This window comes from Coenobita brevimanus, chromosome 25 (genome assembly GCF_032717465.1).
Source record: "Coenobita brevimanus isolate Jiangsu-jjx chromosome 25, ASM3271746v2, whole genome shotgun sequence".
Taxonomy (NCBI): domain Eukaryota; kingdom Metazoa; phylum Arthropoda; class Malacostraca; order Decapoda; family Coenobitidae; genus Coenobita; species Coenobita brevimanus.
Window position 1 is genome coordinate 24,522,797 of NC_136978.1, and position 144,179 is coordinate 24,666,975.

Below are 144,179 nucleotides of genomic sequence, written 5' to 3' on the forward strand. Positions count from 1 at the left end.
TGCTGAAGTGTGTGGTGAAATGCTGAAGTATGGGGGAGATGTGGAAAATGTGCAGATTGGCCCGGGAGGAAGGTAAAGTCCCGGAGGATTGGAAGTCAGATATAATTATTCCCTTGTACAAAGGAAAAGGGGAAAAAGAAGTGTGTGGTAATCATAGGGGCATCTGTCTCTTACTATAATAGGAAACGTGTATGGTACGATGCTTATTGACAGAGTTAGAGAAAAAAAAGAGGAATTAGTTGAAGAAGAACAGGGAGGCTTTAGGAAGGGAAGTGGGTGTGTAGATAAGATATTCATTCTTAGATCTTTAGTGGAAAAGTTTCTTGAGACGGGAAAGAAGTTGTATGCGGCTTTCATGGATTTGGAGAAAGCATATGACAGGGTGGATAGACAAGGATTGTGGAAAGTATTAAGAATATATGGAGTAGATGAGACGTTGTTGAATGCTGTGAAGAGTATGTATGATGGTGTTAAGGCTGCAGTGTGTGTGGATGGTGAACTGAGTGATATTTTCTCTTTGAAGGTTGGGTTGAAACAGGGATGTGTCATGTCACCATGGTTGTTCAATCTGTACATGGATGGGGTAATAAAAGAGGTACAAGGTAGGGTAGTGGATGTTGGAGTAGCCCTGGTGAGGGAGGGTAGTGTTTGGAAACTCCCTGTACTGTTGTCTGCAGATGATACTGTGTTGTTGAGTGAAGACGAAGGAGAGCTGCAAGGCTTGGTGGATGAGTTTGGGAGAGTGTGTAAGGCACGGAATCTAAAGGTGAATGTAGGGAAGAGTAAAGTGATGGTCTTTGAGAGAGGTGAAGTCAGTGCATGTACAGCGAGGTTGAATGGTGAGGAATTGGAAAATGTGAGTATGTTTAAGTACTTGGGTAGTGTGATGAGTAAGGATGGAGGTTTGGAGGGTGAAGTGCTTGAAAGGGTACAGCAGGGAAGAAAGGTTGCTGGTTCCTTGAAAGCAGTGATAAGAAGCATGGAAGTGAGCATGGAAGTGAAAAAGTTACTACATGACAGTATTGTGATACCAACTCTAACACATGGAAGTGAAGCTTGGACGTTGCTGTCACAAGTCAAGAGTGAGAGCAGTGGCAATGAGTTATTTAAGAGGAGCCTGTGGAGTCACATGGAGAGACAGGCTGACAAATGAGGATATAAAGGAGCGTTGTGGTGTGGATGTGGATGTGATAGGAAGCGTTAGGAGGAATACACTGAGGTGGTTTGGCCATGTGGAGAGGATAGAGGGTAAAAGACTGACGAAGAGAGTGTATGTGAGTGAGGTGGAGGGGGGAAGAGGGAGGGGGAGGCCGAGGATGAGATGGAGGGATGGGGTGGAGAGGTATATGAGAAAGGGAGGTGTGAGTTGGGAGCTGGGCAGTGGAATGGCGGGGGACAGGGCGACGTGGAGGCGATTTGTTTGTGGCCACCCCGAACGGGATTGAGACGTCTGGCAATAGATAGATAAATAGATAGACAATAAGTTATGAATCAAAGATGCATCTGTGCGTTATGACATGTTATATCAGATATAAAGCCAGAGCATATTTAGGTGTAATCCTCAAAAGTATATTGCTAGGCCTGATGCGCTGCTATGTCTCCTAGGATAGCTGGAATACGGGTATATTTTGGAATTCAATATTGCTTAGTACTACACTAGCAAGTCGCTATGGAGTATCTTTACAGCGCCAAGAGAAAATCTTTTGCTAGAAAAGACCTAACGGCTTAGGCAGGTTAAACAGCTAGCTTTACATTAATCCCAACTCTCTCTATACAAACTCAGAGTGAGGGCAAAATTTATGGCACGTAATTGAACCCTAGTCCCGTTTACTGGAACGAATGATATGAGTGTCAGAGAATACTTCCCTGTTCCACTTCAAGTCCCCTATGGTTATCCTACCTAGTGACTCTTGAGCACAAATCTGCTAAACACCAACAATTCTGGATTATCTTAATTATAATGCTTTTACCATGGAACTTAGTGATCCTTGTAATTTTTAAAAATACATTTGACGCATGCCTTTATGTTCATGTGACAAATACCATACGTTTTTGCAGTTCATGATAGTCATTAATAGGCAGTGAAAAGCACAAATGAAATAGCAATTATTTAACAGAGAGAGAAAGAGAGAGAGAGAGAGAGAGAGTGTGTGTGTGTGTGTGTGTGTGTGTGTGTGTGTGTGTGTGTGCGTGCGTTGCACTATATTCCTAAATGGATACTGAAAAAATAAAATATGTAATATATGTGACAATATTAAATACTGTACTGTATAATCAAAAATTGAAATGCATTATTACAGTCATTTTCTAATACTAATATCCAGTCCAGCCTTCCTCCTTGTCAATAACAGACTGTAACCGTCGTGGCATACTAGAAACATAGTTATACACAAGACGAGGATTGGCCACAAACAATCACCACTGCTCCTGCGTGTGCTGCACAAGTTGTCCTCTCTTTTGCTAGTTCCCACGAGTTCACCATGTTTGCCCACAAGCCCTCAATTGGGTTTAAATCACAACCCTTACTGGGCCATTCAAGCGGCTGTATGTTAGGATGATTGGCAAACCATTGCTGAACTACGCGGGCCGTATGGATGGGACTTCCGTCATGAACGAAAAGTTTCGGACCAGTAAAAGGGAAGTTATTTTCCTGGAGAGAAGGCAGAAAGCTCTGTTCCAAAATCTCTTTATACTTGGCAGCTGTAAAGAGTCCTTCAATAGGAGTTAGGTTTCCCGCACCGTGGAGACAGATCTAGCCCCAAACATTGCAGGTTACATGGCCGCTGCGTGCTGCCTCATATATATTTTTGTCCGGCATACCTGGGAGAAAATAATATTTTCATTTATTAATAATCAGGCCCACTGTTTCGATTAGAATAGTCGTAACCTATGTTAATAATTTGTTTCCTAATAGTTAATTTGTTGTTATACAAATCACAAAACTACACTTCATGCTACACGTAGAATGCTGCTTAGAGACACGGTGCTTTTGAACCTACAGAGTAGTTTGCTCACTACATATTTTTCCACTGTAATCGATAAAACAAAGATCAAGCAATACATAACTATTAGTATCGAGAAGTGGGTCAGTTCCCTATATTGATATTGGCAAGGTGGTGGTGACTATGAGGTTTAACGAGGGAATGACGTGTCAGCTTGCTGGATGCTACACAGTAACAGTATATATCTCTCAGTGAGCCGTGTAAACCAGAACAGTTGCTAAGGAGTGGTACAATGTTTTTATAGTAATTAATAATAAATTTATAGTTATTTCATGTATTTCATTTCAGTTTTCATAATTTTCCATAGCATCTAGCCGCACAATTGAAACAAAGCACCTGGTATCATTTCTCCTCCAACAATGACGCCTGCCATGTGATGTTGATCGGAAGGTCTTCTCATCAGTGAAGATGACATGTCCCCAAAAATCTAGGTCTCTATCGACATACTGCTGTGCGAACTGTAGTCCCATGGCACGATGGTCATCCGTCAAAACCTGCTTTATTGCTGGTGTTCAGTGATGAAGGCCTCCTTCATGAAGGCGTCGCCTGACGGTGCGGTCTGACACATGTAAATGCAGCTCCTCCCGTATCCTGACAGCATTAGTTAGGGGCTGATCTTCTGCAGCCTGTAAAATCAATCGGTCTTGTTCAAGTGTTGTAGTCCTAGGAGGTCGTCCTCTTCCACGGTCTGAAAGATTTCCACTCTCTTGCCATCTATGATCTTTGCACAGTTGATCTTGCTATTCCTAATTGATTACTTATCGCTCGAACGGACAATCCAGCTTCCCGTAAACCAACAATCCTGGCTCTCAGGGCGATGTGTTCTTAAGTGCGGTTCATGGTCCTTCTTGGTGGTGTCTAGGCCAATTTCCAGGATCGCAGCTCCGTTATCACGTCGGTTTTGTAACAGATGAACCCATTCGCTGCATGAGACAGGTGTAGGAATTGTCTCGTCCCGGCATCTTAGTGAACCCGATCAAAAACATGTTCTTAATGCCCTACTTCCCTACTTCCATAGTACTGCCATTATACGCTTGTATCATCCCGCTACACTCACATTGTATTATGTCATACAGTGTGACAAAGGGTCTTAATATTTTATATCAAACTGCAGTTAATTTCGCTTCTGTGTTCACGGTCCGTTCGTCAAACTTCCCTGTCATTAGGATAACCGACCACATACCCCGTTATCAGTACAGTATTTTATTTGCTGTTATTGATGTCTGACAAAATACGTCAGGTAGAAATATCTGTCATGTTAATGTAATTCCCAACAGTAGTACAGTCCAACGTCGGTATTGCCCCTCCCCTACATAAAGCAGTGCAGCCGGAAAAAGGTGACTCCAGCCTTCTGACGATTCACTATCACCTCCAACCACCTTCCTTGTAACAGCTGATAAGGGCGATAACATAATATTTGATAATTCAGATAAGTGAGAGTAATACCCACATATTAAAAATATCAGGACTAATTAACGAACTCAGTATCTGGCACGAGGATAACAGTCCACTCCATATGCCCATTCTTAACGCCCATTACAAACATTACCATAACCTTGGATATAATTGGAGAATCACAACATATATATTATTTCAGAATGCAGTTGTATAGTTTTTAGGAATTATTACATTCAGACGAGAGTAAGGCAGCCTGAATCAGACCCGTAAAGACCTAAGCAGATTTTATGCTAAAGATCTACACAAGAGTCACTAGGTAGGATAACTATAGGAGACTTGAAGTAGAATAGGGAAGTATACTCTGACACTCATATCATTCGTTCAAGTAAACGGGACTAGGTTTCAATTACGTGGATGTAATAGGAAGCGTTATGAGGAACACACTGAGGTGGTTTGGCCATGTGGAGAGGATGGAGGGTGAAAGACTGACGAAGAGAGTGTATGTGAATGAGGTGGAGGGGGAAAGAGGGAGGGGGAGGCCGAGGATGAGATGGAGAGATGGGGTGGAGAGGTATATGAGAGAGGGGGGTGTGAGTTGGGAGCAGGGGAGTGAAATGGCGGGGGACAGGGAGACTTGGAGGCGATTTGTTTGTGGCCACCTCAAACGGGATTGAGGCGTCTGCCAATAGATAGATAGATAGACATTTTGCCCTCACTGTGAGTTTGTATAGAGAGAGTTGGGATTAATGTAAAGCTGGCTAACCTGCCTAAGCTGTTAGGTCTTTTCTAACACAAGATTTTCCCTTGGCACTGTAAAGATACTACATAGCGACTTGCTAGTGTAGTACTAAGCAATATTGATTTCCAAAATATACCCGTATTCCAGCTATCCTAGGAGACATAGCAGCGCTTCAGGCCTAGCAATATACTTTTGAGGATTACACCTAAATATCCTCTGGTTTTATATCTGATATAACATGTCATAATGCACAGATGCATCTTTGATTCATAACTTATTGTGATACATATATATTAAAGCGAAATCCATTCTCGGTTGCAAACCTACAATAGAGAAGTCTACTTCGAACCGGCAGCAACCTGAACCCCTGCCTCTGTCATGCAATTATTGCCAGGTGAGATGAGCACCCCACCACGAATGTGTTGGAGTGGGTGGCCTCGAGTCATCTGTCCGCAATTGTACCTGAACATCTTGCCAATTGTGTTGCCACCATATGTTCGAGGGCACGTGTGGAAGCGCCCTAAGACAAGCAACACTCTTAGTAAATATGGGTGGGTCCGACAACTACATACAAGAAGTGCTTCACCCAGAGCAATACTGTTTGCATATACAGTAGGCTCGCACAGCGTGCGTCATCACAGTGCGCGATTCGCCTTGTGCGCGAGTGACCAAAAATCATAACCAAAAACCCTTCAATGCGTGAGTTTACCGCACAGAACGCAAGGCAAAGGCAAGGAGTGGCTCAAAAATACCATTTTCTACTAGTGCGCGACCACCCCTAACACAGCACGTCACGTGTCGTCATGTTGATGCACAGAAATTCCCAGGCATTCTACTGCGCAGCTTGGGGTACAAGGGAGCCGGCGCGACATAACAGTCCTGGTTCGTGCACTGTGCAGATCCGCTCTCTACAGCTAACCTCTCGTGTACAACGTGTGGTGTTTTTTGTGCTGCCTGTACTTCGCCGCACCATGGCTTCAACCCCAAGAGTTAAGAAACTTCTGACGCACGCCACCAAGTTAAAGATCATTAAGATGATGGAGGAGGGTCAAGGAAACATGGCTATCGGGAGAACCCTGGGACTGGCTGAATCTACAGTGAGAACTGTGTGGAAGAACCGTGAAGCCATAAAGGCTGTAGTGAAGACGTACTGTGCCTCTGACCTAGACGGCCGTTCACGGGTGAGAAATCGTGCTATGATACTAATGGAGCGCTATCTTGATACCTTCATAATGCGGAAAGAAAAGGAAAGTGTTCCACTCAATGGAAGATTTATTCAGAACCAAGCTCAGCTCTTTTACAAGGCTGCATCTCGAAGGTTAAAAGTGGAAAAACCTTTCAGGGCATCGGTTGGATGGCTGGACCATTTTCTCAAGCGCAAGGAACTCCGTTACGTGAAAGTGTATGGTGTATGTGCCTCTGCTGATGAGCTGGCCGCGAGAGACTATCCTGCGATATTTCGAGCGATTATTGAAAAGGGACAGTACACCAAGGACCAGATCTACAACATCGATGAAACATCGTTATATTACAAGGCCATGCCAAAATCAACTTACATCGTTAAAGGACAGAAACAAGCCCCTGGTCGCAAGCTCCACAAGTGTAAGATGACGGTAATGTTCACTGTAAACCTGTCTGGAAGCCACAAGATGAGGCCAGTTGTTGTACACACAGCTTCACACCCAAGGTGCTACAAAAACCTCACGAACATGGATGCAAGTGGCGTGTATTGGTACAAGTCCGCAAATGGTTGGATGACCGGGAACATTATGGCAGACTGGTTAACGAGGCGGTGTGTCCCTGATGCAAGGGCCAAGTGTCGGGAACTGGGCATTCCATTTAAGATGCTCCTTGTGCTTGATAATGCACCAAGTCACCCTCCATACCTTGAAGATCTTCATAAGGATTGTTGTGTTGTGTTTCTGCCGCCCCGCACGACGTCACTAGTGCAGCCACTGAATCAAGAACTAATCGCCACAGTGAAGCATTTCTACCATAAGCAAGTGTATGACTACCTACGCAGGAAGACCGACACACAAGAGGAGCTTCATGCCCTACAAGAAGATCACAACGAAGACCTTGATGAGCAATCTGCTCCCGTTCCATCTCCACTAGCACCTGTATCCCGACCTGCCACAGATGCCATGACTGTTGAGGCATTTTGGCGTAACTTTGTGGTGAAGGACGCAGTTGAATTTCTTCTTCAAGCCTGGCACCAGATTACACCTACAACGGTGAACCATGGATGGCGAATGCTCATGCCTCACTTATGCATCACCCAGGAGACAGCCATTCAACCACTGGCCGAGGCTGAGGCAGCAACATTGACAGCAGCACAAGCTGTACCAGGTTTCGAGGACGTTACATTGGCGGACATACAAGAAGTGCACACTGCTACTGAGGAACGTTGCAACAGATAGATGAGGCTGACGCAGAGCCCGACGCCAGAGAGTCAAGTTGAGCAGCCTAGCATGATGGAAGGCAGGACTGAGCTGTGTATGTTAAACATTAGCAAGATCCTTGCTGCCGTGGATAAGCTCAAGGAAGAGGTGAAGGAACAGGAAGTGAGCAACCTAAGAACGGAGGAACTTCTGGTTGGTATCGACAAACTCTTCCGTTTCTACACAGACAGGCACAGGGAAGAAATAAACAGGAGAAGACAGACGCTCATAACAAGCTACACACAGCAGGCTCAAGTTGGTGAAATTGCGGAACCAGCGACATCGTCTGCTCCTGTTCCTGTTGAGGATGAAGAGGATGCAATGTCAGAAGTGTCAGCATTGGACTTTGAAGGGTTTATGGCCGAAGTAAGTGACTTTGATGCTCCTGGGGAAGGTGATCAAGAGGAGTCTGTGGAAGGAAGTGTTGGTGCGGTGGGAGGTGCGGTGGGGAGTGCGGTGCTGTAAGTGTTGCCGCGCCTCGGAACCCCTGTTATTTAAGGTCACCAGACCTGTTGTCTACTGTTGTTAAGGTGACTACCCATATTTGTGTTATTGTAGCTATAGCTTTAGTACAATGTCTGAAACATATGACCTTTATTATGTCTCTAAGGGCCAAAAAATGTCCAGGTATGATGGGGTACCGCCCATATGTAATTATTCCCATAAGATTATGTATTCCTAGTACGCGAATTCCCAGTGTGCGAGGTCGTGGACCGCCCAATCTCTCGCGCACTGTGCGAGCCCACTGTACATTACTTACTTAGCACGACAGAGTTAACAAAACCAGGATCTTATGACCCGCTTTCAGCTGAATCGCATCCTTTCATTATGGCTAGAATAGAAGACAAAGGGTTAATGGTAACAGCATTAACACCGTTGGGCTGCGGTACTCGCTCTCAGCTTAATAAAATCATCAGATGTTAGCTAAAGTAAAATTATCACAGCAAAGAGAATCCTAATATCGAAGTTTTTGATTTTTTGAAAATATAGTTCATAATTCAATATCACAATGGAGAGTTTCATTGCATGTCGTAACTATTCAAAATGCATCATCTCTTAGCCCTTTAGTTCGGTAATGCTATAGTGTACTATAGTCTTGCTACCATCAGACGATTATGCTCAGCTTAGGAGAGACCCATAGTAGCGAAGCGGGTTAAACAAGTCTAACATCTAACTCATTCTAATCGATGTCTCACCTACGCTAAACCAAATCACGTAGATTAAGCATGGAATTAATTTTAAAACAACAGACTGTGGCTTACTGAGTAAATCAGGCTACCACCATACTAATTTATTCTACAGTTCTGTTCAAGCCTAGTAGTGAAACGTACGAAGGCGCGCTCATATTGAAGGGGTTAACTTCTTCGTTATGAGTACGTAAATTTTAATTTATTATTGCTATCTCCAGACGACGTTATTCTATACGGGGAGATTTTTCGATTTGGATGGGTTAGCCCCGTCGACACATGAAGTCTTCCCGAAGCTCTAAGTTGCATCAATTGTTCTGTACCGGTCAGAATATAAAAGATAAACTAATTCAAGAGGTTTAACTCTCAGGCTCCAAGACTCACGCTTATGTATGAAAAATCGTCGAGAGTTAGCAAGAACAGAATAATGGAAAGTACCGCACATGGGGAGGGAAAGGGAGTTGTTGGTGACAGTATTAACACTGACAGGCTAATATGACTTTCATCTGTATAATATCATCTGAAGTAAGATTGAAGAAAATGCTAGAATAGACACGACCATTAGAGTTTACGTTACTAACACAATCATACAATTAACCTGTAACGAAGAAACACCGTACTAAAAAAATAATAATAATAATAACAGAACTACTTTGTTCATCTATTCTATCGGTATACCATTTTATCCATGTTAAGAACGACATTTGGTAGTTAAGATGTTAGAAACCCTCTCCAGTAACCTTTTTAGTATAACGACTTCTACGTATATATTCTTTCTACAAGCAGACGATTTTATTAGGCTTACCCAAGCTAAGTGGTGGTCAACTTTAGGGGCCTGCCTAATTTTGTAGGGTTCGGCATATGTTGGCCTCGTGAATCAAGACCCCCCTCCCCCTCTGCATCACTGGTGGAGACCTGCCGGTGATGTTGCTTGTCCCCGCCCATCCCCCATCCCAGGTAGGGTTTTTACCTCCCCACGTGTTTGCCGTGAGTGGCGTCCCATTATGCTGGGAACTGGGAGCAATGCTGGATGATGCACTCTTCAGCTAGCAACACAATTCTTTGGTTCCCAGTTCTGACTAGTTGGGAAGCCTGGTTGGGTCCGACCAGGTCAACCAGCTGGTCACATGTTGGCTAAGATAATGTGGGCACCAGGGGGGACTGGTGGATCCTATTGTCCTGGAATCACCCTTGTCTGGGTCCCCTGGTAGTTACCTGCATATATCATTACCTCTAGGATAGCCAGTGGTGTTATCCTTGACATTGGACTTCGTGGTGAGCGGAGGGGTGGGGGAGCAAAGGAGTGAAGTTGATATTTAATGTACATGGCCTCTTCAATTTGAAATAATGTTGACAATGCTGCCTCTGCCCCTGGACAATCATCAAGCTCTTCTTCTCTTATTGCCATTTTGTAGTCTTTCCAGTCTCTGGGAATTGTGTCCCAGTGTTCAACTGGGACTAGGAGGCATTCCTGCTAGGTTGGTCTGGATTTTGATTCCCGTGCTAATCAGTCTGAGCCAGTTTCATAAGCGAAGTACTTCGTATTGAAATCCCCCATGAGTGGAGAAGTTTCGGATACCAACATCTTCAATCTCCACTGTGACATTGTCTCTGCTTCTGGACAAGAACCTATAATCTCCCAGAAGGATGGTAGCATCCTTATAGAAATGACCCCTTGAAGTGAGGTCCCGTTTACAGGCCCTGGCTTTTGTGGTGGTTGGCAAAGTAACTTGTGTCCCTCACGTTATCTTTTACCAGTGTAAGGGTGTTATTTTTTCCCACGACCGACCCTGATACCTGGAGGCACGGGTGTTGGAGGAACTGCGTTTTCTGAGGTGCTGACTGTTGAATGCTTGCAGAAGACAGATGGTATTCAGACCCTGACTCCGACCTTGTTCCGAACTTTTGATCTGTTAGCGTTGCTTGCATCTGTGAAACTCATTTGGCTGTAACTCCCTAATAACCTTACATACCAACCCCAAAGCAGTGTTTCCAGTGTCAAGGATATGAACATGTTGGTCTCTTTTGCTCTCATGCACAAACTAGCACTCCTGGCGTGTGTGTCTCCTGTAGCAGCTCGACCCATGCTGGTGACTGAGACCCGTTCAATGCTCACTGTGGGGGTTCCCCATGCTGCCTTCTCGACACTGTCCTCGCTACTGCTTGGAGAAAGGAGATTTTGTTCATTCGTACCTATGAGAAGGTTTCATCCCCTGAAGCAAAGAGGAGGGCCCAAGTTTGCTTTTTCTGGCCTGGGGCTACCTAGGTTTTTGTCATTTCTCGTGCTTCTGTATGCCGTCCTGTGCGTCTGTTCCATCATCCTCTTCTCCATCTTGTGATAATTGGCCGGACACAATTCCTGAGGCTCCTACTGCTTGCACAACTGGCGTTTTTCCACCCTCTTCTCTTGCTATTTGGCTGTGGCGGGTTTGCACCTTCCGTGGTGGTGGCAGATGTCCATGTTGATGTGACCCCTTGTCCTGACTTATCAAGCCTCCCTAAACTTCCTTACATGCCTGGCAAGCATCGCCGTGGTTCATCAAAATGCCCTAAGCCTGTGGACCTTCCAGCTCAAGTCTCCACTAAAAACCTTATGAAGATCCTTCTGCTGAATCTCCTGCCCTAATGTCTGTGAAGTCTAGCCAGGTGCAGACTGAGGCTGGTGTTTCGCTGGTGGTCCAGCCCCCTCTGAATGATGGTGTTGTCCGGATCGAAGGTGCTTCTGTTCAACCACAAATGCTGTTATCCTCTCAGTATCCTGGTTCTTTGGAGTCTGCTTCTACTTCTGGTGCTTCTGGTGGTGGTGCTGGCCACCCTAAATCACCTGGGGCAGCCCACAAGACACCTGCCAAGCATGCTGTTTTTTTTAGCTCTGAAGAACGTTGCAAAACTTTCTGCCTCCTCCTCCTCACAGTTGCCTTCAAATGGCTGGCACCAAATACAACCTCCTGATGCTAGTCAGGCTCTTTCTAATGGAAATTCTAAGCGTCGGTCCAAACCTGCCCACTTCTCCGGGACCGTGCAGTCCCACACCTTATCCTGATCCTCCCTCCTCTATGAGTTCTATCACTCAGTGGAACTGTAGTGGTTTATGTGCCAGCTGGGAGGGATTGCGCTGTCTTATTGCACAGTTGTCAGCAGTATTGATGAAAATGTTCCTTCTAGTCCTCCTGTTGTCATGTCTTGTTCTGATCCCGTTCTAGACCAAGCACGTCGTGAGGGTAGTGCTATCTTCCTTTGTCATGGTGTTACATTCACTCGTCTGAATCTTTCCACTCACCCACAATGGTACGTCGTCGGTATACGCGGACAATTTGTAGTCTTTATCTCCTTCTCAGTGCCGCTGTTGGGAGGGTGGATCTGGAGCATCTTCATAATCTTCATTCCCCTTTCTTTTACAGAGAGACTGAGTGGTCATCATGCGCTGTGGGGAGACAGTGAGCCCAGTCCGTAGGGTACTATGTTGGCTGTATTGGCGAAAGATCTGGAGTTGAGTGTCTTGACCTCGGGTGAGATAACGTATTTCCATGGACAGACTGGAACTTTTACTGCCATCGATTTGTCTCTGTGCTCAGCTGATGCTGTTTGAGTATTTTGATTTGGATGTTTTGCCAGACTTACGTGGCAGTCACCGTTTCCTCATCTTTAAGCTGCTACTGAGGGGGCTCATAATTTCGCCTTCCTCGCTGTCGCATGGATAGGGTGAATTAGCGACTTTTCACAAAATTATTGTCCACTGACTGCTCTGTGCATGATTTTGGCAGTACTGATGAGGCGGTGGGTAAGTAAACTGATGTGTTACACTCAGCAGCTGTTATGTCTATTCCAAAGACGAAAGGTCAGTTTCATTAACGTCCATTTCTTTGGTAGACATTTGACTTCAATTTTGCAGTGAAGGCCAAAAGTATTGCCTTGTCTCGGCTTCCTCGTCTTCGTGGGATCTCCAGTGCTTGCTGGCAATCCAGAGGGTGAAAACTCATGCATGGCAGGTGTTAAAGGAAGCCAGACGTTCATCATGGAGTGGTTATGTTTCCTCCATAAACTCGAGGACTTCTTTCTCCCAAGTATGGAAATAGGTGAGGAAAATATCAGTGAAGTTAACTATTCCCTTCCCTCCTATTTTGTCTGCTACAGGCGGGACTTGCTTTTGCTGATTTACTTGTTGATCACTTTGCTAGTGTGTCACAGAAGGTTACAGATTCACCTTCAGCATGCCACCATTAGCACCTGGAATCTCGTGGTCTCGGCTTTGCCTCTTCTGGGGGTGGGACTTACAATGTCCTCCTTTATTTCTGAACTTAACACGGCTTTGTCACAGTGCCATGATTCCTCTCCTGGCTATGATAATATTCCTTGTGGCTTTTTACGTCTCATACCTGAAGGGTCCCGCCCTTTTTGCTGTCGTTGTATTACTAAAATCTGGTGTACTAGTGAGATTTCAGCTTGTTTGGGTGTTGCAGTAGTAATACCCATTCTCAAGTCCAGAAAGGAAGGGATGGTAAATTGTCAGCTTATGTGGTTTTTGGAGAGAGAGAGAGGGGGGGGGGACTTCTCACTGGTTCAGTACGAAATGCGTCGAGGTCTACAGTACTTCTGATGCCCTGCTATCCCTGGAATCTTCGGTCTTTGAAGCTTTCTCCACCAATTATCAGCAGGTCATTATCTTCTTTGATCTGGAGAGGGCATATGGCATTGTCTGGCATCAATGCATTTTACTTTCATAAGTTTGGTGTTCGTGGGCGCTTGCCTATATCTATTCAGCAGTTTTTATCTAACAGTTTTTAATGAGTTTGAGCACGGGGGAGGTACAGTACGTCTATCGCCATTCCACGTAAAATGGGGTGCATCAGGGGAGTATCCTTAGTGTTACTTTCTATGCTGTGACCATCAACAGTGTAATTAATGTACTGTTGGATGGTGAACACGACTGACTATATGTCGATGACCTTTCAATTTTCGTTACCGCAACTCAAATGCCTATGGCTGAGAGGAAGTTGCAGCTGGCTTTTAATGATGTTTCCCAGTGTGATGAGCTCTTGGCTTCCATATTTATCCTGCAAAGGCTGTGGCTATACATTTTTATTATCTTAGTGGGGGCTTACCCTGACCTGGACCCGCATCTCTGTGGTTGCAGAATCTCCTGTTTGGAAGAGACCCGGTTTCTGGGTCTTATATTTGGAAGACGGCTAACCTGGGTTAGTCATTTTCGTTTCGTTAAAGCAGCTTGTTTTATAGCCTTGACCATTAGACCCTCCTCTCCTTGCATAAACCTCCCATTCTTTCTAAACCTGAATATGAGTGTGAGGTCTACTATTCTGCTATGGATGCCGTTCTCCAGATGTTGGACTCAGTGGATCATGCTGGTGTTGGTTTGGCAACTGGAGCAGCCAGGTCATCCCCAATTTCGAGTAGTTGGTGGATGCTGGTGAGTGAGTTAGTGAATGAAATCCAAATGCCCTATAGCAAAGATCACATGACACTATGTTATGATTCGAAGGTGGATTAAGGAGTAGGGAGGACATTGCAGAGGATTATTAGAAACTAAAGGGGGGATTTTAGATTTTTTTTTTTTTTATGTGTCCGACTCTGGGCATACGCTTCACAGCCTGCACTCAAGGCCCAGTAGTCCTCCTACATACCATACACCTCTACATGTCACCACTTCGGCGCTAACACCCACCGTCCATATTGAATACAAGCTAGGGCTGTCTCATACAGGACTGGTGTATTGGTATTAGCGGAGGTATTTTTACATGTCGGCGGGTCATCAGGTAAATCAGTAAAGTCTGATTTTATGAAATTCAAATCCTTAAACTGTTCCCTGCCCCAGTCGGGATTTAAACCTGGGTCCGGTAGGACTGAAGGCCACCACTTTACCGATTAATTGAATATTTCTGCGCCAGGCAACAAAAGCCGTACGACACTAAGGCAGAGAAAGGTAACGGCAGAATGGGAAAAGACAGTTGTGCTGATGCTGAAGTGATAATGATGTTTGAGCCATTTTGGTCATAAAGTGGTATACCTCTCAGTTGTCCCTCTCCCTCGTCTTAGAACATGCCCCTACTTCTGAGCTCCGTCCTTCTCTATATAAATGGACTGAAGAATGATACTGGAGTAGACTTTGGTGTCGTCTTCCCTTCATTCAGTCAGGGTGGTAGCCTTCCCAGCATTTCTTCCATTATTAAGGTGAAACAGACTGCGATGCTATTCGCTGTTTAAATCAATTTTTCTCTCCCCTAGTCTGTTTTTGTGAATTTTAAAGACTCCTACGGTGCTTTATCTGCACTGGAGTCTTTTAATTCACCTCATCCACTGGTATTACTGATTTCGGTGTGCCTTTTCCTCCTTCACCTTCATGGCTGTCATATGAGGTTTTGTTGCGTTACTGCCCACGGCGGGATGCCTGGGAATACGTGGGCTAATCTGCTGGCTGAGGTAGCATTGGCTAGTCCTCCTGCTACCGTTAGATCCCACCCTCCTCTGCATTAGTTGCCTGCATATAATTTTTACCTTTTTACTGCTTGACAGATTCAGACCGCTGGGATGTAATGGGGGCTAACAATATGCATGCTCATTGTGGTGAGGTGGGCTCCTTCAGTCACCGAGGTTTGTCTCGCCGGTGGGAGGCTGCTTCATGCCGGCTGCGAATTGGCCACACCCAATTCTCTCATGGATTTTTAATGGAGGGCGCTCAACCTCCTTTCTGCGAGAATTGCTTGGTCACCATGATTGTTCCGTTGCTGTTGGAGTGTCCCAGTCTAATTCGGGATTTACGCCTTCAATACCCCTCTGAGCGCAGAGCAGGTGGTGGGTCGTAACGTCTTTCAGTGGCGTTTGGTAAGGCTGCATTTTCTATGCTAAAGGGAACCCTCCCCTTTGTGGAGGTAACTGGACTACTTCATAAGATTTTGTACTCAGTGCTTTCCCTGCTTTTAGTGTTTTATATATATATATATGTGTGTGTGTAATTCACCGGGTCGGTCAGGATCACTTTGATGGTCGTGATCGTCAGCTTTTACCCTCCCGGAAGGGAGCTGAGAGCTCATATAGTCCGATCTAAGGGCAAGGCTGTGACCTTCACACACGCACACACCCGTCCCTTTGCTCAAGGGGGACAGTAACCACCCACTTCGTCAGTGAAACTTTTCGTAACCTGAGCGAGGCGCGAACTCCTGTCCACCAGTTGGCAAATGAGAGCGTTACCACTGCACCAGCGAGCGGTGTAAAAGGTAATGCCGTCGGGTGAGAGTCGAACTCACGACCTTGAGATTATTCTCATGCGCTGCCAACTGCGCTACGGAGGCGTGTGTGTGTGTGTGTGTGTGTGTGTGTTTTAGTGATTTTTAATGTTCTTTGTGCCTTTTTTGGTGTTTTTATTTTTTTACTTTCTATTCCTATTGCCTGCTTTTATTCGTTGCTGTCCTTTCTTGAACTGTTGTCCGGCAACATATGACCTTTGCAGTTACGCCACCATTTTTTTTCTTTGTCGTTTAATCAATCAGTCAATTACTGAGCTTAGGAGAGACGACTGGTAGTGACTGAGTAAGAATGAGTGTTTTCCAGTGAGCCATTCAGCAAAATGAAACCTTTATTCTTCTAGCACTAGAATGCTCTGTGTCAAACAGGGCGGTGCCTCTGATTTGGATGGGAATCTATTGTTATGAAGAACTTGAGATTCAGTTTCAGTAGCCCTTTGCTGGCCTTTTTCATTCCTTCAGTAACACGGTGAGTATGTCAGCATTCACTACTAGACATTTCCCTCAAACTGCCTACACCAGACAATATGCAAATTACGTGTCACATTTTCTATACATAAACTTTTACAAAACAGTAAATAATTATCCTTCCACATACTCACCAAGGGAAATGCCATAAATGCCCACACCAGCAGCCCCTCTCCCTATGGCGACAATTCGAGATGTTCTGAGCCCTTGACTGACACCCTAGGAATTCATTTCTAAAACTCCACAGCAATTCCTCCAATATCCTTTGGTTAACCTCATCTCTCATCCTTTAAACCTCACCTTCTTTTCCTCACCAAACCTCAGCTGTATAAGGTGACTGACAGCAAATTCTTCCCGATATCTTCCTACTTTCCCTATAAGGTACTTATTTCAACGCCAAAGGTCGCTGCTGTGTGTATGTACAGTTGGCCAAGTTTCCGTCTTGAACACTCAAAAGTTGCCAACGCTTTCATTGTCCGAGGTTTGAACTCTTGTAGTTTCGAAGCACTGATCGTCGAATTATTTACAACTGAGAGAAGTTGGGTGAAGTCACGGCCCACTAAAACAGGTCAGCCAGGTGGACAGCGAAAAAAAAGCCTCCACTGTTCATGTCATCACGGTCGCCACTGATACTGTATCAGGGGTCCGCCAAGGCGCCAACCCGTGCTACATTTCCACAACACTGTATATATATTTTCTTTGTCGTTTGTTTGTTTTTTCTTACATATTATTCTATGCTGGATAGGATTTCAGCATCTAGTGAAAGATTTTCTTCTCTAAGATGATGGTTTTCCTCTTCTAGTCACATTACTGTGTGTTTTCATTCATCCCGTATGTTGTGATACAGGTTCTCCTCGTTTCTGTTTGTTTTTATAAGAGCTCTCATGCACTTCGGTACCAAAGCTGTTTAACACCTCTATTATTAACCTTAAAGGCATACGTTGTTGGACCTGTCTTGTATGACACGTTGAGTGTAACCAACTCCTTTTTTGAAAAATCAAAACACATGGTTGCAATTAATTTTTATTGGGTTTCTGGCCATGAAAAGAAAGAACAACTCTTCTACTTTCCTGTGATATACTTACTTTAGTAATTATTGAAAAATAAAAATGTTTTATGGGTGACTAAAGGAACCTAACCAAAATTGCCTTTTTTTCTGACGTTACTGAATAAAAAATTAATTACTCGGCCCGTATGAGGATTTAAGATCTGAGATTATATATGCTGCTTCTCAGGTCCCGTGGCCGTATCCTGTAAGTGGCTCACACTTCTGGCTCATGAGGGTCACTGTGGGAAGACACCCTGAAAAGGGCTAAAAAAAAAAAAAAAAAAAAAAGGGAAATTTTCACTATTCAAATTTTTTATGACGTTATGGTTCCCTGTATATACACCCTAATGACTTTGTAAATTTCGTTTGACACTAAACTATGATTTTAAGACCCAAATGATGAGGACTGATACTTTATATGACGATAATATGACGATAATATAAGACACAATGTTTAGTTTTCTTTTACTGACCTACATCCCCTCACAATCGGTACACAGGGTTTAGCTGTGGCTGAGACACACTGAGAGGTCACACTTGATGCACTGGTGTTCACAAGAGTCTCTAGTTCTATGTCTGACAGCAGTGTCTTTCCTTTTCCTTTTCCTTTGTCCTTTGCCTTCGATATATTCTTTATATTCACTTTAGTCTTCACTTTAGTCTTTTGTTCCACTTTTATCTTAGTCTTTATATAATATTACTTATAATCAGCAAAAAAAAAAAAAAAAATAGGAAAAACCCAATAAAATAATATAGTACATAAAGTATAATATAAAGTGTAATATATGTAGTATATATATAGTATTTCTATAATATATAATGTTAATAATATATATAATATATAATAACATAAGATACATAACAAAAAAACAGTCATACACATATGTTTCCAAAAAAATAATGGCACACTCCTATAGTAGTTATACTTGTAGAGCATACGCTAAGTCCTAAAATCGTGTGTCCTGCACAGCATACGATAGGTCTGATGGACTAAAAACGCAAATAAATCCCACAATGGGAAAACAAGAGGGAGCACACTTACTTCACACAATAGGCCTAGGCAAACACTTCACATACCTGGACGGCCTGGCCAGCATCTTCAAAGGAAGACAAGGTACCACATGTTTTACAAAAACAATATCCCAAAGTGGTGAAGATATGCCTTTAAGGGTTGTTCTCTTCAGTCTTCGTTTCTCTGCTCTTTCATAGTTCCCATTTAACTCCTCTGGTACCCTGATCATTGAAACAATAACAAACGTAACATTACACCATTTATTAAGTATTTGCATGCCTTTCCATGCAGATAATAATGACCCATTCAGTAAACATGACAATATCAGCCCTACAGCTCAAATAATGCTATAACCTCACACACATTTCTCTACTTTCTCAAACTATTCTGTGCCCACACAAATAATGCAACCCCTGCACACATAATGCTGTACATTCACAAATAAGTATTTGCTCACATAAATAATGCCATACTCGCACATATAACGCGGTACCTTCACAAACAATGCTGCGGCCACACACACACACACACACACACACACACACACACACACACACACACACACACACACAGCTCTTCCTCTCTATATATGGCTCTATGCTCACATACATACACCTCTATTGCTGAACCTTCACAAATACCGCCATACCCGTTCACATAATGTTGTACCCTCACAAATGTTGCCATACCCGTACACAATGCTGTACCTTCAAATAATGCCATACCCATACATATAAATCTGTACCTTCAAAAATAATGCCATTAGTCAGGTGGAATTCTAGTAACACCATGCATAATGACATATACAATGTTTTATTGTTGAATCAAGTAGCCTGAACACCCTGGATAAAGAATCAATCGAAGGCCACGTTGGCTCTCATGGGGAAAACGTACCATACGATAAAATCCAAGATGGCCGTCAGCGAGCTCTTCGTGTTCTATTTTGACTCATATCTCGAGTTATATTCCACCTACAGACTTGATCCTGGTGTCTAACTATAGGTTTTCAAGGTCAAAGAACCTGTTTACACCATTTTAAAATAGGTTAGATTAATAATTAAGCTAATAATTTATGTTCTGTCCGTATCACATTGCTTTTAATTCAATGAAAATTTTTTTTGTTAAGAATGAATAGCATTTTCAAAGAATTATACACATTTTTCTATTATCAAAATACATTGTAAAACAAATGTTCAAGCCTAATTTTCAAAACAGTATTTTATTAGAATTCTAATTACATGCTATGCTGACAATGAGTTTCAATCATATGTAGTTATCGCTGTCACAGTATACTTGTTGCTACAGACGTCTCCTTGACACCCACAGAAAACTGAGCATGACAGTTGTGCTGTTGAACAACTGCACCTTGCAGTAGAACAGGAAGTACAGCCACACTTGATGATCTTCAGTACTTCTAAAGGAGCAGGTGATACATCAGGAGGCAATGAAACTGGACTCAGCATACCTGCATCTGTATCTTCTGTCCATCCAAAATGGACTGGGTTGAGATTAGGTGGATCTGGTTGGTCATAACTTCTCCAGATGGCTAGTGACAGATGTGCCCTGAGCACATGTTCTTTAAATGCCTCATTGGTTGGTGGGAGTGTTTTCAGTTCTGGTGCATTATTCAGCTTATGATTGCCCATTTTGTGTTGCCAAACTGCAAATCTCAATGATGTCATATCAGAATACTCAGGGAAACCATAACATGCAGCGATGAATTTGGTTGCTTGATTCATAATCTCATCAAACGGATGTTGTAAATTACCTAATTTACTCAAAGAAACACCAGTTTTCAAGACTTTCAGCATGATACCTTTACCAATGCTGTACAGAGCTGAGGCAGTATCACATCCAGTAAGTGCATGCCCTGCCATCAAATATGTCAAGATGTCAGCATGTTCCTTCGCAGTGGCTTTTATATCAACAGAACACCTGGCACTTGATGTACTGGACATGATCATCTGACAGGTAAGTGCTCTTGTGTGATAGATGTGCAGTAGCAATACAAAAACGTCTATGTCGTCTGCTACAACACTGATGTTCTCTAAGCCAGCCTCTGTCAGAAAAAACGCTTGCTGGGCAATAATGATGTCTGCCTCTTCATGATGTTCCCAATCAAAGCAGCAGACAGGCTGTTATCGAGTTTTGGTGACACTTTTGACAACAGAGATAGCAGTGTTGGGCTAGATTGTTGGAGGGAATCAACTAAGTTAATTCTCTTGTCAAACGTTGATGTGTCTCTTTTCAATTGATGACTCTCTTGTCTGATAGAGTCTGCTACTTGTGAGGTGATCAGTTCAATGTCATTTTCTTCAGAGTTGGTCATTACCGCTTTTAATTGTGCTGCAGCTTGACTTCTGAACAAAAGGATGTTAGCAATACCTTTTCCACTAAGGATCAACAAGTCTTGGCCAATATCTTCACCCAGTTTACGCATTAAAGATCGTCGGTCCAGCTGTTGGCCTCCGAAAGAAATGTACAAATCTTCCAGCTCAATTGAATTCCACATTTTAGAACTGTCTTCTTTCATGGTCTTAACAACCTGACTGAAAGCATTTTCTGTCGGCGCTGAATCATCAGTCATCTTCCTGATGTTGGTTTTAAAAGATGCCAAACAATCCTTGTGATATTGCGCATCTGCAGCATGCAGATCACTAACAGCCTGCAGCACACGACCTCGAACTTCTTCTGCCCAGTCATCTCGGCGATAGTCACATGTTTCCAGAATGGTCTCCTTGAATGACTTACAGTCACCACGATCAGCAGTACGACACTGAATAACTCTCCTCCATCTATCAGGATGACGTGGATCTTTTGGTAAACATATGGTACCACAAAATAAACAATGTTTCTTAAAGTCGAATGAGATGCTTTCTGAACGACGACTTCGTTTTTGTGTTGGTTCTGCAGCTGTGTCAACTTGCTTATCAACTGAACGTTTGATATGATGCTTTGATGCATAAGTTGCAATACAGTTTTTATGTCATTGGTATGTAGCATCAAGGTTAGATGCTAAAGCTTCATGAAGGCCATCATTTCTTTGTACACTAGCTTTTCTTAGACGTTCTCTACCAACATTAAAAAATGCATTGCTATCACCACCACCATCACAGTTTGTGTAATCTTTTAGATAGCAAGAGTTCTCCATGGTGATTCTCTTCTAGATCTGCAGAGGAAATAAAGCACATAGTCAATAACCATCACCAATTCTATACAAGGAGACAAAGAATTATAATTTGCAGATGCAATATCTGAACAAAATGGCAGTGGAACTGCATTTAACTGTGGAAGAAAAAAAAAATTGATTAGTGTGCTGGAATAAAATTTTGTCTGAAAAGTAAATATCTATAAAATGGCCAGTCTTACTGTATCAATTAGACTTTCAATGGATTCCTTGACCTCGAAAACCTATAGTTAGACACCAAGATCAAGCCTGTACGTGGAATATAACTCATTTTATGATTCAAAATATACGTTAACGATGTTTCTTGGCGGCCATCTTTGATTTTTTGCATATAACTTATTTTCCCCATTAGAGCCAGAGTGGCCTTTGATTGAATCTTAATCTGAGGTTACTCAATGCCTAAAATCTACTATAAAACATTGTATATGTGTCCATGCATGGTTACACCATATATGGAATGTTTTCCACTGGACTACATACTCGTAAACATAATATTGTAACTTAAAAAAAAAAATACCATACCCATACATAAAATGCTATACCTTCACAAATAATGCCATACACATACACATAATGCTATACCTTCACAAATAATGCCATACACATACACATAATGCTATACCTTCACAAATAATGCCATACACATACACATAATGCTATACCTTCACAAATAATGCCATACACATACACATAATGCTATACCTTCACAAATAATGCCATACACATACACATAATGCTATACCTTCACAAATAATGCCATACACATACACATAATGCTATACCTTCACAAATAATGCCATACACATACACATAATGCTATACCTTCACAAATAATGCCATACACATACACATAATGCTATACCTTCACAAATAATGCCATACACATACACATAATGCTATACCTTCACAAATAATGCCATACACATACACATAATGCTATACCTTCACAAATAATGCCATACACATACACATAATGCTATACCTTCACAAATAATGCCATACACATACACATAATGCTATACCTTCACAAATAATGCCATACACATACACATAATGCTATACCTTCACAAATAATGCCATACACATACACATAATGCTATACCTTCACAAATAATGCCATACACATACACATAATGCTATACCTTCACAAATAATGCCATACACATACACATAATGCTATACCTTCACAAATAATGCCATACACATACACATAATGCTATACCTTCACAAATAATGCCATACACATACACATAATGCTATACCTTCACAAATAATGCCATACACATACACATAATGCTATACCTTCACAAATAATGCCATACACATACACATAATGCTATACCTTCACGAATAATGCCATACACATACACATAATGCTATACCTTCACGAATAATGCCATACACATACACATAATGCTATACCTTCACGAATAATGCCATACACATACACATAATGCTATACCTTCACGAATAATGCCATACACATACACATAATGCTATACCTTCACGAATAATGCCATACACATACACATAATGCTATACCTTCACGAATAATGCCATACACATACACATAATGCTATACCTTCACGAATAATGCCATACACATACACATAATGCTATACCTTCACGAATAATGCCATACACATACACATAATGCTATACCTTCACGAATAATGCCATACACATACACATAATGCTATACCTTCACGAATAATGCCATACACATACACATAATGCTATACCTTCACGAATAATGCCATACACATACACATAATGCTATACCTTCACGAATAATGCCATACACATACACATAATGCTATACCTTCACGAATAATGCCATACACATACACATAATGCTATACCTTCACGAATAATGCCATACACATACACATAATGCTATACCTTCACGAATAATGCCATACACATACACATAATGCTATACCTTCACGAATAATGCCATACACATACACATAATGCTATACCTTCACGAATAATGCCATACACATACACATAATGCTATACCTTCACGAATAATGCCATACACATACACATAATGCTATACCTTCACGAATAATGCCATACAGATACGTTATACACATAATGCTATACCTTCACAAATAATGCCATACCAATGAATACACATACACATAATGCTATACCTTCACGAATAATGCCATTACCACATACACATAATGCTATACCTTCACGAATAATGCCATACACATACACATAATGCTATACCTTCACGAATAATGCCATACACATACCATACACATACACATAATGCTATACCTTCACGAATAATGCCATACACATACACATAATGCTATACCTTCACGAATAATGCCATACACATACACATAATGCTATACCTTCACGAATAATGCCATACACATACACATAATGCTATACCTTCACGAATAATGCCATACACATACACATAATGCTATACCTTCACGAATAATGCCATACACATACACATAATGCTATACCTTCACGAATAATGCCATACACATACACATAATGCTATACCTTCACGAATAATGCCATACACATACACATAATGCTATACCTTCACGAATAATGCCATACACATACACATAATGCTATACCTTCACGAATAATGCCATACACATACACATAATGCTATACCTTCACGAATAATGCCATACACATACACATAATGCTATACCTTCACGAATAATGCCATACACATACACATAATGCTATACCTTCACGAATAATGCCATACACATACACATAATGCTATACCTTCACGAATAATGCCATACACATACACATAAACAAAAACCTTCACGAATAATGCCATACACATACACATAATGCTATACCTTCACGAATAATGCCATACACATACACATAATGCTATACCTTCACGAATAATGCCATACACATACACATAATGCTATACCTTCACGAATAATGCCATACACATACACATAATGCTATACCTTCACGAATAATGCCATACACATACACATAATGCTATACCTTCACGAATAATGCCATACACATACACATAATGCTATACCTTCACGAATAATGCCATACACATACACATAATGCTATACCTTCACGAATAATGCCATACACATACACATAATGCTATACCTTCACGAATAATGCCATACACATACACATAATGCTATACCTTCACGAATAATGCCATACACATACACATAATGCTATACCTTCACGAATAATGCCATACACATACACATAATGCTATACCTTCACGAATAATGCCATACACATACACATAATGCTATACCTTCACGAATAATGCCATACACATACACATAATGCTATACCTTCACGAATAATGCCATACACATACACATAATGCTATACCTTCACGAATAATGCCATACACATACACATAATGCTATACCTTCACGAATAATGCCATACACATACACATAATGCTATACCTTCACGAATAATGCCATACACATACACATAATGCTATACCTTCACGAATAATGCCATACACATACACATAATGCTATACCTTCACGAATAATGCCATACACATACACATAATGCTATACCTTCACGAATAATGCCATACACATACACATAATGCTATACCTTCACGAATAATGCCATACACATACACATAATGCTATACCTTCACGAATAATGCCATACACATACACATAATGCTATACCTTCACGAATAATGCCATACACATACACATAATGCTATACCTTCACGAATAATGCCATACACATACACATAATGCTATACCTTCACGAATAATGCCATACACATACACATAATGCTATACCTTCACGAATAATGCCATACACATACACATAATGCTATACCTTCACGAATAATGCCATACACATACACATAATGCTATACCTTCACGAATAATGCCATACACATACACATAATGCTATACCTTCACGAATAATGCCATACACATACACATAATGCTATACCTTCACGAATAATGCCATACACATACACATAATGCTATACCTTCACGAATAATGCCATACACATACACATAATGCTATACCTTCACGAATAATGCCATACACATACACATAATGCTATACCTTCACGAATAATGCCATACACATACACATAATGCTATACCTTCACGAATAATGCCATACACATACACATAATGCTATACCTTCACGAATAATGCCATACACATACACATAATGCTATACCTTCACGAATAATGCCATACACATACACATAATGCTATACCTTCACGAATAATGCCATACACATACACATAATGCTATACCTTCACAAATAATGCCATACACATACACATAATGCTATACCTTCACGAATAATGCCATACACATACACATAATGCTATACCTTCACGAATAATGCCATACACATACACATAATGCTATACCTTCACGAATAATGCCATACACATACACATAATGCTATACCTTCACGAATAATGCCATACACATACACATAATGCTATACCTTCACGAATAATGCCATACACATACACATAATGCTATACCTTCACGAATAATGCCATACACATACACATAATGCTATACCTTCACGAATAATGCCATACACATACACATAATGCTATACCTTCACGAATAATGCCATACACATACACATAATGCTATACCTTCACGAATAATGCCATACACATACACATAATGCTATACCTTCACGAATAATGCCATACACATACACATAATGCTATACCTTCACGAATAATGCCATACACATACACATAATGCTATACCTTCACGAATAATGCCATACACATACACATAATGCTATACCTTCACGAATAATGCCATACACATACACATAATGCTATACCTTCACGAATAATGCCATACACATACACATAATGCTATACCTTCACGAATAATGCCATACACATACACATAATGCTATACCTTCACGAATAATGCCATACACATACACATAATGCTATACCTTCACGAATAATGCCATACACATACACATAATGCTATACCTTCACGAATAATGCCATACACATACACATAATGCTATACCTTCACGAATAATGCCATACACATACACATAATGCTATACCTTCACGAATAATGCCATACACATACACATAATGCTATACCTTCACGAATAATGCCATACACATACACATAATGCTATACCTTCACGAATAATGCCATACACATACACATAATGCTATACCTTCACGAATAATGCCATACACATACACATAATGCTATACCTTCACGAATAATGCCATACACATACACATAATGCTATACCTTCACGAATAATGCCATACACATACACATAATGCTATACCTTCACGAATAATGCCATACACATACACATAATGCTATACCTTCACGAATAATGCCATACACATACACATAATGCTATACCTTCACGAATAATGCCATACACATACACATAATGCTATACCTTCACGAATAATGCCATACACATACACATAATGCTATACCTTCACGAATAATGCCATACACATACACATAATGCTATACCTTCACGAATAATGCCATACACATACACATAATGCTATACCTTCACGAATAATGCCATACACATACACATAATGCTATACCTTCACGAATAATGCCATACACATACACATAATGCTATACCTTCACGAATAATGCCATACACATACACATAATGCTATACCTTCACGAATAATGCCATACACATACACATAATGCTATACCTTCACGAATAATGCCATACACATACACATAATGCTATACCTTCACGAATAATGCCATACACATACACATAATGCTATACCTTCACGAATAATGCCATACACATACACATAATGCTATACCTTCACGAATAATGCCATACACATACACATAATGCTATACCTTCACGAATAATGCCATACACATACACATAATGCTATACCTTCACGAATAATGCCATACACATACACATAATGCTATACCTTCACGAATAATGCCATACACATACACATAATGCTATACCTTCACGAATAATGCCATACACATACACATAATGCTATACCTTCACGAATAATGCCATACACATACACATAATGCTATACCTTCACGAATAATGCCATACACATACACATAATGCTATACCTTCACGAATAATGCCATACACATACACATAATGCTATACCTTCACGAATAATGCCATACACATACACATAATGCTATACCTTCACGAATAATGCCATACACATACACATAATGCTATACCTTCACGAATAATGCCATACACATACACATAATGCTATACCTTCACGAATAATGCCATACACATACACATAATGCTATACCTTCACGAATAATGCCATACACATACACATAATGCTATACCTTCACGAATAATGCCATACACATACACATAATGCTATACCTTCACGAATAATGCCATACACATACACATAATGCTATACCTTCACGAATAATGCCATACACATACACATAATGCTATACCTTCACGAATAATGCCATACACATACACATAATGCTATACCTTCACGAATAATGCCATACACATACACATAATGCTATACCTTCACGAATAATGCCATACACATACACATAATGCTATACCTTCACGAATAATGCCATACACATACACATAATGCTATACCTTCACGAATAATGCCATACACATACACATAATGCTATACCTTCACGAATAATGCCATACACATACACATAATGCTATACCTTCACGAATAATGCCATACACATACACATAATGCTATACCTTCACGAATAATGCCATACACATACACATAATGCTATACCTTCACGAATAATGCCATACACATACACATAATGCTATACCTTCACGAATAATGCCATACACATACACATAATGCTATACCTTCACGAATAATGCCATACACATACACATAATGCTATACCTTCACGAATAATGCCATACACATACACATAATGCTATACCTTCACGAATAATGCCATACACATACACATAATGCTATACCTTCACGAATAATGCCATACACATACACATAATGCTATACCTTCACGAATAATGCCATACACATACACATAATGCTATACCTTCACGAATAATGCCATACACATACACATAATGCTATACCTTCACGAATAATGCCATACACATACACATAATGCTATACCTTCACGAATAATGCCATACACATACAGATAATGCTATACCTTCACGAATAATGCCATACACATACAGATAATGCTATACCTTCACGAATAATGCCATACACATACAGATAATGCTATACCTTCACGAATAATGCCATACACATACAGATAATGCTATACCTTCACGAATAATGCCATACACATACAGATAATGCTATACCTTCACGAATAATGCCATACACATACAGATAATGCTATACCTTCACGAATAATGCCATACACATACAGATAATGCTATACCTTCACGAATAATGCCATACACATACAGATAATGCTATACCTTCACGAATAATGCCATACACATACAGATAATGCTATACCTTCACGAATAATGCCATACACATACAGATAATGCTATACCTTCACGAATAATGCCATACACATACAGATAATGCTATACCTTCACGAATAATGCCATACACATACAGATAATGCTATACCTTCACAAATAATGCCATACACATACACATAATGCTATACCTTCACAAATAATGCCATACACATACACATAATGCTATACCTTCACAAATAATGCCATACACATACACATAATGCTATACCTTCACAAATAATACCATACACATACACATAATGCTATACCTTCACGAATAATGCCATACACATACACATAATGCTATACCTTCACGAATAATGCCATACACATAAACATAATGCTATACCTTCACGAATAATGCCATACACATACACATAATGCTATACCTTCACAAATAATGCCATACACATACACATAATGCTATACCTTCACAAATAATGCCATACACATACACATAATGCTATACCTTCACAAATAATGCCATACACATACACATAATGCTATACCTTCACAAATAATGCCATACACATACACATAATGCTATACCTTCACAAATAATGCCATACACATACACATAATGCTATACCTTCACAAATAATGCCATACACATACACATAATGCTATACCTTCACAAATAATGCCATACACATACACATAATGCTATACCTTCACAAATAATGCCATACACATACACATAATGCTATACCTTCACAAATAATGCCATACCCATACACATAATGCTATACCTTCTAAAATAATGCCATACCCGTACACTTAATGCTGTGCCTTCACAAATAATGTCATACCCATACACATAATGCTGTACCTTCACAAATAATGCCATATCCATACACATAATGCTGTATCTTCACAAATTATGCTGCACCCTCTCACACATACAGCTCTGCTCCACTACATATTGCTCTATCCTCCCATACACACAGTTCTATCGCTATACCTTCACCAATAATGCCATGCCTGTACGCATTTTTTTAAATGCAAGGAAGAAAGAACCAAAAGCCAGGAGCTCATAAATTGTTGCCTCCAAGAAAAATCAAAAACATAATAGTCAAATGCAAGATCCGTTCATTTCGAGATGCCTGGACACACTGCGTTTGAAAGACTGGAGACCATAGACAGTAGGAAATACAAAGGAAGACAGATCCAGAGTCGATCTGTTGCATACATGAACGACTGAGAGTAATGGTTAACTCTTGCATTAGCGAGCCGGACAGAAAAGGGATGAGAGTTTGTTGCTAGATGGGTGCTACGCGCCCGTCGCGGAGGTGGAGGGATGCAAGCAGACAGTTCAGAGGAGCAGTGACCATTGACGTAACGATAGAAAACAGAAAAAGATGCAATAGTGCCGCGAAGAGACAGTGGTTGAAGGGACCCAGTATGAGGAGGAGAGTTACTGAGACGAAAAGCCCTTGACATCATCTTGTTGAGAAGAGCTGTATGTGAAGAGTTGTACTCTACGCTGGGAAGAAAAAAAACATAAAGTCAAAAATTATGCAAGGGTAGAGAAGGGATGGAGTCAGCTTAGCACACCTAATCTCTTGGAAGCAGATTTTACAAACGAGGTAATATGATATTTCCAAGACAAATCTCAAGAGAATGAAACAAATATGTTTAAAGATGATGCAGGATTGGGTTGGGTACTGTTTAAAATTAAAGGAGACTCCTGGGGAAGATTCTGTCGGGTTGGTAGATGTAATAACTGAGTTTCTAATGCATTAAAAACAACCAGATTACTTTTACCCCAATAAGATATATGAGCCAAGTCAAACATTAGGTGCGCCATAGCCTCATCCCTTGTTTGTTGAAGTAACAACTGAGATGGATGCTGCGGGAAGCAAATGGAAAGGTGAGGATTGGAGTCATCAGCGTGTGAGTGGATGGGGTTAGATGTACAGTTACCTCCACTTCTAACGAGTACAGCGAATGATGTGTTTGGTGAAATGTGGCACTACTGTGTTTGTTTACATCGTAGTAATAGTAAGTGAATAGGCGGGCCCGGCAGAGCTACCCCTCCGCTACAGTATCTACTACCCACAGAAACAATGTTCTGTCAAGTCATACTCTATCTGTAAATACAAGTGTTTGCCATGTATGTATAGTGGAAGGTGGTGAGAAAAACAAATAGTAATGCCACTGGCTCCCATTGTTTCTCTGACAGGAGCTGAATGTGAGGAGAGGTGGAACGGAGGGGAGGGGTGGACAGGTGGTGGGGGTGCATGTATCGAAACTTTGTCGAGTTTCGTTTAGAAAGATGAAGGATGTGACTATACAGAAGCTCTGGGGTGATATGTAACTCCGTATTCAATAACGTGTATTGGATAAATGTTGGAGTCTTAATGTTCGCCATACAATGTGGTGAACAACTGTAGCTGAACGTAAAGGTTAGAAAGTGTGATGTCCGGTGTCTCGAAACGTGGTTCACCTGTCTAGTGAGTGTGCGACTCAACTGCTGTAACATTCTTGTGGCTGAACCAGGGTTGCCATAAACGATTCGTGATTATGCACGTGACACAACGGTCATGCCATGTTGTGCACCATCCAGTCTGTTTTATTGTGACAAAGAACAACAATTATATTCTCAAACCATGGTATAAGTAGATATCCTGTTGCATAGGATTATAGCAGCTTTGAGTGTTGGACAGCTATTGGCTTGTGTGAAAATGTTGTGCGGTCATCTTACCGATGGATCACGTGGAGGTAATGAGATATATACTGTATTTGCATAATGAATGGCAATTAAAATAACGGTGTTACGGGTGTTCAGTCCACAAATGATGTCGCTTTCTTCGAGGTGTTATTTCATTAGTCTGGCTAGTTGTGAGAACATCCATCAGCACTGATCATCGTTTATTATATTATCTTTAAAACATTCATGCATTAGTTTTCATACAAGTATAACAAATCCAGGCCCTCCTTAGCTCCAAACGCATTATATTGTCACATACTGTTCATCCAGGGAGAGCGTTTCCTTTACCATGCATGTCTGTCCGTTGCCTGCCATTATAACACAAGGTTTTAGTATGAAATCACGGCTACACAAAATATATCGGTGGCGTGGTGCTGCCAGGAGAGTGTAAAACTGCGCATAGTCCACGTGTGTTTGTGTAGGGAGTCTGGTAATACACTTCACCGACTTAGTCACACTCATGTCAAGATAGCAGCCAAAGTCGCCGTTTTGATGACTACAGTATACTGACTGACCATTGAACACACTTTCATCTCCCAGCAGTCTGAATGAGGTCATGTTTTCCAACCAATAGGAACATTAGGCAACAATAATGCAAATTTATATGTCAAGTCAGGAGTGTTTTTGCAACGTGTCATCATACAGGCTTATACAGTTTAACGCAGCAAAGGATAAGCTGGACCTACTGTAGGATAAAGGTTGAGTGCTGCTGGAGCAACCAAGTAAACGTAAGCAACATTGGTGCACCGGCTCCTGGATGGTAAAACCCGTTGCTGTGTTATACTGTATAAGTCTGTATGATGACGCGGTGCATAAAACACTCCATCCTTTATAAAAAATTGCATTGCTTGCTGTGTTACTTAATGTTTCAATTGGTTGAAAACAGGACCTCATTCAGACTGCTGGGAGGTGAAAGGGAGTTCAATGGTCAGTCAGTATGGGCACAAAAGCTGTGACTTTGGTTACAACTTTGGAAGTCGGTGAACTGTATTGCCAGACTCCCTGCACAAACACACGTAGACTATACGCAGTTATACACTCTCCCAGCAGCACCACGCCACCGATATATTTTGTGTAGCCGTGGCCACATACTACAACCTTGTGTTATAATGGCGGACAACGGACAGACATGCATATTGTTGCCAGTGTTGCAGTTCATTAAATGTCCGTTTATCACACAATCGTTGCAGACGTCATATATTGTGTTAACATGGGAGATGGAGGGTGAAAGACTGACAAAGAGAGTGTATGTGAGTGAGGTGGAGGGGGAAAGAGGGAGGGGGAGGCCGAGGATGAGATGGAGGGATGGGGTGGAGAGGTATATGAGAGAGGGGGGTGTGAGTTGGGAGCAGGGGAGTGAAATGGCGGGGGACAGGGCGACTTGGAGGCGATTTGTTTGTGGCCACCCCAAACGGGACTGAGGCGTCTGGCAATAGATAGATAGAGATGGATCTAGTTTGGCCAGTTGCATTACTGGACCCCTACACAAACAAGCCTGGACCACGCAATTTTCCTAGCAACACCAACCACAGGAATGCCTCTGTAACAGTGAATACTGGTCCGATACTATCCTTGCAATTTCATGACAGACAATGGACACAATATATCAATCGCAGGACAAAAGAAAGTAGTATGTAACATATAATGATGTGTCCTGTGTATCAGGCATTGTGGTGGTGGTGATTGTAGATGGAAGAGAAACGTCATAATAGTATTGTTGTGTAGGGCCGCCAAACGAGATTCATAATGACCTCACGTTCCACAATAGTGTTTGATATTACGAATATCTGTGATGCCGTGTCCCATGACGCTGAACATTAAAAACGATATTCCCAAGGCAGTGAGAAACAGAATAATTGGAGGTAACGGGGGACTTGAGGAGAGGTTGGTCAGTGGGAGTGGGTATTAGGAGGGGAAGGAAATGTTGCAGCAATAGAGAGGGTGGGAGGACTTGACCACCAGTTTTGGTGGAAAGGTGTGTGTGGAAGTGGGCTGTTGGGGAGTAGGAGTGAGTGAGGAGGTGGGTTGGTGGGAGTAGGGTTATCACGATATATATGTGATGTTTGGTGTTGGTATGTGAATATTACTCCCTCTGGATGAACATATTGTGAGTGTAGACACACGATTAAACAGTATAATGCGTTTGGAGCTAAGGAGGGCCTGAATGTGTTATACTTGTATGAAAACTAATGATGAATGTTTTTAAGATAATATAATAAACGATGATCAGTGCTGGTGGATGTTCTCACAACTAGCCAGACTAATGAAATAACACCTCGAAGAAAGCAACATCATTTGTGGACTGAACACCCGTAACACCGTTATTTTAATTGCCATTCATTATGCAAATACAGTATATATCTCATTACCTCCACGTGATCCATCGGTAAGATGACCGCACAACATTTTCACACAAGCCAATAGCTGTCCAACACTCAAAGCTGCTATAATCCTATGCAACAGGATATCTACTTATACCATGGTTTGAGAATATAATTATTGTTCTTTGTCACAATAAAACAGACTGGATGGTGCACAACATGGCATGACCGTTGTGTCACGTGCATAATCACGAATCATTTATGGCAACCCTGGTTCAGTCACAAGAATGTTACAGCAGTTGAGTCGCACACTCACTAGACAGGTGAACCACGTTTCGAGACACCGGACATCACACTTTCTAACCATTACGTTCAGCTACAGTTGTTCACCACATTGTATGGCGAACATTAAGACTCCAACATTCATCCAATACACGTTATTGAATACGGAGTTACATATCACCCCAGAGCTTCTTGTATAGTCACATCCTTCATCTTTCTAAACGAAACACGACAACGTTTCGATACATGCACCCCCATCACGTGTCCCTCCCTCCCCTCCGTTCCACGGTCCACCTCGCCTGACAGTCAGCTCCTGTCAGAGAAACAATGGGAGCCAGTGGCATTACTATTTGTTTTTCTCTCCACCTTCCATTATACATACATGGCAAACACTTGTATTTGCAGATAGAGTATGACTTGACAGAACATTGTTTCTGTGCGTAGTAGATACTGTAGCGGAGGGGTAGCTCTGCCGGGCCCGCCTATTCACTTACTATTACTACGATGTAAACCAACACAGTGGTGCCATATTTCACCAAACACACCACTCACTGTACTCGTTAGAAGTGGAGGTAACTGTACAGTACAACTTAGGTTACTGATGAATAAAAGGAAGAGAGTTGGTGATAGAACAGAGCCATGAGGAACACCACTACTGATAATTGTAGGTGAACGGTGGCCGTCTACAACAGCAGCTATAGAACGATCAGAAAGGAAGCTAGAGATGAAAGCACAGATAGAAGGACAGGAACCCTAAGATGGCAATTTGAAATTTAATGGTTAACGCCAGAGTCGATCCAAGGCCTTTGAGATGTCAAGTGCAATGGCAAAGCTTTCGTCAGAGTCCCGAAAGGCAGATGACCAGGAGTCTGAAAGGCAGGTGAGAAGATCGCCCGTTGAGCGTCCCTCCTCCATCTCCCTAGGGACCTGCTTATCGACTGACCTATTTTATTGGGCCGTGGATGCTGTAATATGAGCAGAGTTGCCGGGTAGTGTGGTATAAGGGCTGAGAGGGATTTTGGTACAGAGGGAACAATGTGGAAAAGGGAAAAGGAATTACTTTTACTGATGTAAGGTACAGTATATTAACAAAGATTATAAATTATTTGGACTTTATTATGGAACAGTAGAGGATCACTGCAAGCTCGAGATACATGTGCCGACCATTCTGTGTTCATCTATGGTAACGAATCAGGATGAAATTTCGCGACAATATTCACGTTACAGTCCTTCCCTTTCCTCACACATCCAAACAAGTTACATACACACCATTCATATAAACTCACCTGAACTTGTCCACCCTGGTATTTTCACTTGCTTTGCTTTCACCCTAAGCATTAAGAGTAGCTGTGTGGGTAATACTTGTAGCTTCATAGGAATGCGATGGATATGGCCTTCTTTGCGATGAGGTGAGTGACACAGGTATGAGCTATGTATATTGTCAGAAAAAAATAAAATAAATTTGGCTTGGAGTTCTTCTACTATTAACACCAAAGTTAAACTAAGTAATAGGAATCGCTTTAAATGAGTGGTTATAACTTACACTAACTCACCTATTCGTTAGCCTCATATCATAGCTAGTTCCCCTCAATATGGCCAAATCTCTAAAGATACTTAGATAGATCGTGTCGGAATGACAGATGACGACGGGCTACCGGTCTTGGTTAGGTTTGCAAGAGTCTAAACAAGCGTCCTGGTGCAATTATTTACAACGTGCAGCTCGAACGAACTTAAGGGACTAACTGAGCAATGGCATATCTCCTCTCCCTCATACGATTCAGAGGTGCCAGTCATTATTTAATTACAATTACTTAAATACAATGAAATACAATGAATTACCTCACGAAATTTACAAGGAAGGTCTAACTCAACGATTCAATCTCATTTTCAAATAAGTATAAGATCAATTTTTCATTTTATGTACGTTAAGATACAATACATTCGCCCATTTTACACGTTACCACAACACTCAGGTACAGTCAGGTACAGTGGAAACTTCCTATGTATTCATACACATACTTTCAGTGCAGTTGTCCATAAAGGTTAAGTTCAGCTGCATTTAATTTGTTAAAAATAAGGATTATTAACCAGAAACTAAAGCAAATTCCTGGATAAATAAACTGCTTGAATTGGCAATAAACATTATCTAGAATTTTGTTCAGCTTTCAACAGAGACAACTATTTTAATCTTGCACATTTTACTGCTAACCACAAGATACCTTACTCTGGGGGAAAATAATTTCGGCAGTTTTGGGGCCGGATGAAGAATGCTAAGCTGTATCATGTAATGTGATTCATAGCCAAAAGATCTCATCACAAAGTATCGAAAACTTTGCTCTGCGGCCCTTCTAGGTTGCGCATCTTGACCCAAATGTTCTCCACCATTCACAGACTCAGGGATAGCCGTTACCTCAAGGGGGACCAGTTTATCAACAGTTTTTATATTCATATGTCCCCTACATTTAATTTTAACAAGTTTCAGCATTCCCTCCGAATCTGGATGTGTGGAAACGACTTTAGCTAATGGCCACTGAGATCTTGGTTGGTCTGTTTTTACTAAGACCACATCTCCTGATGTTTATGATCGACTTGTTACTGGCAGCTTGAGCCTCATAAAACCTTTCTCTTGGGTTCAAAAGATAATCTTCGCCCCAGTGTCTAATTCAGATGTTCAATACTTTTTCGGAGTTGATATCCCTCACATAGACGTTGCCCTAGTTCATTATTCTCTATGGTGGGATCATCTGCTTCCTCCTGGTTATCAATACAATGCAACGGATGGAGCTTTCTGCTATACAACATATGAGCTGGTGTCAAGGCCTCAACTGATACACTAGTATCATCAAGATAGGTTAATGGTCTATCATTAATTCTAGCCTCAATTTTAGTTATTACTGTTCTCAGCACTTATCTAGTGATCTTTGTTCTGTGTAAGGTTTTCCAAAGTCAGTTCTTCACAGTGCTAATCATTCGTTCTGTGAATCCATTTTTTGCCATTGGGCTCAAGGAGCTGTGAACTGCCACATACAATTTCGGATTTCAAGCGTCGACTTAACCTTTGGGTCATTCATTATTCTTAAAATCAGAGATGTTCCAACGAAATTGGTTCCGTTGTTGCTTAATAATTTACTAGGAGAAGACCATCTAGCGGCAAATCTTCCGAATACGTTCAGGAATGTCACTGAACTTGAATTTCTTGCCATTTCTAGATGGACTGCCATTGTGTAGTAAACAAACATAGACACCTTATGGGGAGTTCCCTCACCTGTAACAGTTATAGCCCCAGTGTAATCAACTCCACTTACTTTGAAAGGCCGCCTTACATTTACCCTAACCTTTGGTAAAGCAGGTGGTCCTGGACAATCATATGGTCGTTGTTCATACATCCTACATAAAATGCAACTCTTGAGATATTTCTTCACAACCTGTCTACCCCCAGGAATCCAATACCTTTCTCGGATTCGAGCCAAAGTCTTAGGCACACCTCCATGAAGAGTTAACTCATGGGCTTCCTTATTTGTACAAAATAATCATTCATGGGTAACAATATAAGACGTCTGGTTTGGAAAGGCAAATCAGCCTTTTTTATTCTGTCACGGCATCTAATTAGACCCTTTCCGTCAAGAATAATCCTAAATCTCCTATCAGCTTATTATTGCTGCTAGTGCCATGGCATAAAAGGTTAAGAATCTCTCCGTGATATTTTCTTTGAAGTTTTTTCATCCAATATTCCATGGAATCAAACTCCCCAAACCCCACTTTCATGTCTTAAAATTTTACAGCTAATTTTGTAGTGTTAAGGAGTTGTCTTGTTGATGAAAATCTACTAATGTCTGTCACATCTACCTCAGGTACTACAGGATCCAGGTTTATACCTCTAACCTCAGCAATATTATACTATTTCTTGCTCAGACCATTATTTAGTAAATTTCCATTTAGGACCCTTAAACCACAAGCCATCTCTGATCAATCCCTTTACTGTTGAGCCTCTCGAGAACAGATTGGCTGGGTTTTGTTTGGAGGATACATGCATAAATTTAAATTTTGAAGTCAGTTCTTTTATGGTCTCCACTCTATTGGAGGCGATAGAAATTTCACTTTCTTCCTCTCCTATCCAGTTAAGACAAATCTCACTGTCAGTCCATATATAATTATCGTCAAACTGGGTGTCAAGCATAGTGGTTAAATACCTGGCCAATTTAGCTTCTACTTCTATGGAAGCCACTTCCATTTGAGGTACGGTTTTTCCCCTGGTGCAGCTCTGGTTTTTAACATAATTTTACTACACTCTCTTGTTGCACAATAAGCTACAGCTCCATATCCCTTTTGAGAAGCATCAGAGAATATATGCAAATGTGTCTGCTCGTTACTGTTTATCTGCCTTGGAATTAATTTTCTTGATGATTATAATTTCTTTCTAAGCTGTCCCCATAGTTCAGCATATGTCTCACCTAATTCTGTGTCCCAGTCCAGATTTTTCACCAAGCCTCTTGCACTAAACATTTGCCCTTAACAACTATAGAACTGACCAATCCTAACGGGTCAAATAACATGGAGACTTGACTTAACAAGGACCTCTTGGTGAGTGTTACATCAATGAACGTAACTGGTTTTAGACTTATTTCATGAGCCCTTTTATTCCAGTTAAGACTAAACACATTTTGAGTTTTGGGAATGTCAATATTAGGATGATCCTATTCTATTCTATTCCTAAAAAGCGGTGAATTGTATTCCTGCTCTGTAACGGCAAATTTGCCTTTCCAGATTCAGAATTGGCTACTTCGTAAGCCTTCAGTGCACCCCCCCTCTGTATCAGCAACACCTTGTAAGTTATCTATATAGAAAACCTGCCCTATTTGGCATTTTCGAAATGATGCTTCAAAGTGTTGCACAGTACGAAAGGACTAGCACAGGAGCCAAAGAGCACGATCGAAAAACAGTAAATTTTCAAAGGACTATCCTCAAGTTGATGGTCTTGAGGACATATGAATTTTGTAAATTTCCTATCCTCTTCTCTCAATCCTTTTCTGAGACAAGCCTTAATAATGTCTGCTGTATAATCCTACGGTTTCTCTCTAAATCTTGGTAACATTCTCCAACTTCTATGCTAGTGTTTGTCCACAGTACAGGCAGCCGTTCAAGCTAGCTAATCTTTTGGACGCTTTACTACTACAATTAAAAACTATCCTTATGGGAGTTGTTATTAAACCCTTGCTTACAGCATGATGTAGTAAATAATGTCCATCTTTATTACTGACAGGGAATACTACCACTTCTACAAATTTATTCATCAATCTATCCTATATAATATTATCATATATTGTTAAATGTTCTGGGTTGTCTCTCAACTTTCTTCGAAGAAGAAAGCAGCCTTTGCTGCCTGGCAATTTGTTGGTAACTCCGAATGGTTTAGCTTCCGTGATAATCCAACCCAGTAATGTCCCTCTTTAAATTCCAGTCAGATCATACATATCCATAATTATTTTCTATTCAGGGATTGGTTCTTCAGGATGTATTCCCACAGTATCCAAATCCCACAAGTTGTGTACAGGTTCAACTGTCTCATCCAATAAGTCATTTATTGGAGTATGTTGTAATTCTGCACCTATTCTAGCTACCGTCAATGACTGTGTTGGGGTAAGAAAGACAGAGTCTACCAACTTGGCCTCTCCTCTGGCTTGTTTTGGAAAAGGCAGTTGGCCTAAGGATACCTCCTGGACTCTTGAACAACTGTACTTTATTCTGCTTGAAAGTCCTATGTACGAACCTTCCACAGTAATCTTAACCAATAATCATTTTTATGGAACCACAGTATCTGATTTAACATTCTGTTTAGCCAACCTCATCCCTGAGCTCTGTAGATGATCAGAGGTTTCCGTCAGTCCTTTGATAAATATATTTGTTTCTATTATATCCAGTACAGCTGCTGTTATACGGCATTTATACCTCCCAAACTGTCTTAGAGATCTAACTAAAAGGATAGTACTTCCTTAGTAGTTAAAAACTCTGTAATGGCTAGCTTTACTTTGTTTGTAAAGGGTAACTTTAATTTCTCTACAATATCAGCAGAAATGAAGGTCTTTTGTGCTCCAGTTTCAATATGAGTACCTGGTGATACACTACTACTTTCTATCATTACCTTCACATCTCCAACTGGAACTGCAGCTGGCATTGTTCCTGGAGGATTTCATTCGCAAAAGTCATATTGACACTTCTGGGTTTTGGAACCTCATACTTGACCATCCTTGGACACAAAGCACTACCATGATTATCTCTTTTGCACTTGAAACAAAGATTTAATATACCTTTACGGTCTGCAGATGCGTGTCCTGAATTCATACAACACCCCAGTTCATTCAGCCTCACTATTCTAGAGGCATAATCAGGATAACTCTGCCAAAATACTGTGGAATGTTGTTCACTACAAAACACACAATTTATCCTGTCGTTTACCATGGAAGTTTTTACCTCATTATCATCCACTTGTCCATTCTTTGTCATTGGCAATTTCTTCTCAGATTTTAAGGAGCTAATAAAAGTGCCAACCTCTTCTTTATTTACAGGCTTAACTGGCTGTGACTTAGGTTTCACAGCCAGTTGGTTAGTGGTTCTTTTCCTCAATTCATCCTTCTTTTTATTTTCAGCAGGCTTCGCTGTTCCTTGCAAATGTTTACAAAGTTGCATAATGCCCTCCTCAATCTCCTCGCAGGAGAAATGATCTTTCTGGTTCCTACCATACAATACATCCTTGGTTCTACGTAACAACTTTAATAAAGCACTCAGTCTGCTAATTCTACATCTTCGGATGTACCTAGAGCCTTTAAATTACAACTCTCTGTAATCCGAAAGTTTTTGAAAGGAATCAAAATCATGTTTAGGAATGGGTATTTCAATTAGAGTCTATAGTAACTGGGGAAATGACCTGTTCCATATCTTCATAAGTCTGTCTAAGGATAGTCAAAGACACCTCATAGTTATTTTCTTCATCAGGTAATTCACTTATCAGCTTGTAAGGTGTGCCCTCGACCTGTCCTACCAGATGGGATAATAGATGTCTTGCCGATTCTGGGTAAACATGGCCAGTGCATTCTGCCATGTACTTAAAAACTTACGGTATATGTATCTTTTAATTTAATTTATCATGTGCACTGAACAAGACGTGATAACTTTAATTCTTTGCGGCTGGAGGGAAGCAGCCGCCATGTTGGCGATGACGTCACATTCATACTGCAGACGACGCTCCAATCCATCACACAATACTTTACCAGTAACAGAGATAAAAATTGTACCTACATGGCCACTGTAGATGAAAACTACCCCCTTCAGGTATGTTGTGAATGAATACTATTCATGGTGTAATGGATGGTACCTGTTAGGTAAGTTAATTGTGGTGAAATCGACCAGAAGTAGCTTACAGCTACACCATTCCCAAGCGGTGCTCACACCTCATGAGGTGGAAAGTGTTAAATGCATTCCGTACAGTACTAGTTGTATGAGTTTATAATGGTATTATGCTCATGAATATTTAATATTTGACCTCTTCATTGTTGGTTTTCCGAAAAAAACAGTTTCAGTGACTCTGAACTTGATTGTAAAGTACTGTACACCCACCCAAAAAAAATATCGTTACCTCTGGGTGCGATGAACTTTGAAATTATTTGTAAAAGTGAAACTGTGTTCATCTGGTACTGGTAGTAGTTCAGAACCCTTGGTCCTTATGTCATATTGTGTTAGGACTCCATATTATAATTACAAATCATAATAGATAGATAGATAAATAGATAGAGAGAGACAGATAGAAGCAGGAAGTCAGATGATGAGAAGGTACTGTGTCTGCAAGAATCGAGCAATGCCAAACATGCTTACACACTCTTAACTCAAGGAATGCTTTATAGCCACACGACAGCGCCTAGTGACCATACACTCACATACACGCATACTCACACACAGGCTTCTAGAACTTTCCAACCACAGGGAACACACGTGATACGACTCCTGTTTCACCAGAATTTAGGAAAGAGAGCTCAGAAGGAAGCTAGCCATAGAACAGGCAGGTCGTAGGGAGAAGGGCTTAGCAACATGGGAGAGAGAGAGAGAGAGAGAGAGAGCGAGACAGGGAGATAGCTCCCAGGACTCTACTTTATACTTTGCTCTGTGTGAGAGATTTGTTAACATTATCAAGACAAATAAAAATAGTTCCATACTATTCTTTATCTCTCCTGTCACTACATGACAAATGGGAAAGAAGATTATCTACTTACAAAGCTACTCAAGTATAACACCCGCTCATCCACAAGTTCAATATATAAATAATCTACAAAACTTCTCTACAAGTAACTACAAAGTCTTTTTATGACATTTGGTAGCAGCGAAAAGAACGCACCTCGTCTTCGAATCAACAGTGAATTTCTACAAAAGCAGGCGACACTCTACAAGATTAACTTCAGTTCTACAGTGAACGAACTACAACCATCTACAATCAACTACAAGTAACAACTCTACGAGTCGTCTGTATAATCTTCTACACGCACCTACAAGTAGCGGCAGTCTTCATCCTACAACGAGTAAATCACAAGAATAAAGGACCACGAATACCTCGAGGAAGAAAAAAACAAACAAACAAACGAAGAGTGAGATACGAATCACAGCTCATAACCACCAGACCTCACCCTCCTCTCTCTGCTACCGTCCCCCATCCTCCACCGCTGATGCAGGAGTGAAGAGGTCAAGACAACGAAGCAAATACCAAGTCCATATTCACAACTCATCTTACTCACTCGTCTTCACTCAAGTTACTCATCGCTACTCATTCACTCATCACAGCTACCAGTGTGGGAAGTCGACGTCATCATGCGTGCTTGCTGAAAAGACACCACGTCAGTCAACTCACCACCTGCACCATCACTAGCACCATTCCCACCACGGTAAAAATTAGTGAGTTACATAGTTACTTCATTTATACAATACACAGTGATAGACAATAAGCTTCTGCACAAACATATAAAACCTGCTATATAGTTACAACTTAAATACATATACCTACTTCAATTATCTTCATAATTCAGTCATTAAATACTTGCACCAACAATAAATATTCTACACTGTATATATTCATTCATTTATTATAACATTTATTTACTACCAACGAGTGTTACCATTTATACCTACATAAAATACGTGTTTCACACATACAGCTATACATTATTATATCTACAAAGTGATAAAGAAAATATACCATCACAGTTACTCAGTGAGCGATTAAAAGAACTGTATTAAACATTTATTAATTAAAGCTACCTAGTGGAAACAGACAAATTAAGTTACAAGGAAAAAAAAAATGGCCAACACAAATGACGTTAGCAAGAATGAACATCTTCAACACAATCGTGAAGACAATGATTTCCACACAGTGCTGACACACATATTACCCACGATAGGTACATGTGAACAACAAGTCAGTGTATATAGTTAATACTGTATATAGTATATATATATTTTTTTTTATATAAAACAACAAAATATGGGACTATATAATATCATTTTCAGTAATACCTGTGCAATATAAACTAAACGTTAAAAAAGTATCCCAAGGAAATTAGCCAGTAATTATGCAACCATGAACAACATAGAAAAAGCGTACACAAGCGAAGAAAAACAAACTATAGAAAATCAATACATTCAAAAAAAAAAAAAAAGAAAGAAAGAAAGAAAGAAAAAGTAAGAAAGAAAAAAGAGGGAAATAGAGTAAGATCAAATAACAAACAAATGAAAATAAGTGTAAGTGTTACTACATGTGCCAAAATACCACATAAACTACACACAAAAAAGCAAATTGTTGTCTCCACAAGCAAGTGGCATGACACATCATCACTATCATCGACCGCAGCATGACTGGATTCATATGTCAGGACTGCAATTACTACAATTATGTAACTACAAACGATATGTAACAATTATGTAACTCCATATTATAATTATGTAACGATAAACGATTGCATTATGTTACACTTGCTACAATTATGTAACTACAAACGATATGTAACAATTATGTAACGACAAACGATTGCATTATGTTACACTTGCTACAGTTATGTAACTACAAACAATATGTACCATTTATGTAACAGTTGCATTAACAAGATGTAACTTTTATGTAACTTTAACGACAATTATGTAACTACAAACAATATGTAACAATTATGTAACAGTTGCATTAACAAGATGTAACTTTTATGTAACTTTAACTACAATTATAAGGCCAAGACACTTATGTAACAGTTGCATTAACAAAATGTAACTACAATTATAAGGCCAAAACAATTATGCATTACCACAATATTATGTAACAATTCATAAAATATTACAATTATGTATTACCACAATATTACTACAATATTATGTAGTCATACCATTATACCACAATTCTTTATTACCAGAATCATCTTACAAGTTAGGTGAAATATTAGACATTACTAAAGGGATAACTCAAAATGTAATGTGTAACCTAGCAGTATTACCATTGCACAATTATATGCATATGTCTGTTATACATACACATCTCACAAAATGTATACAACTTGTTTAAAATGTAATATTACTGGATAATTGCTATTTACTATGAATATTATATGTATACAATATTCATACAATTATGTTACTTTTACAATATTATGTATTTCACTTAATTAGCTTATAAGTTCATTATAATGTGTATATAATATGTATTAATATATTATAACTATTAACTGTCGATGGTACGCCATTTTCGCGTGACCGAGCATATGTTAGGACTCCATATTATAATTACAAATCATAATAGATAGATAAATAGATAGATAGATAGAGAGACAGATAGAAGCAGGAAGTCGGATGATGAGAAGGTACTGTGTCTGCAAGAATCGAGCAATGCTAAACATGCTTACACACTCTTAACTCAAGGAATGCTTTATAGGCACACGACAGCGCCTAGTGACCATACACACACATACACACATACTCACAGGCTTCTAGAACTTTCCAACCACAGGGAACACACGTGATACGACTCCTGTTTCACCAGAATTTAGGAAAGAAAGCTCAGAAGGAAGCTAGCCATAGAACAGGCAGGTCGTAGGGAGAAGGGCTTAGCAACATGGGAGAGAGAGAGAGAGAGAGCGAGACAGGGAGATAGCTCCCGGGACTCTACTTTATACTTCGTTCTGTGTGAGAGATTTGTTAACATTATCAAGACAAATAAAAATAGTTCCATACTATTCTTTATCTCTCCTGTCACTACATGACAAATGGGAAAGAAGATTATCTACTTACAAAGCTACTCAAGTATAACAACCGCTCATCCACAAGTTCAATATATAAATAATCTACAAAACTTCTCTACAAGTAACTACAAAGTCTTTTTATGACAATTGTATCACACCACAAGGGTAACGAATATACTTTTGTGGGTGTACCTTCAGGGGAGTGTGACGAAATACCGAATCGGCGGTCATTTACCGAATCAACACCGAATTGACACTTTTTAATTGGCAAGTGTTATAGATTTTATCACCACAGAGGTTCATACTCATCTAATTATCCAAAATCCGGTCAAATTTTTGTATTTAATTTTAATTAAAAAAAAAAAAAACGGATTCACAGCGAAAACGTGCTGAAATTAGCGGAAGTGTTTCTCCTTTAGCTCAACAGCTTGCCTTGGCAGACTTCTGCTTTGTATAAATATTAATTTAACATACAAATGCATTTATTTGCACTTTAAATCAGTATCTGTGCAAAATAGAAGTCTGCCAAGGCGTGTTGGCGATCTAAAGTAGAAATACCCTCTAACCTTTGCAAGTTTCCGCTCTGACTCCTAATATTCTATTGATACTTAAATTAAGCATAGTTTTTTGACCGAATTTCAGATAATTAGGTGTGTATGAACCTATATGGTGAAGAATATAATATTTTCACAAGAGTAAAGACTGCATTCCAGCACTGGGAACTTCCGACGAGCAGCTAGACACCGCTGCTTTCGTTTACTGTTATTGGCTGGTATACAGAGGAATAATTTCCCTACTGTGCTTTTGTCAGTGCACCTACACATTAGAACGAAACATTAGCAATTATTCCTCTTGTCACTGGACATTCTTAGAGGTCAGAAATAAGCACAATGTATCCTGGCTAAACGTAAACAAGACAGACTATGCTGCCTCAGTGTGAGTAGTGACGTCAAAACCAATCAGACGCTGTTTCAGAGTCACGTGATTTTTTTGGCTACTTTATTATTTTTTCATTTTTCTGTACATTTTTTTTTGGAAATAATGGTTGACATAGTTATTTTCTGCATATTTTTTACCCATACAAGTATCTAACTTCAAAAAAATTTTGACCGGAAACTCGTCTATTTACTTGCATTGGAGAGGTCTCTTTCATGGACTAAGTATTTAAAATTATCCCTAAAAGATTTCCAATTTTGCACCCCATCATACTCTGGAAGGGTAATTTCTGGTAGTGTGGCTTCACTGTGTAGGTCCATAACTCTAGTTTCTGCAGCAGTATTAGCAAATTATTTTTCAAGCAACTTTACGACTGTTATCTGTTCCTCTAAGTTACTCTCATATTTTGTTGTCTCTGATTCCAACTGATCTTTATTATCTTCCTTCACAATAGCGGCTTCTAGATTAATATAGGTTTCTTCATACTTAGACCATCTGTCCTTTAATATATTCAAAAGGCTACTTAATTTCACCTTTGACAGACATATTTCCTCTAATACTTCCTAACAATGGTTTATGCCTCTTGTTACCCATCTAGCCTTATCATTTGTTAACTGACTACTTTAACAAGGAAAGAGACAATTTGGTTGATTATCTTATTTACACATTAAATTACAATATTTGCATTTAAATTTTGATGATTGTGGGGAAGGTTTTATTTTAAACCACTCCCCCTGCGTTGTTAAACAGCTTAGGTTATACCTTTGACCACACAATCAGAACCCCTAAATAAACAATAAATTTATCTGAGCCCAACAGCCGTTAATCACATCAAACTTTGACGATTGTAGGGAAGGGCTTTACTTTTAAACTTATTCCCTGGATTGTTGAAACCGTTCGGGTTATAGATTGTCCCCACAATTATATTTCTGAAAAAACAACTAAATTGCCCTGAGCTCAGAAATGATAGTATGATTTCTGTCTCATGAATCTAACATGACATACAGACGCTCATCATTCAAAACGGAGCCAGTTTTTCTTCCCAGAGCTTGGCACACACACATTTTCGTGTCTGACGTTCCAATGGGCGGAGTCGAACCAACGAAGTCAGCCTTGAATTCGCTTAAATCCTCAGCACACACCTGTCTCCCTCACTCAGGGCACCAAAATGTCAGAAAAAAAATATATATAATAAAATAAATTTGGCTTGGAGTTATTCTACTGTTAACACCAAAGTTAAACTATGTAATAGGAGTCTCTTTAAATGAGTGGGTATAATTACCCTCATTCACCTATTCGTTAGCCTCATATCATAGCTAGTTCCCCTCAATATGGCCATATCTCTAAGGATACTTAGATAGATCGTGTCGGAATGACAGATGACGACGGGCTACCGGTCTTGGTTAGGTTTGCAAGAGTCTAAACAAGCGTCCTGGTGCAATTATTTACAAAGTGCAGCTCGAACGAACTTAAGGGACTAACTGAGCAATGGCATATCTCCTCTCCCTCATACGATTCAGAGGTGCCAGTCATTATTTAATTACAGTTACTTAAATACAATTAAATACAATGAATTACCTCACGAAATTTACAAGGAAGGTCTGACTTAACAGATCAATCTTATTTTCAAATAAGAATATAAATTTTTCATTTTATGTACGTTAAGATACAATACATTCTCCCATTTTACACGTTACCACAACACTCAGGTACAGTCAGGTACAGTGGAAACTTCCTATGTATTCATACACATACTTACAATGCAGTTGTCCATAAAAGTTAAGTGCAGTAGCATTTAATTTGTTAAAAATAAGGATTATTAACCAGAAACTAAAGCAAATTGCTGGGTAAATAAACTGCTTGAATTAGTAATAAACATTACCTAGAATTTTGTTCAGCTTTCAACAGAGACAACTATTTTAATCTTGCACATTTTACTGCTAACCACAGGATACCTTACTCTGGGGGAAAATAGTTTCCACATGCGTGTTCAGGTCTAGTTAGTGCAGTGACGTCGTATAAATCTTATGTGAAAATGCATCAGACAACTGAGCACCGTCTACCTTAACTCTTACACACGAAAATAAGGAATATGAAAAACGACATATTATATCCTCACATAATTCAGGTGACTTGGCTTTCATTACGCCGAGGTGTAATGATATATATATATATATATATATATATATATATATATATATATATATATATATATATATATTTGCCAGTATATTTGCCAGAAATTCTACCACAGGAAGTCAGCCAGAACGTCCCAGTACTAGAACTTGATTCTCCCGAAATTGTTCTACTTAAAATACTGACACGATACATAAAATCCATCCTAGACAAATTACCAACCAACAAAGCTCCAGGCTCAGGTGGAATTTCTCCAATTGTTTTGAAAATGTGATCCCCAGAACTTGCGTCTGTTCTAGCTAAATAATTCAGACTTTGCATACGTACTTCTTCATTCCCTAATTCATAGAAGGAAGCTAATATCCACCCAATTCCAAAAAAAAGGAAGTTCCTCTGACCCGTCTGGTTACAGACCAATAGCGATCACATCTTCTCTTGGTAAAGTATTTGAAACGTTAATTAATATGCACATAGTTAAACATCTTGAATCCAACAACTTAATTTGTGATAGACAATATGGTTTTTGCCATGAAAGATCCAAGATTGACATACTTAATCTCCTGACTCATACCATCCATCAATCAATTGACCAACAAGGAGAAACTCATGCAGTAGCCATTGATATTTCTAAAGCTTTCGACAGAGTATGGCACCATTCCCTGCTGTCCAAACTCCCCTGCTATGGACTAACGTCTTTTGTTCCTCTGCTTTCCTCATATCTCAACAACAGACATATAATGTAAAAATAGATAATGTATATTCCAATTTCCACTCAAAAAACGCTGGCTTGCCATAGGGATCAACTCTGGCGACAACCCTGTTCCTGGTTCATATTAATGATCTCTTAACTGTCACCCATAATCCTATCCATTCATAGGCAGATAACTCAACACATCACAGTTCTTTCACACTCAAACATCCATTTACTAAGTCTAACATCTCTAACTCTCAACTCAGTACAGCCATCTCCATAAATCAAGACTTATCTACGATCAATGAATGGGGACAAAACAACCTTGTCTCATTTAATGCTAGTAAAACCAAAGATGTATAATATACCAATAGACAGATATTGCCAGATTCATATAATGCCTTCAGTGCTACCATTTCCATCTCCAAAAGTATTGAAATTCTCGGTGTCTCACTTAACAATACCCTCAGCTGGACCTCTCACGTCAGATCACTTGTCAAAACCGCCTCAAAGAAACTTGGATTATTGTAAATTTCCTATCCTCTTCTCTCAATCCTTTTCTGAGACAAGCCTTAATAATGTCTGCTGTATAATCCTACGGTTTCTCTCTAAATCTTGGTAACATTCTCCAACTTCTATGCTAGTGTTTGTCCACAGTACAGGCAGCCGTTCAAGCTAGCTAATCTTTTGGACGCTTTACTACTACAATTAAAAACTATCCTTATGGGAGTTGTTATTAAACCCTTGCTTACAGCATGATGTAGTAAATAATGTCCATCTTTATTACTGACAGGGAATACTACCACTTCTACAAATTTATTCATCAATCTATCCTATATAATATTATCATATATTGTTAAATGTTCTGGGTTGTCTCTCAACTTTCTTCGAAGAAGAAAGCAGCCTTTGCTGCCTGGCAATTTGTTGGTAACTCCGAATGGTTTAGCTTCCGTGATAATCCAACCCAGTAATGTCCCTCTTTAAATTCCAGTCAGATCATACATATCCATAATTATTTTCTATTCAGGGATTGGTTCTTCAGGATGTATTCCCACAGTATCCAAATCCCACAAGTTGTGTACAGGTTCAACTGTCTCATCCAATAAGTCATTTATTGGAGTATGTTGTAATTCTGCACCTATTCTAGCTACCGTCAATGACTGTGTTGGGGTAAGAAAGACAGAGTCTACCAACTTGGCCTCTCCTCTGGCTTGTTTTGGAAAAGGCAGTTGGCCTAAGGATACCTCCTGGACTCTTGAACAACTGTACTTTATTCTGCTTGAAAGTCCTATGTACGAACCTTCCACAGTAATCTTAACCAATAATCATTTTTATGGAACCACAGTATCTGATTTAACATTCTGTTTAGCCAACCTCATCCCTGAGCTCTGTAGATGATCAGAGGTTTCCGTCAGTCCTTTGATAAATATATTTGTTTCTATTATATCCAGTACAGCTGCTGTTATACGGCATTTATACCTCCCAAACTGTCTTAGAGATCTAACTAAAAGGATAGTACTTCCTTAGTAGTTAAAAACTCTGTAATGGCTAGCTTTACTTTGTTTGTAAAGGGTAACTTTAATTTCTCTACAATATCAGCAGAAATGAAGGTCTTTTGTGCTCCAGTTTCAATATGAGTACCTGGTGATACACTACTACTTTCTATCATTACCTTCACATCTCCAACTGGAACTGCAGCTGGCATTGTTCCTGGAGGATTTCATTCGCAAAAGTCATATTGACACTTCTGGGTTTTGGAACCTCATACTTGACCATCCTTGGACACAAAGCACTACCATGATTATCTCTTTTGCACTTGAAACAAAGATTTAATATACCTTTACGGTCTGCAGATGCGTGTCCTGAATTCATACAACACCCCAGTTCATTCAGCCTCACTATTCTAGAGGCATAATCAGGATAACTCTGCCAAAATACTGTGGAATGTTGTTCACTACAAAACACACAATTTATCCTGTCGTTTACCATGGAAGTTTTTACCTCATTATCATCCACTTGTCCATTCTTTGTCATTGGCAATTTCTTCTCAGATTTTAAGGAGCTAATAAAAGTGCCAACCTCTTCTTTATTTACAGGCTTAACTGGCTGTGACTTAGGTTTCACAGCCAGTTGGTTAGTGGTTCTTTTCCTCAATTCATCCTTCTTTTATTTTCAGCAGGCTTCGCTGTTCCTTGCAAATGTTTACAAAGTTGCATAATGCCCTCCTCAATCTCCTCGCAGGAGAAATGATCTTTCTGGTTCCTACCATACAATACATCCTTGGTTCTACGTAACAACTTTAATAAAGCACTCAGTCTGCTAATTCTACATCTTCGGATGTACCTAGAGCCTTTAAATTACAACTCTCTGTAATCCGAAAGTTTTTGAAAGGAATCAAAATCATGTTTAGGAATGGGTATTTCAATTAGAGTCTATAGTAACTGGGGAAATGACCTGTTCCATATCTTCATAAGTCTGTCTAAGGATAGTCAAAGACACCTCATAGTTATTTTCTTCATCAGGTAATTCACTTATCAGCTTGTAAGGTGTGCCCTCGACCTGTCCTACCAGATGGGATAATAGATGTCTTGCCGATTCTGGGTAAACATGGCCAGTGCATTCTGCCATGTACTTAAAAACTTACGGTATATGTATCTTTTAATTTAATTTATCATGTGCACTGAACAAGACGTGATAACTTTAATTCTTTGCGGCTGGAGGGAAGCAGCCGCCATGTTGGCGATGACGTCACATTCATACTGCAGACGACGCTCCAATCCATCACACAATACTTTACCAGTAACAGAGATAAAAATTGTACCTACATGGCCACTGTAGATGAAAACTACCCCCTTCAGGTATGTTGTGAATGAATACTATTCATGGTGTAATGGATGGTACCTGTTAGGTAAGTTAATTGTGGTGAAATCGACCAGAAGTAGCTTACAGCTACACCATTCCCAAGCGGTGCTCACACCTCATGAGGTGGAAAGTGTTAAATGCATTCCGTACAGTACTAGTTGTATGAGTTTATAATGGTATTATGCTCATGAATATTTAATATTTGACCTCTTCATTGTTGGTTTTCCGAAAAAAACAGTTTCAGTGACTCTGAACTTGATTGTAAAGTACTGTACACCCACCCAAAAAAATATCGTTACCTCAGGGTGCAATGAACTTTGAAATTATTTGTAAAAGTGAAACTGTGTTCATCTGGTACTGGTAGTAGTTCAGAACCCTTGGTCCTTATGTCATATTGTGTTAGGACTCCATATTATAATTACAAATCATAATAGATAGATAGATAAATAGATAGAGAGAGACAGATAGAAGCAGGAAGTCGGATGATGAGAAGGTACTGTGTCTGCAAGAATCGAGCAATGCCAAACATGCTTACACACTCTTAACTCAAGGAATGCTTTATAGCCACACGACAGCGCCTAGTGACCATACACTCACATACACACATACTCACACACAGGCTTCTAGAACTTTCCAGACACAGGGAACACACGTGATACGACTCCTGTTTCACCAGAATTTAGGAAAGAGAGCTCAGAAGGAAGCTAGCCATAGAACAGGCAGGTCGTAGGGAGAAGGGCTTAGCAACTTGAGAGAGAGAGAGAGAGAGCGAGACAGGGAGATAGCTCCCAGAACTCTACTTTATACTTTGCTCTGTGTGAGAGATTTGTTAACATTATCAAGACAAATAAAAATAGTTCCATACTATTCTTTATCTCTCCTGTCACTACATGACAAATGGGAAAGAAGATTATCTACTTACAAAGCTACTCAAGTATAACACCCGCTCATCCACAAGTTCAATATATAAATAATCTACAAAACTTCTCTACAAGTAACTACAAAGTCTTTTTATGACATTTGGTAGCAGCGAAAAGAACGCACCTCGTCTTCGAATCAACAGTGAATTTCTACAAAAGCAGGCGACACTCTACAAGATTAACTTCAGTTCTATAGTGAACGAACTACAACCATCTACAATCAACTACAAGTAACAACTCTACGAGTCGTCTGTATAATCTTCTACACGCACCTACAAGTAGCGGCAGTCTTCATCCTACAACGAGTAAATCACAAGAATAAAGGACCACGAATACCTCGAGGAAGAAAAAAACAAACAAACAAACGAAGAGTGAGATACGAATCACAGCTCATAACCACCAGACCTCACCCTCCTCTCTCTGCTACCGTCCCCCATCCTCCACCGCTGATGCAGGAGTGAAGAGGTCAAGACAACGAAGCAAATACCAAGTCCATATTCACAACTCATCTTACTCACTCGTCTTCACTCAAGTTACTCATCGCTACTCATTCACTCATCACAGCTACCAGTGTGGGAAGTCGACGTCATCATGCGTGCTTGCTGAAAAGACACCACGTCAGTCAACTCACCACCTGCACCATCACTAGCACCATTCCCACCACGGTAAAAATTAGTGAGTTACATAGTTACTTCATTTATACAATACACAGTGATAGACAATAAGCTTCTGCACAAACATATAAAACCTGCTATATAGTTACAACTTAAATACATATACCTACTTCAATTATCTTCATAATTCAGTCATTAAATACTTGCACCAACAATAAATATTCTACACTGTATATATTCATTCATTTATTATAACATTTATTTACTACCAACGAGTGTTACCATTTATACCTACATAAAATACGTGTTTCACACATACAGCTATACATTATTATATCTACAAAGTGATAAAGAAAATATACCATCACAGTTACTCAGTGAGCGATTAAAAGAACTGTATTAAACATTTATTAATTAAAGCTACCTAGTGGAAACAGACAAATTAAGTTACAAGGAAAAAAATGGCCAACACAAATGACGTTAGCAAGAATGAACATCTTCAACACAATCGTGAAGACAATGATTTCCACACAGTGCTGACACACATATTACCCACGATAGGTACATGTGAACAACAAGTCAGTGTATATAGTTAATACTGTATATAGTATATATATATTTTTTTTTATATAAAACAACAAAATATGGGACTATATAATATCATTTTCAGTAATACCTGTGCAATATAAACTAAACGTTAAAAAAGTATCCCAAGGAAATTAGCCAGTAATTATGCAACCATGAACAACATAGAAAAAGCGTACACAAGCGAAGAAAAACAAACTATAGAAAATCAATACATTCAAAAAAAAAAAAAAGAAAGAAAGAAAGAAAGAAAAAGTAAGAAAGAAAAAAGAGGGAAATAGAGTAAGATCAAATAACAAACAAATGAAAATAAGTGTAAGTGTTACTACATGTGCCAAAATACCACATAAACTACACACAAAAAAGCAAATTGTTGTCTCCACAAGCAAGTGGCATGACACATCATCACTATCATCGACCGCAGCATGACTGGATTCATATGTCAGGACTGCAATTACTACAATTATGTAACTACAAACGATATGTAACAATTATGTAACTCCATATTATAATTATGTAACGATAAACGATTGCATTATGTTACACTTGCTACAATTATGTAACTACAAACGATATGTAACAATTATGTAACGACAAACGATTGCATTATGTTACACTTGCTACAGTTATGTAACTACAAACAATATGTACCATTTATGTAACAGTTGCATTAACAAGATGTAACTTTTATGTAACTTTAACGACAATTATGTAACTACAAACAATATGTAACAATTATGTAACAGTTGCATTAACAAGATGTAACTTTTATGTAACTTTAACTACAATTATAAGGCCAAGACACTTATGTAACAGTTGCATTAACAAAATGTAACTACAATTATAAGGCCAAAACAATTATGCATTACCACAATATTATGTAACAATTCATAAAATATTACAATTATGTATTACCACAATATTACTACAATATTATGTAGTCATACCATTATACCACAATTCTTTATTACCAGAATCATCTTACAAGTTAGGTGAAATATTAGACATTACTAAAGGGATAACTCAAAATGTAATGTGTAACCTAGCAGTATTACCATTGCACAATTATATGCATATGTCTGTTATACATACACATCTCACAAAATGTATACAACTTGTTTAAAATGTAATATTACTGGATAATTGCTATTTACTATGAATATTATATGTATACAATATTCATACAATTATGTTACTTTTACAATATTATGTATTTCACTTAATTAGCTTATAAGTTCATTATAATGTGTATATAATATGTATTAATATATTATAACTATTAACTGTCGATGGTACGCCATTTTCGCGTGACCGAGCATATGTTAGGACTCCATATTATAATTACAAATCATAATAGATAGATAAATAGATAGATAGATAGAGAGACAGATAGAAGCAGGAAGTCGGATGATGAGAAGGTACTGTGTCTGCAAGAATCGAGCAATGCTAAACATGCTTACACACTCTTAACTCAAGGAATGCTTTATAGGCACACGACAGCGCCTAGTGACCATACACACACATACACACATACTCACAGGCTTCTAGAACTTTCCAACCACAGGGAACACACGTGATACGACTCCTGTTTCACCAGAATTTAGGAAAGAAAGCTCAGAAGGAAGCTAGCCATAGAACAGGCAGGTCGTAGGGAGAAGGGCTTAGCAACATGGGAGAGAGAGAGAGAGAGAGCGAGACAGGGAGATAGCTCCCGGGACTCTACTTTATACTTCGTTCTGTGTGAGAGATTTGTTAACATTATCAAGACAAATAAAAATAGTTCCATACTATTCTTTATCTCTCCTGTCACTACATGACAAATGGGAAAGAAGATTATCTACTTACAAAGCTACTCAAGTATAACAACCGCTCATCCACAAGTTCAATATATAAATAATCTACAAAACTTCTCTACAAGTAACTACAAAGTCTTTTTATGACAATTGTATCACACCACAAGGGTAACGAATATACTTTTGTGGGTGTACCTTCAGGGGAGTGTGACGAAATACCGAATCGGCGGTCATTTACCGAATCAACACCGAATTGACACTTTTTAATTGGCAAGTGTTATAGATTTTATCACCACAGAGGTTCATACTCATCTAATTATCCAAAATCCGGTCAAATTTTTGTATTTAATTTTACTTAAAAAAAAAAAAAAAAAAAAACGGATTCACAGCGAAAACGTGCTGAAATTAGCGGAAGTGTTTCTCCTTTAGCTCAACAGCTTGCCTTGGCAGACTTCTGCTTTGTATAAATATTAATTTAACATACAAATGCATTTATTTGCACTTTAAATCAGTATCTGTGCAAAATAGAAGTCTGCCAAGGCGTGTTGGCGATCTAAAGTAGAAATACCCTCTAACCTTTGCAAGTTTCCGCTCTGACTCCTAATATTCTATTGATTCTTAAATTAAGCATAGTTTTTTGACCGAATTTCAGATAATTAGGTGTGTATGAACATATATGGTGAAGAATATAATATTTTCACAAGAGTAAAGACTGCATTCCAGCACTGGGAACTTCCGACGAGCAGCTAGACACCGCTGCTTTCGTTTACTGTTATTGGCTGGTATACAGAGGAATAATTTCCCTACTGTGCTTTTGTCAGTGCACCTACACATTAGAACGAAACATTAGCAATTATTCCTATTGTCACTGGACATTCTTAGAGGTCAGAAATAAGCACATGTATCCTGGCTAAACGTAAACAAGACAGACTATGCTGCCTCAGTGTGAGTAGTGACGTCACAACCAATCAGACGCTGTTTCAGAGTCACGTGATTTTTTGGCTACTTTATTTTTTCATTTTTCTGTACATCTTTTTTTGGAAATAATGGTTGACATAGTTATTTTCTGCATATTTTTTACCCATACAAGTATCTAACTTCAAAAAAATTTTGACCGGAAACTCGTCTATTTACTTGCATTGGAGAGGTCTCTTTCATGGACTAAGTATTTAAAATTATCCCTAAAAGATTTCCAATTTTGCACCCCATCATACTCTGGAAGAGTAATTTCTGGTAGTGTGGCTTCACTGTGTAGGTCCATAACTCTAGTTTCTGCAGCGGTATTAGCAAATTATTTTTCAAGCAACTTTACGACTGTTATCTATTCCTCTAAGTTACTCTCATATTTTGTTGTCTCTGATTCCAACTGATCTTTATTATCTTCCTTCACAATAGCGGCTTCTAGATTAATATAGGTTTCTTCATACTTAGTCCATCTGTCCTTTAATATATTCAAAAGGCTACTTAATTTCACCTTTGATAGACGTATTTCCTCTAATACTTCCTAACAATGGTTTATGCCTCTTGTTACCCATCTAGCCTTATCATTTGTTAACTGACTACTTTAACAAGGAAAGAGACAATTTGGTTGATTATCTTATTTACACATTAAATTACAATATTTGCATTTAAATTTTGATGATTGTGGGGAAGGTTTTATTTTAAACCACTCCCCCTGCGTTGTTAAACAGCTTAGGTTATACCTTTGACCACACAATCAGAACCCCTAAATAAACAATAAATTTATCTGAGCCCAACAGCCGTTAATCACATCAAACTTTGACGATTGTAGGGAAGGGCTTTACTTTTAAACTTATTCCCTGGATTGTTGAAACCGTTCGGGTTATAGATTGTCCCCACAATTATATTTCTGAAAAAACAACTAAATTGCCCTGAGCTCAGAAATGATAGTATGATTTCTGTCTCATGAATCTAACATGACATACAGACGCTCATCATTCAAAACGGAGCCAGTTTTTCTTCCCGGAGCTTGGCACACACGCATTTTCGTGTCTGACTTTCCAATGGGCGGAGTCGAACCAACGAAGTCAGCCTTGAATTCGCTTAAATCCTCAGCACACACCTGTCTTCCTCACTCAGGGCACCAAAATGTCAGAAAAAATATATATATAATAAAATAAATTTGGCTTGGAGTTATTCTACTATTAACACCAAAGTTAAACTATGTAATAGGAGTCTCTTTAAATGAGTGGGTATAACTTACCCTCATTCACCTATTCGTTAGCCTCATATCATAGCTAGTTCCCCTCAATATGGCCAAATCTCTAAGGATACTTAGATAGATCGTGTCGGAATGACAGATGACGACGGGCTACCGGTCTTGGTTAGGTTTGCAAGAGTCTAAACAAGCGTCCTGGTGCAATTATTTACAAAGTGCAGCTCGAACGAACTTAAGGGACTAACTGAGCAATGGCATATCTCCTCTCCCTCATACGATTCAGAGGTGCCAGTCATTATTTAATTACAGTTACTTAAATACAATTAAATACAATGAATTACCTCACGAAATTTACAAGGAAGGTCTGACTTAACAGATCAATCTTATTTTCAAATAAGAATATAAATTTTTCATTTTATGTACGTTAAGATACAATACATTCTCCCATTTTACACGTTACCACAACACTCAGGTACAGTGGAAACTTCCTATGTATTCATACACATACTTACAATGCAGTTGTCCATAAAGGTTAAGTGCAGTAGCATTTAATTTGTTAAAAATAAGGATTATTAACAAGAAACTAAAGCAAATTGCTGGGTAAATAAACTGCTTGAATTAGTAATAAACATTACCTAGAATTTTGTTCAGCTTTCAACAGAGACAACTATTTTAATCTTGCACATTTTACTGCTAACCACAAGATACCTTACTCTGGGGGAAAATAGTTTCCACATGCGTGTTCAGTTCTAGTTAGTGCAGTGACGTCGTATAAATCTTATGTGAAAATGCATCAGACAACTGAGCACCGTCTACCTTAACGCTTACACACGAAAATAAGGAATATGAAAAACGACATATTATATCTTCACATAATTCAGGTGACTTGGCTTTCATTACGCCGAGGTGTAATGATATATATATATATATATATATATATATATATATATATATATATATATATATATATATATATATCTTTGCCAGTATATTTGCCAGAAATTCTACCACAGGAAGTCAGCCAGAACGTTCCAGTACTAGAACTTGATTCTCCCGAAATTGTTCTACTTAAAATACTGACACGATACATAAAATCCATCCTAGACAAATTACCAACCAACAAAGCTCCAGGCCCAGGTGGAATTTCTCCAATTGTTTTGAAAATGTGATCCCCAGAACTTGCGTCTGTTCTAGCTAAATAATTCAGACTTTGCATACGTACTTCTTCATTCCCTAATTCATAGAAGGAAGCTAATATCCACCCAATTCCAAAAAAAAGGAAGTTCCTCTGACCCGTCTGGTTACAGACCAATAGCTATCACATCTTCTCTTGGTAAAGTATTTGAAACGTTAATTAATATGCACATAGTTAAACATCTTGAATCCAACAACTTAATTTGTGATAGACAATATGGTTTTTGCCATGAAAGATCCAAGATTGACATACTTAATCTCCTGACTCATACCATCCATCAATCAATTGACCAACAAGGAGAAACTCATGCAGTAGCCCTTGATATTTCTAAAGCTTTCGACAGAGTATGGCACCGTTCCCTGCTGTCCAAACTCCCCTGCTATGGACTAACGTCTTTTGTTCCTCTGCTTTCCTCATATCTCAACAACAGACATATAAGGTAAAAATAGATAATGTATATTCCAATTTCCACTCAAAAAACGCTGGCTTGCCATAGGGATCAACTCTGGCGACAACCCTGTTCCTGGTTCATATTAATGATCTCTTAGCTGTCACCCATAATCCTATCCATTCATAGGCAGATAACTCAACACATCACAGTTCTTTCACACTCAAACATCCATTTACTAAGTCTAACATCTCTAACTCTCAACTCAGTACAGCCATCTCCATAAATCAAGACTTATCTACGATCAATGAATGGGGACAAAACAACCTTGCCTCATTTAATGCTAGTAAAAGCAAAGATGTATAATATACCAATAGACAGATATTGCCAGATTCATATAATGCCTTCAGTGCTACCATTTCCATCTCCAAAAGTATTGAAATTCTCGGTGTCTCACTTAACAATACCCTCAGCTGGACCTCTCACGTCAGATCACTTGTCAAAACCGCCTCAAAGAAGCTTGGATTATTGTACAGAGCCTGTAACTTCTTCACTGACGATGTTGTTGTTGTTGTTGATTTTCTCCTCATTAGAGGAGACCGGGCCTTGCTGTAGCCCGGTTGGTGGTGGCTGGCTTGAGTGAGGTAAGGGGGAAGACATGGCCTGGGGAATGCCCAGCACACACGCCCTGTCTCCTTGCTGAGTTTGCGGTGTGTGTTCACTGACGAGCAGTTAGCTATAATTTATAAGAGTCAGTGCAATCTCAGCTTGAATATTGCGCACCCTTATGGAATGGTTGTGGAGAGGTTGCACTAAAACCACTGGACAAAATTCAAAACAAAGCTATTATAATTAAACTACCTCCCCTACAAGTAAGAGGGAATGTTGCTTCCCTTGCGTTATTTTACAGATATATTCATGGCAAATGCTCAGACGAAGTTGCGTCCATTGTGCCACCTCTTGATATACGGGCATCTGGTAACGCTCATGACTGGAATGTCACACAGCCATATTGCAGAATTTCTGCCTATCAGAATTCTTTTATTCCCCGAACTGCACCTCTCTGGAAGTCGCTTCTCCGGAGTTATTTCCTCCCAAACTTCAACCTATAGCTGTTCAGGTCCAACTGTTATAGATTTTTTTTTATGAATGGAGGACGCCAGTTATCTGGTGTATGGATATTTTTGTTAATCATTTATTTTTGCTTCCTCTTTTCTGTGTCATATATATATATATATATATATATATATATATATATATATATATATATATATATATATATATATATATATCAGCCATTTCAAGTCCACTGCTGAACAAAGGCCTCCCCCAGACCTTCTCCAAGAATTCCTTGACTGAGCCAGTCTCTGCCACGTTTTCCCTGCAAATTCATCTATCTCATATCCACACCTCCTGCCTGGCCTTTTTCTGCTACGCTTGCAGTCTCTTGGTGTCAAGTAAGTCAGCCTCTTCCTCCATTGGTTATCCGTTATTCTTGCTACATCGCTTTTTTTACACGAGGAAGAAGGAACCAAAGGCTGAGCCCGCATGAACGTTCCTTCCAAGAAGAAAAAACAAAAACAATACAAAGGAAAGCCAAATTCAAAATCCATTCATTTCGAGATGCCTGGACACACTGCGTTTGAAAGACTGGAGATCATAGGAAGTAGGAAATACAGACAGAGGGAGACAGTTCCAGAGTTGGCCTGTCGCATAAATGAAAGCCTGGGAGTAACGGTCAACTCTTGCATTAGAGAGTTGGACAGATAAGGGATGAGTGTTTGTTGCTAGACCACCTCCATTTCTATTCTGTAATAACTTCTGTAATGTCTTTGACTGTAGTCTGCTCTCTCACCCAAGTTTATCCTTTCTCGTCTCCTAAAGATATTCCCAACATCGTCCTTTCCATTGCTCTCTGCGAACGGATTAGTTTATTTGCCATCGATTTCGTTAGTTTCTAGGTCTCACAACCGTAAGTATGGAATTGTACATTCGTTATATACTTTTCGCTTCATACATATTGGCAAGCTACTTTTCACAATATTTCTGTGTTTACCAAGAACTTTCCGTCCAGTTGTATTGCGCCTCTTTATTTCGCTATCAAGGTCTTTCGTTAGTTTTAGTACTTGGACCAGGTAACTATACTCCTCTACTTCTTCAAGAATTTCTTCGATTATTCCGATGACGCTCTTTGGTGTATGTGGATTAAACATTACTTTAGTCTTACTTCAATTCATTTTTAGCCCTATTTTGAGACTTTCTCTGTTCAGGTAATTTAACATTTCTTGCAATGCCTCTGCTGTTTCTGCGATTAGGACAATGTCTTCTGCAAATCTTAAATGGTTTAGCTTTTCTCCATCTATGTTTACTCCTTTATTCTCCCAGTCTAGCTTTCTGAAAGTACTTTCTGGGCATGCTGTAAATAATTTTGGTGAAATTGTACCGTATCGTATCTCCCTGACGCACGCCATTCTCAATCGTAAATTTTTCCGAGTCTTTATGTACATTAAATGTAGCAGTTCCCTCTTTATATATGTTTTCGAGCAGTTTTACAATGTTCTCATTCACTCTTCGTTCTCGCAATGAATGTATAATTGCTATATTCTCCACTAAGTCAAAAGCTTTTTCGTAATCAACAAAACCTAAGCACAGTGGTTTATTATATTCTGTAGTTTTCTCAATTAGCTGATTCATTGCGTGTAGATGATCAGTAGTCAAATACCAGCTTCGGAATCCTGCCTGTTCACGAAGTTGGTTTTCTTCATAATTTGTTAGTCTGTTCGTAAGGACTTTAGTGATGAGTTTGTAAATGACTGATAAGTTAATAGGTCGATTGTTGGTAAGAACTTACTGAGTCGCCTTTTTTGTAAAGTGAAATAACTACCGCATTACACCATGCTTGGGGAATTTTCTTTTTTATGCATTAAGTGGGCGAACCTGTTTTCTACTTCTATTCCTGCATCCAGCAGTAAATCAGCTGCTATTCCATCATCTCCCGGAGCCATCCCTATTTCATATTTTTAAGAGAAATATTTACTTCGTCTGCTGTTACCTCAGGTATTTCATTTGTGGCAACTGAAAAGTTAGCTATTGGTACTACTGTATTTGATGAATACAGTTTTGTAAAATTCTTCAACTCACTTCATCATCTTATCTCTGCATTTAAGGACTTCACCGGTTTTGTCTTTCAGTGATATAATTTGTTGCTTTCCTAATGCCATTTTACTTCGGACCTGTTTCAGACTCTTTCCTTTTTTGATGGTTTCTTTGATCTGATCCATGTGTCTCTTTCTTTTTTCTTCTCTTTGTTTCTTGTTGATAAGCTTATTTAATTCCGCTCATTCTATTTCATCTTTCTTAGTTATTACTTTCATTTCTTTTCTTTTTTTCATGAGCTCGAGTGCCTTTTCTGAATACTTCTTGGCTTTGGTTGTATTAGGTTTCCCTATTACCTCCGCTGATTCTCGTAGCACTTTTGTTAGCCTATCTTTCAACTCATCAATGTCACATTCAGCGTTACTTAGAGCCTGAAATCTGTTCGTTATTTCCAACTGAAAGGCTGCTTTGCTTTCGTTTACTTTTACTGAGCATATCTTATTATCTTTGACCATCTTCTTTCTTTCACTTCTGAAATTGAATCTTGCTGTGCAACCCACCATTCTACGGTCACTTCTAATATTTACTTTGTTGATAACTGTGACATTTGTGATTGTGTTATAATCTGCTCTAATGAAGTCGATTTCATTCTTTGTTTCTCCATTTGGACTTCTCCAGGTCCATTTTCTCCCACTTATTTTGTGAAAGAATGTGTTCTTTATTCTCATGTTATACATTTCAGCAAACATTTCTCCTCTTTCTATTTTTTTCTCCAACTCCAAATTTTCCCAAACATGTTTCTCCATTTTTTGATTTGCCAACTTTTGCATTGAAGTCTCCCATAAGTATAGTATATGTGGTCTTTTCTTCCTCCATAATTGGGAAGATGTCGTCACAATGTTTCTATTTCTTCATCTGAGCTCTGAGAAGTTGGTGCGTATACTTGTACAGTGGAACCCCGGAATTTGTATGCCTCTCTACTCGTACAACTCGGTTTTCGTACAGCTTTTTCGCACAAAAATAGCTTCAGTTATCGTACGGTGACCGTTATTCGCACTAAGAGATGCGGCGTCGTAGGTGCCACATGGTCGCTAGCCTGGCTTTGTCTTCTGCCAGCTATGCATCAGTCATACAGGCTCGATTAAACTTTGTGATGAATTACGTATTTTCGTTAGAAGATTGTACATAATCATGGGCCCCAAGATATTAGTGAGACAGCTGGAGCTAAAAGTAAAGCAGTGAAAGCAACAATTGAGCTGAAAAAAGGAACTCGTTGCAAAGTCTGAAAGTGGAACCCGTGTCTCCGAGATTGCCATTGTTACATAGCCTATGATTTCATCATCCTTTGTATAATTCTAACGTACGGTATGCTGCATGTTTGATCACGATTCGCCTCGTGGCTTCCATAGTGACCAGGCTTGCGTGTTCTACCTCACTCCCCCCTTCTCCCCCTTATAGTAGAGTAAGTCGTTCTTTCTGTTGTTCAGAGCAGGAGTGTCAACTCTTCGTCCTTTGTGCCCTCATTTTCGCGTCCTTATTGTAAGTTGAATCAAGCTCTGCTGGCCCCCTATATAATGAGCTCCGTCTCTGCATTAGTTGCCACTTAGATCTACTCCTCATTTTGTTCACATCTCTGTCCTCCCCTGTATAGTGTATTATTATTGTGAGTGCTCAGGAAGTCTCCAGCCATCTAGCTGCTGTATAATTTGAGTATAAGTGTTATTACCATTTTTCTTGTACTGTATAGCCTGAGGCGTTGATTCGCAGGCCTGGTAAGATTTTTGTGATTCATGTAAAGTTTTTGATGTCAGCCAGTGTGAGTAGTGTTTTGTTGTTGTTGTTGTTGATTCTCTCCTCATTAGAGGAGACCGGGCCTTGCTGTAGCCCGGTTGGTGGTGGTTGTCTTGAGTGAGGTAAGGGGGAAGACAGGGCCTGGGGAATGCCCAGCACACACGCCCTGTCTCCTGGCTGAGTTTGCGGTGTGTGTGAAGTGTTTTGTTGTTGTTGATGATTCTCTCCTCAATTCGAGGAGACCGGGCCTTGCTGTAGCCCGGTTGCTGGTGGTTGTCTTGAGTAAAGGTAAGGGGGAAGACAGGGCCTGGGGAATGCCCAGCACACACGCCCTGTCTCCTGGCTGAGTTGCGGTGTGTGTCGAGCGTTTTGTATCTGTGATAATATTATACCTTACTTTAACTGAGCATTATCCGGTTTTCTCATTTATCAGGGCTGACTTAGATAAATTTGTTCTTGCTAAATTCGTGTTAATAGAGGCTATTGCAGTTAACCATATATGTAACCTATTTTGCCATTACATTATCGTTATGAGTCCTGAATGTTTAGTTGTTAGTTTGAGCATTAAACTTTTACTTGTAATTTTACCTAAGTCTTTTGTTTTGAACCTGGAACGTTGCGGGACAGTAGTGATTTTAGTATTCTCACTTGAAGTGTTCATTATCTCTCTCTGTTCCGTAGCACCATTCAATATAGTATGGCGAAATCTACCGTTTCATCAATACTAAAGAACGGATTAATGTAAATTACATTGTTTCTTATGGGAAAAAAAAAAATGATTCGGTTTTCGAACAATTCGCAACTCGTACAGCCTCCAGGAACGAATTGTGTAAGGATTCCGGGGTTCTACTGTATTACTTTTAAGTTTTTTTTTTTTTTTTTTGCACAGTCTAATTACAATCCATGCTGTTCTGTCAGATACACTGCTGAATTTGACAACGTTGTCTGCAAAATTTCTGTTAATTAGAAATCCTAAAGCAGTAACTCTTTCATTTTGCCTTCCTATATAGAAAAATAAGTGGTTGCTGTCTTCGATCTGAATTGCTTTTTCTTCTTTTCTGTGGACCTCACTCAAACCTCCAATATCCCAACTGACGTTTTCAATTCAGTCATTAAATTATCAAGTTTGTAATCTTCTGCAAGGCTTCTTACACTGTATGTAAAGATCTTCATGGATATCAGTTTGTTTAATATCCCAGTCTCTGATCTGCTTAATATCCCAGTCTCTAATCTGCCGACACAGTGGATACTCACTTTCGGTGGCACACTACCCGTATGCACAGGAGGCAAGGCGATTGGACCTTTATAAAATGATAATCCAACAGGAATGCCCGTCCAGTCATTTGCAATAGAACTCATGTTTGGTTAAGAGGATTATGGGAAATTATATATATATATATATATATATATATATATATATACTGGCCACCATTCTGTACTGATGGAAAAATAGCCACGAAAACCCACTTACAAATAATAATGAGTGACCAGTACATTGAAATTAAAGAAGTTTAAGGAATATATGGAATATCTAAGGAAGTGTTAGTAGTATACATTTTAAAACAGAATAATAAATGGACCTAAAATAAAGGGATGTCCAACTATGACTTGAAGAAGCGTATATGATATACTTGGTAGTGATGACCCTTCAGTTTCTCTGGGAAGGAAAATAAGGTAATGTAGGAGGTTGACGAAACACCCTTACTGTAGGCCTGGATCCATTATTTATCTACAGCTTCTCCATTCACGCCAGGTGACAACAGGGAGGTTGGACTTGTTCCAGGTCTGGGCAAAACTTGTAAACTGCTTAAAAATCAGACAGTGGCCATGCTGGACCCCGTGTCAGAAGTAAAATACTCTGTCAGAACTTGGTTAAAGTCCATTCTCAGACTTACATTCAGACTTGTACCAAAACTTGTCCCAAGACTTACTTGCTCCAAGACTGCTTCCCCTGAAAGTGTTAGAACTTTCAAGTAGTTTCAAGCAAAGTAGTAAGATAAAAGTATTATACTTTAATGTGAAAAAGTTAAATTTTCCATAGGAATATTTCAAAGAATTAGATAATGCAGTTGTCCTTTGACCACCCTAACTCTAGGTCCTAGGATGATACTGCATAGGATAAGAATTCGTCACCTTATTTCATGATTATAAAATAGATTTTAATATCACGGTGGTGTACGTGACTGGCTGGCCTTACCCCAGGGCGCCAAAAGCTGACATCAGCTGTTTCTGCCTCCTCACATACACAGCTGCTCTGTACTCTTCTCATATCTCACAATTTCCAGGGCAGATCTCACTTTCAAAACATTACTAATATAGGCACAATACAATCAAAATACCTTTTAGGGGAATAAAAATCGGTGCACTAACTCATAATGGGGCTAGAAGAAGGAAACCTTCACCCAGGAGGCTGTGATCTTGTCCCTACTAAATCAAAACAGAAAAGAGCATGCATCTCGTTTTCCCCTCTGGGCTTTCTCCCACGATGCCAAATCTCCCCTTGGTGACCCTTATGATATAAAGAACTTTTAAACTGCCCATGATATTTTCTTTTAAAAGTGTGGATAAATATCACAAAATATACAGGAACTCACATGTAACACATTAGCCGGAAGTGTCATCGTTCAACTGAAAGAAAGAAATACTGAATCGATGTAGAGAATTCACAACATTATGGTAAAATGTTTAAAAACATGGGACATGACAGTTCAAGGTGCAGAAATATTATTGGCATTAATTTTCAACCAGTACACTTGACCATCCTCCCCAAAATTTATTTTTTTGGTTGTGCAATGACACTTTGGAATGTAATAATTGAAAATGTGAAGAGAATCATATTTGAGGTATTCAGACAAATACTTCACAAATGATCTTGGGCCAGAAGATACTTAATCAAAGGAGAATGTTGTCACAAAAAACATGGGTGCTCTTACAAAAAAAAAAAAAAAAAAAGGAGGGATAAAGTGCAACCAATGCACAAACAAAATCTTCCCTAAACTGGCTTTTTGTATAGGCTACCACAGTACACAGTGTCCCTTGGAGACACATCACAGGGATGTCATAGTCTGATTATCCCAGGGTGCCTATATCCTTTCCCAAGTAAAGTGCCAGACGAGGCAATTAGTGCACGCTCAGAAGACTGAACTGAGCCTCAGCTAGGAAAGCTTATACAATTTCAGTCACCTCTCAAACGTCCCACTAACATACTACCATTTATACAAAAGTTGCCCAGTGGAACTAGACAATTCCTATAATGGGGATTACTCAAAGTCTGTCAACGTCCCAAAGGGCCAGCGGGAAAAAGGCTGGCAGCCTGTAAGAGTAACCTGTCCCTCTATAGATTATCAATTAAGAAAACAGACTTATGAAAATCACAAGTAAATAAGCCATCACCCAAATACAATGCAAACTTGAGAACAATTCTCACTAAAAATCAAAGGTACATCATTACCTGTAAAATTACATGGCACCAAAACAAAATGTACCTTCACAGTGGCCTTAAGGTCCAAAGTATTCATTACAGCCAATGGTTCCTGAGAAAAATTAAGTACTTAAGTTAAATGAGTACAGAAATGAGTAGGCCTACATATAAAAATTTGGTGTAACTGTTACTATCACAGGTCAGCATACCTCATGCACGAATACCATTTTACACCTTAGAACAATGACCTTCCTTTACAAATACTTTCAATACAATCATGCATCCAAACTTGGGGCGTCATTTGGGGGGGGGAGGTAGCGAGGGGCGCTCGACTCCCCCCCAAGCTTTCTGAGGGGGGCTCCAAATCAACTACAGTTAATGAAAAAATATATAAGGTTAACACTGTGAAATTAAAAATAGTTTGTGTTAAGCCTCAGTACGTTTTGAGTGAAATATATCTTGTGTGTGTGTGTGTGTGTGTGTGTGTGTGTGTGTGTGTGTGTGTGTGTGTGTGTGTGTGTGTGTGTCAGTGTAATCATGTTCCTAGCCAGATGTTCAGTTAACTTCAGTATCGAGCTGCCTTTTCTATTGTATTCTGGCTATCATTAATAGCTTTTATTCATCTTAGGAAGTACGAACATTTAGGTAGGAGTCTTAAGAGTTCATATAGATCAGTGATTCCCAACGTGGGCGTTGCTTTACTGGTTGAAGAACTTGAATCTCTACACGCATCATTATCCTATATAGTGGAAATATATATATATCTATATATATATATATATATATATATATATATATATATATGGAGCCACAGTGGTAGAGTGTGCGTTTCGTACACGGGTGAGCCAGGGTTCGCACCCCGCCAGGGTCATAAACTTTGGGAGTGTTCACCCGGCCACGTACTGCATTGGCGGACATAAGGGGTGCTGTGGTTGAACCAGTGTCACTTACTATAAAGTATGCTTGTACCCAGTCAGCTTGCGCGGGCCGATTACACTTGGTTCACAGACTACACACACATCCAACGCCACTCCAACTCTACAATTACACTTACAAGCACTTCTCACCCTACATACAATCTCTACCAGACAGCCTAAGCCACTTGGTAGAGATACTTCGGCTGTATCGTCCCGACGTTGGTCGGGATAGGCCGGTCCTGCAGTGGATACTCAAACGGCTGATGATGATGATATATATCCCATTGGATCCCAGGGGTGCTGGGCGAGGCGTGGCACTGGGAGGGTACTAAGCGTACAGCCCTCCGCCTATCGGCTCATAGTTGCGAAGCTCATAGGTCCCTACCCGAGGGTTTCCTACTTTATAAAGACTTAAAGAATCCCAGCTCTAGCACATACTGTTGCACTGAACGAGGATCAAAAACTCCAGCGACTCAAGTAATTGATATATCTAAGTCCCCCTATGATAAACCGAGTCAACCAAACCTGCCAAGCTACATAAGCAATCAGAATAATAGGAAACTGAGAAGTCCCTATTTTGATTTATTTTCTTGGTTAGAACACTCAGTCTCACAAGATGCGTGTTACTGCTCTCCATGTAGGCACTTTGCTGAAGCATCTGTTCTTAAGGAGGAAGGATTAGGTAGGACACCGTTTATTGATCTTGGAACAAGGAAATGGAAAGATACCAGTACCCTTCTCAAACAACATCAGGTAAGTGAAAGACACATTAAATTTTTAATAGTAGCATCGCTTGTTCTAATGTCAAGGATTTTCAGTCAGGGTCCACTTAATCTGTAGCATCTTCTCCATCTTCAGCTAGGCTACAAGAAATTGGGGACAACAGGGAACATGTAAAGTTACTTTTAAAAGTCATTGCATTACTGGGAAGACAAGGCCTGTCTTTTCGTGGACATAATGAGGGTGGTGATACATTAAATGCAGGAAATTTTGTAGAAATTCTTCACCTAATTGCTGAATCAAATCCCTCACTAAAACAAAGGTTAGATCAACCAGAATGAGTTGACATCAGTTGTTGGAAGACATATCAAGGACACAATTTGTGCTGAAGCACAAGAAGCCAAGTACTTTTCAGATATGGTTGACGAAAGGAAAGACTTGTCAAAAAAGGAACAGATGGCTATTCTTGTGCGGTACTTTAGTGAGGGTATTGTGAAGGAACGTGTCATTGGAACCTATCACATGGAAAAGGTTGATGCTACAAGTTTAGCTGATTTTATATATAAGGAGATAGAACAATCTGGTTTATTTTGGTATAAGTGTGTGGCTCCGTGTTACGATGGTGCTAGTGTAATGAGTGGATGTTCTAGCGGGATTCAAGCAAGACTACGGAATAAAATTTCCCAAGCAGTATACATGCATTGCCATGCACACAGTCTGAATTTAGTACTGGGCGACTGCATAAAGAATACCAGTGGCCTCTCTTAATTTTTTTCAGTTATTAACACACTTTACTCATTTATTAAACAGTTACACAGGGAACCAGCTTTTCACAGAGGCACAGAATGCAGAAGATCTTCAGGTTTTGACACTAGAAAGACTTACTATAACTAGATGGTGTTACTATTATAGTTCAATATCAAAGGTGAAGCTTCGCTATGGAAGTTTGCTATCAGTGTTTCATACAGTTTCAGAGGGTTCTGATTCAGAAGCTGCGGCAGAAGAAAATGGACTGTACAAAAAGTTAGTCTTTCAGGTTCGTAATGGATCTACATATTACTGAACAAGTCCTTAGAGTTACCAATCGTTTGTCAGATCAGCTTCAAGCAAAGGAAGCCTTACTATCTGAAGCTTGCTCTCTCATACAGTCAACTGTTAAGGAACTGCAGGTCTTGAGAACGGACGAGGATTTCTCTGATATTTTTGACAAAGCTAAAGATTTTGCTTCAACATATGAGGCAGATACCAACTTGGGAAATTCAAATCAGTTGAACAGACTTAAGCCTAAGAGAATTCAGAAGGTATCATCAGGACTAATGAGCTTCTTAAATGATTCAGCTCTAGGGAGAAATGAGGTGAATACTTGTATTGCTCCAACGACTGCAATCAAAAGAACCTATTTTGATAGATGGATTGCTCCCAGAACTTGATATTCGCTTCACACAAAACATGCCCCTAACAGAAGCAAAGAATGCACTTGAATGCAGTTCCAGAGACCTTCTAGAATAATATAAGAAGCTTTCTATTATAGTACAGTCTTACAAAGATATAGACATAGATGACGTTCTTCTAGTTTCCCAAATATCTGTTGCAAAAAGACATTTTCTAAGTAACAGTGACAAGCCAAAGAATCTGTTGTAATTATATGAACTCAAACCATTAGTTTGTGCGTACAGTATTCAGAAATAGCGAAAATTATCAAATTCTTATCATCCTTCCAGTTAACTACTGCAGGCAATGAACGACTTTTTTCAGTACTTAGCTTAGTCAAGGCATATCTAAGAACCTTAATGTGAAATGATAGCTTAAGTGACTTGGTACTTACGGCCTCAGAAAAGGAACTTGTTAAAAATCTTAGCTTTAACATCCTGGTTGATAACTTTCCAAAGTAGAGATCACGGAGATATCCACTGTTGCAGCAGTGTATTCATTTTTCAATGCAGTAAATAAACGTAGTTTAATTTTAAATTTCCTCTAATGAATTCTTAAATTAAATACTCTTCTTAATTGAACCTCTTCAAAATTTAAAAACTATCATTTTATTTCTCCCACCTGTTAGAGTACACCTTACTTTTTCACATTACTTCATATGGTTCATGGTATTTTGGGGGCTAGTAAGCTAAAAACTTTCCATTTTTAATTCAGTTACAAGTTTATATCTTCTCATTCTCAAAATTTTATTAATTATCTTTTCATTAGGCTGTAAGAATGAAGTCAGTTTAAGCTTTCACCAATACAAATATTTTAAGTGCTGTTTGGTCTATTATCTAAGGTCATTAGCATATAATGCAGTGATGTGTACTTCACCATGCACTTTAAATTACATATTCAAGGTCACACAGAAATACTGCCAGTGCTAGAATATCCATTAGTGTGTCTTTCAGGAAGTAATTGATTTAACAAATAATTATATACAGTGTATATAATTGTTTACTGCTTCAGTTCTCTAAATACAGCTTTGCATGTGGCTTCAAAATGCTCGCTTGCCATCCCACCCATGTGGGGAGGTGGGAGTAGGGGGGCCTCCTAAATAGCCAATGCCCCCCCAAGGAAAACTGAAATGACGCCCCTGATATTCCAAAGCTTGTCCTAACTCTAAATTTCCTCAATCAGTCTTGATGGTGGTTTCCTCACTCTATGCAGGGATTCAACGGCACGGTCCCAACCCACGTCACTACACGTTTGCACATGTTCCTGTAGTTTAGAGAGCCATTCCTCAGTTCCATAGTATTTCTTTACCTTGTCGGCTGCTCGATAGATCACCACATCGTCAAACATGTTCAACAGTTTATGTGCCGATCCATCTCCAATAATTTCCAACACCCAGAATGGTCCAAGCCACTTTATGTTCAACTTTCGCCTTGTACCTAATAGAGGATTTTCATTCTTCACCCACACTAAATCATCCATTTCCACGATTTCATTTTTCCGGTTCCGGTTTGCTCTGTCAAGAGTCCTTTTAGATTCCTATTTTGAAGTTTCTTGGATTATCTCATGGGCTACTCTTAGTGCCTCTCTCCCTCATCTGAGTCTTCAGTCACTGGAAGAGTTGCACTAATTTGTCTTGGGCCTCTCCGAGAGAGAAATACAAAATGTGGTTTCTCTTTTTCAAAGTTGTGTGAACAGCATGGTTTAGAATTCTCTGACACTCACTAAGATATTTCGGCCACCTAAGCGGATAACCTTTACACAGATTACTTAGCACACCTTTCATTGTGCGATGTAGGCGCTCACACACGCTGTTGCCCTGTGGGTGATAGGGTGTAGTGTAGCCAAGTTTGATATGGAACTGTTTGCAAAGACGTTTGAACTGTTGAGAAGTAAACTCAGTTCCATTATCAAGCACTAACACTGTAGGACTTCCAAAGTCACACAAATACTCCCTTTAACTTTGAACACACTTCTTCAGTGGTTTTGGTCCTTAATGCATAAAATTTAACATATCTACTGTAATGATCTACATTGGTGAGAGCATAACGGTACCCGTTTGTTCCTTGACACATGTCTGTCAGGTCTATGCTAACACGCTCAAGAGGCTTAGTGACCGGAGGTAGTTCTTGCCACTTTGTTGCAAACCTTGGGTACCCTTATGGACCTGACACTTAATACATTCTTTCCCATATAACATGGCATCAATTCTAAGAGTTAGCCAATAGAAGAAGTCTCCAATTTGTCAACAGTCTTCTTAACTCCCAAACGACCAGACTATTCATGTGCGAACTTTAAGGCTGCTTTTATCAAACAGTCTGGCACAGCTACAACAAAATGAAGACTGTTGTCCTTCTCTGGTAAAGAGAGATAAAGCAGATCCTCATGTAATGCAAATTGATTTAAAGTGGCTATAGGATAACGTTTCTTGGGAACTGCTCCACCCTCTAAGTAGGTGATAAGATCATTCCACATGGACTCCTTTCTCTGTACTTCCTTAAACTCTTCCTTGGTCAAGCCAAGCCATGTCTCGGGCTGACTGTGAACTATAGGCCGAACTGGTCTACTAAGCTACTTTGCAACAACATTTAAGCGCCTTTTTTTTTTTTTTTTTTTTTTAAATCAAAGGTATAGTCTTTCATGTCAACTAACCACCTGTTCACTCTAGGGGACTTAGTTTTTCTACGGAAGACGGAAACTAGAGGCTGGTGGTCTGTCATTACTGTAAAGTATGTTCCCCACAAATAATGAAATTTCCTACATGCTAGCACAATGGCAAATGCCTCTTTGTCTGTGGTATTGTATCTAGTTTCAGCTGGTTTGAGTTGCTTAGAGAAATAAGCAATGGCACAAAGGCTACCATCATCTTGCTGTTGCATTAAGGCTGCACCAACATCTGTAGTACTTGCATCAGTATGCAAAACAAAAGATTTACTCAAAGCAGCCTTCACCAGTACAGGTGACTGAACTAAAGCTTGTTTCAGGTCTTCAAAAGCTCTCTGACACTCTGGACTCCATGAAAATATCTTATCCTTCTGCAACAACTATGTCAAGGGGTGTGCGATCCTTGCAAAATTATGAATATTTTTCCTGTAAAATCCACACATACTCAAAAATCATCTCACCTCCTTTACATTCTTTGGGGGTTTCACATGATGATCTGCCTCACCATTCTCTGGATCAAGGATACACCCATCCTCAGACAGTATGTGGCCTAGAAACTTCATGTGTCTTTGACCATTGATTGAAAATATTTAAAATCTGGCGGCGCAACTGCCAGGGTCATATGCCGCCGGACAACAAGCCAAAAGACACGGGAAATAAATAGTGCATATTCAAGATAAAGTTAATAACTATTACTAGAAATAAAACACTAAAAATAATATATAATAATATATAATAGTTAAAAGAAAATATCAATTATAAAAGTGGAAGGAGGCCCGCCTCCTGAAGAAAACTAAAAACATCAGTAAAATCGCTATGGGCTCCACCAAGCATCGAGGAGAGACAGTAGACCTCATCTGCCCCTCTATGGCTATGGAGGAAACTCTGACGCAGGCCCCCCAAACTCGGGCACTCGACCAGCAAGTGACGGACAGTAAGAGGAACAAGGCAATCATCACAGTATGGCTGAGTCTCACCACTCATTAGGAACCCATGTGTAAGCCGAGAGTGCCCAGTATGAAGCCTAGCAAGAGCCACCTCAAATCGCCAAGGCATGGAAGAGAGAACCCTTGGCACATCCACTCTCTGAAAGACCTCTTTCAGCTTATTATGAGCAACACTATCACAGCATCTCTGCCAATACATACGAATTCCGTGCCGCAAGTAAAGTGTTATATCAGAAGCAGGAAGCACATATTCCGTTGGGGGCTGTTGAGAAGCCGCAGCCTTGGTCAATGCATCCACCTTCTCATTGCCAACCACACCAACATGTGCGGGAACCCAGCAAAAATCAACTCTCTTCCCCCGACGAAGAATGAGGAACAGCCACTCCAAGATAGCTAAAACTATTAGATGGGAAGAGTTAAAAGATTCCAGGGCCATAAGCGCCCCTTGAAAATCGCAAAAAATAGTAAAATAATTGTCAGGGTGAGTAAACACCAACTTCAGAGCTAAAACGATAGCTGACAACTCCGCAGTAAAAACTGAGGCAACCAAAGGAAGACTACCTCCACGGCTAAAACTGGGAAATACCACTCCAAAACCAACACCAGATGTGGATTTAGAGCCATCAGTATATACAGGTACAGAACCACCATGACTAGAAGAATGTTCTAAAAATAACTGTAAATAGCACTGATGAGCGACAGAACCCTATGAGCCTGCAAAAGACCTACAGAAAGTTGCCTTGGGCAATATCCATCATGCAACCCTCGGGATCCGAACAGGACTGACAGGTACTGCTGACAGACCAAACTCTACCATAATATCCCGAACCCTATAGCCAAATGGACGAGGCATGCGAGGGTGTCTACAATAACACAGAAAACAAGACTGATTCGTCACACTCACAGACAAGTGAGTCTGGAAGGTGACGAATCCGGAGCCAGCACCGTGCTGCAACAGACTGACACAGTAGATCTAAGGGAGGCACACCAGCTTCCTCCAACAAGCTGGAAATTGGAGATGACCAAAAAGCCCCAGTTGCAAGGCGAAGTCCAGCATGATAGACAGCATCTAGAGTTTGCAGTATGGACTCTGTGGCAGAGGAGTATACCTTGCAACCATATGACAGCTTGGAGACTACAAAATCCTGAAACAAATGCAAGAGTGTCCTCCGATCAGCACCCCAAGAGGTATGGAACAGAACCCTCAGTAGATTGAGAGCCTTCATACATGCTGTTTTAAGATTTGCCAAGTGTGAAACCCATGTCAGGCGACAGTCAAATGTCAGGCCCAAGAATTTCGTCTCTGTCACACAACGAAGTCTCCTGCCACAAAGCTTGAGATCAAGGTCTGATTGTACCCCTCTCATCCTACAGAAGTGCATAGCCACAGTTTTAGAGAGGGAAAACCGAAAACCCTTGGAAGTGGCCCAGGCAGAAATCTTGTCCAAGGAAAGTTGCATACGCCGCTCAATAGTAGACATGCAGGAACCAGAAAACCATATAGCTATGTCATCCACGTAAAGGGATGAGGATACCCCAGCAGGCAAAGTGTTCGCGATACCATTGATGGCCACCGCAAACAGGGAAACACTTAAGACACTCCCCTGTGGGACACCTTCCTCCTGGCACAGTGGCACAGAGAGGGTAGAGCCCACACGAACCCAAAACACACGATCAGTCAAGAAGTCTCCAAGCAAAACAGGCAGGCGACCACGTGAACCAAAGGCATGAAGTTGTTGGAGGATGCCATGATGCCAGGCAATGTCATAAGCCTTCTCAAGGTCAAAGAACACAGCCACAAGATGTTGCTTAGAGGCAAAAGCTTCACAGATCGACGCCTCAAGCCTGATAAGATTGTCTGAAGTGCACTGTAACTTACGGAAACCACTCTGCGACATAGAGAGAAAGCAACTTTTCTCCAGAAACCACATAAGCCTGACATTGACCATCTTTTTGAACAGCTTGCACACACATGATGTTAAAATGATAGGGCGATAGTTGGTGACCTGGGAATGATCTTTACCAGGCTTGGGAATGGGGAGGACAATACCCAACTTCCAGTTCCTGGGAATAGAACCCTCACTCCAAACCCTGTTAAAAAGGTCCAATAAAAACTGAAGTGAATCAGTTGGCAGATGACGAGGCAAAGCGTTTGGAATGTCGTCAGGCCCAGGAGCAGTGTCACTACACTCTGAGAGGGCATCACTCAGCTCACGGAGGCTAAAGTCTAAATTATACGTCTCTCCACCACGAGAACGAAAGTCAAGACCCAGTCTCTCCTGATTCCTATGAAAGGTAGCAAACAGCTGAGAAGAATCCATTTTTGAGACAGCACAAAACTGATTTGCAAAGGCAGAGGCTACTGTATCTGGTGCAGACACAATTCTCTGTGAAGTCGCAACACCGGTGGGGAGGGGGGCGAGAACCTACCAGAAATCTTGCGCACCTTTTTCCACACCATAGACATTGGAGTCGAGGATGTAACTGTAGAAACATACGACCTCCACGAGTTACGGCGAGCATTCTTCATGACCCATCTATAGTGAGCACGTGCTTTGCGAAGCTGTATCTTTAGAAAAACAACATTACGATTGGCAAAATACTGATGGGCAGCTGCTTTGTAAGCTCTCTTTGCTATGGAGCAGTCATCATTCCACCATGGCACAGGTCTCCAGGAAAAAACACCAGAAGTCCGTTGGATGGAATGAACCCCTGCTGAGAAAATGGTCTTAGTAAAATAACATTTGGCATCATCGATAGCTGAAAAATCAGTAATCCTGTTGGCAAATACACATAGTTCCTCAAAGAGAGACCAATCAGCTCTGTCCAGACACCAGCATGGCATGCGGGCGCAGGAACAGAGCGAATAGGCTGGACCATTACAGGATAATGGTCACTAACATGTAGATCATCTAAAACCTCCCAAGAAAAATCAAAGGCACAGTCAGAGGAGGAAATGGTAAGGTCAATGACAGAATACATGCCAGTTTGAACATGAAAATGAGTCGGCCTCCCATCATTTAGGACAACCAAATCAAAATCCACAACCAAAGAGGCAAAGAGATCACCCTGGGGATTTGAAAGCGAGTCACCCCACAAAGGATGGCAGCCATTAAGGTCACCAAAGAGTAGGAAAGGGGGTGAAAGCTGGTTGATAAGGGTTTCTAGATCAGCACACATAACAGAAATGGAAGGTGGGAGGTACAGACAACAGATGGTATAGCACCTCCCAACGTGCATCTGTACTGCTAGAACTTGAAAGGGGGACTGTATCTCAAATGAAAGAAAGGGGACATCACAACGGCACAGAATTGCACATCCACCGCTGTGACCACCAGGAGGAGATGCATGGAAGACCTCATACCCCCTAATAGAAGGGAACTGTCTGTCCCCCACCATAGTCTCCTGAAGACAGACACATAGCGGGTTCAAAGCAGAGAGTAATAACTGCAATTCCTCACAATTTGCCATGACACCTCTACAATTCCATTGTAGTATACAGGCTGAGAATGCCTTAGTACCCATAGTGAAGGAAGAATCAGGATGAGGGGCGAGACAGGCTTGCCCCCCCGGCGGGTTTGGATTGATGCTGAGAACCCTTTGGAGGAGCCTGCTCAGCACCAGAAACCCGCACCCTTTGTCTAACACCCGATGGCAAGCGTGAGGATGAGGAAGCAAGTTTTTCAACATTCTTTCTTGAAGTGGGCAGACCAGTTTGTTTGGAAGGCGGCTTGGGGGCTGCCTTTGGAGATGTAGGACGGCCAGTGCTCCCACCAGAAGCCCCGGAGGTGGAAGTAGAGTCCACTGGACTCGAATCTTTTGAGGAGGCCATCCCATGATCCTGATCTGAAGCATCAACGAGCTGTCCAACAACATCCCCAGGTGGACCGGAGATGAACCTGCTGTTTCGGATGTCGCCTGGCTAGGTCCCTCAGCCTGCTGGGCAGAGGGAAGAGGAGAGGTGTCGACAGAAGGGTCGACAACAGAGACCTTAGGTGGCCGGTCTTCATGCTCGGATGACTGACGACCAACGATGACGTTTGCCAGGTACAGGTAGAGCCTTGGGCAGACTGGGTAGGACAGGAGAAGGGGTCTGGTCAACACGGACATCTGTCATCACCACAGAAGTGTGCAAGTCATCAGCCACCGAAGTGGGGGCAGAAACAGTTGCAGTAGGGGGTGTGCGAGGTTCATTTTCACAAACGGTATGAACGATAGGGACAGCATCCCGCAATGCACTCCTCTCGGGTGGATACCTCAATGAGAATGCTTCCATCCCCCTGGGAAGAGATCTTGGGCTCTCTTCCACAAGCTGACACTATGGCACGGTGCAGCTCAAAAATATCAACATCTAGGACTGACCCTCCTACGGAGGATTTCAGCACCAGATACTTTGTGTACGAAGCCAGTGTGAGTTCTTCTGTGCTCAACTCCAAGGCCGTACCTACCCGATGTAATCGCCTCCAAGTCCCAGTTGAATGCTGAGGCAAAGGAGGAAATTCACCAGGGCCCTGATAAGGCAATAAGGGAGTCGCCGGGGACAGAGCCAGAGTCGTCAATGAAATTTTTGTTTTGAGTGGCCATGTGCTTAAAAAAAAAACTTCAATCCCCCACCCCTCCACCCACCATGGAGCCCAACAAGGGGAAGTCATGTGCCAGGGATAACACCACTGGTGACTCCAGAGGTAGCGGGAGAGTATACATGGGTAACCACCAGGGGACCTAGGCAAGGGTGACTCCAGGACGATAGGAGCCACCAGGCCCCCCAGTGCCCACTTGACCCTAGCCAACGCATGACCATCTGATTGACCTGGTCGGGCCCAATCAGGCCGCCCGTCTGGCCAGAATAAGGGACCAAAGAGGTGTATTGCTAGCTGCAGGGCACATCGGGCAGCATTGCTCAACCTCCAGGACTCCCGTCTCCCAGCATTACGGGACACCACGCACTGCAAACACCTGGGGAGGTAACAGTCCTGCCCTAGGTGGCAAATGGGCAGGGACTAACATCACCAGCAGACCTCCTCCACCAGTGATGTAGGGGGTGATTGGTCCACGAGGCCGACAAATGCCGAACCCTACAAAGGTAGGCATGCCTCCAAAGTAGGTGGCACAGCCAACCACGCTTCAAGCCCTGCCACAACGTCAAGGACCAGCGGGGGTATCTTTGACCAAGATGGCACTTTGTTACATTGAGCTTTACTCCTGCTTGGTGTAAATGGTGAAAGAGTATCTAGCACTGTACTAATTCCTCAAAAGAAGGGGCCCACAAAATGACATCGTCTAGATAGTTCTTCACCCAACCTTCCCTCAACAATGGGGTTAGCAACTTTCTCAATACTCTAGAAAATATAGCAGGACTGCAACTCAATGCAAAAGGTAAGTGCTTAAATCTGTACAGTGTAATGCCACCTGTAAAAGTGGGTAAGTCTCTACTGGCTTCATCTAAGACTACCTGGTAATAGGCATCCTTAAGGTCTAATGATGTATAATATTTCTGGACAGCTGCACTTCCTACCATCTCTCCCAGTTTGGGAAGTGGGTACAGGTCCTCTTCCAATTTTGTGTTAACTTGTCTGTAATCCAACACATTCTCTTCCATCCATTCGGTTTACTGCCTAGTACAATTGGGCTTAACTAAGCTGCCATGGATGGCTCTATTATGTCTCTATCCACCATCTCATCAAGTATATTGCTGATAATCTCCTTAGCTTTCTCTGGGTAGCGATACACTGGGCCTCTGACCGGGGAATTGTGCTTAACTGGTATCTTTGCTGGAGGTCCCTTGATTTTTCCTAATTCTGACTTGTCAGCCATAAACAATTTAATGGTTTTGTTTTAACAGTGTCTTAAGTAGCAATTGCTGTTCTAATGTCAGATGGTCCCATTTCTTTGTTTTAAGCAACTCCTCAAATTTCTCCTCTTTACTGGCTGCAGTAGCCACACTATCAGTATGAGGGATCAATTCATTTGAAACTTTAGCAACCAGACAAGACTGCCCAAATTTTTCATTGTCATTCTCACCAAGGATCCTATAAGTTGCTACAATGGTCCCAGGTTTAAGTACAATGTCTGCCTGGCTCTGGTTGATAAAAGGCAAATGAACTTCTCCCTTAGTGGAGACTGCAGTACACACCAATGAATCAGCTACTCTCAAAGATGTTAGAAGAGAGATTTCCTTCTTCACTAATTTGAACAGACAACACACATGCTTGCAAACGTCTAATGACAAGTTCTTCCCGTAGGCAAAGATACTCAAAAGGCTGCTTAACTGGGCAGGTCAATCTCACCCTACATGCGCTTCACTTGTAAGATGAACGGTAAATGTGCCTAACCGGGTAAACGAATTCATCCCACTTAAATGTTTGCTGCTGATGATCCCATTCTAAAGGCGCTTTGCCCAACACATCTGCTCCTAACACGAGATCGATCTTAGGAAAGTCATCAGGGTCTACCAAAGTTAGGCTTTGAACAGTCTTTGTGCTACCAATTAGAATATCCAGGTGCCCAGAGCCTAGTACAGGAAGTGGGATTTTTGATATCCTTGTCACAGGAAGAAGGTTCTTATTCTGGGACAATTCTAATCCAAGTTGACTTGCAAATTTCTTTGAAGCAAGGGTTACTTCGCTCCCCGTATCTACCGATGCAGAACTCAATCTTTGGTTCACAATCAATGAAATAGTGGGACATCGAATTGTTCGAGCTTTACCTAGTCATTTTGACTGTCTAGACTGTCTTCCTGGGCAATCAGCTTTTCCCTTCTTACAATCTACTCTTATGCAGTCAAAACAAACATTCCTTTCAGGTGTAAGAAGGCAGGTTGCTGGCATATGATCATCCTTTGCACAGTATCCACAATACATTTTCTTAGGAGGAGGTTTAGGGGTTTTCATCTGTTGAGTTGGGTTGTTAAGTGCTCTTTTGATGTTAAACCCATCCGTGCTTGGAGGCCTTGTCTCGGGTGGCTTTGATGGAGTAACCGGAGCCATATGTATCCTAGCACTCACCTGCTTGATGTCTCTGTTAGATATTAGCACAAGTCTCCTCTTATCCTCAACCCGTTTAAGAATCTCAGTTAGGGAGACTGGTCTAAGAAGTCACCAAGCTTACGCTGGGCAACTTCAGGAAGTCACTGAAATAATTTTCTCCTTGTTAATTTATCTGCATCAGGGATGGAATCTTTAGGAAATTTGGCCTCTAGAGCTGCCACTTTACAATTTAACCTGTTCACAAAGGTTCTGGGGCTTTCCTCTATTTCTTAAGTGATTTCCTCAATAATCTGCCAAGCTTCTGTAATATTAGGAGTACCACAAAACTTAGCACTCAACACTGCCTTGAAATCTTGCCATGTAGAGATTTTTCCCTGCTTAATGAGACTATAAATTATGGTATGTAGTGGCTTGTCAACTCGAGTCTGAGCAACTTGCAACCTTTCCCCATCAGATGTCACACATGACGCAACTAGTCCATACACCTCTGCCAGGATACTTTCGGTTTCAGTCCCAACTAAATCAGTTAAATTTACTATTGGAATGTCACTACCTCTTATAGTGGATCATTTGGGCAAGAAAGTACCTGAGTGCGGGGACTGATGTGGAACAGAGGGAGTTGATGTTAACTGATGGAAGGAATGGATTAGGATTAGTTTGGTTAGGGTCAGGGACTGAAAGTGTGGGGTTCTGTGATGCACTTTTTAACTCTAACATTTCATCCCTCAGTGTTTCAAATAAGGTTTGTTGCTGGTGTAAAAGCTGCCACACATTTGTCATGAGAGCATGCTGTGCATCAGCCTTGATGTCCCGATGGTCATCTTCGGGTCCCCTAAACTGACTGTCACTAACTCCGTCTGCCATTTTGTCTTAAATACGCTAATGATAATGGCACAGATGAAACATATGAGAAATAAAAGTTTAAAGGGTAGCTGGCACTTCAGCAGGCATGTGCAGTTGCTCAAGAAAGTATCCTCCCAACGGTGCCATGAGTTAATCTGACACAACGCACGAAGAAAAATGGAAAATATTAAGTGAGCGTGAGATCTGTTGGTAGCTGCGTACGAGATAAAGTGTCATATGGAAACATTATGCCCTTGTGAAATTAAATAAAGGAATTACCTCGGATATATGAGATGGGATTACTCATGTATTTCCGATGCATAGCTTGTATGAGTAGAACAGAACAATATTGAGCACAGCGATCAACGACCTACAGACACAGAGGGAGGTAGATAGGATGTCAAGTGTTTCCACTTATTGCAGGTAATAGAAATAAATGAAAGAGGAGATACCCTCTGTCATATATTCCAAATGAGCAATGTGTGTCTGACGTAAGGGTAAACAAAATACCAGTAGGATGTTGCCATTATTTAATACTTTATATATGCACCGCCCTCTGAGAGGATGGCATCAAGCTGTCGAGGCATAGATGATACAGCATTATACACCACCTGTTGGCCTCCCACATTCCTCAGGCCTTCTCATACCCGGATGGCAGCAGTGACCATGTCCTCCCTGGTGGGGTTGTCAAAATGTGGCATTTTATGAGTCATGGCTGCCCACACGTTTTCTATTGGATTGAGGTCCGGGGATCTGGCCGGATGTGGCAACACGTTGATTGTCGGGTGTTCCTGAAGCCACCGTATCACTGGCTGGGATGTGTGAATGGGACTATTTTCATGCAGGAGGTAAAATGAATCTGGCTCCGGAACAAGCATTGCCCTCACCATTGGAAGCACAACCTCCTCCAAAATTTCTACATATTTTGCACCAGTCAGTCTTCCAGGTTCAACATCTACCAGCTCACCAATCCCACCTTCATGTTTCCACCCAAATAATCAGGCGCAGACACACCCACTTCTCCTGCTGCCAACCACGTTCTGTGTGCTATACCTGTGCAGATCAATGGAAGATTAGTATTTCTTTTATAGAATATATATCGATATGGAATGTGAAATCAACAGAAGCGCCATGGTTGCAGGCAGACGCAAACGTATACAGTCTGACAGATTACTACACACCTTGTGTTTATAGGACGCTAGACAGAGGAAGAACCAATACCAGCACTGGTGAACGTTTTCTCATTGCAGAATGCTATCTTTTCCTAGAATGTGTCCCTCTTGTCACAGTACTCTAGCATGTAAACCATTCTGTCTTCCGTATGCCTCTCAGTTAGGTGTGGCTTTATAGCTGGTCACCTTCCTTGTAATTCCCTATCCCGGTGCCTGTTCCATATTGTTTCCTCTGTGCATTCCAGCTGAAGCTGATTTCTGATACTAACTGCTGTTGCAAAGGGATTCCGTTCTATGACCCCAGCTATCGCCTGGATTAGGGGTTGAGATAATGTTAGGAACACATATAATATAGCACAAAAGATTTGGTATTATGTCTTCATCTCCATTATCTATTTTATAATCAGTATTATTTCATACCTCATCTTCATCCCGTGTTGTGCACCTAGGGTGGCCGGCCCTGGGTTAGTTGTCAGAGTTGCCAGTTTCCAGATATCTCATCACCCATACTGCCACAGTATTCTTTGAAACACCTGTTCATCTCACGATTTCTCTATCTGAATGTCCTTCCACATGCAGAGCAACAATAGCACCACGTGTCTTCTGGGAGGTCTCTATACTTACTGACCATACACTTTAGGGTTATTGGAAGTCGACTTTGTATCGGATATTTGAAATCCTCGGCTCAAACTTCGGATCTAGATATGAGGTACCGAATCTATCGTGATATTTGAGAGAGTCATGTCACGGGGTTTTAAAGTATTTATATATTAAAGAATACTTTAAAATGTTGCTTGTAAATATGGACAATAAATTGACCTGTGAAAATCAAGCACTAAGTTTACTTTATGTCGGCTTACCTCGCTGATTCTCTAAGGACGAGAATTTATAAACTTTCTCAACAGTACACAGCAGATTCTAATTACTCACACGTGCTGTTTGTGTACTATTAGCCTCCGGAGAAAGTGGCCCCACCCCTGACAATCAATAACTAATGCTATTAATGATAAATAGGTTCTTGCCGGTGCATTAACTCCAGGCTGGCACAACGGATTTAAGCTTAGTACAAGAGGACTGGCCTAAGTACCAGTTATGAATAATACAAAGCATTTATGCGAACTAGGAGCGGCAAGTAAAATAAGCTTAATATGGAGAACTAAAACACGAGTTTACATTACATTAACCCTTTAACCGCGGGCATTGTTTTGCCCTGACTGTCCTCTCCCGCAGGGGTTTCGACCAAAATGTAAACAAACTTTAAACCTTTATAACTCTGCACAGAATAAATCTAGAGCGAAAAATAAGGTACCATTAGAAAGTACTAACCTTCGGCTTTGCAATGATGTAGGTTTCATGATTTTGTTGACTATCACTGGATGGGCAGTGCCATTAGAAGTGAGCGATCTAAAATCACTATTTTTCGCTCACACACCATTACCTCGCTCATACACCATTACCAAATGCCAACCTCATTCTGATAATAATACTATAAACATATATGAACACTGCACATACGATAAACACCCACTCTGTGTTCACTGAGGCAGGTAAAAGGCACTGTAATTACCCGCACTTCACTGCCACATCAGCGGTGCTGTAATCACTATTTTTCGCTCACACACCATTACCAAATGCCAACCTCATTCTGATAATAATACTATAAACATATATGAATACTGCACATACGATAAACACCCACTCTGTGTTCACTGAGGCAGGTAAAAGGCACTGTAATTGCCCGCACTTCACTGCCATATCAGCAGTGTTGTAATCACTATTTTTCGCTCACACACCATTACCAAATGCCAACCTCATTCTGATAATAATACTATAAACATATATGAACACTGCACATACGATAAACACCCACTCTGTGTTCACTGAGGCAGGTAAAAGGCACTGTAATTGCCTGCACTTCACTATCACATCAGCAGTGTTGTCACTCACACAGCTGGACAGATACTGATGCGTGTTTGGTCCGGGGTGGGGTGGGGGGCCCAGGGGGTGGGAGATGGGGCCCCAGGGGGGGAGGAGGAGGGAGGAGGGGGTTGGCTGGAGTGAAAGAACTTAATAGCTACTCCCCCTTGAAACAATTGGCACACGGAAAAAATGCGGGGTATTCAAAATATTCACAAACATTCGAGAATGACACCCACGGTTTGGTCCAGTTTTTGCAATGTCATTCTGGAATGACACCCGCGGTTAAAGGGTTAAGCTCAAGAAAAAGAACTGTAAATTTATTAATTACACTGAAATAAATTTTACGTTACATGAGTCTCAAACGAATTCAAAATAAGGAGAACACACTCACTCGCTCACTCAAAAGCTAAACTCTTAAGCCTAGGAAAAACGAAAGGAAATATTGGTCAGAGAGTGGGCTAAGCGGAACTGAACTGGGCGTCGGCACGTAGGACGGACACTGCAACTACTAAACCTCTATGCCGATTCACGCTGAGTGGGGATTTCCGGAATTTGCTGGACAATGGTGGTGCTGCTCCACATTGGGCCCAAACAAACCTGCTCTCACGACGTTCCAATCCTGACTGGCTTCAAATTGTGAGAGAGAGGCGAGGGCCGGCCGTGCTTGCTAACAGCCAACGGAAATAATGTGAGTGATACACACTCAGAATAAAACATTCAGCAAAGGTGCTAATGTCGCACGCAAGGATGATCACTTATGAAACAGTGAAAAATGTTCTAAAAACACTCCCGATCGGGTGAATACGAGGACAGTTAAACTGAGTGATTAACAGTGGGAATTCCACTAGAATTCGTGGTTTTCCCACTGATGAAGAATGTGACGAATTTATAAACACACTTGCGCCAATTCGTGACACACCAGGCTTGCCAATAATACTGACACTGCTTCAGTCACCCGACACATTGTGAAGTTCTGCATTCATGTGGTGGGAGGATACATTTTTGAGCGGCTGTACACTTTTGTTACGTTAACACATGGGTTCAGAGGGAATTTTTAAGCCTTAAAACAGAGGAAAAATTCACAAAACATGAAAATAAGCTTAAATCGTCCCATTAAGTTGCCACCATTATGTGCTGGCCACCATTCTGTACTGATGGAAAAATAGCCACCAAAACCCTCTTACAAATAAAATAATGAGTGACCAGTACACTGAATTTGAAGAAGCTTAAGGAATATTATGACATATCTGAGGAAGTGTTAGTAGTAGTACAATTTAAAACAGAATAATAAATGGACCTTACATAAATGGGTGTCCATACTATGACCTGAAGTAGGATATAAGATACACTTGGTAGCACTGACCCTTCAGTTTTTCTGGGAAGGAAAATAGGGTAATGCAGGAGGTTGAATAAACACCCTGATTGTAGGGGTGGATCCTTTATTTATGTACAAAGCATAAGAAAAACTATCGTTACCCCCAGGGATGTTCGATGCGAAAAGAGCGTTAGCAGGGCTATATGGGCGGGTCCTTGCTGTTCGCCCCACCCCTTTCTAGTGTTGCCATATCACAATCCCATTACAAGAGTTGGAATAATGTACAAGAAGGAGCCATATGGCGGGGAAATATATAGGACGTGTTTGAGTTACCCTGAGCGTCCCTGAAACTCGGCACGTTTATTATTTTCCTACTTTTCAACACTTATTATCTATAGAATACAACAAATAAATTATTTTTAAGGGTATTGAATCAATAGGCACCAACTGTTTTTTTCTTTTTTCCTTTTTTTTTAAATGATAGTCTAGCAGGGGTGCACGAGTTCATTTGCTTGATTTAGATGGGTGATTAAATGCTTCAGATGGATGCTTCAGACATCTAGAGGCTGTTTTGGAAGCAGGGGTTGGGTATACAAAATATTAAACCAATGAGACTGAGCACGTTTTATTATTTTCCTCCTCAATATTTGTTATATGTAGAAAGCAATACATATCATTATTACATTGAAATTTACTAACTTGGCTTGTATCGGCTGAAGTACTGTCATACGTCTGGCATGGGTGCACATACTCATTGCCCGTCTGCATGTGTGTTGCCGACTCTACACCATTCTGTTATAGTTTTATTTAATGAATTCGATGCCGGATAATAAAACGTATTGTCTCTATGCACAGAGGCCAAACGATCTAATTAGCTCTTATTACCTCTAGCACAAATTTTAATATATGTGTCTCACATAACCGACATTGACGGGTTTGCGGTACAAACTTTCCTGTCCCGTCATTCCACAGCACTTCGTCGTTGTGTCATAGTGCATAGCTCTGAAGGGTAACGATAGTTTTTCTTATGACTGTACACCTTCTCCATTCATGCTAGATGACAACAGGGAGGTTGGACTTGTTCTAGGTCTGGGCAGAACTTGAAAACTGCTTAAAAGTCAGACAATGGCCATGCTGGACCCCGTGTCAGAAAATACTCTGCCAGAACTTGGTTAAAGTCCACTCGCAGACTTACATTCAGACTTGCACCAAAACTTGTCCCAAGACTTGCTTGCTCCAAGACTGCTTCCCCTTAAACTGTTGGAACTTTCAGATAGTTTCAAGCAAAGTACTGTAGTAAGATAAAGGTATTGTACTTTAATGTGAAAAAGTAAAACTTTTCATAGGAATATTTCAAGGAATTAGATAATGCAGCTGCCCTTTGACCACCCTAACCTCTAGGTGTTAGGATGATACTGCATAGGATAAGAATTCGTCACCTTATTTCGTGATTATAATATAGATTTTAGTGTCACTGGTATACGTGACTGGCTGGCCTTAACCCAGGGCGCCAAAAGCTGACATTAGCTGTTTCTGCCTCCTCACATACACAGCTGCTCTGTACTCTTCTCATATCTCACAATTTCCAGGGCAGATCTCACTTTCAAAACATTACTAATATAGGCACAATACAATCAAAATACCTTTTAGGGGAATAAAAGTCGGTACACTAACTCATAATGGGGCTAGAAGAAGGAAACCTTCGCCCAGGAGGCTGTGATCTTCTCCCTACTAAATCAAAACAGAAAAGATTTAAAAGCATGCATCTCGATTTCCCTCGGGGCTTTTCTATCGTGATGCCAAATCTCCCCTTAGGGACTGTTATGATAAAAAAGAGCTTTTAAACTGCCTATGATATTTTCTTTTAGAAGTGTGGATAAATATCACAAAATATATGGGAACTCACTGGTAACACATTAGCCTGAAGTATCATCGTTCAACTGAAATAAATACTGAATCGATGTAGAGAATACACAACATGATGGTAAAAATGTATAAAAACATGGGACATGACAGTGCAAGGTACAAAAATATTATTGGCATTAATTTTTCAATCAGTATATATATATATATATATATATATATATATATATATATATATATATATATATATATATATATATATATATATATATATAGAGAGAGAGAGAGAGAGAGAGAGAGAGAGAGAGAGAGAGAGAGAGAGAGCAAGGTACAAAAATATTATTGGCATTAATTTTTCAATCAGTATATATATATGTATATATATATATATATATATATATATATATATATATATATATATATATATATATATATATATATATATATATATATATATATATATATATATATATATATATATTTGCAGAGAGAGAGAGAGAGAGGCGGATGGAACAGGTGAGGAAGGGGGAAGAGAGAGGAAGGGGAAAGAGTGGGACAGGGACAGGGAGACAGTGACAGAGTGAGATACGGAGAGAGACAGACTTAGCAAGTGAGGAAACAAAACAGGGGGGAAAAGGGTAGAGGGAAAGAAAGAAGGGGAGAGGGAGAGAGAGAGAAGGGGAGAAAGAGGGGGAGAGGGAGAGGGGCAAAATGAAGCAGAGTCTGAAAGGCAGAATGGATTTGCGTTTCGGAGAGAGGGGTATTAGACAAGAGCAAGAGGGGTATTGAGAGAGAGAGAGAGAGAGAGAGAGAGAGAGAGAGAGAGAGAGAGACAGACAGACAGACAGACAGACAGACAGACAGACAGACAGAGAGTGTGTGTGTGTGTGTGTGTGTGTAAGAGGGAGGATGTATGCTGCTTATTCATCATGATTCAAACACTGCCAGAATGCGATGAATTGGCAGTGGTCGCTGCCTCTGGCCAAAGCTACAGCCTGAGGAAGGGAACGCTGAGCAGATTGTTTTATGTGTTGCCACTGGCGTAGCTACCCCAGTAGCGAATGAGCGAATAGAAGATGAGAAGATAAAGTAGGGAGATAAGACGAGCCATCAAGAACGTAAAATCTTTTCTTTATCAATTTTGCTGCTTGTAGCTGAAGAATTCAAGACCTTACTATTTTCACTCTGTTTACTCAACGGTCAGTTTTTCTGCTTCTGGGGAGATGAAACTAAATGTTTTTCCCAGAACTAGGCAGAGACCTTTGTCCTTGACCATAAGTGGGTGTGACATATAGTTTGGGAGGGGCAAAATGAGTGTTCGCCCAACAGCAGTCCAGTTCCCTCATTCTTGACGGCTCGTCTATGTGTGGGATGTATTTACTTGCAGTTGGTAGCAGGTGCCTCCTTTGTTTGTGTATGACTGGAGATTACACTTAAGACAGCCTAGTGGCTAGTTAGCTGGGAGAGGCGGAGTAAGGCTGCCAGCAGAGTAAGGCTACAATAAAGGTTGAGGACCTAGAGAGAGAGTCACATTTTGCTGCACTTTTCAACACATTTTCACACATTACTAAACAAGTTTGTGGGAAATATTTTCCCCCAGAGCAGTTGCACTCTTGACTTTTTAAAATAGTCATCCCTGGCTAAAAGCAGAGGAAAACCTGGAGAGCCTTAATAACTATTCAAGAGGTTTTATAACCCAGAGATTACGTTCTCTTTAATACTTATTATTAATACTGTAATGCTAGGTGTTTTAGGGTCGGCTTCCCGTCCCTCAAACGCCTAGTGTGTAGCTGGGTTCTCATTCTAGACCGGGGCTTAGACAAATAAAAGAGAGGCAGGACACAAAAACTCAGGGCAGCAACTTTACACTGATATTACTAAATTCTACAGTGGAACGGGTAGATGTCATGAATACTGATATACTGGACAATTATAATTCTTAGGCCTAGATATGGGTTATTAGTATCGCACAGGATACTGCTCAGGTCAAGGTTAGGTAAGGTGAATAGCACTTAGGGCAGAGGGGTTATAAACTATTACTGCAGGAAGCCCAAGTTTTATATATCGGTGGAGTGGGTGGGACTATTTCACTGTTGGTAATTATTGCTTTAACATCGGGGTCTGCGTATGATCTTAGTATGATGCAGCGTTATTAGTTGGTTGCATATTCACTGTAATAGACCCATATTTTACTGCCTTGCCGTGTTCACGGTTTCACTGTTACTTTTACTCACTCCACCACTCTTTTATATTGTCACTGATGCTTTGCTCACGGACTTCCTTTATACTGTTAAGTCACTGCTCTGCCTTCACTTCACTAGGTCACAGACACTGTGCTTTCACTGTCACTCTTTTTGGGTCTGGGCGTCGTGGCGGTCAGGTACAAGGGCGGCGGAGGTGATGCAGCCTCAGATGCTGACAGGGTGGGTTCCGTCAGGGGCCTCTGTCTTCAGGGGCCCAGGACCATGCATAGGGACATCCTCTCTTTTCGGGGCTGCTGGTGGCGAAGGGTCCCGCACTTTTGGGGCTTAGGGTGGGAGTCCAGCCCTCAGGGCTGGGGCCGAATAGCTGCCTGAATTTCTTGATCAGGTGCCTGATGAAGGACGAAGATCTCCGGCGTCTGGGTGTAGGGGGGGTCCCGCCTGGGAGTCCTGGGGGCGGTCTGGAGGTCCAGAGGGCTGTGGTCCCCGGTGTTCGGAGACACCGTCAGGAAGGGGACTGCAGCATCGGCCTACGTCGGGGTCCATCAGGCGAGTCCTCTCCAGATCCGGCTCCAGGGAGAAGAGCCCGGTAGCCCGGTGGAAGTCACAGGGCCTCTCCAGTACTCCTCCAGGCTGGGGGCTCCCTCTGGGTCGTAAGTTGGTGAACAGGAGTCAGCGTCAGCACCTGACGGAGGAGTGGCTACCGGCCGTCTCCTGCCATAGGGCTCGGCTACTGGCCGTGGCCTTCTGAGGGCACAGCTGCAGGCTGTCGCTAGGGCCCAGCTACTGGCAGTGGCCTGGGAGAGTGAGCGGCTACAGGCCGACTCAGGGGCACCTTCAGAGAGACTGTAGGCCATCTCCTGACCAAGGTGGGAGCGGCTGCAGGCTGTCTCCTGCAGGATGATTGGGCGGTTACAGGCCGTCTCTCGAGGGGCACCTTTAGAGTGGCTACAGGCCGTCTCCTGACGAAGGTGGGAGCAGCTACAGGCCGTCTTCTGTTTTCCTCCAGAGTGGCTGCAGGCCGTCTCCTGTAGGAGTGTCAAGCAGCTATAGGCCATCTCGGTAGGGGCACATTCAGAGTGGCTGCAAGCCATCTGCTGACAAAGGCAGGAGCAGCTACAGTCCGTCTCCTATTTTCCTCTAGAGTGGCTGCAGGCCGTCCCCTGTAGGAGGGTTGAGCAGCTACTGACCATCTCAAGGGTGCTGACTGGAGCTGGAGTAACAGCTCCACCCTGTGGTTGGTTGTGGTCAGCTCGCCCGGAAGGTAGACATGTATTCCTGCTATGGTGGCGACGGGTGAGATCCGGGTCATAGGGGCGCATGGCCCGGGCGGACTTATGTCGTTGTCGCCCCGGGTCTCGGCGTGCTGTAGGTGCTCCTCGGTGGGCTCCCTCTGGGGGTGTTAGGTCGCCCTCCATGGCATTATACTGCATTTTAAATACATTAAATGTTACTGCATTTTACCCTCATGGACAACTATATTGTAAATACATGTAATTACTTTGGAAAGTTCCATTGACCTAAACTGTGTCTGCATGGTAGATGACGTGTCCTGAGGATGAAAAGCCCTCACATGAAAAGCAGATGTTGGTTTAACATATTTACATAGATAAAGGGAATATTTGGTTTGGTTTTAGTTTAATTAAAATTAAGATTAATTTTCGTTAGATTTGCCTTGTATGTATCATGATGTAATCTAACTCAACTTAGCATTGTAATTCATTAATAGTTGGCACCTTTACAATTCTATGAGGAATAAGAGGCTCGCCATGTTAGTCACTCTTCTCCTAGATCTGGCTCAAGTTGCATGCTGTAAATACACACCTCAAGGACGCTTGGAAGCCCAGGCAACCGACCAAAACATCAGGCTCGTCATCATCTGTTGTCCGACTCTTTTTAGCTAAGTAATCTTTTCAATTTGGTTAAATAAATGGGAAATTAGCTAAGGAGGTAGGAGAAAAATAACTTAGGTGAGTTGGAAAATAAATTACACCTAATCCTCCTAGGAGACTTATGTGAATTTACTTAAGGTCGTGTTAGACTAACACTCATCAGACAAAGGAGTGACTAAATAATTTTTGACAACCTTACTTTGTTTACAAAACATGCTGTTTGTGCACCATTTCACATTTTTGGTTCACTTCTTCATATAACATTAGCATGCGGGTTGTATCTAGGTTATACCATCGACTAGTTCCCCTAGGTCCTCAAGCTCTGTAAGTACGTAACCTCCACTGATCGTAATCTGGTTAGGTAAGAGAAATAACTCGTTTTATACTTGTGAGACCTATGTGAATTCCCCTTTGTAAAATTAATCCTGGTTTCTTTTTGGTGTATGTTACAGCATATAGTAAAGTAAGTTAGTTTTCTTGTAAGCTTTACCTTACACCTTTTGGTGATTAACCCACTGTGTGCTGGCAGACTTTGGACCCCTCATGAAGCTGTGGTGCCAGCCAGGCTATTTTCGGCTTTTTTTTTTTTTTCTTGCTAGATAGGTTAAGATATTATGAGAAAACATGGAGAACAACCATAAAAGTACTGACAGAAGCCATTTAGGTCGATTATGAGGTCGATTCTTCCTAAGCAAACGGTTGAAAACTTCAGAGTAACGCCCATAGACTTCACCACCCACTGCTGCCACAGAGCGAGGGGAGGCAGAAGCTCTGCAGTTTCTTCATCGGTATCTATGCTATTCGAGCCAGGGACACTTTTTGTTGGGTATACAGATAATATTGGAAGTGTCCCCAAGCATAGTTATGTATGCTGGTGCATTATGACAAGCGAGTAAGTTAGTTGGATTGCCCATATAATGTTCATAATAGTTCTTGTTCTATGTTTCTGAGGTAGAAAGTCTGTGCCCACATGTATTATACTGTACATTATATTTGTTTTCCACATAACGTATAATTCTTTTCATAGTCTACACACTCTTGGTGTTTTTTCTCACACTCTGAACGCACTACCATTCTCTTTTCTCACAAGGCAAGATATTTGCGCTGTGTCATTTCACTTAATATATTTTCTCACACACGCAGTGCACTACTGTTCTCTTTTCTTGCACAGCAAGATATTTGCCCCATGTCCTTTCACTTAGTATATTTTCTCGCACACACACACATACATATGTAACTTATTTTACTTCACTTACTATTATAATATCACTAATACTTGTTTCTTATCATATTACACTTACTTACGAGATAATTATCAGTACATATTATTTACAATTACATACATTTCATTTGTGTCTTTTTTGCACTCTTCTTTTGTTCAGTTAGTAGTGGAGGAGGGTGTGATATTCCTCAAAGCAGGGAATGATGCATAAACCCAAGTCATACTAAATACACTGGTAGTGTGAGTCAGGAGGTGTCTAGACTATAGGCCATATACTTAGCCTTTCTTGGCAATGGTATGTCATCATCACTGCTTGTTTCCACATCTGGTTGAACGTAGTCTTTATCAGCCACATCATCGTCAATTGGTGAATCACTTTCACCATCATGAGAGATGAACAAAAGGGCATCAATCTCAGGCTGGGAAAGACCATGGTGCGACATGATGTTCACACAATCACTGACAAAGTAGGACTGAGGAGCAAGCCTCCTGTGCATCACGGAGCGATCTGGGTGACTCATGGCGTGGGTACAGATGCACGAAGGGTGTGTGCCTGTCCATGCCAGCTATCTCCCACCAAATCTGAAAATTCACCTATTGAAACCGGTTGCAATTACAGATCGTACAGGTACGGCTCTGGCACTGTCTGTGAGCATAAGCACCACTATACCTGTATGGCTCTGGCACTCGGCAGGTTAATTAAGGGTTAAGGGTGCACCATGATATACACCCCCATGGGGGAGGCGGTGGCTCAATCGGTAGAGAGTTGGCCTGCAGTCCTGACGGACCCGGGTTCAAATCCCGCTGAGGCTGGGAACAGTTTAAGGATTTGAATTTCAGAAAAATCAGACTATACTGATCTACCAGAAGGCCCGCCGACATGTCGTAAAAATACCCCCGCTAATACCAATACACCAGTCCTGTATGAAACAGCCCTAGCATGTATTCAGTATGGACGGTGGGTGTTAGCGCCGAAGTGGTGACATGTAGAGGTGTGCGGTACGTAGGAGGACTACTGGGCCTTGAAAGCAGGCTGTGAAGCCTATGCCCAGAGTCGGTCACACACACACAAAAAAATAACAATTAGGCAACCTCGCCAGGACAGCTCTGTGACGTAATATTGGCAACATACACAGTGCTTGCTCTTACCTACTTAACTATAATCAATAATCATGGCTCTAATTAGTGATAGTGAAAACATTTTTGGATTCTAACCCTTCCCCAACAGGCGTGAAAATATTCACAAAACATGAGCTCATATTGCTTGCCCACACCTTACAGTTCAGATTTTCTCAGTCATTAAGACTAATTTACTTGATCTAATATTGGACACCAATTTTGAGCAAAGTGAGTCCTCCATAGTTAGTTCTGATCCACTTGATACTGCACAAGGTGTTGAGCCTGAGGTTTTGGCATCGGAGATACCTGTCCCCACTGATTTTTCTGCTCATGATGCAGGTGACAAAGTGCAACTTGAGCTATCCAGAATTAAACTGAGAGAACCAGAATTGCAAGCTAAAATGAGAGAACAAGAATCACAAGTGAAAGAGAGAACTAGACTTACAAGCTCAAATGAGACAAAACGAAATGGATCATGAATTCAGACTGAAGCACCCTGATAGCTCACCTCAAGCTAATAGTTCGTCTGCAGGGGAATCATTTGTTGTTACCAGAAACATAAAGCTAGTACCCTCCTTTTATGAGCAAGATGTCACTAAGTCCTTATATATTTTTGAGAAGGTGGCAGGTCGTCTTTCATAGCCAAAAGACTCTTGGACAGTACTGCTGCAGAGTGTTTTGAAAGGAAGGGCTTAAGAGGCTTGTATTTCTTTATCAGCTGATCAAAGTGTTTATGCCATTCTCAAAGCATGTGAACTCGTGCCAGGGGCATATAGGCTTAAATTTAGACCTACCTTTAAACAGAAAGATCAGACTCAAGTGGAGTATGCTAAAGTACTCACAGACTTATTTGATCAATGTTTACATTCCAAGAAAGTTGACGATTTCTCTTAATTGAGATAATTAATGATTTTGGAGAACCTCGCTGGTAACAAAGATGGGGATGTTGTTACACACCTAGTAGAGAAAGACTAAAATACCCTAGCTGAGGCTGTTGTTGTAGCAGATAATTATAATATAATTATTCAAAGCCTAAACGTAAGCCTCAGTCATTTGTTAAGGGTAGGAGAGTGAACCAACCAGTTTTAGTGAACCCTGCTTCTGGCAAAGGCAAGTTAATGTCAAGAGACACTACTGGGAGCACTGCAACCCCAAAGCGTGTTAGTTTCCTGCTGAAAATATTAAACCCAAATGCTAAAACACGGATATTAAGTGTTGACTGTCAGCTAAAGAACTTACACACAAAAATTATATTGCCACAAAAAATGAAAGTGATATTTACAAATATGATGCTCGTTGACATAACGAACAAAAATGAAGTTAGAAAAACTTTGAAGTTCATCTTGCTTGTATCAGTAAATCCATCCCAAATGAATTCTTCAGCTACATCACAAAGAAGAAAATAATAGCAGCATCAACTGGCCCATTAGTCACAGATAATGGAAAGCATACCGGTGATGAAACAGATGGCTGAAATTCTCAATGTTTTCCTAACATCCATATTTGTAGTTCAAAAATACAGATTCCGTTCCTGAAGCTTCTTCTGTTGCATCAGAAGAGGGAAACATAATTAGTGACATTACTGTTAGCAGGGATGATATACTACTTGCCAATAAAAACGAATTAAAATATCTCCATACATTCTGAAAGAGGGAGTGAATGACATATGAGTACCAAAGCCATTAGCTAAGCCTTCCCGTATATCACTAAGAAATAGTATGGTGCCTCGTGAGTGGCAAATAGCAAATGATACTCTGGTATTCAAAAAGGGCAACAAATCGCAACCAGAAAATTATCGACCAATTGGCTTAATTTCAGTGGTGTGAGTCGTAATAAATGGTAAAGAATCAGACTGGAAAGATGTTGCTAGTGGTGTGCCACAGGCCTCAGTATTGGGTCCTATTCTGTTTTTAATACACAAAAATGATACAGATGAGGATTTATTCTTAAAACACTCACATTTGCTGATGGTAATAAAACTGCAAGCAGAGCAGACATATCTTCACAGAGGCAGGCAATTCAGAATGACTTGATCGACTGTTTAATTGGACCCAAACCTAGCTGATGGACTTCAATATTAGCGTGTGCGAGGTGCTTAAAAACGGAATAGAACTGAAAAAGCCCGTCACACTATGAATGATATACAACTAGTTAATGTCAGTCATAAAAAAGACTTAGGAATTATAATAAATGATATTCGCCCAAGCAAGCAGTGTATGGAGGTTGTTAAGAAAGTCAACTTATTAAATGGATTCATTGGCCGAGCCTCTGAATATAGATCAGGATACATCATCATCACCTTGTATGATTCTCTTATATGCCCACACTTAGAGCAGGCTACTGTGTCTAGTTCTGGCCACCTTATTACAAATATATATATATATATATATATATATATATATATATATATATATATATATATATATATATATATATATGTATATATATAATGAGTTTGAGTGTCCATTGCAGGACTGGCCTATCCCGACTGAAGTGGGGACGATACAGGCAATGTATCTCTACCCAGTGGCTTAGGCTGTTTGGCAGAGACTGTATGTAGGGTGAGAAGTACTTGTGAGTGTAATTGTGCTGTTGGAGTGGCTTTGGATGTGTGTGTAGTCTGGGAACCAAGTGTAATCGGCCCGCCTTAAGCTGACTTGGTGCAGGCATACTAGTATGCGACTATATATATATATATACAGAGAAACTTGAGAGTGCAATGAAGGGTGGCAAAAGGTGCCAAGATTGAGACATAAACTATATGAGAAGCGTTTAGAAGCTCAGGACCTCTTTACCTTAACTAAACCCAGTTTACAAGGAAATTCAATTCAAGCATTTAAAATATTTAAATTACACTGTAATATGGCCAGCAGTAAATACTTCACAGGTCATTGCCCGGATTGTGCGAAAGTTAATGAGTATAAAACAATTGGCAAATTATTCCAGTCACACGAAGCTAAACATTTCTTCTTTAACAGAGTTCTAAATATATGGATCAAATGCCCACCAGTGTAGTAAACTGTGATGTATTATTAACTTTTAAAGGTCATTTGGATGAATATGTGTCTTCTTAATGGTCCCAAGGAGGCTTTGGTGAAGAAGAGACGGGGAGAAAGTGAAAATAATAGCTACATGTCTCTCCCTGCCACACCTACACTCACTCACTCCCAAGGGACAAGTGCAGCGCCTTCCGCACCAGCCCTGACTTCCACTAGTGTTTAAAAGAAGAAGGCTTACAAATGTGCTTGAAACTGCAAATGATGACTCTAGCGAGTACATCATAGAAAAACTGAGGTAGAAAGTAACAGAGTGGCGAGTAGCAAGTGTTTTGGGTCCGGTGTAGTTGTATTGTGGTTCCACCCATTATTTTAGTTCCGGTTTAACATACATAGTGCTGTTTTGGCCACTTATTACCCCACTGAACACAGCGCTATGGCTCCGGGAAGCATCAGGTGCGTAAACTCTCTATTTTTATGATATTTTTGGGTTACATGATAATTTCCAGCATGTATCTCCGCATTTCAGTCCAAATATTTGCTAATATTATTGTTTTTTTGGTGATGTTCGAATAATAAGGGAACCAAACAGCACTAGGTTTGTTTACCAAGAACTAAAATAACAGGCAGAACCAAAGTACTACTACACCAGACTGGAAAGAAAGTACACTCATCACCAATCGGGTGCAACTTTCAAGTCTGCATTCTATAACATGCCTCATTACATCAGGGGGGGTCACCCGCCCAGTTGGCGGTGAGGGGTCAGTGTCAGGTAGGTCAGGCCTAAAATTTCAAATGGGCATAAAATTGTTAATTTTCACCCGATTTACTCCAAATTTGATACATGACATCTTTGATAAGATATCCTGTTGTGTTTATACGTCAGCATTAAAATGACTGTCGGGGACAGGTTTGTTGTGCCATGGCACCGTTTCTTGTTTTTTACATTTATTTTTATTTTACATTTTTTAGGCCTACAGCTTAGGCCTTGGCCCATGTCTTGATATTTAATTAGGTGATCAGATCATAGCTCATCATCCCTGTAATTTTAGTCAAAATTGCACCAACAGTTTTCACATAAAGTTGTTAACAGACACGCAAACAGACAAACCGAGTGAAAACAATACCTGTCCCCTAGCCCCTCCGGGGCGGGGACGGATGATGAGGAACATTCTGGAGATCTCGGCATTTTTTGTTTTTTATTCTATCTTGTGATAGGAATTAGTTCTTGTCATTATTGTTATTGTATATTGTTAATTCAAGTGTATTATTGTGTGAGAAAATGTAAGTTCTCTCCAAGGATCTATAATGTGCATTATTGCTTCAGAAAATGTGAGTTCATTACCAGAGAATTCTGTACTGCTTTAGTAGGGAAAGCCGGGGGAGGGGGGAGGAGTGTTTTAGAGGGTCTGCCTGACTTGTCTGGCAGTCAGCCAAGTGAAACGGATGCGACAGTGTGTGCATAGTGAGCCAAGAGTAGACAGTCAAGTTTTAGTCGGTTAGGAACGAGTACCAGACTGACTGGGCCGTTTTTCGTCAGTGTATTAGTGACAGAATGAGTCAAACAATGAGAGTAATCAGCGAAGGACGAAGTAGTTAAACACAATGTCAGTATGAAAGAATTGGCCACCCAGTGAACGAGTAGTGGTGAGTGAAGGACAGAGTTAGTGCGAGAGACAAAGTCGGTGTTTTGCAAGAGTGCCTCAGCTGTGCTTAGGAGTAAAACCCAGAAGTGTTCATCTGCCTTGGATTAGCCGCTTGGCCTGTCTACGTATCCTTCTCGACGTATCAATAGAACCTGCATAGGTTGTAATAATTGGTGTCTAGAGTGGGATGAATTCTACGGCTGTAACATCGTAAAGAGGAAGATGAGGAACAAGAAATTGGTGAAAGACTGAAGTCTTGGAGGTCACTGATAGTATACTACATCATCACTCTTCCAAATTTAGCAGTGTTTTTCTCAGAAGTAATTTATTTAAATCTGCCACATTATTGCCTCATTATTTTTTGTCCAATTTTGTCCATTCCTGTCATATTTTCTTTGCCAGTGAATGTTCTTTATCATGAACAGATCAATTTCTCTTTTGAATTACTGAATGGCTAAATAATTCATTATCATTGGAATACGGGCATGCAAGAATTTCTATGAAATGAGTTAATCATAAATTGCAAATGAAACAGAGTATTTTAAAAGGGTACACTTCAGATATTTCTCCAAATATCTAAGAATTGGCGAACAAAATTTATTTGTTTTCTCATCAGTAGTAATTGTGCACTAACAGTTTGCAACTATAATGCAATGGCAATACAAGTGCATGTGAAAAAAATTAATATTTTTATTTCTGATTGCAGGAATCAACATCACATGGGAAAAATTTAGTAGCATTAAGATTGATATTCAATAAAAATTCTGTTGAAGGCAAAAGAAGGCTGGGGGTTCGCTTATACCAAACAACTATGAAAGGAGCAACAGGTGTATAGCTGTTTGCTTTCCATTACTCTCACTGTCCTTCCCTCCCCATCTCTCTCTCTCTCTCTCTCTCTCTCTGTAGATTTTAATACATTTTCGTAAGTCATCTAAGTGTCCCTTGGAAACCCTCCAGCTAACCCTTAGTACAGGTATTCCCAACCTTTTTCGGCTCGTTACCAAATTTGATATGGTGCATGAAGCCTGTTACCCCCATTCACAAAACGGTGTCAATATTCATATTCATTGCATAGATTAGAACCCTAGATATTTTTTTCCTTATTGTCTTTGAACATTAAACATCTTTACCATCTAGAACACAATCACAATTAGTCAATGGGACAGCTTGAGTTTCATCATAGTAATCAGATGGGGAATTCTAGGCTTCCTGGTTGAGAGTGCCAACCTGGCATCGTTTGCCTCATCCAGGTGAGACCTTTTCATTGTTTTCATCCCCATTACACTCGAGATCCCCTTCTTGCAGAGGTACGTCATTGAAAACGATATCAACAACTTCAACACTCTCTTGGCCAGATTTGGAGGGTCAGGTAGTCTTGAAATCCAAAAGGAATCTGAACCTTGGTCCTGGGATTCGATTTCAAGGCTTTGTTGGCTCACATAGTCATCCACTCTCCTTGGCAGGGAAATCATCATGAATGCCCTCATCAGGTACAATGAAAGGGTGAATGATCCACTGCAGACTAGCGGTTTCTCGGTCACTCTCTGGAAAGTAGTGATTCAGGCTTGTCTCTAGTTCCTTCAAATGGTTACTAATTTCTCCCTTAATGGTCTGAAGAAGTATTCCATTATCGTGAGTATTCGCCTTAACAAACTGATCTAGGATCCGGAACTAGGCAGACATTCCTTTCTCCATGCGCCGCATGCAGAGCCTCAGTTTCCTCATAAATGTAGTCACAGCTTGACAGGCATCAATGACGGTCGTATTTTGGCCCTGGAGTTGCAGATTCCCACTGTTCAGCTCCGCAGATATATCAGAGTAGTTACACAGTTGGGCAAGCCACACCTTATGGGCGAAATTGGCTGGAAAAAGAGATCCCTTTTGTTCTAGAAATTCCTGAATAGCCTTTCAGAGCTCAGTGACTCAAAGTACAACCTTGCCATGAGACAACCAGCAACCGTCGATGTGACTGTGGTAGAGCAGAACCTGATACTACACTCCCATTTCTTTGCACCGCTCGTTGAACATGCGGGAGTTCACATCCCTCAGCGTGATGAAGTTGACGACATTCAACATGTCGTCTAACACTAACTTCAGACTAGCTGGCAGGCTTTCCTATCCAAGCTAGTAACGACGAATGATGCAATGATCCATTATGAGTGATTACTGGATTCACAGCTTGTACGAGGGTCCCGTAATCCCCGGTGACCACCCAACATCACCGGCGCCCCGTCAACAGAGACTTGGAGTTGCAAAGAAAACAGAGTATTCTTTCATAGTCATCGTCTGCGTCGTATGGTTTTAGTTTTGTTAGGAATGGTAAAATATTTTTTATTTGAGTCATATAAAAGGTACTAGCTACTGCTACATATTTTTGGTTAATAAAACTGTATATATGTAGTTCGTTGTGTATATACTACTTTGAACTACTTGTATATATCCCTCCCTATCCCATGAACACAGTTCTAATCCAGTCCATTCGTGACGAAGAATCTGTTGCTAATATTGAAGACATCCTCTTCCTTCGTGGTCGCCAGTAGATTCTCGCAGAAAAAGAACTCTTCTTTGATCTGGTTCTGGTGGACGTTGCGGAAGAGCCCATGGAGAACAGTACAACTAGCGACATCACATAGTTCATCAAATAGCAACGCGAATTTGCCATATGAGCTTTCCTTGATCTCCGTTATAACTTGGGACAGGACATCTGATACCAAGTCATCGATCCTTTGGTGGACCGTGTTGTTCGAAATGGATATGGCATTTAGCTTCTTTGCCTATTCCTCCCTACAGACCTTACTTACCATCCCAAGTGCACAAGGCATAATCAGATTCGCTGTGACTGTGTGGCATTTCTGTTGCTGAACAATTTTATACGCAACAAAGTAAGATGTTTCAACTGCAGTTTGAAGCTTTTGGGCTTGGATTTCTGACGAACCAAACTGGACCCCTATACAGCGCTGCAGCCCAGCACTGGAAATAGGCCTGATCTTTGTTTTGTAGATTTCGATGGCATTTCTAGAGGTGAGCTGAGAGCCTTGATGGCTTGAGGTTCTCATTCGTCAACACTGTGGAATACTACACATTGAGGCCATTCTTTTCCACCAGAAGATAAATTCACAAAGCCGTGGTGAAGAAAGGCATCAGAACCGGTACCCTCTTTGGATCTTATTGTTCAAGCTGCAAAAAAGGAAAAGGGGGCCCATAAAAAATTCCCCATGAGAACTTATTTCTAATCAGAAATATACTGGATACAAGATTAGATATATTTTTCTTGTCACTCATGTTGAGAATGTATTTTCTTTTCTTGGCCATTGCCTTTATCATATTGCTAAAAAATATTAGTTAATTTTATACCATAGTTATGTTAAGTTTGATGATTTAATATCAGACATAACTATAAGATTAGCCAATAAATATTTTTCAAGCAATATGATAAAGGTGATGGGTAAGAAAAAAATACATTAGGCCTACAACATGGATGAGAAGGAAAAAAATAAAACAAGACACAACAAATCTTCCCCGGCAGTCATTTTTGTGCTGATGTATACACACAACAGGATATCTAGTCAACAGTGTCACATATCAAATTTGGAATAAGTCGGGTGAAAATTGACGATTTTATGCCCATTTGAAATTTTAGGGCCGGCCCACCTGCCTGATGTTGACCCCCCTACCGCTAACTGGAGGGTCACCCCTCTGGTGTACTGAGGCATGTTATGGGATGCAGATTTGAAAGATGCACCTTTAGGTTTTGGTTTCATGTATGACAAATTTGAATGGAATTATGGCGAAAAAAAAATATTGTGCATTTTACATTTTGGGGGCCTTCAGCCAGGGCCTTGGCCCAGTTTGGCCCAAAATTTAATCAGGTGATTAGAAGGCCACAGCCCTCCAATTTTAGTCAAAGTCGCACCAGTAGTATTCGCGTAAAGTTGTTAACAGACAAACAAACTAACAGGTAGACAAACCAAATGAAAACAGTACCTGAGGGGCGGGGGCGGGTAAGCATCTAAACTAAAATCCTATGTATGTATCTCTCTCTCTCTCTCTCTCTCTCTCTCTCTCTCTCTCTCTCTCTCTCTCTCCAGGGAGCCTCTGTGGTACAGTAGAAAAGTGTGCGTTTTCGTACATGGGAGAACCAGGGTTCTCTCCCCGCCAGGGTAAGAAACGTTGGGAGTGTTCTCCTGGCCACGTACTGCTTTGTCGGACATGAGGGGTGCTGTGGTTCAACCAATGTCACTTACTATAAAGTATGCTTGCACCCAGTCGGCTTGCACGGGCCGATTACACTTGATTCACAAACTAAACACACATCCGAAGCCACTCCAATACAAAAACACACTTACAAGCACTTCTCACCCTACATACAATCTCTACCAGACAGCCTAAGCCACTTGGTAGAGATACACTGGCTATATCGTCCCCACTTCGGTCGGGATAGGCCGGTCCTGCAATGGACACTCAAACTGATGATGATATATATATATATATATATATATATATATATATATATATATATATATATATATATATATATATATATATATATATATATATATATATATATATATATATACACGTATATATATATATATACATATATATATATATATATATATATATATATATATATATATATATATATATATATATATATATATATATATATATATATATATATATGTATATATATATATATATATATATATATATATATATATATATATATATATATATATATATATATATATATATATATATATATATATATATATATATATATATATATATATATATATATATATATATATATATATATATATAAATATTCCACACCTCTGGTTGTAACAGTAACAGCTAACTATACTGTACAATACACATACCCGTTCATACCTACGTAGCTCCACCTCAGCTGCTGTTCATGAAGAAACTGACAGTGTGAGGTAGGCTCAGGCAGTTGAGAGAGCTGACAAAGCACGTAATGGACGCGTCACTCTCCGGGTTGCTGAATGCCTAGTTGTGTCCTGATGCATACCAGTAAAATACTCACGGCCTGCCACACACGTAGGCTACCTGCATTTTTTTTTCAGATTTTGTTAAATAACAGTTTTTAATATTGTTATTAATTTTAATTTATTACTCACTAGGTTTGCATTAAGTAAGTATATGCTTCCTCACATATATATTTGGTGATTTATATAATATTATATACTTTATGCACTATCCTACTGCCAGGCGTTGTATTGTTTCAGTTCCCCGAATTCCTCAACTTCTTTTTCTGTCACCCCTTTGTTACTCCCCACAAATTACCATATTCCCCCCAGGGGATAATTTACCACCAGGTTGGGAACCACTGCTTTAGGGGTTCACGAACCTCAGGATGGGAACCCCCAGTTCTAGGTGATGACAAGCATCTTAACATCTACTTTGTCTCTGACCATGTAAAGTAAACGGCAAACTTGTAAGTAAGGTACGAGTTATAATCCCTGGATATCTTAGTTTTGACCTGTTGTTGACCTATTGTGTATGAGAAGGAAAACAGCAGAGTTGTTGACTGTTTGATCCTTGGGGATTCTTGGTCTAAAAGAGAAGAAAAAGGGCCTAATATGACCCTAGAGAGGTCACTTTAGGAATGTAACTTTATATATATATATATATATATATATATATATATATATATATATATATATATATATATATATATATAAACAATATTTACACAAATCTCGCATTAATTTTTGTGGATATGACCCACACCCCCGGAAAGCATCACCTAGAATCCAGTTAGACACAGAGAAGATTGCTAGAGCCATGGTGGCTGCTCCAGTTTGACCCATATATCTCTTGGTTATGAGTGACTCTTTTCAAGTTACTAGTGACTCGGAGGCTGTCCCTGGTGTTAGCTGGGTTTGGTAATATTAGGTCAAAGGTCAAGGTCACATGGCAGGCAAAGTTAAACAGCTTTGATTCGATTTAGACCAAACTCTGTGGAAGGGTTGAGGGTATGGAAGGAACGAACGGGGTCATTTTGAGAACAGTCATAGGGCATGGTCGCAGGTCATGGTTAAAGTTTGACCCATGTTTGTGTGGAAACAAATCCAAAGCAGTGTTGAACTTATTTCACTTAAATTTCGCTGAAGAATCGAGAATCAGCCAAGAGTTTGACCTATTGCTTCTGGGAGCAATAGGTCAAAGATCAAGGTCACATGTTAAGACCAGCTAATACAATTTTCTTCTGATGAAGACAATTAGGTGGACGGGTTCATCGTATACCAAAGGTGCAGGCGATTTTGATAACTTCCAGTCAGTGGTCAGGGTCACAGGGTAAGGTCAAATATTGACCTGTGTGTGTCAGCATCTCTTGCCTTTGCCTTAAGTAAATGATTCAAAAGTGCGTGGAGCACATTGCAGTCACTCCGCCCTACAACATTAGGCTGCTAGGCCATCAGCGGTTCTGACCACACTCCCTGTCACCGGAAGTTCACTTAGTATAGCGCCTGTAATTTGATCCTTGTGATTACGGGGTCAGGATTTCAGTATCGTGCAATGTATCTGTGTTCAGGAGCTTGAGTCCTCTGCAGTACGAAACCAGTTTCTTAGCCAACCCATCCTAAGTAGGTCTAGTGAGGAGTTGCTAAGTCCTTCCCAGTGTACAGGTCCGATCTTACAGTTGACAACTACAATTTGTCTTTAACGATTATCATGCATAATAATAGAGTAATCGTCATACACTGGTAATAATTAGCAGAGATTATAAGCGGACACAGAGTACATTAAAAGAATGTGGCCATCGGGTCAGATCTCGCTCGTTATGACAACCAAGGCAATAACGTACTATGCATTATGCTTGAATGTTCACACTTATACATCAGTTTAAAATATATGGCGATACAGTGCCTTAAAATGTGGGCAGAATTTGACAGTTATATTTAACGATATGACTAACATTTTAATGTCGGTAGTAAAACTGGGTGGATATAACTAAGACTTGCTGTCAGTTATTTGTTGCCACTTCATGGTGACCTTGGCAGTGATAACATACCGTGGCCTGATTGATAAAAACCTTAATCTCATGAGTGATCCAGTCCACTTAGGCTACACTCGCACTCGCCGCAACAACTTCATGTTCTCATCTTAGCCTCTCCGTCAAGTAAGTCACCAACCCGTCTTGTTGTGTATGATAATTTATTCTCTAAAAGTACTGTCAGAATGTCTATCTCTGCATTATTTTACCACAAATTTTCTGTATTCGCTGACAGAAGATGTAATCAATATACATGAATAAGGGAAAGGGGAAAAAGAAGTGTCTAGTAATCATACGGACATTTGCCTTCTTAGTGTAATAGGAAAAGTATATGGTAGGATACTTATTGACAGAGTTTGGGAAATAACAGAGGAATTAGTTGAAGAACGGGGAGGTTTTAGGAAGGGAAGAGGTTGTGTATATCACGTATTCATTCTTATGTCTTTAGTGGAAAAGTTTCAAGAGGTGGGAAAGAAGTTGTATGTGGCCTTCATGGATTTGGAAAAAGCATATGACTGGGTGGAAAGACATGGATTGTGGAAAGTATTAAGAATACATGGAGTAAATGGGAAGTTGTTGAATGCCGTGAAGAATATGTACGAGGGTGCTACGCCTGTAGTGTCTGTGGACAGTGAACTGAGTGAATTTTTCTATTTGAAGGTTTGATTGAAACAGGGATGTGTCATGTCTCCATGATTGTTCAGTCTGTCTGTGGATGGGGTTATTAAAGAGATACAAGGTAGGGCAGTGGATGTTGGAGCGGTCCTAATGAGAGAGGGCAGTGTGTTGAAGTCCCTGTGGTGTTGTCTGCAGATACTCTGTTGTTAAGTGGAGATGAGGGGGAGTTGCAAGGTTTGGTGAATGAGTTTGGGAGAGTGTGTAAGAAGCAAAATATAAAGGTGAATGTAGGGAAGAGTAAAGTTATTTTCTTCGAAAGATACGATGTCAGTGAATATACACTAAGGCTGGATGAGGAGGAAATGGAAAATGTGAGTGCGTTAAATACCTGGGTAGTGTGATGAGTAAGAATGGAAGTTTAGAGGGTGAAGTGCTTGAAAGGGTACAAGGAAGAAAGGTTGCTAGTTCTTTGAAAGCAATGATAAGAAACAAGGAAGTGAGCATTGAAGTGAAAAAGTGCATGCATGACAGTATTGTGATACCAACTCTAACGTATGGAAGCGAAGCTTGGACCTTGTTGGAGGGACGCAAGTCGAAAGTGAGGGCAGTGGAAATGAGTTATTTGAGATTAGCCTGTGGAGCCACATGGAGACAGACTGGACAATAAGGAAGTAAAGGAGCTTTTTGGTGTGGACGTGGATGTGATAGGAAGGGTTAGGAGAAACACTTTGAGATGGTTTGGCCATGTGAAGAGGATGGAGAGCGAGAGACTGACGAGGAGAATGTATATGAGTGAGGTGGAGGGGGGTGGACAGGGAGCGGGAGGCCAAGAATGAGATGGAGGGATGGCGTGGAGAGGTATGTGAGTGAGGGGGGTGTGAGCTGGGAGCAGGGCAGTGATATGGCTGGGGACAGGGCGACATGGAGGCGATTTGTTTGTGGCCACCCCTTACGGGATTAAGGCGTCTGGCAATAGATAGACAGACAGAAAATAGTTACAGGCTTATAATATTCTATCTATCTATCTATCTCTAGCCCGACGCCCTAATCCCGCAAAGAGTGGCCACAGACAAAACGCCTCCAAGTCACTCTGTCACCCACCATTTGACTCCCCTCCCCCCGACTCACCCCCCCCTCCCTCATATACCTCTCAACTCCATCCCTCCACCTCATCCTCGGTCTACCCCTCCCTCTCCCTCCCTCCACCTCACCTACATACACCCTCTTAGTCAGTCTTTCATTCTCCATCCTCTCCACATGTCCAAACCACCTCAGTGTATTTCTCCTAATCTTTTCAACCACATCCACATCTACCCCACAACGTTCCTTCACTTCTTCATTCGTCAACCTGTCCCTCCATGTCACTCCACATGCTCCTCTCAAGTAACTCATTTCCACTGCTCTCACTCTTGACTTGTTCCCCTCTTGCAAGGTCCACGCCTCGCTTCCATACGTCAGGGTAGGGATCACAATACCATCATGCAGTGACTTCTTAACTTATAATATTAATTTTATGTATTGATAAAATATCGTTTGTATCCCGGGATACGGGAAAGTGTCCTCAATCTGAATCAGTCTGTAAGAGATCGGATATAGGATTATATCTTCTCAGAAGAAAAGTGATAATTAGAATAAAATTTGCTCTTGTTCACCGTCAAAGAACTGTGCAAGAGAGTCTGTACTTACAGCAGTGCATATGAGAATAAAAGTTCTGTCAAGACAACGAGTTCAAGAACCGAAAATAAGTTTGTCATTGACATAAACCGACGCAGTGTGAAAATATGCAAGAAAATGAAAGGACATGCTATCAACATTTACTTGAATTTTGTGCCATAGCTTGGGTTTTGAACCCCAGACTTATGAATCCTAAAAAGAGAAGAATGCGCAACCACTAAGTCACTGTGGCAACCTCATACATTGTATTTCTTCAGTGTCATTAAAGGAGACTAAAAGAGACAAATGCAGAAAAATGATTATCTCTTGCTTTACTGTTTGTACTGGTGAATGAATCTGCGACCTCATAGCCCAGAGCAATTATTGTGGCACACCTAGTGCCTTCATCGCCACAAATGGAGGCAGGGAACTGGGGGAAGTGTGCCTGGGGTCTTCCTTTCTTCTGTGCGTTATGACATATCTATGTAAATCTGTCTGTCTATCTGTCTATCTATCTGTCTGTCTATCTATCTATCTATATCTATATATATATCTATATCTATATCTATCTATCTATCTATCTATATATATATATATATATATCTATATCTATATCTATCTATCTATCTATCTATATATATATATATATATATACATTTATGTAGACACTGTAGAAGTTAAATAGAACAGAAATTGAGATAGGCAGGTCATGTAGCAGTAATAAAGGATAATCGATGGAGCAAGAGGCTGACTGACTGGACACCAAGAGATTGTAAGCATAGCAGGAAAAGGCCAGACAGGATGTGGAGAGATGAGGCAGAGAAATATGTACAGAAAACGTGGCAAGGATTGGCTCAGTCAAGGAATTCGTGGAGAAGGTTCAGCAGTGGACTTGTAATGGCTGCTGCTGATGATGATGATGGTGATATATATATATATATATATATATATATATATATATATATATATATATATATATATATATATATATATATATATATATATATATATATATATATATATATATATATATATATATATATATATATATATATATATATATATATATATATATATATATATATATATACAATGTGGTAGGTGGGGGCACTCACCATCCACTCACTCGATGTAGTGCTGCTCTCGGGTGTCTGCCCTTTCCTCTCCATCCTTCTTTCCTTCCATTCTCTTTTGTCTTTATTTCCTTCATTCTTTCCTTGTCCTTCTGCCTACGGGTGACTTTACACTCCCTCTTCTGTCTTTCTTTTCTTCATTCTTTCCACTCCCTTCAGCCTGTGGGTGACTCTACACTGTGTGACAAGCCAAATGGTTTCCTGTGCACCAGGAAACCATTTACTGCGCCGGATGGTAACCATATAACCAAATTTTGGCGCCTGGTGGTTTAGTGGGTAATTATTGCGCTCCAGTCGGATTGAGCCGGTGAAGGTTTATATCCAAGGGATGGTTGGGGTTGATTGCTCACGTAATGCCATTCAGCGCTGAGTGAGGCTGGTCACTCTCATCTTAAATGTCGGGACCAACTGCCTAGCCCCGGGCTCCTACGCTCCTCATGGGGCAATGTTGGATTGGATGATTGATGATGATGGATATATATATATATATATATATATATATAATTTAGGATGTTCAGAAAAATCGAACCTTCAGGAACTCGAAGGTCAAAGTGCTTATTCAGTCCCACTACTGGTGGAAACTACATCATACTATGCAATTTTTCTTTGGCCTTCTCAACCCATGCCTCATTTCAAATCGAGTTGCAATGCAAGTGGTAACTACCACCATGATCGCAGCAGGGCTTGACGTGGGGGAACCCACGTTGTCTGTCGGATCTCTCGAATCTGTTTGGAAGTAATCAAGGACTGAGATCGCTGAAAAGATCAAAAAAGAATTCCAGGCACAAAGACCCTTGATTCTCCATTTTGATGGAAAGCTCTTGCCCAACATCAATGGTAGCGGCCGCAGTGATAGCCTGGCCATTTTTGTTACCGGGATTGGTATGGAGAAGATCCTGGCGATCCCTAAGATCCCAGCTGGAATGGGTGAAGCAATGGGAGCGGCAGTGCTAAGGACTCTAGATGAATGCCCGAAAATGAAGCCCTGGATTGCAGGGCTCTGTTTTGTTACTGCAATGTCGAACACCAGGGTTCACAGTGGAGCTTGCTTTGTCATTGAAAGAGGTCTCCAAGCCCCGTTGTTGTTCTTGGCCTGCAGGCACCACATACGTGAACTCATAGTGGCAGGGATCTTTGAGCTCTTTTTCTCTTCTTCTGCTCCTGAAATGCCTCTCTTCGGTCGATTCAAAGAGTTCTGGAACAAAATTGACACAGATTCTTTTGATCCCTGCGATGATGACCTAGATGAAAAATCTCAGTCGTGGATTGCCAAAAGAGCCGAGGACATTGAACACTTCAAACTCAGCAACATGGATCTTACGCAACCTGGTGATGACTACCTAGAGCTCCTCCAGCTGTCTTTGGCTTTCCTTGGCAAGAAGCCAGCACGGATGACCTATCACCGTCCAGGTGCCTATCACAGTGCGCGTTGGATGGCCAAAGGCCTTTACTGCCTCAAGATCTTCCTTTTCAGATGTCCACTGAAGGATGCAGCCTCCTTCCCCTTCACACAGCATCAAAAGGAGGCCATCAAACGCATCTGTGTCTTCCTCATCACCATCTATGTGATGCACTGGTTTGAAGCCCCAAATGCTGTCAACGTTCCAATCAATGACGTCAGTCTCCTGAAGAAGATTTGAAGAAATCAAAGAGGTGGATCCCGTTGTAGCAAAGTCGGCACTGAACAAAGTCAAAAGCAACCTCTGGTACCTCAGTGAGGACTTGTCTCCACAAGCCATGTATTCTGACAAAGTCTCTGCTGAGGAAAAGCAGGAAATGCTGTAAAATATGACCACAGCACTGCCGAGGAAAAAGGGTCTGCACCATTTGAACATGAAGACGATTGATATGGCATCAGATCTGAGAATCTCTAAGTTTGTCACCCAGAAGTCGAAAAACCTCTTCCAGTGTTTGAAGCTGGATACTCTGACAAGCATCAATGTCCTCTGCCCCATTCCTGATGTCATGGCCCACCTCAAAAAATGGTCATTGACGCTGCTGAGCGGACAGTCAAACTGGCAATGGACTACAAAGGTGGTCTGATGAACGAAGAAAAACGACAGCTGATCTTCCATGTTGTGCAGCACCACACGGCCCTCTACGACTCAACCATAAAATCCCACATGTAATAAACTGATTATGCTGAAAAATAATGTTTCTTTTTGTACCACATTGCTTATTTTTACCTTTCTTCACCATACCCTTCACGTACTCAGATCAGTTAGATTTTCAGAATGCAGGGGTAGGGAAGCACGACTTTGGATTGATAAAATAAATTTTTGCTTGAATGCTTTGTTTGTAAAGTGGAACCGATTTCATACTTTGCCCACCTAAATATCCATTTTTTTTTCTCCCGTATACGTGCTGAACACCCTAACATATAGACAGAGAGATAGATACTAAGATAGATAGATAGACAGAGACAGATTAATAGATAGATTGATAGACAGGCAGGAAGTCAGACAGACAGGCACATAGATAGATAGATAGATAGATACACAGATACAGACTCTAATACATTCTCTCAGTGTATATATATATATATATATATATATATATATATATATATATATATATATATATATATATATATATATATATATTGCCAGACGCCGTAATCCTGTGGGGCGGCCACAAATAAATCACCTCCATGTCGCCCTGTCCCCCGCCATTTCATTGCCCTGCTCCCACCTCACACACCTCTCTCTCATATACCTCTCCATTCCATCCCTCCATCTCATCCTTGGCCTCCTCCTTCCTCTCCCCCCACCACCTTATTCACATACACTCTCCTCGTCAATCTCTCCCTCTCCATCCTCTCCACATGACCAAACCACCTCAGTGTATTTCTCTTAACGCTTCCTATCACATCCACATCCACACCACAACGCTCCTTCACTTCCTCATTTGTCAGTCTGTCTCTCCATGTGACTCCTCATGTTCCTCTCAAACAACTCATTTCCACTGCTCTCACTCTTGACTTCTGTCCCTCCAACAAGGTCCAAGCTTCACTTCCATACGCTAGAGTTGGTATCACAATACTGTCATGTAGTAGCTTTTTCATTTCCATGCTTACATCCCTGTTTTTTATCACTACTTTCAAGGAACCAGCAACCTTTCTTCCTTGTTCTACCCTTTCAAGCACTTCACCCTCCAAACCTCCATCCTTACTCATCACACTACCCAAGTACTTAAACGCACTCACATTTTCTATTTCCTCCTCATCAAGCCTCACTGTATATTCACTGACTTCACTTCTATCAAAGACCATCACTTTACTCTTCCCTACATTCACCTTTAAATTCCGTTTCATACACACTCTCCCAAACTCATCCACCAAGCCTTGCAACTCCCCTTCTTCTTTTAACAGCACAGTATCATCTGCAAACAACAGTTCAGGAAGTTTCCAAACACTGCCCTCTCTCATTAGGGCCGCTCAAACATCTACTGCCCTATCTTGTATCCCCTTTAAAACCCCATTCATGAACAACCATGGAGACATGACATATCCTTGTTTCAATCCAACCTTCAAATAGCAAAATTTACTCAGTTCACTATCTACACTCACTGAAGCTTTAGCACCATCATACATACTCTTCACGGCATTCAGCAACTTCCCATCTACTCCATATATTCTTAATACTTTCCACAATCCATGTCTATCCACCCTGTCATATGCTTCCTCCAAATTCACGAAGACCGCATACAGCTTCTTTCCCTTCTCTAGAAACTTTTCAACTAAAGCTTTAAGAATGAATATCCGATCTCCACATACCCTTTCCTTCCTAAAACCTCCCTGTTCTTCTCCAACTAACTCCTCTGTTATTTTCCTAAGCCTGTCAATAAGTATCCTACCATACACTTTTCCAATTACACTAAAAAGACTAATGCCCCTATGATTACCACACACTTCTTTTTCCCTTTTTCCTTTGTACAGGGGAATAATTATATCTAACTTCCAATTCTCCGGGACTCTACCTTCCTCCCAGGCCACTCTGCACATCTTCCACATCCATTCTACTATTGTCTTTCCCCTATGCTTCAACATTTCACCACGCACTCCATCAATTCCTGAGGCTTTCTCCACTTTAACTTACTTCATTGCTTCCACGACTTACATCTTACTGATTTCTTCCTGTCTTCTCACATCCCTCCTTCTCTCAGCCATTTCCCAGCCATTTATATTCGCATTACTTTCATTCTCTATGTTCAACAATTCCTTAAAGTGTTCTCTCCATCTGCTCACTTTATCTCCCTTCTCCACTAGTAATCTACCATTTTTATCTTTCACACCTCAACTAACTTCTTTGGCACCCTGTTTAACACTCTCTACCTCTTTCCACTACATTTTCTTACATTCCCTCTATTATACAATCAAGTTCCTTCCAAATTCCTCTTTCACTCTCTTCTTATTCTCTCTTACTAATCTTTTCACCTTTAGTCTCTCAACTTCTTCCACGCTCCTGTTTCTCATCCACCCACTATACGCTTTCTTCTTTTGTGCCACAGCCTGTCTCATCTCTTCATTCCACCATGCTTTTTCCTACACCCCCTTTCGTCTTCACTTCATTCCACAAACCACATCACATGCTGCACATATTTCTTCTGTGAATACCTTGCACACACCTTCCACGTCCCCCATCTGCTCCAGTCCATATTTACCCAATCGTTGGCTCAAGGATCGCGTGGGTAAGATTGAAAGTGAGACAACAAATGTGGGCGATTGTGTGCGTGTATGCGCCAATGCAAGATCGTGCAAGCAGAGAGAGAGAAGAGTTCTGAACAAATGTGGAAGCGTGCACGGAAAAGCTTGAAAGGAGTGACAGAGTGTTTTTGATTGGAGGTATTAATGGAAAAGTAGGGAATGTGAAGGTCGATGACGTAGTTTGTGAGTGGGGTGTGCCTATGGAGATGGATGAGAGTGGCAGTTTTTTAGTGGACATGTGGGCCGGGAGGGTGTTGCTGATAGCCAATACCCTCTTCAGGCACAAAATGATCCATTGGTATACGTGGCGAATGGTGAGAAGGGTGGGTGGTGTACTGAATGAACGGGAACAATGATTGATTAGTGTGTGTGTGGATGAATGGATGAGAAGGTGTGAAATGGATGCATGAACATATAGAGGTTGGGGAAGTGGACTTTCTGACCACCACTTGGTGGTGTTCAGAATCTAAGTGCAAATGAAGTGGAGAAATAGAAGAAGGGAAGGACAGGAGGAAGTAGTTCATACAAGGAGGGTGGAAAGATTACAAGAGGATGGAAGAAAGGCAATATATATATATATATATATATATATATATATATATATATATATATATATATATATATATCTGTGGTAGGTGGGGACGCTCACCATCCACTCACTCGATGTAGCGCTGCTCTCAGGTGTTTTCCCTTTCCTCTCCTCCATCCTTCTTGCTTTTCATCCTCTTCTGTCTTTCTTTACTTCATTCTTTCCTCTTCCTTCTGCCTGCGGGTGACTACACTGCGAGACAAGCCAAATGGTTTCCTGTACCCCAGAAAATCATTTACAATGCTTGATTGTAACCATATAACCAAATTTTGGCGCTTTGTGATTTAGTGGGTAATTACGGCGCTAGTTGGATTGAGCCTGTGAAGGTTTATATCCAAGGGGTCTTTGAGGGTTATTGCTCACGTAATGCCACTCAGGGATGAGTGAGGCTGGTCACTCTCACCTTAAATGTGAGGACCAACTTGCATGGCCCCGGGCTTCTACGCTTCTCATGGGGCAACCTAGGATTGGATGATAGATGGATATATGTATATATACATAGATAGATAAACAGACAGATAGATAGATAAACAGACAGATAGATAGATGGACAGATAGATATAGATATAGATATGGATATAGAATTTCTAATTAACAGAAATATTGCAGACAACATTGTTAAATTCAGCAGTATATCTGACAGAGCAGCACTGGTTGTACTTAGACTGTGCAAAAAATATACCCTGAAAGTAAAACAACTATATGCACTAACTTCTCAGAGCTCAGATGAAGAAATTGAAACATTCTATGACGACATCTCCCAGATTATGGAAAAAGAAAATACCACATATGATATACTCATGGGAGACTTCAATGCAAAATTTGGAAAATCAAAAATGGACAAGCATGTATGGGAAAATTTGGAGTGGGAGAAAGGAAAGAAAGAGGAGGAATGCTGGTAAACTTTGCTGAAATGCATAACATAAGAATAATGAACACAATCTTTCAAAAAGAACAGGGAGAACGTGGACCTGGAGAAGCCCAAATGGAGAAACAAAGAATGAAATCGACTTCATTATAGCAGATAAGAATAACATGATCACAAATGTCACAGTTATCAACAAAGTAAATATCGGAAGTGACCACAGAATGGTGGGTTGCACAGCCAGATTCAGTTTCAAAAGTGAAAGAAAGAAGATGATTGAAGACAAAAAGATATGATAACAAAGCAGCCTTTCAGTTGGAAATAAGGAACAGATTTCAGGCTCTAAGTAAAGCTGAATGTGACACTGATGAGCTGAATGACAGATTAACAAAAGTGCTAAGAGAATCAGCGGAGGTAGTAGGAAAACCTAACACAATCAAAACTAAGAAGTATTCAGAAAAGACACTCGAGCTTATGAAAAAAAAAAAAAAAAAGAATGGAAATGGAAGTAAAAACAAAGAAAGATGAAATAGAAAGAGCAAAATTAAATAAGCCTGTCAAGAAAAGACAAAGAGAAGAAAAAAGAAAGAGAAACATGGATCAGATCAAAGAAACCATCAAAAGAGGAAAAAGTCTGAAACAGGTCTAAAGTAAAATTTCACTTGGAAAACAACAAATTACATCACTGAAAGACAAAAACGGTGAAGTCATTAAGTGCAGAGATAAGATGTTGAAGAGAATTGAAGAATTTTACAAACACCTGTACGCATGAAACACCTTAGTACCAATAGCTAACTTTTCAGTTGGCACAAGTGAAATACCTGAGGTATCACCAGACGAAGTAACTATTTCTCTTACAAATAAGAAAAGAGGGAAAGCTCCGGGAGAATATGGAATAGTAGCAGATTTACTGTTGGATGCTGGAGTAGAATTACAAAATAGGCTTGCTCACTTATTTACTCAGTATACAAAAGAAAATTCCCAAAACATGGTGTAATGCAATAGTTATTTTACTTTACAAAAAAGGTGACTCAAAAGATCTTAGTTATTATCGACCCATTAGCATACTATCAGTCATTTACAAACTCTTCACTAAAGTCCTTACAAACAGAATAACTATAGATTTCGAGGAAAACCAACTTCGTGAACAGGCAGGATTCCGAAGCGGGTATTCGATCACTGATCATCTACACATAATGAATCAGCTAATTGAGAAAACTACAGAATATAATAAACTACTGTGCTTAGGTTTTGTTGATTAAGAAAAGGCTTTCGACTCAGTGGAGCACATACCAATTATAAGTTCATTGCGAGAACAAGGAGTGAATGAGAACATTGTAAAACTGCTCGAAAACATATGTAAAGAGGGAATTGCTACAGTTAAATTACATAAGAACTCAGAAAATTAAGATTCAGACGGGCGTGTGTCAGGGAGATACAATTTCACCAAAGTTATTTACACCATGCCTAGAAAGTATTTTCAGAAAGCTAGACTAGGAAAATAAGGAGTGAACATAAATGTAGAAAAGTTAAACTATTTAAGATTTGCAGATGACATTGTCCTAATCTCAGAAAAAGCAGAGACATTTCAAGAAATGCTAAATGACCTGAACAGAGAAAGTCTCAAAGTAGTGCTAAAGATGAAGCAGAGTAAAACTCAAGTAATGTTTAATCCACAAACACCAAAAAGCGTCATAAGAATAAGCAGAGAAATTCTTGAAGAAGCCAAGGAGTACAGTTACATGGGACAAATACTAAAATTAACGAAAGATAATGATAGCGAAATTAAAAGACGCATTACAATTGAATGGAAAGGTTTCGGTAAACATAGAGACATTATGAAAAGTAGCGTGCCAGTTTGTATGAAACGAAAAGTACATGACGAATGTTTAATTCCAGCTATGACGTATGGTTGTCATACCTGGAAACTGACAAAATCGATGGAAAATAAATTAATTCGTTCTCAGAGAGCAATGGAAAGGTCAATGTTGGGAAGATCTTTAAGAGACAGGAAGAGATCAACTTGGGTGAAAGAGCAGACTAAAGTCAAAGATATTATAGAAGTTATAAAAGAACAGAAGTGGAGGTGGGCAGGCCATGTAGCAAGAATACAGGATAATCGATGGAGCAAGAGGTTGACTGACTGGACACCAAGAGATTGTAAGCGTAGCAGAAAAAGGCCAGACAGAAGGTGGAGGGATGAGACAGAGAAATTTGCAGGGAAAACGAGGCAGACATTGGCTCAGTCAAGGAATTCATGGAGAAGGTTGGGGGAGGCCTTCGTTCAGCAATGGACTTGTAATGGCTGCTGCTGCTGCTGCTGATATATATATATATATATATACATATATATATATATATATATATATTGGAGGGTGAAGTGCTTGAAAGGGTACAGCTGGGAAGAAAGGTTGCTGGTTCTTTGAAAGCAGTGATAAGAACCAGGGAAGTGAGAATGGAAGTGAAAAAGTTACTACATGACAGTTTTGTGATACCAACTCTAACGTATGGAAGTGAAGCTTGGACGTTGTTGGAAGGACACAAGTCAAGAGTGAGAGCAGTGGAAATGAGTTATTTAAGAGGAGCCTGTGGAGTCACATGGAGAGACAGGCTGACGAATGAGGATATAAAGGAGCGTTGTGGTGTGGATGTGGATGTGATAGGAAGCGTTATGAGGAACATACTGAGGTGGTTTGGCCATGTGGAGAGGATGGAGGGTGAAAGACTGACGAAGAGAGTGTATGTGAGTGAGGTGGAGGGGGGAACAGGAAGGGGGAGGCCGAGGATAAGATGGAGGGATGGGGTGGAGAGGTATATGAGAGAGGGGGATGTGAGTTGGGAGCAAGGGAGTGAAATGGCGGGGGACAGGGCGACTTGGAGGCGATTTGTTTGTGGCCACCCCAAATGGGATTGAGGCGTCTGGCAATAGATAGATTGATATATATATATATATATATATATATATATATATACCTAGGCTGCTTCCCCCAAGGAAAGGGAGGTAGCCGAGACAGGACGATACAGTCCCCATTTACTCATCCATTCAAACACATTCATTCGCATCTTAGCCCCAAAGGAAAGAACGGATAGATCCTCACCGCACCACACCGCACAAGGGTCAACTGCGGAATGCAATCAGTGACATCCGCAGCAGGGCCCGACAGCAGAACTGGTTTACCCCTGCCACATCATAACAGACCCATCCCCTTACCCGCACCTGACCTGACTGGCTGATCAGACCAAATGTGGGAGAATATCCCCTCAGGGCTGCGTCATCACTTATTCACAATTTCTCTCCATTTATTTCTGTCACGCACAACCACTCTTCCTTGCTCAACAGACATCCCTCTCATATGCGGCACTCTCTTCACACTGTCCATCCATCCTATTCGTGGTCTTCTCAGCCTTACACCTCTCACATCAGATCTAGTTATCTTTTTCACCAATCGCTCATTATCCATTCTCTCCATATGACCAAACCATCGCAACACCCTCTGCTCAACTCTACCAGCCATCTCTCGAACAACTCCAGTTCTCCTTCGCACTTCATTATTTCGCACCCGATCCATACGTGTCACGCCACACATACTCCTCAGACACCTCATCTCCGTTACATTCAAACTTTTCCTCTTTGCTACACCCATATTCCATGTTTCAGCCCCATATAACGCAGTCGGTACCACAACACCCTCATACAGCCTTCTCTTTACATCCATTCTAAGCGAACGACATTTAAACACTTTTTTCATTCCTCCCAGCACCTTTCCTACTTCATTTATTCTAAACTTCACTTCTGCATCTATTCTTCCATCCACAGCAACATGTGACCCTAGATATTTAAAACACTCTACCTTCTCAAGCAACTCGCCATTCAAAGCTATATTCATCCCCCTACCATCTACCAACCTCGTACACTTCATCACTTTACTCTTATTCTCATTTACTTTCAATTTCCTCCTTTCACACACCCTTCCAAACTCCTCTGCCAACTGTCTCAATCTCTCTTCTGAATCAGCCACCAGTGCAGTATCATCAGCAAACACCAGCTGCTTCAGATTCCACTCTCCACCATCAACATTCACCAGACTCAGACCACCTAAAACTCTTGCATTCACCTCCCTTACAACACCATCCATGTAAATATTAAACAACCAAGGCGACATCACACATCCCTGTCGCAGCCCCACTCTCACAGGAAACCAGTCACTCATAGCATTTCTGACTCTTACACACGCTCTACTATTTACATAACTTTTCACCCCTTTTAGTACCCTACCATCAAGTCCATACAATCTTAAAACAGTCCACAAAGCCTCCCTATCAATTCTCCGATACGCTTTCTCTAAATCCATGAATGCCCAAAACACATCCTTGCCTTTCGCTAAATACTTTTCACACACTCACAGCAAACCCTCTCCTAAAGCCACACTGCTCTTCACCAATCACTCCCTCTGTACCCTAACTCTCATAATTAACACTCTACCATAAACCTTACTTACAACACTCAACAGACTTATACCCCTAAAGCTAGTACATTCATACTTATCACTCTTGCCTTTATACAACGAGACCACACAAGCACTTGCCCAGTCAACTGGCACCATACCTTTCACAAAGCACACATTCAACAATCTTACTTACCAGTCAACAATGGTCACCACCACCTTTCAGGCATTCCACAGCACACCCATCCATACCTGCAGCTTTCCCTGTTTTCATCTCCTTTACTGCCTTCTCCACTTCCTCCTTCGTGATTAAAGAATCATTCAACTCTCCCAACACATTTATTCCTTGCACCCTTCCATCTGCCACAATCTCAGCCACTCTTTCCTCCTCTACATTTAACAATCTTTCAAAATACTCTGCCCATCTCTTCCTTACTGCATCCATCTCAATTAACATCCTTCCATCCTCTGCTTTTACTCGTTCTTCCTTCCCAGACTTTCCCTTTGACACTCTTTTCACCTCCTTCCAAACCATTTTCTTATTCTGTTGAAAATTCTCTGTCAACAGCCATAAGCAACGACAGCACTTCCTTATCATTTGTTCAGTAATATATTTTGATTTGGTTTAAACTTGGCAGACATATAACATAATGAATGTAAGATCCCGTTGTCATCAGACCGCAGAAGTAGCACGCCAGCACCCACATCACTTGCGTCCACACAGATGCTTACTGGTTTCTCAAAGTCTGGTTCTTGTATAACTTGAGCAGAAGATAGGAGACTGTGAATACAGATGAATGCAGTCTGACACTGATTACAGTCTGAAAAGCTTCTCTGGACTAACCAGATCTGATAAACGGTCACCTGCTTGAAAAAATGGACAGAAGCAAGTGCTAATAAGAACCAGCCATTCCCAAGAACCCCATTACAGTTATACTGTTGGTTGGAGCTGAACAAGTCTCACTGACTTTTACTTTAGCTGCCAATGGTGAAATTTGACCCTGCTCAACTATATATCCTAGGAATGTTATATTTCCATGGCCAAATTCACTTTTCACCAGATTCACCGTGACATTTGCCACGGATAATCTACTGAAGAGATTACGTAGTCTGCGAAGATGACACACCCAATTGTCACTATTTACCACTAATTCATCCAGATAAGTCTGTACTCCATCTGACTATGTCTTTATACTGTTCATGAGTCGCTGAAATGTAGCAGGTGCATTCTTCATTCAAAAAGGCATAACAGTATACCTACATAGTCCATCAGGTGTAACAAAGGTAATTATATCCTTTGCTCTCTCTGCCAAAGAAATTTTATAGTACCCTTTCATCAAATCTAATCTGGGCACAAGCACTGAGTTTCCAATATTGTCTATAATGTCATCAGTCCTAGAAAGTGGAGAATAGTCTGGATGTGCAACGTTATTGGCTTTACGATAATCTGTACACATACGATTACTTCCAATGGGTTTCTGCACCCATGCATTAGTACTTGGGTCTACCAGACCATTCTGCATCAGGAACTCCAGTTCATTCTCTAAAAACATTTTTTTTTTTTTATGTGTCCGACTTTGGGCATAGGCTACACAGCCTTCTCTCAAGGACCAGTAGTCGTCCTTCATACCATACACCTCTCTATATGTCAGCTACCAAGGTGCAGGATTTTGGTATATGAGTGAAGAGATGTGAAAATTCTTCAAATGGGGAACATACATCCTTCATCTTTTGCTAGGAAAGTAGGGATAGTTTACGCTGAAGGTCATGGCGGACACTAGAATTATTGTGCCCCAGCTTCATCAGTAAAATTTTCAATCACTGTGAGCAAATTGTCTGAGGAAAAGCACATACTGCATTTTCATTTATAACCTAATATGGCTTGAGATGCACAAGCGGTTCATTTTACCACAGTCCTAGAGCTTCTGTTATATATTTCAAATAACTCACTTTCCTTTTCAATCTGTGAGGACCACAGAACCTAGCCTGAAGTGCATTCTTATGCACCGGGAAAAAAATAAATAAATAAAAAATAAAACCTAGTACATTATCATCTGACTGAAATTTCTCTACGCACCGCATACACATCATATTCATCTTTCATCTTCCTCTGTACCTGATCTGACACCTCATCTCCCGACCTTTTGCCAACCTCTCTTTAAGCTTTTCCACATAACTTGTCGTGGTTAATCTGACCGCTGGAATTAATCAGTGATTCTTTTAGTACCTTAACCATTCACCTCCCGGGTTCCTGTGTGAGGAATTGTGCTGGAAGGGTACTAAGAGTACTGCCCTACGCCAATCGGCTCTTAGTCGCAAAGCTCATTGATCCCTACCCCGGGGTTCCATTCTTCATTAACTTTTGAAAATGCCCAGTTCCGTCCTATACTGAGAACACTGGATGCAAATAGTTTAAGTGGAATCCTAACTTCGTGTCCAAATTATAATGCGAATGAAGAAAACCTTGAAAAATGTGACGGCTGCTCCTGTCAGCATAGAGCCCCGGTTAATTTCTTAATCCCATTCCTAATTCAATTCCATATAGTACCCTGACAACATAATTTTTTACAGTATAGTGAAAACGCTCTAGAACCTTCTGAGATTTTGGGTGGTATGCTGTAGCAAGATAATGTTCGACTCATAGCTGGTACATAATCTGCTGAAACACTATTGTCAGACACCTTAATCCCTTAAGGGGTGGACAGAAACAAATCTCTTCCATGTCGCTCTGTCCTTAACAATTTCACTGCCCTGCTCCCAGCTCACACACCCCTCTCTCATATACATCTCCACTCCATCCCTCCATCTTTGGCCTCCCTCCCAGAATTTGTAAAATTTGTACCCTAATCAGACCGAACAACTCTAAGGTTTCCAGTCTGTGTTAAATTTTTAGTGCTTTAAATCACTAACGTTGAGGTAATCTTTCTAAGAGATATGGCTTCAGGATATCAAGTAGGAGTGCATATTATTGCCATCAGTTACTGATTTCCACTCTTGGTTTTGGGTAACGGTCCCACACAATCCATGATTATTTTGGAAAAATGTTCATCTTCAGTTTGTATAGGTTGCAGTGGAGGCTTAATACGTTGGTTTGGTTTTCCAGCTACTTGATAATTGCGACATGTCTTACTGTACTAGGCAACATCTTTCTTAACTTTGGGTCAGAAAAATGTTGGGAGTACTTTTAGGTAGGTTTTCTTGATCCCGAGTGACCATCTATTAATTCAATGTGCCAGACTTAAAATGTTTCTTTGATAACGAGAAGACACTACAGCTTGATGACTTTCTTGCCAGTTTTCAATGAGAGGAGCCTGATCAGGTGGGAGTTTACACATATTCTCAATAGCAGGACACTGGAATGACGTGAGACCCTGCCTTATTTACAGCTAAATCATTACTACCTTCTGGAATGAAAATTTCAAATCTTCAATTACCGAACTGCCAACAGAATCAATGGTAAACAAACTGCCAGGACCTAAGTCATGATTTTCCTGGTCTAGTTTATCAGCACTCACTCTGCTGTCTAGCACTCATGCTGCAGGTTACAGCACAAGAAGGAAATAACTCTGGGAATTCCTCCTCTAATGCTGCTGAATTATTCTCGAACAAAGGAGTAGAAGTTACAACTGGGTCTGGGAGAAATCTGCTGCCTTCAATGTCATTACCCATTTTAATGTAACTCCTTGAACAGGAAGTGAACCTTGCACACCAACAGTGATAAACTAGAAACTTGTAGTCTACGGAGTGACACAGTTACATTACCACAAACTCCCTGTAAGATCACACTCTCCCCAGTACGTCTTATCCAAAAATGGAATGGAATTCCTAACAACTATGCAATGAGAAACACCAGTACATCTCAAAATGAGAACAGAGTAACATACACTATATGTCACTGGGTGACACATACCCATCAAAAACGAAAGGTTCAAATGAAACAACAGAACGATTTGAGTGCTAATTTTTTAGTTCCCGCTCTTTTTAGGCAACAAGATTTGGGCAAGTAACATGTTATCAAGACGTTTGCAATAAAAACTGATCACAGTAGCTTTACCCAGGGGAAAAGTTGACTTACTCGTAGAAAGATGAATGTTTTAAAACAGTAGTCTTCCACAGAACGAACTGTGAACTCTCAGTCACTTCTTCACCCGGCTTACCACCCAAAACCTTTGGCATCATCCGCCTAGACAGGGCTGTATACTGTATAACTGATTCCTGCGAATTATTACTACATGAGTCATTGATTAATTTTCAGATGGGGTGGCTGTCTAGGTAAGAGTATTTCTCTCTCTTTCCTCCAGACAGACCCTGGCATCAGGTGAAACTGCTTTGTTAAATTGTCCCAAGTTGATTAGTTTCTTTACTTCATCATATGTTATAGCATTATTAACCTCAATTTATCTATCGGTTAACACAGTGCGATAATTCCGCATAAAAGAGGGCCTCCTCTTTCTTAAGAGCTTTAAACTTCTGCTTACAGAATTCATTCATGAGTTGGTATGCTTGAAGAATGTTCTCAGGTAGTTTCATACTGTCTTAAAATCAGTCACTGGTCAACCAGCCAATTTAATCGCTGACTCTAACGATTTCGTAACGCTTGAAATAAATGGTAGCTAGGCAGAAATTACCTACCAGATGAAGCGGCTGGAGAGTGTGACAATTACGTCGCGTTCTACTGAGCACGGGGAAGGGGTTGGCAACACCACTCGTTGGCGGTATCTGGCATTTTGCCTCAGTTTTTAGAGAGAATCAGCTGGTGTTGGGTGGAGCAACTTTCCTCTGTTTTTTCACATGTTTATGTACTTTCACAGGTCAGTGTTATGCTTAGCAAATTTAGAACTTGTAGGTAAGTCACTGCTGATTGTATAGGTCTGAAAAACAGGCATAATGCACATGAAATACACACATTTCACGGTGATTATTCGTATGTAACGATTTTGTACACTTCGTCTTTCTAGTGGATGGTACAAATAGTGCTTTGGACACCTGAATGGCGAGGTATCATTGAACCTGCCACAACAGGCAGTCATCCTATTGAGTATTTTGGGAGTTTTTTCCTTCTGGTAGACAGATACATAGACACAGATAATAGAGAAAGAGAAACAAGCAAATCTAAGCAAGGGAAGCAAGCAGCGTCAGTTGGGCAGCACCACATCCAATACAGCCAGTTAGAGCCAGGCAGGAGAGAGAGAGAGAGAGAGAGAGAGAGAGAGAGAGAAAGAAAGAGAGAGAGAGAGAGAGAGAGAGAGAGAGAGAGAGGGAATTTGAAAGACGAGAAGGTAAATACGAGTAAATGACTGTAGAAGAGAGGGAAAAAATAAAACAGAGAGAGAGAGAGAGAGAATTTGAAGGACGAGAAGGTAAATACGAGTAAATGACTGCAGAAGAGAGGGAAAAAAATAAAACCTGAGAGAGAGAGAGAGAGAAAGAATTTGAAAGACGAGAAGGTAAATACGAGTATATGACTGCAGAAGAGAGGGAAAAAAAATAAAACCTGAGAGAGAGAGAGAGAGAGAGAACAAGCAAATATAAGCAAGGCAAGCAAGCAGCATCAGTTGGGCAGCACCACATCCAATACAGCCAGTTAGAGCCAGGCAGGAGAGAGAGAGAGAGAGGGAGAGAGAGAAAATTTGAAAGACGAGAAGGTAAATATGAGTAAATGACTGCAGAAGAGGGAAAAAATAAAACTTGAGAGAGAGAGAGGGAGAGATGCAAATCTAAGCAAGGCAGGCAAGCAGCATCAGTTAGGCAGCACCGCAAGCAATAGAGCCACTTAGAGCCAGGCAGCAGAGAAAGAGATTGAGAGAAACTTCAGTATACATTTCCTTTATGCTGAATGTTTGCTCACACACACACACACACACACACACACACACACACAAATACTTTTGCAGTAAAGAAAACTTTTTTGTATTTTATGAAGCAAGTTCTTGAATGTCATGTTTCATACATACTCTGATAAGCACTTGGTAACTTGATTTTATATTGTATTTTTTTGCAAAAATAAAAATTATTACTTGTTTTGGCGTTTTTCTGCAGTTTATTATGCACAGCACTCTACAGAACAAATATTATAATCTGTTTATGTACAGATATTTTTTATCGTAAAAGACGACCGTGGCGATTTTGTTACATTTGAATAAAATATTGTGTAATATACATTTCTCAAAACTGAATGAAATTATGGCTTAATTTCAGCACTGAGAAAGAGAAAAAAGCAAGAATATATATTTTTTTCGTAGTCATATAATTCAGGCATTACAGGGGATTGTGCAGTTGTCATGCCCTACACTCCCTCAGTAACCATTTACATACTTTGCACACAATCTTAATGAGCACGATAACTTACTGCTATTAATAAGGATTGGTAGCACGAAAACAACAGTACTATGGAGTGTGGAGACAAGCTTAGAGAGAATCTGTCTATCTATCTATCTATATACCTAGGCTGCTTCCCCCAAGGAAAGGGAGGTAGCCGAGACAGGATGACACACTCCCCATTTACTCATCCATTCAATCACATTCTTTCGCATCTTAGCCCCAAAGGGGAGAAGGGACAGAACCTCACCGCACCACACCGCACAAGGGTCAACTGCACAGTACAATCAGTGACATCCGCAGCAGGGTCCGACAGCAGAACTGGTTTTCCCCTACCACATAATAATAGACCCATTCCCTTACCCGCACCTGACCTGACTAGCTGATCAGACCAAATGCAGGAGAATATCCCCTCAGGGCTGCGTCATCATTTATTCATTCACAGTTTCCATTTGTTTCTGTCACGCACAGCCACTCTTCCTTGCTCAACAGACATCCCTCTCGCATCCAGCGCTCTCTTCACACAGTCCATCCATCCAATTCGTAGTCTCCCTCTCAGCCTTACACCTCTCACATCAGATCTAGTTATCTTTTTCACCAATCGCTCATTATCCATTCTCTCCATATGTCCAAACCATCGCAACACCCTCTGCTCAGCTCTATGAGCCATCTCCCAAACAACTCCAGTCCTCCTTTCACTTCATCATTTCGCACTCAATCCATACGTGTCACTCCACACATACTCCTCAGACACCTCATCTCCATTACATTCAAACTTTTCCTCTCTGCTACACCCATATTCCCTGTTTCAGCCCCATATAACGCAGTCGGTACCACAACACCCTCATACAGCCTTCTCTTTACATCCATTCTAAGCGAACGACATCAAAACACTTTTTTCATTCCTCCCAGCACCTTACCTACTTCATTCATTCTAAACTTCACTTCTGCATCTATTCTTCCATCCACAGCAACATGTGACCTTAAATATTTATAACACTCTACCTCCTCAAGCAACTCACCATTCAAAACTATATTCATCCCCCTACCATCTACCAACCTCGTACACTTCATCACTTTACTCATATTCTCATTTACTTTCAATTTCTTCCTTTCACACACCCTTTCAAACTCCTCTACCAACTGTCTCAATATCTCCTCTGAATCAGCCACCAGTGCAGTATCATCTGCAAACAGTAGCTGCTTCAGAGTCCACTCTCCACCATCAACATTCACCAGACTCAGACCTCCACCTAAAACTCTTGCATTCACCTCCCTTACAACACCATCCATATAAATATTAAACAACCAAGGCGACATCACACATCCCTGTCGCAGCCCCACTCTCACAGGAAACCAATCACTCACAGCATTTCCCACTCTTGCACACGCTCTACTGTTTACTTAAAAACTTTTTACCCTTTTTAGTAACCTACCATCAAATCCATACAATCGTAAAATAGTCCACAAAGCCTCCCTATCAATTTTATCCTACTCTTTCTCTAAATCCATGAATGCCCAAAACACATCCTTGCCTTTCGCTAAATACTTTTCACACACTTGTCTCACATCGAACACCTGATCCACGCATCCCCTCCCTCTCCTGAAGCCACACTGCTCATCACCAATCACTCCCTCTGTACCCTCTTTAACTCTCATATAATTAACACTCTGCCATACACCTTACCTACAACACTCGACAGACTTATACCCCAAACTTAGTACATTCATACTTATCACCGTTGCCTGTATACAACGGGACCACACAAGCACCTGACCAGTCAACTGGCACCATACCTTTCACAAAGCACACATTCAACAGTCTTACTAACCAGTCAACAGTAGTCACTCCACCACCCTTCAGGCGTTCCACAGCACACCCATCCATATCTGCAGCTTTCCCTGTTTTCATCTCCTTTACTGCCTTCTCCACTTCCTCCTCCGTGATCAAGGAATCATTCAACTCTCCCAACACATTTATTCCTTGCACCCTTCCACCCACCACAATCTCAGCCACCCTTTCCTCCTCTACATTTAACAATCTTTCAAAATACTCTGCCCATCTCCTCCTTACTGCATCCATCTCAATTAACATCCTTCCATCCTCTGCTTTTACTCGTACGTGGAGATTTAACCCAATTACTCATAAAGGAGTAAACACTTTAAATGCAGCTCAGTCAGTTAACTTTATCTGCTCACTTTTTGAGTACTGAATGTTCACTTGAAACCTTACATACTACAAGAATAATCGCTATTATCTCAACGATTTCGGGCCAGCGTGACTATATTTACAGTACAGTACTGCTGGATACTGAGCATAACTCAAATGGTGTTTATCTGATGCTTAGGGCATGTAGTCGCTTGCCTTGTACTCACAAGTCTCCCCTGATCTCACTAGCCTCTACTCACCGGGACCGTGTTGCCACCCTTTGTTTTTATTTATTTTTTTAATACCAGAAAGAAGGAGCCAAATGCCAGTGGCCTGCAAAATGTGCCCATGGTCGTGATTGTCTGCTTCCCTCAGCAGAAATGCTGCGTCTTTCGGACACTGCTCTTATCTGTCCTCTCTGATCTAGTTTTAATTCTCATCTAATCTGATCACCCTTATGGTTCTTCATTTATACATTTCCTGGAGCAATGAGTGGTAGGTGGTGGCGACCATCATCCACTCACTTGATGTAGTGCTGCCTACTTTTTTCTTAGCCTTTATCATTCTTTTTCTGTGCCTGCCCTTCTCTCTTCCTATTTCTCCCATCTTTCCTGTCACTTCTTATTGTTTTCCTTTCCTTTACAGGTGGCTTTACATTGAGTGACAAGCCAAATGGTTTCCTGTAAGCCAAGAAACCATTTGCAACGCTGGGTGGTAACCATATAACCAAACCATACGTGCTCCCTACGTGTCAACAAGTGGGTTGATGATGGGTTAGTGCCCCTCCCTATAAAACAAATAACTCAAAGTCAAATAGCCACCCCTTACGGGATTATGGCATCTGGCAATAGATAGATAGATAGACTGTCTTGTCCTCTGCTTGAGTCACTTATATGTAAAATTAGTGATGCGCTCACGAGTACTCTCTACCATGACCTTTTCTCACCCATGCCCCATAAGGGATCCTTGGTACTCCATGAATGATAAAACACGAGTCTGGCATGTGCCAAGAACCATCATATGTTATCCGTCCCCTAATATCTCATCATTTCCTTCTTCCTCTGCATTTTTCTTCATTTCTCGCCATCTCTAGATCTTCTTTGCAACTTCTCATGCTTCCTGTGCTTTTGTTTTAATCCCCTCACGATGCTTATGCTTGATCATCTTGGATGCCTCCTTAAGTAACCTGCAACACTCCCCGTCCATGGCAACTGTGTCCTTTTCTCCAATCCCTTCTTCCTCCTCCATACCTCCTTTATGCCCAGGCCTCTGGCCAAGGTTGCCAGGCAGATAAGACGGACATGTGGCGTGGGAACATGGGTTGCCCTTTTTCTTAACGGCACTGTAAGCAGCAGCATCATATGTGATGGTGTCAGCATAAGACCCATCGGGGTGGTTTACGTCATCCAGCTGTTGACTGTTGCCATTCCAACATTCCTCTCCCGGCATTCACACTCTACACCCCTTAGGCACAACAGAGTAGTCCCAGGCCCCATAGATAGAACCCTAAGGTGGCGAGATGTTACAGAGGTCCACCAAAGGCTGCAACTACTAAAATGATGGTGGAGGGTGGTGACAGCAGCATCTGTATAACCGACACTCGTAACCTTAGTAGAAAACAAGGAACATAACTAACATCTGGAAGATTATAAGCGTAGACCCTTATGGCGACTGGCTAGGTTAGTTTGTGCGGGGCCTCAAGGAGAAGGAATTTGGATTGGAAATATTGTAACTCATCCAAATACTAGGGTGCAAATGAAATATTCTGGAGGGAAATCTCGGGAAATGTTAATGTTGCATCTAACTAAAAACATCAGAGAGAGACATAATAAAATGTAAGGTATGACGGATTACAGACAGTTTGGTGTCCTTGGTGAGGGTGGCATAGATAAGAAGTGTGACTGACTCACAATGGTCACTACAACCATCACCCAAGACCAAATGACCTACAGTATACCTTGAAGAATCTGAATTGTCTTAGAAATACCATGACCGGCACAAGTAAGAGCATACTGCATAGGTTTATGCATAGAGAAACACCACTAATCATTATCTCTTACAAATACAGGGTGAAAGTTCTAAGAATTCTTTTTCTACAAAGCTGAGACGCAGTTTCTTTGTGAAAAGAAGTGGCACTTTTGCAAGTACTAATGCTTCACAGTAGAACAGGACCTTGTAAATAACAAACAAGTAATTTTCGGTGGGTATGACACTGAGGGAAATCGTCCAACAACATAATTTATAATGTAAATGATTTCCACTTAGCACAACAAAATTTGGCAGGGGGGACAGTCTAGACATTAACGTTCATTTCAGGAACTCGGTGAGGCAATGAAGTAATCATGAGCACATCAAAAGTATCTGCTGGTTCACTTTTAACCTGAATTAAGAAGTAGAAGCACACTGAGGAGGGGGTCTTGCGAGGTACTACTAGCATAAAGTCAAGGTGCAAGTCAAGGTATTCAAGACGGGCAGGAAAAAGAATTCCTGGTCTCGTCAGTGAAATGTTATTTAAATTTTCTAGTAATAATGTATTTGGCACAATATCTACACTCAGGCGAGCCTGAATAATGTGCTGAAAACCTTACTTCCTCATATGATCAGCAATGATATTTGACAAAGCTAACTGAAGATCAGTAAAAGCTTCAGAGATCAGACATTCGCCTTCCAATTCCAGAGTATTAATTGAGAAAAGTCTAATTATTTCATGCAAAAATTTAGCTACCTTCTTCAACCTGACAAGTGCAGCTTGGATATGTGACACATCCATGATGGTAACAATTAAAATTTGTGAGTGAGCATTCAATACTTGATGCTCATTTTCAGACATCTCTTCAATCTGGACCAATCTGGCGTGAATTTCATCTACCTGGCTTTGAGCTGGAGTACCAAGTAAAGCAACAACTTCAACAAAATCAATTGCACCTCTGGGGGTAGGACAGATCAGTGGTTTATCTGACCACAATCAACAGAATTGTTTAAATCCTCAGGTCTAATATCAAATTCACGTTGGAATGAAGCTAAAATTTCCATCAGTGATGATACAAAATAGGATGAATTGTCCATGTGACGTATATTCCATCTAATAGAATCAACAAGATGTTGGGCATTAACATGAGGTTTGTGTAGCTTATCTTGTATTCATAACAGGGACCACATAATGATTTCCTGTCGAGATAAGCTTGGACTCTGAAGAACTGATGAGACTTGTCAGAGAAGGTTGCACTTTGCGGGTCAATCTGTCTTGTATTTCCTGACACTGCCTGCGAACGGCAAAATCTGAAACGAAATAACATAACTACTATGATTTAGTTTCTGTTCCTTGCTAGTACTGGGTTCAGCCTTCCTATCAATGTGCTCTAAAGGTCTGTCCATAACTAGAAGTAGGTCTTCTACTGTCGTACGCAGTATCAAGCTATACCTGGGAGCTGGGATTGCATCATCGAGGTCATTAGCAGAGGACGAACGACTAGGCGTCGGGGAATCTGCCTCGACCGGGGATTCCCCTTCACCATTCACCTCACATTCTCTCTCGCTTCCACTCTGCTGAATCAGATCACTGATGTCAATTTCACCGTCAGTTACAATGTCTTGCGTCTCTTGTGTTTCTTGTATCTCATTCACTCGAAGAACTACGGTCATTTTGCGAGTTGTCCCAAGATGAACGCCCAGCACCACGGCTATATACCGGAATGGCAGTTAAATCATTTAGTCCAATTTCACTACCACTAACATCATTGTCATCTTTAGCCTCATGTACTTAGTATGCATGGCGAACTTTTTTGTTATCTTTAGTTGTGAGAGAAACTTCAGGGACCACCTGCACACGATCGATGTGTGGAGACAGTCTCAATCTTCACTTGACGTGAATCGCTACGTCACTGACGCGCTCTGTGACCCTAAGGTCCTGCATCAAGTGGCTGTAGTTTCCTAGCAACTCCTCTCTTAGGAGTCATACGCACATATACTTTGTCTCCTACAAGGAGAAGCTTGAGAGAAGCCTTCTTACTTCAGAATTCTCATTCTCTGTACTAGCCTAATTCAAGTACAGCTGGCATCTCTGAAAAGCTTTAGCTGCCATGTCTGCTTACAAGTCCTTAGCATCATCCACATTATAGTGCAGCATGTACTGTAGTGTGGCATTTATGAATTCTGCTCCTTGGTTAGTGAGAAGTTGCAGTTGAGTCAAGTGAATGCATACAACCCTCACAACAAATATGCAAGCTACTCATCCGCCGTTTTAGTTTTTAATACTCATCAACAAGAAATCTTGTTAGGGTATCCACCACCGTGAGGTCATACCTCTGTCCTGCCTCTGGCTTATTCAGCAGTCCTATAATATCCATATGGACCCGATAACATGACGCTGGCACATCTGGACAACTCACCAGTGAGTCCAAGGCATCCCCCAGCCGCTTAGAGGTAATGCACTGTGTGCAGCACGTACTATTGTTGGCCAATATACATATCTCTTGGTGCAAGCAAGACTGACCTTTGCCCCACTATGTCCTGACAGTAGCAGGTGATGAGCCAAATGTAATGTTGGTGGCCCACACTGTACAGTTACAACCACCTGTAGTAAGTCATTATCCTCACATGCACGTGCTACTCTTTCATACAATAATCCATCCTGGTGGAGACAAAACTGTTCAGCTGGAAAAGCCAGTTTCGGGGCCTGCGGGCCTTCTCAAAGTGGATGTGCATCTCGTAGCTTCGGCACTTCATCAAGATTCCACCTGATAGTGTTAGGGTTTGTCACGCTTCTCATAACAGCCAATATAACATTTGCATCATCGTCCTATTACTCCCTGTAAAGACATGTCAAGACATCAGCTAGCTTATTCGGATGTCCGGGTAGATAAGACACATCCATATCATACTCTGCGACCTGGATTTGCCATCTAGCAATCCTTCTGGATGGTTCCTTAACATTAAACAACCATGTGATCCGTCTGGATAGTCACTTTGTATTCTAAGATAAGGGGAGGATTGATTCTTCTTACTCAATAGTGGCTTAATTCATCTCAGTCTTACTCAAAGTTCTCTCGTATAGCAGAGCCGTTTCCAAAAATTTTTAGATTAGAGGGTAGTAAGAGGAAAGAATTTTCAAATAGGTCTTGTCGTGGCTGGAAGGAGAAAGATAATTATGAATCTGGGGTTTGATTGCAGTTTTATTTTCAAGGGAGTTATCTTGAAAAGCAGTACTAAGGTGAGGGCGATTTATGCTAGCTAATGTCGTGCCCTCTACTCCTGCCTTTTTCTACAGTGCCTCTCCTGTTTCCTATCTCGCCCCAACCCCTTCTGACCTGTCTCCAATTTCTCCTGTATATGACTGGTTGGGCCACGTGTGTGGGCAAATGTATGCATGTGGTGTTCTTCCATCAGGCGTGTGGTGTGAGTTTTCCATGACATCGATGTATTGTGTACGACATTCTCTAGCTAGAATCTCCACTAATGTTTCCTCCAGCTCTCCCGAATTTAGGCACGACTTTCCTCAAACCTCTATATTACATATTAACAGCATATATTTCACTAGCTGTTATGTAGTGTGTTATGATATCATAGTGCCTTGACATCGTTCAGCTGTTGTACTTACGATACCAGGTAGTAACAATTACACATCCTGTCATAACATAATAATACATGTATTCATCACAGTATAGTATAGACACAAAGTTACTGTAGAAACATATCATAGCAATATATTATTAAGAGTAAGTACATGGTAGTAAAAATTTAACACAGAACATTGCATTGTAGTGGTATAATATACAGTATACTCGTATATGCATTTACACAATGGTAATATAATGGCAGTGTTATGACAAGTCTTTAGTAGTCTACTGTATTAAGAATCAGCCATACGTGATGTACGTATTATAATATATATATATATATATATATATATATAGAGAGAGAGAGAGAGAGAGAGAGAGAGAGAGAGAGAGAGAGTTCAGTAAATATGTAGCAACAGTTAGGGGGTGTATTACGGAGACGATACTGAATGTTAATTACTATATGAGCATATTGCCAAACCTCAATAGTTTGGGAGTTACAGCACTTCACAGATTTGCTATGGATGTGTTGGAGTCAGGACACTGTAAATGAGACGTCCATCACTTACAGTGAAATTTATTAACAGTATTATACAACATGCTTTACTGCAAATGTTCACAGGGGCACACACACAAAAAAAAAGCGAGGTTCCAAACCGTGAGGAATTGTGGCGTCGTGTGCAGGACTGTGTGGCACGCATCAACAAGTCCCGGGGCTTTGGAACATATGTGACAGTCACTTCTGCAACGGGCTGCAGCATGCATTGGAGCAAGAAGGCCGGAGTTGTGAACATATGCTGTAAATGTGAATGACATACCTGTGTCAAGCATGTTGTATAATATTGTTAGTAAATCTCACTGTAAATGATGGACGCCTCATATACAATCCCCTGACTCCAACACATTCCTAGCAGATCTGTGAAGTGCTGTAACTCCCAAACTATTGAGATTTCGCAATATGCTCATTTAGGAATTTTCATCCACTGGAAATGAGTTATTTAAGAGGAGCCTGTGGAGCCACATGGAGAGACAGGCTGACGAATGAGGATATAAAGGAGCGTTGTGGTGTTGATGTGGATGTGATAGGAAGCGTTATGAGGAACACACTGAGGTGGTATGGCCATGTGGAGAGGATGGAGGGTGAAAGACTGACGAAGAGAGTGTATGTGAGTGAGGTGGAGGGGGAAAGAGGGAGGGGGAGGCCGAGGATGAGATGGAGGGATGGGATGGAGAGGTATATGAGAGAGGGGTGTGTGAGTTGGGAGCAGGGGAGTGAAATGGAAGGGGACAGGGCGACTTGGAGGCGATTTGTTTGTGGCCACCCCAAACGGGATTGAGGCGTCTGGCAATAGATAGATAGATAGATAGGAATTTTCATTCTCAGGAATACACCCCCTGATTTTTGCTACATATTTACTGAACATCCTGTATGTGTATATATATATATATATATATATATATATATACTGTTGACGTATAAAACAATTAGAAATTTAGAGATTAAACATATATTATTTTTATGTGTGTAACTAAGGCTTTAAAGTGGCATCTTCAGCTTCCTGATCAGATTTATAAATGGAATATTTTCCCAGTAATACGGTTCGTGTGATATCATTATCCATATTTACCAAGGTGAAATCACTTCGAAAGGCGATAAATCGTTTAAAAGAAAATTGTTTAGGTATTAATTATCAGATATATATTAGAAAGAAAAGAGAAAATTGGTGTACTGAGATATACAACTTACAAACATTACTTGGTTCCTCATACATGCGTGTTTATTGTTCATGGTGGGATTAAAAAAAAAAAAAATCAGGTTGATGGAGCGTTGACCTGAAATGTTGAAGTTTCTGTCGTGCTTAGATTAATTGGACTTTTTTGTTTTGGATTTTTTTTTTTTTAGTTTCTTTTAGCCGTGACTCCAAGGATAAAAAAGAATGGCAATGGTGAACAATTACTGCTGATAGTACCCGCTTTGGGGGTAGTTCAAAACTATTTTACTGGAGTGCTGGCTGTATAAACTTATTTTTGGGAGAAATCGCTAAATATGCAGCTTTGACAGATGTACTCAAACTTGATTGGGAAACACACCCAATTATTCCCAAAACTCAGATGACAATTCTGACTTTGAAAAAATCACATTTAGGAAACATTAAAAAAAAAAAAATCGATTGACACGTAAAGAAAGCTAGCACCTGAGCTGTTTACAAACACTAAGATTCATTTGATGTGGGTGCCACTGAAACAAGCTAGAAATTTCGAATGAGACAGGTTTTCTTTTTTAACTGCAGTAGAAGCACTTTAAAATTGCATCGAGCCTCCTGATTGAATATAAAAGAAAAAGAATATTTGCACATTATGAAGGTTCGTGTTCCAACATAAGCCATATTTCATTAAGTAAAATCTCTCAGAACTGTAATAACTCGTGAGAATGAATATTGATGAGCTTCTGACTCACAGAAAATTAATACGAGAACGTATAAACTATCGCAATACCGAGATATACAATTTATTACCATTTATAACTTTATTACTCATCTCCCTAGACAAAGCTACCAAAAAAAAAAAAAAAAATGCAGGTTGAGGGAACACTGAATGAACTGTAAAATCACTCCGAAAGGCAATCAATCGTTAAAAGAAAATTGGTTAAGCACTGATTACCAGATATATATAATTAAGAAAAAGTAATTACATAGCTGTAATGCGATTTAAAATTTAAAAACATTACATGGTTCCTCATATACTCAGATTTATTATTCATGGTGTGTGTAAACAAAATCAGGTTGCAGGGGCGTTCACCTAAACTGTTGTACCTGTCGTGCTGAAATTAATTGGAGCTTTAATTTTCGATTATTTTATTGTTTTTATTTGTTTTTTTTTCTTTGCCGTGATTTCAAGGATAAAATGGAGTGGCAGTTGTGAACTAGTTATGGCTTAGAGCGTAAACTTTGAGAGCAGTTCAAAACTGTTTTACTGGAATGATATCTGTATAAACATATTTTTGGTCATAATTTCTAAATATGCAACTTTCCCAAATGTACTGGAAATTGATTTGGAAACGCACCCAATTATTTCCAACACTCAGTAGACATTTCTGACGGTGAGAAAATCATATTTAGGAAACATATAACAAGATATCGATTGATGCGTAAAGAGAGCTATGGTGGCCTCCGAAACAAGCGAGATATTTCCAATGAGAAAGGTTTTCCTTTTAATCTGCAGTAGAAGCACTTTAAATTTACATCGAGCCTCCTGATTGAATGTAAAAGAAAGAGAATGTTTGCACATTATGAAGGCTCGTGTTCCAGCATAAGCCACATTTTCTTAGGTAAATTATCAGAACTCTGATAACTCTTGAGAAGGAATATTGATGAGCTTTTGACTCTTACATAAGAATTAATACGAGAAAGTATAAACACTGTCCCAATACCGAGATAGATAATTACCATTTGTAACTTATTCTTCATCTCCATTGAGACTGCTAAAAAAAAAAAAAATGCATGTTGATGGAACACTGAATGAACTGTATTAATGTTGTCTGGAGATTGTTTGGATTCTAACGTTAGGAAAAATGTCTCTTGTGTCTTTTATTATCATTTGAAGTGGTAACTTAAGGATAAAAAAAAATCGTAAAAGTTTGTTACGGTAAAAGCATTCTCTTTAGAAGTAATTCAAAACTATTATTCTTGAGTGACCCTAAAAACCGCATAAATCAGGGCGTAAACATTAAATATGCATCTTTCACAAATGTACTCTAAATTTGGTGGGAAACACTCCCGATTGTGTCAAAATCAGGAAACATTTGAGGGAGAAAAAATTACGAATCGGAAGGAAAAAAAATCAGTAACAAGGCTAAACGAGGTAACACGTAGAATGAAATCTATTCGAAGAGAAAGAAGGTTGGCATTTGAAGGGATGAAACCCAAAGAGTTTCGTATATTAGTCGTGGAAACAACTTAAAAATGTAGAGATAAAACATATATAATTTTTATTTGTATAACTACGGCTTCAAACTGGCCTATTGAGCCTCCTGATCAAATATAAAAAATGGAATATTTTCGCAGTATGACGGTTCGTGTGATATCATTACCCATATTTACCAAGGTAAAATCACTCCGCAAGGCATTAAATCGTTTACAAGAAAATTGTATAGGTACTTATTATCAGATATATATTATTAGGAAAAAGAAACTACTTAGACACTCTGAGATATACAATCTTTACATGGATGGGGTAATAAAAGAGGTACAAGGTAGGGTAGTGGATGTTGGAGTGGCCCTGGTGAGAGAGGATGGTGTTTGGAAAATCCTTGTACTGTTGTTTGCAGATGATACTGTGTTGTTGAGTGAAGACGAAGGGGAGCTGCAAGGCTTGGTGGATGAGTTTGGGAGAGTGTGTAAGAAACGGAATCTAAAGGTGAATGTAGGGAAGAGTAAAGTGATGGTCTTTGAGAGAGGTGAAGTCAGTGAACGTACAGCGAGGTTGGATAGTGAGGAATTGGAAAATGTGAGTACGTTTAAGTACTTGGGTAGTGTGATGAGTAAGGATGGAGGTTTGGAGGGTGAAGTGCGTGAAAGGGTACAGCAGGGAAGAAAGGTTGCTGGTTCTTTGAAAGCAGTGATAAGAAACAGGGAAGTGAGCAAGGAAGTGAAAAAGTTACTACATGACAGTATTGTGATACCAACTCTAACGTATGGAAGTGAAGCTTGGACGTTGTTGGAAGGACACAAGTCAAGAGTGAGAGCAGTGGAAATGAGTTAAGAGGAGCCTGTGGAGTCACATGGAGAGACAGGCTGACGAATGAGGATATAAAGGAGCGTTGTGGTGTGGATGTGGATGTGATAGAAAGCGTTATGAGGAACACACTGAGGTGGTTTGGCCATGTGGAGAGGATGGAGGGTGAAAGACTGACGAAGAGAGTGTATGTGAGTGAGGTGGAGGGGGGAAGAGGGAGAGGGACCGAGGATGAGATGAAGGGACGGGGTGGAGAGGTATATGAGAGAGGGGGGTGTGAGTTGGGAGCAGGGCAGTGAGATGGCTGGGGACAGGGCGACTTGGAGGCGATTTGTTTGTGGCCACTCCAAACGGGATTGAGGCGTCTGGCAATAGATAGATAGATAGACGTTGTTTCTCATACGCGCAGTTTCATTGTTAATGATGAGAATGAAAAAAAAAAAAATCAGGTTGCAGGAGTGTCGACCTGATCTGTTATGTCTGGCATGATGAGATTAAAGGAATTTTTAATTTCCGATGACTTTATCTTTTTTTCTTTTTATTCATCTTAGCCGTGTCTTCACGGATAAAAAGTAGTGGCAACTGTGAACTAGTTACGGCTGATAACATCAGCTCTTTTGGTGGTTCGAAACTATTTTACTGGATTGATGGCTGTATAAACTTATTTTTTGTCGAAATCGCTATACAGTATACGTAACTTTCACAAATGTGCTCGAAATTGATTACAAAACATCCCAATAATTTCCAAAACTCACAAGACATTTCTGAAGGTGAAAAATTTTGCACTTAGGAATCATATAACAAGAAATCGATTGACACGAAAAGAGAGCTGGCATCTGAGATGCTTAAGAACAATAAGCTTGAATTGATGTGGGTGTCACGGAAACAAACGAGAACCTTCAAGAAATCATTCTTTTTTATCTGCAGTAGAAGCAATTTAAAACTACATCGAGCCTCCTGCCTGAATGTAGTAAAAAAAGGATATTTGCACATAATGAAGGTTCGTGTTACACCATAAGCCACATTTACTTGGGTAAAATCTGTCAAAACGGAGATGTCTCGTGAGAAGGAATGTGGATGAGCTTTTGATTCTTACCTAAAAATTTGTATGAGAAAGTATAAACACTATCGCGGTACGGACGTATGTAATTAATTACCATTTATAAATTTATTCCTCTTCTTCGTAGATATATAGAGCATGAGAGCTACAAAAAAATGCAGGTTGAAGGAACACTGAATAAGCTCTATTAATGTCTGGAGATAGTTTAGATTTTTACGTTTGGAAGTGGGTCATTTGTGACTTTTTTCATTTGTAGTGTAAAAAAAAAAAAAAATCAAGTTGTTTTGTTACGGTATAAGCATCTGCGTTAGGATTTAGTCAAAACTATTACACTTGATTGATCCTAAAAACCGCATAATTGAGGGGGAAAACACAAAATATGCAACTTCCATAAATGTACTCAAAATTAGCTGGCAAACATTCCCAATTGTATCCAAAATTCGGAAATCATTTCTGAGGGTAAGAAAATTCTGTCTCAAAGAAAAAGAAAAGAAAACAAAGAAACAGGTAACAATACAAAATGAGGTAACATGTAGCATGAAATCGATTTACACATAAAGAAGACAGGCATTTGAGGGGTTTCAGCCCAAAGAGATTCTTTTGATTAGAGAAGGGTAAACAACTCGGAAATTTAGAGACATAACGGATATTATTTTTGTCTTCATAACTAGGGCTTTAAAGTGGCATCTTGAACCTCCTGATCAAAATTTAAAAAGTAGATTATTCTCCCAGTATGACTGTTCTTGTGATATCAGTATCCCAAATTAACAAGGTAAAATCACTCCGAAAGGCAATAAATCGTTTCGAAGACAATTGTTTAAGTATTGATGATCAGGTATGTATTAGTAGGGAAAGTTAAATTCATAGCCACACTGAGATGTACAATTTACAAACATCTCTTGCTTCCTCATATACGCAGTTTTATTGTTCAAGATGGGTCTAAAAACAATCACTTTGCTGGAGCGTCGACCTGGACCGTTGTGTCTGTCGTCTTGAGATTTGCTGGATTTTTAATTTTCAATTATTTATATATTTTTATTATTTTCTTTTTGTTTTAATTCATCTTAGTGGTGACTTCAAGGATAAAGAGCAGAGCCAATTGTGAACTAGTCAATGCTGATAGCATCTGCTTTGGAGGTAGTTCGAGACAATTTTACTGAGTGATCGCTGTACAAACTTGTTTTTGGCCGAAATCTCTAAATATGCAACTTTTATAAATGTACTCACTCTTGATTCGGAAACACACACTTATTTCCAGAACTCAGAAAACTTTTCTGAGTGTGAAAAAATCTCATTTAGGCAACAAAAATAAATCGATTGACATGTAAAGAAAGCTGCGGGGGTCACCAGAACAAGCGAGAAATTTCGAATTAGAAAAGTTTTCATTTTTACCTGCAGTATAAGCACTTTAAAGTTACATCAAGCCTCCAGATTAAACATAAAAGAAAAAGAATACTTGCACAAAATGAAGGCTATTGTTACAATATAAGCTACAATTTCTTAGGTAAAACCTCCCAGAACTGTGATAACTCGTGATAAGGAATATTTATGAGGTTTTGATTTATACGAAAATTATTACGAGAAAGTATAAACACTATCGCAATAACGAGATGTATAATTAATTACCATTTATAACTATTACACATGTCCGTAGTTATAGCTACAAAAAACTGCCGGTTGAAGTAACACTGAATGAACTGAATTAATGTTGTCTAGTTATTGTTTGGATTTTTACGTTAGGAACGGGGTCATTTATGACTTATTTTCGTTTGAGTTCGTAACTTCAGAATATAAAAAATGGCACAAGTTTTGTTACGGTAACAGAATTATCGTTAGGAGTAATTCAAAACTATTATCCTTGAGTTATGTTACAAACCGCACAGTTGAGGGCGAAAACACTAAATATGCAACATCCACAAGTCTACGCTAAATTAGCTGGGAAGCACTCCCATTTGTACTTAAAATTCAGGAAACATTACTGCTGGTCAAAAAAATTCGCCCCGAAAAAAAAGAAAATTCAGTAAGAACGATAAACCAGGTAACACAAAGGATGAAACAGATTTACATTAAAAGAAGGCTGGAATTTGAGGGGTATAAGCCAATGAGTTTCGTTTGATTATACTGTATATATATATATATATATATATATATATATATATATGTTGTGGTAGGTGGGGACGCTCACCATCCGCTCACTTGATGTAGTGCTGCTCTTAGGTTTCTGTCCTTTCCCCTCCTGCATCTTTCCTTCCATCCTCTTATTTCTTTCCTTCATTCTTTCCTCATCCTTCTGCCTACGGGTGACTTTACACTCCCTCTTCGGTCTTTCTTTTTTTCATTCTTTCCTCTTCCTTCTGCCTGTGGGTGACTGTACTCTGAGTGACAAGCCAAATGGTTTCCTGTACACCAGGAAACCATTTATGACGCCGGGTGGTAGCCATATAACCAAAATTTGGCGCCTGGTGGTTTAGTGGGTAATTATTGCGCTCCAATCGGATTGAGCCGGTGAAGGTTTATATCCAGGGGGTGGTTGGGGTTTATTGCTCAGTTAATGCCACTCAGGGAAGAGTGAGGTTGGTCACTCTCATCTTAAACGTGAGGACCAACTTGCCTAGCCCCGGGCTCCTACGCACCTCATGGGGCGACGTAGGATTGGATATATATATATATATATATATATATATATATATATATATATATATATATATATGTATATATATATATATTGTTATATATTGTTATATAAAATGGATACATGTATATTAGTTTCATGATTTATGCACAGTTAGATTAATATTATATATATATTTTTTTTTATGCGAGGAAGAAGGAACCAAAGGCCATGAGCCCGCAGTAACAGTTCCCTCCAAGAGAAAAACAAAATACAATAGAGAGCCAAATTCAAGATCCGATCATTTTGAGATGCCTGGACACACTGCGTTTGAAAGACTGGAGATCATAGGCAGCAGGAAATACAGACAGAGGGAGACAGTTCCAGAGCTGACCTGTTGCATAAATGAA